The sequence below is a fragment of the Suncus etruscus genome, chromosome 1 (genome assembly GCF_024139225.1).
Source record: "Suncus etruscus isolate mSunEtr1 chromosome 1, mSunEtr1.pri.cur, whole genome shotgun sequence".
In the NCBI taxonomy this organism is placed as follows: domain Eukaryota; kingdom Metazoa; phylum Chordata; class Mammalia; order Eulipotyphla; family Soricidae; genus Suncus; species Suncus etruscus.
The window spans coordinates 60,384,298-60,524,536 of record NC_064848.1 but is presented as its reverse complement, the minus strand read 5'-3'; the positions used below and the strand labels follow the sequence as shown (position 1 = coordinate 60,524,536).

Sequence of the window (140,239 nt, the reverse complement as noted above, 5' to 3'; positions counted from 1 at the left end):
CTGTTACCAATTTAGTGTGTGCATCCTGGGCACAATAACTGTGTCTTACTCATACTTGACCAGTAACAGAGCATTTAGCATATGGATGGAGTCCAGCTATGTTTACAGAGGTCCTAGGTAACAACTGTCTACTGTTCACTTCTCAGTTCTTCAATAGATCTGATGTAGCTAAGGGCTCCCTCCCATCTTTGAACTTTTCTTTGACCTCATTTCCACGTCACCAACCACTATACTCAATCTTTACAACAGGAATATTTTCTTGATATCTTCATCTTCTTACTCTCCACACTGCTCCTGGGAGCTCTTATACTTACTTATTCATAGATGGCGTTATCTCTACCTTCTGGTGAAATGCAAATCTATTTCTATGGCCTAGATTTCCCAGAACTTCATGCTCAGGTGACTCAAACCCAATACCTTAAAAAATTTCACTTCATTGGAATAGAGAGATAATATAGGAGTTCTGGTGCTTGTCTTATACATGGGGTTGAAGCAATTCAAACCCCAGTACAGTCAAGAATTGCCAGGAGGGAGCTGGAGGGATAGCACAGTGAGGAGGGCATTTGCCTTTAATGCAGCTGACTCGGGTTCAATCTCCAGCGTCCCATATGGTCCCCAGGAGTCACTAAGCACAGAGCCAGGAATAACTCTGAGCACCACAGGTGTGGCCCAGGAACCAAAAACAAAATTAAAAAAAAAATTGCCAGGAAGTGGTCCAGGCCTCCTGAGCACCATGTGGGTGCCCTTCCACAATCCACTTCAGCATGTTCTTTTCCCAGCTCTACTTCAATTTCCCCCAGTACTTCCCATTTTATTCCAAAGAATTGCCATTTAGTTACACAAGTTGGATACTAACCTGGGCAAGCATTAAAGCTGCCATTAAAGAAACCATTAAAGCTGCTTACTCTTTCCTTGTCCTTCCATTAGCATCCTGTTTCAATGTCTAACAATACTATCGCTTTAATACAATTCATGAGTATTATCTCCATTTATATCCTCCTTAATTCAGGCATAACAGCTGGCTCCATTTTCTCTCCCTTTAAATAATTATATAACTATCATAATTTTCAGCTATTGAGCACTTTGTAGGTGGACCAGTCATTTACTAAGCAATCTGTACACATGATCTCAATTAATTGTATAACCACTTTATGTATTAGGAACTACTGTTATTCCTATTTTATAGATGAGGACATCGAGTCATATAAAGACCAAACAACTGACCCAAAGATGACACAGATTGGCACCCAAACTCTTTAAAAATTTTGTTTATGGGGCCAGAGTGGTAGTGCAAGTGGTAGGGCGTTTGCTTTGCAAGGGCTAACCTACAACAGACAGACCACACTTTGATCCCCTCACGTCCCATATGGCCCCCCAAGCAAGGAGCGATTTCTTTGTTTTGTTTTGTTTTCTTTCTTTCTTTTTTTTTTTTTGGTTTTTTGGGCCACACCCGTTAGATGCTCAGGGGTTACTCCTGGCTATGCGCTCAGAAATTGCCCCTGGCTTGGGGGGACCATATGGGACACCAGGGAATCGAACTGTGGTCCTTTCCTTGGCTAGCGCTTGTAAGGCAGACACCTTACCTCTAGCGCCACCTCGCCGGCCCCAACAAGGAGCGATTTCTGAGCACATAGCCAGGAGTAACCCCTGAGCATCACTGGGTGTGGCCCCCAAGATAAATAAAATAAGGGGCCAGAGAGAGAGCATGGAGAAAATAAGGAGCCGGAGAGATACATGGAGGTATGGCATTTGTCTTGCATGCAGAAGAACAGTGGTTTGAATCCTGGCATCCCATATGATCCCCCGTGCCTTGCCAGGGGTGATTTCTGAGCGTAGAGCCAGGAGTAACCTCTGAGCACTGCTGGGTGTGACCCCAATAAATAAATAAATTAATTAATTAATTAAATTAAATTAAAATTTTGTTTAAATTTTAGGCACATAATTTACTGTGAGTGGTAGTGTTTCATACACAAAATGTTCCAGCACCACACTCTCCACCCAAATGTCTACTTGCCTCCACCACTGCCCTATTGTTGTCCTCCAATTTCCACACACTCACACCCCCATGGGGTGTTCCCCACTAAAGATTAATTCTCCGTTTCTATGCCTATGAGTATTTGTTCTTAGCATTAAAATAGACACATTGGGGGCTAGAGAGATAGTCAGCAGGTATGGCACCTATCTTGCATACACCAACCTAGGTTCAATCCCTAACATCAAATATTGTTCCTTCAGCATCACCAGGACTAATCACTGAGTCAGAAATCAGGAGTAAGCCCTGGACACTTTCAGGGATGGCCACAAACCAAAACAAAGAATTTTTAAATAGACATTGTACCTATATCCTTTTGAACAGGATAAAGTGAGTTGATACATATCAAGTAGTGTAGTGCTTAGGCTAAGATTGGGCCCAATAAGTGATAATTATTATGCATTTCCATTCACAGATCCTGCTGTGCCTTCAGCCACACAGGGTCTGTGCTGCCCCCTGCCTATCGGAAAAATGTGCTAGAGGGATGACTAGAGACTTCCGTGGGTCCCATCTCCACCAAGGCATTCAGCGTGGAAAGATGCTTGTTCCTGGAAAGATGGGCTATTGGAAATATGCAAACCCACAGACGCAGTATCCTTTTCCCTGGGACCCTAGAGACCTGGTTTACCATTTCAGTTGTCTTGGTCCTTATTTTAAAACTCACTAACAGGTTTCCATTAAGCTAAATTGAAACTAAATACCTCACCAGTTTGCTGTTTCCGTTTCTAAAAGGGTAAAAGCTCTTAGTCCCAAGGGAACAGTAATTCACAAACAAATCTACATGGACTGTATTTCAAATCCTGAGCCTAGTCCGGGTATAAAGCACACAGAAGGCATTTAATAAATGTTTTGACGTGAAAGAGATCTCAGCACTTTAAACGCTAAATGAAAGTAACTGGCATATTATATACTATTGTAAGTAAGAGAGAGGATGCAAACTTTTAGTAGGAAAATTTAGCAACACCCACCTGGTTTAAAATACAAGTACCCTCTCAACTCAGAAACTGAACCCGTCCCTCCCCTTCTCCTCCCCTCCTTCTCCATCCCTTCATTATTAAGAAGATGCAGGTTATAGGAATAGATGACCCATCTGCTTACTTTAAGAATATGAGTGTGTTTATTTGTATATACGCATAGCACTTCTATAAGAGTATATAAAATCTGTTGGCACTGGTTTGTTAGGGATAGCGACTGGGAAATTATGGAGGAGAGGAATGATGCTGTTTATCTTGTTCTATCATTGCTTTAATTTTTATTTGTTTGTTTTGTTTTGAGCCATATCCGATTGTGCTCAGGAGTTACTCCTGGCTCTGCACTCAGAAATCACTCCTGGCAGGCTCAGGGGGCCATTATGGTGTGCCAGAGATCAAATCTGAGTCAGCTACGTGCAAGGCAAATGTCCTACCCTCTATGCTATTGCTCAGGACCCTGCTTTAATATTTTAATATGGGTGTGCATTGATTTTATAATTAAAAATGCCAATCAAGAATTTTTAAAATACCAACCCTATAAGGTTAAAGAGGTTTTTCTTTCCTATTAAGTAATGCAATGTTAGCATAGCTCTAAGAATGCAGGAAAAGGAGATTTGAGATCAGGCTATTGCCTTCCTGGAAATCAAAGAAGGCAGAAGCCACTTCTCTGGGATCCTTTATTAATAAAGCTACAGAAAGAAGTGCAGGATAGGGTTTAAAGGCTGACAGAGAAGCCAGAGCCATAGTTCTGTGGGTAGAGTGTTTCCCTTGCATGCAATGACTCAATTTGATTCCCGACACCCCATACAGTTTCCAGAGTTATCCAGAAGTGATCCTTGAGTGCAGAGCTAGGAGAAAGCCCTGAGTACTGGCTGGTTGTGTCCCCAAAACAAATAAAAGCTGATACAGGAGTCAGAGAGATAAAATATCAGGTCAAGCCTTGCATGCAGCAGACTCCAATTCAATCCTTGTCACCACATGAGTTCCTGAGTACTGCCAGGAGTCATTCCAGAGCAGAGAGCTAGGATCACCTGAACACCAAGGAGCGTGGACCAAATTGTCCATACCAGTGTTAAAATAAAATAAAAGATGGTACAATACAAAAAGTCTGAATGGATTCTCTGACTGCTACAAACTATGAGAGAACTTGAATAAGGTACGGTATTTTATTCCTAATGTTCATTCTCTCACCTCTTAAGAAAAGAAAATTATTAATGCCCTCTTTGGAATTTCTTGCCTTCTGCTTGTTTTTTTTTTTGTTCTGTTTGTTTTTTTTTTTTTTTTTGGGTCACACCCGGTGACGTTCAGGGGTTGCTCCTGGTTATGCGCTCAGAAATCGTTCCTGGCTTGGGGGACTATATGGGATGCCGGGGGATGATTGAACTACGGTCTGTCTTAGGTCAGCTGTGTGCAAGCAAACACCCCATTGATGGCCCCATCCTTGGAATTTCTGTGAGGATAGAATAAAACAACATATGAAGCCACCCAACTCACTATCCGACAGCCCTCAAGTAACTACTTTGCAGTTGCCATTATTTTATTATTCTATCGTGGCCATGCGAGTCCTGAAGGTGTTTGTTAAATAGTCTAAGTGTGGCCCATATCCTAAGAAGCTGTTATCAGAAACCAAGCCTTAAAGTCTCAGGGTGATCCAACAGAGGAATGACAACACCAATCCCTCTCCATTATGTCTTTAGTTTATTGAGCACTTTGGTGTATATCATCATCTCATTAGACTCTTTTAATCATTAGTTGTGGATTGGTATTGGATTTTGCCAAGTATTTCTCTGACTCATTAAGATGTCATCATGTGATTTTTCCTTTATTCTCTCTTGATTTGATTTATTTTTTAATTTTAATTAACAAAAACATTTTTGGTGTTTTGGGCCACAACCAGTGACACTCAAGGGTTACTCCTGGCTATGCACACAGAAATCTCTTCTGGCTTGGGGGACCATATGGGATGCCAGGGGATCGAACCGCAGTCCGGTCCATCCTAGGTCAGCTGCGTAAAAGGCAAAAACCCTATCACTTGCACCACCACTCCAGCCCCTAATTTTTATTTTTTTTAATTGAGGTGATACTGACCTTACAAAACTATACATTTTTATTTTATTAGGAGTAAAATGTTATTTATATGTCCATCATGATCCTTTGCACACTTCTAGTAATATAATTTTTTAATTTTTATTGAGATCTTTGTGAATTACAAGTCTTTCACAGTTGCATTTCAGGCATACAGTGACAGTGAATTTGTGCCATTCCCACTACCAGTGTTGACTTCCCTCCACCACAGTTCCCAACATGCATCTCTTGCCTCCACCCTTAGCCCTCTGGACTACTGGTGTAACAAGTTTATTTTGTGTTTCACTTACTATAGTTTGGGTCTCTTGATTCTTTTTTTGGGGAGTGGGTCATACCCAGCAGCTCTCAGGGGTTACACTGGCTCTACGCTCAGAAATCGTTCCTGGGATGCCAGGATTCGAACCACCGTCCTTCTGCATGCAAGGCAAATGCACTACTTCCATGCTATCTCTCTGGCCCCGGCTCTTTTGACTCTACTGTCGTTGACTTGGTTAAGATATTTAGATCTGACCATTTTTTATTTCCGATCAATACTCCTGAGACCACTTGGCCCCTGGGTCCATCCACTTTATTTTTCTTTTCTCAATTTATATAAAGATATAGAAATATGAGGTAGAACAAAATGATTCAAGTGCTAAGGTTCTATGAAAAAGGTGGGAGCCCCTATTTAGAAGATATAAATAAAATTAAAGGAAAGAAAAATAAAAAAAGAAAAAAATGTTCTTTTTTGCATAGGTTCAGTAAATGTTGGGGAAATTAGAAAGGAAATTTTCTTGGCCTAAGATATACAGGGGGAGGGGCCGGGCGGTGGCACTGGAGGTAAGGTGCCTGCCTTGCCTGCGCTAGCCTAGGACGGACCGCGGTTCGATCCCCCGGCGTCCCATATGGTCCCCATATGTTGCCAGGAGCAACTTCTGAGCGCATAGCCAGGAGTAACCCCTGAGCGTCACAGGGTGTGGCCCAAAAACCAAAAAAAAAAAGATATACAGGGGGGTGTCTCCACCCATGAAGCATACTGTCATAGACCAACTACCAGCCCCAAGGTCTTTCTTTATGGTCCCAGGAGAAGTTCTGTTAAGAGTTGTGGTTGTCAAAGTCAGTCTTCTGTAATTAGAGTAATATAATTTTTTACACCAAATCTATTTAGTTATTTTAATTCTTTGTTTTGGTATGCTCTGGGATTGTTCCCAGAGGTACTCAGGGAACTGACCATGCTACATTGGTTATTAAACCTACATACAAAGAATGTATTCAACCTATTGGGGTATCTTTCTGGCCTGTTTTCAAAGTCTGAGAGGTTTTATGTTTTGTTTGTTGTTTGCTTGTTTTGGTTTTTGGGCAACACTTGTCAGTGCTCAGGGGTTATTCCTGGCTCTGCACTCAGAAATAGCTCCTGGCAGGCTCAGGGGACCACATGTGATGCTGGGAACCGAACCTGGGTTTGTCCCAGGTTGGCTGCTTGTAAGGCAAACACCCTGCTGCTGTGCTTCACTCCGGCCCCATGAGAGTTTGTTTTAATTGGACATTGTCTTTTCCCTTCCTTTGCTTTTTATATAGCACTTATAAAATCATCTGATATTTGTTTTTCTTTCTTCTAAGTTACTTCATTTAGCAAGACTTCTTTTGGTTACATCCATGTTGCAGCAAAAAGCAAATTTAATTTTTTGTAACCTTAAACACCATTCCAGTGTGTATCTTTTTAATTCACTCACCTGTTATTGGGCACTTGAGTTGTTTGCATTAAATGTTTTTTTTAATTTTTGGGAACAACTCCTGCTGCTGCTTGGGGGTCCTTGTGGTACCAGGAATCAAGCCCTGGACTTCATACACAAGGCATATGCTGAACTACTTGGGCCACACCATTAGCCCTCTATTGATTCACACTCCCCCCCCCCAATATTAGGCTAACTCTGTTATTGGGGTAAATATCTCTTGGCATGATACATTTTTCTTTTCTATATTGATGTAACAGAAATGTTACTACTATTGCACTGGATCTTTGCTGCTTTCACATTAGAAAGGAATATTGACCTACATTGTCTTTTTTAATTTGTTTTGTTTTGGGGCCACACCCGGCGGTGCTCAGGGGTTACTTCTGACTCTGTGCTCTGAAATCACAACTAGCCGGCACTGGGGACCATATGAGATGTTGGGAAATCAAACCCAGGTCCATCCTGGGTTGGCCTTGAACTAGGCAAATGCCCTCCTTCTGTGCTGCTATCTTTCTGGCTCTCCAGAGTCTTTACAAAGCTCTAACTTGATATTAGATTAGTTGGCATCATATATTGAGTTGGGATTTATTTTCTTTTTTTCTAAAATAGTTTGTGTAAGATTGGGGCTACTTAATCCTCATATGTTTGATATATTGCATCAAAAAATCATTTGTGTCTAGTCTTTGTGTGAAGGTGTTAAATTATAAATTCATTTTACTTATATAGGTATTGTACCTTCATAGTGTACATTTCTTCTCATGTCATTTTGCTATTGTGTGTGTGTGTGTGTGTTTGTGTGAGATGCCTTATAATACATGGTGCTTCTCCTAGTACAGTACTTGGGAGTTGTTTTCAGTGGTGCTTAAGGGATCATATGGTGCCAGGAATTGAATCCAGGTCTTCTACATCCAAAGCATATGTTCCAGAAATTTGGGCCATCTCTATCTACAGTTCCTTTTCTATTTTCTAACGACAAAAACTTAGACATTTATTTAATTTTTTTTTTTTGCCACACCTGACGGTGCTCAGGGGTTACTGACGGTGCTCAGGGGTTACTCCTGGCTCTGTGCTCAGGGGTCATTTCTGGTAGTGTTAGGGGGACCTTATGGGATCTCAGGGATCAAACCCAGATCAGCCATGTACAAGGCAAACACCTTAACCACTGTACTACTGCTCTGACCCAACTTTTCTTCTTTTCTAAAATAGGTGCTATTTGCTTTGGGACTTGGGAGCCACACCCAGCTGCGCTCACAGCTTACTCCTTGCTCTGTGCTTAGATATCATTCCAGGTCAGCTGTATGCAAGCAATTGCCTTACCTGCTATACTATCTCACCAATCCTAAAGCAATGTTACTACTAACCATAACCTTGCTCACCAGGGATTATACCTTAGGAATTGTGCATTGCTTACACACTTACCCATGGTTCTTCCCAAGGTTTTCACTCCTTTGGTTGTAATACTTGCACAAATGCTTGATTGCTGCAAGTTGCACTCTTAGTTGAAGCATACATTTTATGGTCACTTTGCTTGCGAGGGGTCATGGTGATAATCATGCACATCATACTCACCCAGGTATGGTGCTTGCATAGCTCTTAAGTTGTGATTTCCTAGCAGCCATACCTTTCATTGTGGTGCTACATACACACAGCTGCAGTTCAGAAACTGCAGACAGCCGAGTTTCTCAGGTCATAGTCAGCATATGTGGGGACACCAGGGATCTGAACTCATGATTATACAGATGCAAGGCGGTCACTCTAAGCCATGGTGTTATTCCTCTGGCTCTATCTGCTAAGCATAAATCCAGAGCAGCTCATAATCTGTAATGTTATTTTCATTGCTATTCAATTAAAAATATTTTCTAATCTCCTGTGTGCTTTTTTCTGACCCAAGAGCTATTTAGAAATATGTTCTTTAATTTCTATTTGGGGGTTTTAAAGATATTGCAATTTGCTTTAATTCCATGTTGGCCCAACTATTAATAGTGTACTGGTTCCTTTTGTCATGATGGATGTTAAATGGAATTTAATTGAAACCTGTAAGATTTTAATATTGTGAAATATTAAATGTCCCAGTTTTATGTTCTACATTCTGAACATATGGTGACTATTCTGCCATGCTTGAGTATGATTTTCACTTTACAGTAATTGGGTTTAATATTCTGCAAATATTAACTAGATCAAGTTGGTTAATAAACTGATTTTTTTCTGTTGTGAAGAGAGAAGTATTACAATCTTCCATTATCATTGAGTATTTCTCCCTATTTTGAAGTGCTAGCAATAGTGCCTAAATATTTGTAATTTTATGTCTCTTCTTAAATTGCCCCATTATCATTATGTAATGTCCCTGTTAAGCCTGGAGTAGAAGGGACTTCATTTTGTCTACCTAAAGTTAAGTTTTCGTTTAAGGCTAACAAGGTTAAGTTCCATTTAAGGGTTAAGTTTCTATCCCAACAATTATTACACAGACCCAAGGCCCTAAAAACCACAATATGGGGGCCGGAGAGATAGCATGAAGGTAAGGCATTTACCTTTCATGCAGAAGGTCATCGGTTCGAATCCCGGTGTCCCATATGGTCCCCCGTGCATGCCAGGAGCAATTTCTGAGCACGGAGCCAGGAAAAACCCCTGAGCACTGCCGGGTGTGACCCAAAAACCACAAAAAAACAAAACAAAACAAAACAAAAAAAACCCCACAATATGCCGCCCAACAATAATGATGCAGACCCCAAGGCTCTATAAATCACAATATACCACCCTAGATATCTAGCTATAAAAGGACATGATGAAACACCCTAGAAACACCTTAGACAACAGCCAGTCAACTTAAAGGTCAAGACTTCCTGCTTCTAGTCTTATAACCTGGCTTGTGACCCCTGAGTGGGGTTGCCTTTCTGGGGGGCTGCCTTGATTGATCATTTTATATCTTGTTGGTAGATGGAATAAAACTTTACTTTGCTTTATTTCAATTGTGTGGTCTTATCCTTCAACTTCGGACCATAACAGCCATTAATTTACCACTTTTCTTAGTCTATTAGCTATAATTCTATAGTCACGCAGCTTTCTTAGGTATAATTTTTATACTTTTTAATTTTTGATTTATTTAATTTTGAGGTACAATTTATTTAATTTTGGGGTACACTAGTGGTGGCCTCTTCCTGGTAGTGCTTGGGAGTCACCCAGGTTACATCCTATGGTGCTAAGATAGAGGAAGTGGTTTTGTGATAAAGAACAAATCCAAGGCCTCGTGTGTTCCTTTTGCTTGAAAGGCTGCTATACTTGTTTATTTTTAAACTTACTATGTTTGAGCATTTAAACTGCATCTCTTATAAGCAACATATGATTGGGTCTCACTTTATTATTTTTCCTAACGTGATAAGCTCTTACTTTTATTTTTTTGGTATTTGGGCCATATCAGGTGGTGCTCAGGACTTCCTCCTGACTCTGCACTGAGTGATTACTCCTGGCTGTCCTAAAGGGACCTTATGTGATACAGGGGATTTAACCCAAGTCAGTCACATGTAGTGGGTAGCCACATGCCCTACCCACTGTACTATTTTTCTGGCCTAATTCTGCCTTTTAACTGAATCATCCGTATGTCTTTATTTATTTATTTATTTATTTATTTGAGCACTCAGCGGTGCTCAGTGGTTACTCCTTGTTATGCACTCAGAAATCGCTCCTGGCAGGCTCAGGGGACCATATAGGATGCTGGGATTCAAACCACTGACCTTCTGCATTCTATCTCTCCGGCCCCTAAAGTTTGCATCTCTTGATTACATTGTTGTTGCCTTTGGCTTGAATATTTAGTTCTGTCCTTTTTTTTTTTTAACATTACCAGTGCACCTGAAACCTGGACTCTACCCTTTCATACTTGTGTATCTCCACTTCCATTCAGTTTTTTTCCTTCTCCTCACTATACTCTGAAGCCAAGGGTGTTCAAGACAATGCCCATATAGATCACTGCATTTCATCATGTGGTTATTCTAAATACCACATATAAACAGTATCATTCTGTATTCATCCTTTTTCAAAGCTCATCTTGTATGCTCATCACACACTACAATTCCAATACTTGTCCTTGGAGCAGATTCTATAAGGTACCATTTTTCTTCAATCCCAAGAACTCCTATAGTATTTATAACACTGAATGTCTGCTGATGACAAATTCTCTAGGCTTTATTTTTATCTAAAAATGTTTTTATCATTTTTTTCTCTGGGTTTTGAGTCACATCTGGCTATGCTCTGGATTTACTCCTGGCTCTGTGCTCAGGGAGGTCTATTCACTGTTCTATTCATGTTCTCCTATATTCTATCTCACTTAGTTAGGATCAAGAAACTATCCCCAGGAAGACATTCTGCTTGTGGTTCCACCATCCCAGATGAGACTTACCTTCACATCACTAGGTCTATTCTGAATAGAAAACAGAACCCTTCCCTTCTGGGTGGGTCCCAGCAATTTCCACATCCAACCTGTATCATATTAAGGACCCATATTACAGCTCCTGATGAGCTTGGGAGCTTATGAAGCTGTGAAACAGATCTACTTGACAAATTACATGCTGCATACACTTATTGTTTCTATTTTCTGTGAGGATGGGCAGAGAAGAAAGAGAGTAACTTTCAGCTTAATCTTTACCTTATCATCTTCCAGGGGATCTAACTACCAAGACTCAAACCCAGTACATCAGAACACTAAAAAAACAATGAGGAAAAATACATAGAAGCCCACCAAATTCAATAAGGGAAAACAATGTATTCAAAGACATAAACACCAGTAAATCCTCATACAGTGTCTTTAGTGACACTATGATGAGGGTGTTCAATGATGTAAAAAAAAAATGATGGCACTGGGCTGGAGTGATAGAACAATGGTAGGGAGTTTGCCTTGGTGCATAAGAGTTTTCTCTACTAAAAAAAGGTTAAAAACATACAGCCATTAATCATCACAAATGTACTTTTATTGATTTAGTTTCTGATTATTCTATTTGATATTTCTTTAGTTTTATTGGACCAATAATATGAAATAAAAATTTTATATGCCTGTCAATGGGGCAGGTTGGGAGATGGGAAGGAACCTAGAGGGACATGGTGGAACATTGTAAAAACAGTTCTTTTATGAGCAACTTTGTAAACTATGGTGTCTCAATAAAGTTTCCTGGGGGAAAAAATCCTAGTGGTAACCCTTATTTTATCTAACAGTTACCTATCCAGATTCAAACTGACTAACTAGATAAAATATAACAATTGTCTAAAATCTTATCCACTTTAACTATAAGCACAGCAAATATCAATACCTAAGCCTTACAAAAATTATAACCCTGGGGCGGGAGAGATAGCATGGAGGTAGGGCATTTGCCCTGCATGCAGAAGGACAGTGGTTCGAATCCTGGCATCCCATATGGTTCCTGAGCCTGCCAGGAGCGATTTTCGAGCATAGAGCCAGGAGTAACCCCTGAGTGCTGCTGGGTGTGACCCAAAAACCAAAATAAATAAATAAATAAAAGTTCTAATCCTAACCCTAGCCCTATTCCTGTCCTAACCCCAACAGGACTAATTTTTTATTTATTTATTTATTTATTTTTAATTTTTTTATTTTTAATTATGAGAACAAGGATGCAAAGAAAGAGGACAAGGTAAAGTTACAGTGGAAGGACAATACATAACATAATTCTCAGAAGTCCCCTTGCTGATATCCCAACTTTGAAATTTCATCCAAAGAACATTAAGATTGTAACACACTATAATATTTCTTAACAGCACACAAGGCAATCTAAAGCCATAAAACTTACATAACTCCTTAAACATTACAGGCATAGCATTTTTTTTTACATTTCCATATTCATGCATATTAGCTTAAGTTAACCTCAAATCTTAACTGGGTTCTTTTTAAGGATTAGAGTCAAAGGAGCACAGCAAAAATGGTGTTAGAGTGGCAATTGTTGTTTGCATAGGCCCACCAAAATATGAGGGACATGGAAAGAAATAACCTTGGCCTAAATACAAAAAGACCCGACCCCTGAAGGTTCCTGGCACAAGACCAACTCTAGGCTCCAGGCAAGCTAGATCGTCCAATCCAAGACATTGTCTGTAGTGCCAACACACTTATATTTTTCACACAGTCTCTGTTGTTGGTATCAAGCTTCTGTATTAAAGATCCTGGTATCTGTATATCCAACATTGAAGTCAGGATGTGGAGCGTTCTCTGGTTTCACCTCACAATCAAAGGGCAATGCAGGGAGCCCTGTCCTGTAAGCAGGTCGTTGTTGTTGTTAAGTCTTCTCAGTGTTAATGGAAGTCTCTTTTGAGCAGGACAATGTCTGAGCAGTGTAGAGTCTTCCTTGGTAGAGGATTGCTTCCAGGTGATGCTATAGACCAGCCTGGATGTTTTGTGGATGGCTTCCCTGGTTCAGGGAAATGCCCTTTCTTCTGAGGTCTGTGCCAGGTCGTTATGTCAATGTTCAGGGTGTAAGGTCCCTTTGCACTATAAGATTTGTCTGTACCAATCTCTATTAGATAGGATCTTATTTATATGTATAGTATTTTCCCATTTTAATGTGCCTATGCAAAAAAGGAGCAATGCCACGTGGTGTTCTTGGCGCATATGAGGGTGATAAGAACAATTATGGTTCAATCATAAGCATTAATCTGGGGGACTCTTTCTCTAAGATTCCTTGGTAAACAGCTCAAAAAGAGAAGATGAAAAGTGGTTAGAATCGTCACTATATAAGACAACATTTAGTAAGAATTATAGCTGTCAGAGAAAAAACACAAAATATTCTAAAGAAATACATGTCCATTTTATGTATCTTGAAACAGTTTGGGGTTGTTACACACAATACACGGCTTTGGTCTGTGATAAGGCTTGTACACTACTAATTAAAAAGAGTAATGTAGATTAGAGATGTTTGGGGGGGATAGAGAGTAAAGGAATAAAAAAAAGCTTTGTAGGGATGTGGGAAAGGGCACAATACAAAATAAAGATTCTGGATACATAAAACGTAACATAACAGTAAGGAATACTCTTAATATATGAAGTACGCGCAGGGGCTAGTGCCCCCGCGCGGTTCTGTAGTTTTGGGTATTTATTTATTTTTTACTAATTAGCTAAAATATATTTATAAAAGGGAGAAAGAAAAAATTGTCTGGGGCCAGAGAGATAGCATGGAGGTAAGGCGTTTGCCTTTCATGCAGGAGGTCATCGGTTCGAATCCCGGCGTCCCATATGGTCCCCCATGCCTGCCAGGAGCAATTTCTGAGCGTGGAGCCAGGAATAACCCCTGAGCACTGCCGGGTGTGACCCAAAAACCAAAAAAAAAAAAAAAATTGTCGGGGCCAGAGAGATAGCATGGAGGTAAGGCGTTTGCCTTTCATGCAGGAGGTCATCAGTTCGAATCCTGGCGCCCCATATGGTCCACTGTGCCTGCCAGGAGCAATTTCTGAGCCTGGAGCCAGAAATAACCCCTGAACACTGCCGGGTGTGACCCAAAAACCACAAAAAAAAAAAAAAAGAAAAAATTGTCTTAGGCAGAGAGCAAGGATAAACATGTGATTCATGTGGGGTGGTTTCTTTTCCTCAGAAATCACTGTCAGAAGCAATGCCTAAAACTGGAGGTTTATGTACAGTTCCCAGAATTTTAGTTATTTATAATGTGTATGTGTGTTGAGGGGAGGTTGGAGGGGGAGTCTGTAAACAATTGCTCAGTATCAATTGTTTATAGAAACACTAGGGTATTTTACAGTTCTTTATAAAGTGTGATGCATTTTAAAATTAATTGCAAAAATTAGCTAATAAAAAGTGCAAAGGCTTTTTGTAAAGAGCAGACCTTTTGTAATGTAAATATCAGTCTTGAATAAAAGCCTATGACTAAAAGAAACTTGGAGTTCTTTCCTGCACAACTGCTTTAAAAAATACTTGTCATGGGCCCGGAGAGATAGCACAGCGGCGTTTGCCTGGCAAGCAGCCGATTCAGGACCGAAGGTGGTTGGTTCAAATCAGTCAACTTTCTTAGGGTTACCCACTCATAATTTTAGTGTGTTTCCAACTCATCATGTCCATTTTGGTATCTCTCTCTACTTAATAACATCCCCAATAATGTCTCCATTTCCCCATGGGTTCTCTCTGGAGTCTCAATTCACACTCTTGACCCTAACTCATCTCTGATGGAGGGACAAGGTTATGACTTGTTAAGCAGCAAAAGAAAACTGTGATGGGCCGGAGAGATAGCACAGTGGTGTTTTCCTTGCAAGCAGCTGATCCAGGACCTAAGGTGGTTGGTTCGAATCCCGGTGTCCCATATGGTCCCCCGTGCCTGCCAGGAGCTATTTCTGAGCAGATAGCCAGGAGTAACCCCTGAGCACCGCCGGGTGTGGCCCAAAAACCAAAAAAAAAAAAAAAATACTTGTCAGAAACAACTCAGAAATCACCTCAGAGTAAAATAAGTCATATTACTCTTGCACTAGAGAAGTCACAGAAAATGTTGCCTCTTTCTTTTTTTTAATTTCCTGGTTTTGGGGCCACACCTGGTGATGGTTAGGACTTACTCCTGGTTCTACACTCAGGAATCACTACTGGTGGGGTTCAGGGAACCATATGAAATACTAGGAATCAAACCTAGGTAAACTGTGTGCAAAGCAAGTGCCCTACCTGCTGTACTATCATTCTGGCTCCAATGCTGCCTCTTTCCAGAAAAAAACTGCCCTGATCACAGTTTTCTTTCCTTTTTTTGTTTTTTGTTGCTCAGGGATTACTCCTGGCTCTGTGCTCAGAAATCACTCCTGGAAAACCTGGGGAACATATAGGATGCTGGGATTCCAATTGTCCGTCCAGGATTGTTCGACCTGGATTGGCTGTGTGCAAGGCAAATGCCCTACCACTGTGCTATCTCTTCAACCCACTGCTCACAGTTTTCTATTTCTTTTCTTTTCTTTTTTTGGTTTTTGGGCTACACCCGGCGGTGCTCAGGGGTTACTCCTGGCTATCTGCTCAAAAATAGCTCCTGGCAGGCAGGGGACCATATGGGACACCGGGATTCGAACCAACCACCTTAGGTCCTGGATCAGCTGCTTGCAAGGAAAACACCACTGTGCTATCTCTCCGGCCCATCACAGTTTTCTTTTGCTGCTTAACAAGTCATAACCTTGTCCCTCCATCAGAGATGAGTTAGGGTCAAGAGTGTGAATTGAGACTCCAGAGAGAACCCATGGGGAAATGGAGACATTATTGGGGATGTTATTAAGTAGAGAGAGATACCAAAATGGACATGATGAGTTGGAAACACACTAAAATTATGAGTGGGTAACCCTAAGAAAGTTGACTGATGAAAAAAGGAGACTTGGAAATGAATCAGAGTTGTAGAGAGGCTCTGAGAGATACATCAGTTTCATAACTAACAGTTTCTCAACTGGAGTTTCCAATTGTACGCTACTTACATATTTATAATATCCACCCACAAACTTCTACATATATATTCTCCCTCTTCACTTACCACCTTTTATTTTATTTGCAATTACATGACTGAGCCTCTGTTCTTTGCAACTTTATTAAAGAGTTTAAAATGTCTATGACTTAGAGATTTCCAGACCCATAAAATTCAGAAGGAGAAAGTCATTAACAATGATACAAAGGCTCTACATGTGTAAATAAACATGTATCTATTCTACATATTTTTTTAAACAGATTTGATCTTATAATTGATCCCAAAGAAAGATTTGAGGTTGATTATTTGTTTTGAGGGATAGTTGTTTCTTTTGGGCAGCAACCACACCTAGAAATGCTCAGGGGTTACTCCTGGCTCCATACTCAGAAATCACCCCTAGCAGTGCTTGAGGGACCATATGGGCTTGTGGGAATCAAACCCAGATTGACTAATTGCAAGACAAGTTCCTTATCTGCTGTACTATCTCCTCAGTCCCATTGAGGCTGATTATTTGACACTTGGAAAAAACAAATTAGTAAGAAAATGTATGTGAGATAAAAATAAGAGTAGGAAAATTAGCTTAAACCAGGTGTGGTATCTCTGTGTAATGAATAGGATCATGTTGCTTCATCTAGGGTAAAAGGGCAAGATCTGCTTTTTCTCTTGGCCCACAGAGAAAAGTTAGTTTTTTGTTTGTTTGTTTGTTTGTTTGCCACACCCAGTGACGCTCAGGGGTTACTCCTAGCTATGCACTCAGAAGTTGCTCCTGGCTTGGGGGACCATATGGGTCGCCAGGGGATCAAACCTCGGTTCCGTCCAAGGCTAGCGCAGGCAAGGCAGTCACCTTACCTTTAGCGCCACCACCCGGCCCCGAAAAGTTAGTTTTTGAGAATACTGAAATACATATATTCCTATCACTCATTAATTCACTTATTAAATAAGTCATTCAATATTCAGCCAGTATTTATTCAGCATCTGTTATATTGCAAACCATCAATAGCAAGTGAATAAGATTGAGTTGTTTTGGACATAGAGATAGCATGGAGGTAATGCATTTGCCTTTCATGCAGAAGGACAGTGGTTCGAATCCCGGCATCCCATATGGTCCCCTGAGCCTGCCAGGAGTGATTGCTGAGAGTAGAGCCAGGAATAACCTCTGAGTGCTGTTGGATGTGACCCAACCCCCCTCCAAAAAAAGAAAATGAGTTTATTTCATTCCCAGGGTTTTCAATATAAGAGGTAAGTTTAGTGGAGAATATAAACCCATCTTACAAAGAGGACTCTGTGCACAGGAACAAATGTGAGAGAAATGAACAAGCCATGCCCTTTATTTGCTTCTTTCATAAACCTCTATGTATCAATAAGGAGCTATGGGAAAGACTGAACACTTCATACCAATACCTAACTGGCAGAAAACAATTCCAAATGGTTAGCTTGCAGCTGGAACTGGAAAATCAAAATACTCTTCAGTGTCAGCTTGCAGGCCACAAAGCTAGGGATAAGCACAAGCACCCTCTGCTACTATTATTTGAGTACCTGGCATGTACTGAGTTTTAACAATGTGTTAGGTTCCACAGGAAACAGTAGAAGACCAAGTCTGGCCTCAAATGCTCACAGCTGTTTTGTAATCTGATAATTGTGCATGACAAACCTCAGACCATAACTCTGAAAATAGCATGACTGTAATCATAGCAAAATGAACAGCCATTGGCAAAATTTGTTTTCTAGTTATCACTTACAGAAGGAATTCCATAACGCTACTAGAAGACTCCCTAAACTTCCTGCTATTAAACCTTTAAATAACCATTCTCTTCATCTATTCCTTCTTTCTTTCTCCACTCCAGTTACAAAGAGTTCCTCCTGCTGTTTACAACTGATCCACTTGCAAAGATGGTTCTAGTCACTGTTTTCTGTCTCCTTCATCTTAAGCTTCTATGACTGAATTTCTCCTTTCAGCATTTAACATATCCAAGCTTTCTTTCATCTCTAAAATCGCCCTTACTTACTGCCTTCAGTATTGCACTCTTAGCTCAATTCACTCTGGCCTTTACCTCAAATTGTTCTTTCCAAGGTCCCCAATGACTTTATAATTATTCAATGTAAGGTCTATGTGTAGTTCTTATCTTCATTGACCCTGTTAGCAGCAATGCCACATGGCTGACCACATAACTCTATAAACACTATAAACATTCTTCCTTTGGCTTCTAGAACATTATTCTTTCTTATTGTCTTCTAACTTCTCTGGCTACTCCTTACTTTCTTTTGGATCCTTTTCCTCTGTCTAAATCTTCGATGTTGGTATTCTTCCTAGAAGTCTTCTATGACTATATCAGTGTTCAGATCTTCTTCCTCCTATTTCCATGATACCTATACTATTTTGTCAACTATACATCTCATTTTTTAATAATAATTCATTGGAAAATTTTGGCATGATGCCCACTGTGTTAGAACTTGAACAGATACGAACACCAGCATCCACTGGTCATGCTTTTAAGGAGCTCACTGTTCAATGAGGGAGACATACAAAAATTGTATAAGTACACAAAGAAGTGTAATATTACACACTGTGATACATACTAATAAAAGAATAAGACAATATAATAGAAGGTCCTTAATCCTCTCTTCATTAACAGGGCAGAGGGTAAATGTCCTCTGGTAGGGATTTATGTCTGGGCTGAAATCTTAGGAGCACATGTAATGAGGAAGGGTATGAGGCAAGTTCCAGAAAGAGCAGAGAGTACACAGAGATTAAGCACAGCAATAACAGAAAAAGAGTGGAACAAATTAAGGTTTAGAGATCCAAGTAAACCTCATTCCACAGGATTATCTCAAAAGGATTATCTGAAAATCGGGTTCCTCTCCTAAACTCAATTTTGGGATAGACAGTGATGTAACAAGAGCAAGAACTTGAAAAGGTCACTTGATACAACCTAGAGAAGGGGCATGGGAGGGGCATGAGTGGATGAGGCAGATGTCAATTCTTTTACAACATTCTTTTTTTTTTTTTTTTTTTTTTTTGGTTTTTTGGATCACACCCGGCGGTGCTCAGGGGTTACTCCTGGCTCTCTGCTCAGAAATAGCTCCTGTCAGGCATGGGGGACCATATGGGACACCGGGATTTGAACCAACCACCTTTGGTCCTGGATCGGCTGCTTGCAAGGCAAACGCCACTGTGCTATCTCTCCGGGCCCCTACAACATTCTTGATGAGAAACATTGTAGGTTGGGCTAGGAAGATAGCAAGGAACATAAAGATAGTGGTTTCGGATGAAGAAATAGTACAGGGGTAAGGCATTTGCTTTGCATGTGGCTTACCCAGGTTCACTCTCTGAGCATTGCCAGGCATGATTCCTGAGTAGAAAGTCAGGAGTAAAACATGAACACTGCTAGGTTTGGTCCCAAGAAAGAAGGAAGGAAATAGTTGTTGTTTTGAGAGACAAAGGGGTGAATGATCTAAGGTTTCAGAAAAGATAAGGATAAAATATTAGAATTATAGTGATGTGCCTGGAGCGGTGGTACAGCAGTAGGGCATTTGCCTTTCACGTGGCTGACCCAGGACGGACCGTGGTCTGATCCCCCAGCATCTCAAATGATCCCCCAAGCCAGGAGAGATTTATGAGTGCATAGCCAGGAGTAACCCCTAAGCATCACCAGGTGTAGCCCAAAATAAAAAAAAATTACAGTGAGAAGCATCACAAGAATAAAAATACTCAGATGCTTATTTTGAACATACAGAAACACATCAATTTTCATTACATTTTGCTCATCTCTTCCTATCTGTTATTCTGTGACCTTGTCACTATACTTAAAATTCCTGAATTATCTAAGATTCTTTTGACCTAGCATCCAATCTTGCTTACTCACCCCTACCCTACCATATCCACCTCCCACATAGAAAGATTAGACTTCTAAAAGTATTTGTTTCAGAGAAGGGCTGCATGAAAAATCACAAAGCAATCTAAAAATGTAAGTTTTTTTATTTGGCTCTTACAGGCAAATGATGTAAAATTCCAGACTTCAATTTTTTTTTATGGCAACCAACTGAGTTATAAGGGAGTACTAAAATTTGTTAGTCATAAACTAAAATTAGCTTTTAACTGGAGTTCACAGAAGACTCCAATTCAGTTCTCTCTACTAAGCAGTCTGGCTGCCAGGCAAAGTTTGGCAGCATTGCAAAGCTCCTCCTGCAAAAAAACCAAAAAAAAACCACACATGCAGTCTATTGAATTTCTCACAATTTTCAGGAAGGACACTTTGTTATTGGGGCATCACCAGTGATATTTCAAACTGGTTATGGTTTATGAAATCTGACACTCATGAATTTTAATTACAGAGCTATATCATGATCAATTTACTATACTCTGTATTACCTGGGACATTATTTCCCATCTTACGTTTTGTTCATCTGCTGTCTGTTCTTCTGTGGCCTCACCATACTGAAAATTCCTGAATCATCTAAGACTTTTCCCTACCCTACCTTGATTATTCAGAATAGTAAGCACCCGTCTAAAGAACAGTACATTTGCTGGGCTCTTTATTTGGAATGCTTTGTCCCCAAAGATCACATAATTAACTCCTTTCATTACTTTCTTTATCTCTCTCTCTAAGGTCACCTGTATGAGGTCTTTCCTGACCAACCTATTTAAATCATAATCTTCTGGTCTCTGCACTTCCTAATCTTTTCCCTGCTTTATTTTTCTCTTTGACACCTACCATCATTTCATAAACTGTGTATTTTATTGTTTTTTGCTGATAATTTTCTCCAATTAAAAGATAAGCTTTACTAGAGCAGAGATTTTTGTTTGTTGCTGTGTCACTGATACTTAAAGCACATAGTAGAGGTGCAGTAAGTCACTATTGAAAGAGAATGAGTATTTATGCAAAGAGTTTTTAGCCCTCTTAATCTCCAATAATCAGCCCTTCAGGCAAGAAAACATATGGTTCAAATCTGAAAGCATTCATAGTCCTGCCAAAGTAGATATAAACATAAACCCAGAAAGACATGCTTATACAGTGATATTTTCTTGTTATCACTCCCCACTACTTTCTTCATCCCAAACTCCGCCTTTCCTTCAAATACACTCAGATCAAAATATCCAAATAACAAAGCCAATAAAGTCTTGCATGTATCTTCCCAGAGTTTGATCCCTGGTACCTGCCCGGAATGATCCTTAAATGCAGAACCAGGAGTAAGTCCTGGGAAGAACAGGGCATGGCCCAAACACCAACATTTTTTTCTTTAATTTTAAATAAGTAAAACCCAAAAATTCTGAAAGAACAGTTACAGACATTTGGAAGTCATTTTCAAGTCATTTTCTCAGAATTCCATAATGTATTCCAGGCAATTCTCTTGATACAGGGAATCAGCAATGAAGATATGACCTTCCCACCACAGTATATAGTCTCATAGGGATATCATTTTTATCTTGCCTTGAGAAGGAGACTTTAATTCCTTGTCAGAGAATAAGATGACAAGCTGACATCTAATGACTGATCAGCTGATGAAGGAGGGATATAGAGCATGAAGCCTATGGCAGTAGACAGAAAAGACTTCTGAGCAGGCAGAGGAAACAGAACTTCCAAAGGCATTGAAAGAAAACAATGTGAATGTCACCTCCCAAGAAATGGCATCCTGGGGCCTGGCGGTGGCGCTAAAGGTAAGGTGCCTGCCTTGCCTGCGCTAGCCTTGGATGGACCGCGGTTCGATGCCCCGGTGTCCCATATGGTCCCCCAAGCCAGGAGCAACTTCTGAGCACATAGCCAGGAGTAACCCCTGAGCGTTACTGGGTGTGGCCCAAAAACCAAAAAAAAAAAAAAAGAAATGGCATCCTGGGAAGTTCAGTGGACTGTCTATGGAACTTTCACAACAGTAGTGACATCTGTACTGAGGTGTGTAGCAAAGGTTAGTTCATGCAAGGCCATGCCAATCAGGTTGAACTTTAGGAATTTAATCCTAAAAGCAAAGAGCCACTGTAAAGTCTGATCAATGGAGCAACATAAGCAATAGAGTTGGGTTTTGGTTTTATATTTTGAGGTCAGATCCAGTGGTACTCGGGGGCTATACCTGGGTCTGTGCTGTGTTCAGGAGTCACTGCCATATGTGCTTAGGAAACCATGTATTACTGGGAATTGAAATAGGATCAGTTGCATAAAAGGCAAGTGCCTTAACTCCAACACCCTATTTCTGCATGAGCAATGGAGCGTAAACTCTTATGTCCTCTAACAAACACATCTCTAGACAATCCTCTCCTTCACATCCTTTATGCTGTATGACTCCCTCTCAGCTGAAGGGTCCCACTCTCCTTCCATTTGTATGCTGTGTTCTGTATCCCCCACTTGCCCATGTACAAGAACTTCTCAAAGATTTCTAGACTGTTCCAAGATCAGTGCACTATAGACCCAGACTGTGCTTCCCTGAGACAGGAGGGTGATGAACACAACCTAACCCAACCCAGCCTTTTCTCATGCTTTATACACCAATATCTACACCAAATGAAAACAACCTCTATTGGGGCAGGGGGAAGTCAGTACTGATATGTACAGGGCCAGTTAGTTACCCTGGATTTCTTTACTTTTTCTCTCTCTCTCTCTCTCTCTCCCTCCCTCCCTCCCTCCCTCCCTCCCTCCCTCCCTCCCTCCCTCCCTCCCTTATCTCTCTTCCTCCCTTATCTCTCTCCCTCCCTTTCTCCCTTCCTTTCTTCCTACCTCCCCCCTGCCCTCTATCTCTCTCACCTCTTCTCTCTCCCTCCCTCCCTCCTTCCCTTCCTTCCACCTTCCCTTGCCACAAAACTGGCCTCTGATGTTTCTAAGATGCATCCCCAAGCTATTTGCAAAAGCTAGAAATAAACAAACAAAACCACATGTATCTTGAATTAATAAGCCCAAGCACAGTTCAGAAGCTTCAAAACACAATGTAATCCTGACAAAAAAAATCTACAGCACAGTCATATGGGAAAAGCATCATCTCTATAGTTGTAGGGATCTAAGACATAATGGGAGGCCAGAGGAAAGAAGCAAAGGAACAAAAGTCTATATGGAAGACACCACTAAAGCATGTGAAATCACAAACAGCATGACTCAGACTTACTCTCTAAACCTCAGAATGTATAGACCTGAATGAGGAAAATTTTTTTATTTCTGAAGTGCTGGGGATCCAATCCAGGACAGCATACAAAGAAGTGCTCAGCTGCTGAGCTACATCCCAGCCCTAATTTTTTAAATAAAGTCCTGCCTCATAGAGGCAGATATTACATAGTTGTACAGGGTGGTCATTCTTTTTTTTTTGTTTGTTTTTTGGGGACACACCCGGCGTTGCTCAGGGGTTACTCCTGGCTGTGTGCTCAGAAATAGCTCCTGGCAGGCACGGGGGACCATATGGGACACCGGGATTCGAACCAACCACCTTAGGTCCTGGATCGGCTGCTTGCAAGGCAAACGCCGCTGTGCTATCTCTCCGGGCCCGGGTGGTCATTCTTAAGAGGTTGGGAAAGTGACTCTTTAAGGACTGAGTGGTGTCATCTCAGAAGACTCTGACAGAAGCTGGTCCTTATCTCCCTGCCATGGTGATGCTAAGAACAAAAGCAAATTTTGTGGTGCAGATATAAGGGTGACTCTTAAGTTTCCTGAGAAAAGGAATGACATCTGGCCAGGTTGAAGGAGTTACAAGAGTGGACCAGGGATTCACAGATAAGAGAGATCTGTAATTAATAGATGGGGGTTGGAGAGAGTGAGTTAAGGGGTTAAGGTGCTTGATTTGAATGTAGCAGACTCTGGTTTAACCCCCAGCATTGCATGGAACCCTGACCACCTCAGGGAGTGACCCCTAACCATAGCAATAGGTATAAACCCAAATATCACTGGATGTGACCCCCCATTAAAAATGCACATAAAAAGAAATACTTGGGATCTAATGTTGGGAATGTGCAACATCTGAAGAGGAGATGAGGGACGAAAAAGTGGCCTTTCTCCTCTTCCTGTTTACTAGTTCTCTCTCTTTACAAGGGTCCCAGAGCAGAAACTCTAAACCAAGTAGTATGTAAACTATCCAGTATCTGCTGTACAATGTCCTTGTCCTTTCCAAGGGTAAGGCATGAATCTCCCACCTAACCCAGACCTGAACACACAAGTAAACGGCTGGCAAAAGAATTTCTTTGGGACAAGAATGTGAGAGTTGGAGTGGGCTGAGCAAGTCAGCATGGGTCACTGGAGGTGAGAAAGGAAGTAGGTCAGGGAATGTGAGGGCAGGGACTTTGGTTGGTCTCAGTGGCAAGAAAGCAAGGCAGGGTTGAGAAGAGCCCCAATCCAGACAACATTAGCGCTGTTAAATAAGGAAAAGATGACCAATAGGAAAGACCTGACCACTGAGGAGGGACGTCAAAGGTCACCGAGAAGGCCTGTTGGAGAATGCTTGTTACCTGCTTACGAGGTGGTGCCGGCTTGGGGGCCATATTAGAAGCAAGAAGCACCTCAACACCTGAAGCCGCCTTCCAAACACCCTAAGTGTTTGGATGTTCGTCCCTTCGATCTCTTTCAACGTCCAGGCAGGCACCGAGGTTCTTGGGGAACAGCACTCCTTGGCTTTCTTCTTTCCAGATTCCCACAACCTCTGCAAGGAGAGAACCGGCTCCGCCCTGACGCGGTTGCCTAGCAACAAGCGAGAGGCGGCCAAGGCGCAGGCGCCTCCCGCCAGAGTAGAGTGGTAGGCGGGGCCGGGCGCGTGGGGAGGGGAAAAAAGAACCCTCAGGCTCCATTAAGCCCGCCCCCTGAAGGACAGTCCCTGGGAAGAACTCCCGCGTGTGGGCGGGACTGGACTCCCATAGCGCCGCCCCCTCATGAATAATGCAGATCCAGGCGGTGTCCCGGACCCGGAAGTGGAGTTGCCGAGTCACCGCAGTGGCTGAGCTGCTGACAGGAGGCGGCGGCGGCGGAGGAGGAGGAGAGGGAAGACCCGAGGCTCAATTAGGCCGGCGCCGCGGCTGCAGCGCTCGCTCGCTCGCTCGGCGGATCCGGCGAGCCACGCCGGCCTCGGGCTGCCAGCGCGTTTGAAACCTCTCGGCCCGGATCCTCCCGCTCGGTCTCTTCTCCGCTCCGGGACTCGCCCGCCTGGTCCGGATCGTGCGGGGCGGCCTAGTCGCTAGGCATCAGCAGGCATCAGCAGGCATCACCTCCCGGGGCCGCCGCCCCGCGCGCGCGCGGTCCTCCCCGCATCCCTGGCCGCCGCGCCCGGCCCGTCCGGACCCCCCGCCCGGCCCGCTCGCCCGCCGGCACCATGATGGAGGAGATCGACCGGTTCCAGGTGCCCACCGCGCACTCGGAGGTGCAGCCGCTGGTGAGGGGGCGGGTGGCGGGCAGCCTGGCACCTGAGGCGGTGGTGGAGGGCGCATCTCCGGGGAGCAGGGCCGAGGGATGCGCACCGCGTGGGAGGACAGCCGGGCATGCACGGGGCTTTGGGCACCGGGGGCCGATGGGCGGCGGGAGCGAGTCCGCAGACGCAGGCCCGGAGCGAGCGCCGCCGTCGGGGGGCATCTAACGGGGTGCACAATGGTGCACGGCCGCCGTGGGGTGCAGCTGGCAGGCCCGCTGGCCTGGGCCTGGGCCTGGGCAGGGAGATCGGAGACCTGCGGTGCTCGGGGAGGGGCTCGGGAGACTCGGGAGCACTGGGCCGTGCGGGGCTGCAAACTGGCTTGAGGCAAAGGGGGAGCCTCTGTGGCCCGACTGGGGTGGGAATGCGGGGTCCCGGGGAGCGCTGCGGGCAAGGATCGGGGGTGGGCGCGGGGCTTCTTGCTGCTCTCTGGATGGAGGAGCTCGCTGGCGGGGGCGGAGGGCACCGGGTACCGTTAGCCGGGGTTCGGGGAGCGAGCGCCACGGCGAGAATGGAGCATCGGAGGCGCGGAGGCGGTAGCTAGCGGTAGCCCGAGGGACCCACCCGCTCGCTTTGGCACCGGCACCGGCACCGGCAGACTGGGCCTACGTGCTCCGGGTCCCTGCTGGGCGCCGGTCCGGCCGCCGGTGCGCGCCCCGAGAGTCAGGGAGGAATGATGTCATCGCTGCCGGCTCGGAGCGGACGCTGGAAGGGAGGGCATCTCGGGCGCACGCTCGCCGGGCCTAAGGAGGACCGTGCCCGCTGGGGATGGCAGGGCAGGGCGGGTACCTAGCTCGTAAGGAAAAGGAGGAAGAGAGCCCTGGCTCTAGCCTCTCTTTCTCTTCTTGTCCCCCAGGGAGCTGGACTGATGTAAGGCAGGCTAGGAACCCCCCCCCCCTTTCTCTGAGCTCTGCTGGATCTAACCAGAGCTCTCCAAGTGCTGATGATCTGGGGGTCCCCCTAAGCTTCCTCCCTCTGCTCGGTGGGAAGGTGGGGGACAGGATCTAGCCTGGGCTCCAGGCCCCTGCCTGGCAGATGTAGTTGGCTGCTTCCTGACTGAGCAAGTGACCTGCTGTCATTGCAACCACAAGGGACATTGGCAAGAACCCAAGGTTGAATTCAAACTATACCTTTTAGGCCATAGAATCAGAGAGAATCAATGGAGACCCTTCAGCAGGAGCCAAGTGCACCCCACACCATCTTGTGACTACTTAGTTCTAGAAGCTTTGCAGTAGTGTACAATATTAAACTGGGTGTAGAGTTGCGACAGGAAATCACCCCCCCCCCCCGCAATCTCATGTCATCGCTAGATTATTTCAGGCCCAGGGAACCTTGGAAGAAAGTTTGTCTCATGAACTTCAAGAATTTCGGGCTGGGGCCAGAACAATAGTACAGCAGGCAGGGTATTTGCCTTGCATGCAGCCAACCAGGGTTGGATCCCAAGCATCCCATATGCTCCCCTAAACCTGCCAGAGCCTGGAGCCTGAGTGAGAGAGCCTGGAGTAACCCCTGAGCATGACCAGCTGTGACCCAAAACAAAATAAAAAAAAGAACTTTAGGCTGGATTAAGGGAATTTTCTTTTCTGGAAAAATTTCCCCAGCCATGTCAAACTGAATTCCCCTTCCAGTTATAACCATTTAATCAAAGAACTAAAAGAGAGGGTGGATGAAGGAGGAGGTCTAGATGAGTCAGGAGAAGAAAAGCATAGAGTTGGTTCTTATCTTCCATCTGGGGTTCCCAGGGAGGGAGTAGTAGTTGTTCTTGTTGCCTTTAGTTTTTTGCCTGAAATTTTCCATGGTAGTTGGATAAGTGATGGCCCAAGAGATTCTTTGTTGCTGTTGATCTGTATAACTCTGAAGAAGTATTTATGGCATGGGGGCACCGGTGACCAGAAAAAAAGGCTGAAAGCTCCTTTAAAGAAGATAGTTTGTTTAGGCTGAGCATTATGGAAATAGTAATAAAATTATCCTCAATTGGAGGGATATCAACATTGCCTGTAGGTTCTGTTTTCATGTTGAATTCTAGAGGATCCCCCAGATTCATTAAAATTTCTGTGTGTTTTGTTTGTTTTGTGTTGGGGCCACACCTGGCCATGCTCAGGGGTTACTTCTTAGTTTGCACTTAAGCACTCCTGATGGGCTTGGAGGGGGCGGGTCTACATGGATTCCAGGAATTGAACCTGGGTTGGCCACATGCAAGACAAGCTTGCTGTACTCTTGCTGTACTATCTCTCCAGCCTTCTCTGTATATTTTTGAGAACCTGGCATCACTGTTTTAGAAAATTAATTTACCAATATTTAATAATCATCTGTTCTGTTCTAGATACTTTACCAAGTGTTTGAGGATATAATGATGTGGAATTAATCGGATCCCATTCATGGTTAGCAACACAAGACACAAACATGACCCTGCCCTCCTGGGGTACAGTAGGATTTTATTGTTCTTGCTCACTTCCTTTATGTGAGCTTCTCTCTGGGCAGAGTAGGGACTGTCTCCTTAAGCCCTAAGGGAACTAAGATATTCATTGCCCCCTTCTGGATTTAGATATACTGAAAGAGGCCTGCACAGTCACTGGGTGAATAGAATCCAGAGGGCATTCAGTCCAGATTTGGAAAGTGAGCTCTAAGGCGAGAGCATCTTTGTTTTTATTTTTATTATCAGCATTTATTTGAAAGAGTAACTCAAGTTTGAAGGAGGCCTAGGGGAGTGGCAAGAGCTGGGTAACAAGGCACAGTGAGCAGATCTGGGTGTTTCCAAGGTGCTAATTTAAGCATTAGTTCTCAACGAGTAGGAGGATGAGATAGAGATCCCTGCTCTGTGAGTGCTGTTACCACAGCTGCATGGAGCCTCCTGTCTGGGTAGGAAACTGCTGAAGGGAGTAGCCTCTCTCTTCTCTCTTCTCCCATCACACCATCTAGTTAATTGGCCTGGCGCATTTCAGCAGCTGAACCAGGTCTAGTCTTATTCCTGAGAGTTCCCAGGGGTCTCTTTCTGTATCTTTATGGCAGTAATGAGACATCCTCTTCCAGACCTAGTTCCAGGGCTCCACGTCTTCTGTGTCTGTTTCCCAGACATGTTTCTCCTTTTAAATTCTTTGGTAATGCTCAAAGGCCACATCTGACTCTGTACTCAGGGGTCATACCTTATTATACTCCTGGGGAACCATATATGATGCCAGTATTTGAACCAGTGTTGTAGCCAAGGCCGCATACAAAACAAGTGCCTTAACCTTTGTACTATTTCTCTAGCCCAATTCCAAGTGTTTATAAGTACAGCTTCTCTCACTAAGAAACACCCAGGGACAGGTATTTCTCGAATGTCACTTCTGTATCCAGGTCACACACTCACTGATCTGGGGAAATTGTGAGCTGTCCAAGCCTCTCTTGAGCAACTAGGCTATTGTTTGTGTGAGCAACAGGGATAGTCTCTATTGTCTGTCTGCTGGTGTGGTTGGTGCCTTCTTAAATACAGTCTAGGTCTTTCCTTTTTCAGCAGCAGTGGAAGAAAAAGAGACTTGTTAAAACATAACAAAAATAAATGGAACCTTTAATCACTTAATTGTGTCCAAGTCCTACCTCCTGTGTTTTCAGTGAACAGAGAGAATCCCTCTCCAAAATGGGGTGAGTGAGGGTGATGCATATGACATTAGACAGCATCTCTGTATGCTTAAGAAGAGAAATGCTGTTCTGGCCTATGGCTTCCCAGACACCGAGTTTATCCACTTAGTCATTTACTTAGCTCATGAGCATATGCTCAATTCCAAGTACTTTAAGGATGCAGACAAATGAGAGGTCTTGGGTGGGAAGCTGGAAGGATGGGCTCAGATGGCTATAGGAAGGTTTTAGACATCTATCAGGAAAGAGTGGTTGGACACTATTCCAGAGAAAGAATGGCTCTTCTCAAAGTTGGAGAGGATAAGAAATACGAAAGGCTCTTTGAACATATGAACTCAGATAGGAGTTTCAAGATTATGCCCCATGCCATGCAAGCATGGGGCTGGTCAGGACAATAACTCAGTGAGTGGGCTACACCAGCAGCACCTGAAAATAGCAGAGAAACCAGTATGGAGAGATGATTTACATGTCTTCCATGATGTGAGAGCTTAAATGCGTTTCCTTGTAGTCAAGTGGCTTTTCAACTTACAGAAGGAATCTCATGGTAGGTCCATGAAATTATATCTTAGGTTTTATGAAGAGGCTTCTCTCTCTTCCTATATTGCAGAGTAAGTCCCAGAACATTTTTCCTGAGATTCATCCTTTACTACTCCCCTCCAATAACAAACACTAAAAACCTACTTTGCTGGATGTGCTTAAGATAAATGGAAGTTCTATAGGATAATGAACATACTTAAGGAAGAACTAGATTCTTTACAGACAAAGAAAGTCAGGAAGGGTTCTCATAAAGTGGTCAGTGAAGGGGTCACTGAGATAATTGGTTCTTGGAAGAGGTCTAGAAACTTGATAGATAAGAAGAGAGGGAGACAAGAGTTCCAGGAAGAGAATCCAGAGAAACTAAAGGGTGTGTTTGGGAAGAATGAAGGATTGTAATTAAGGAAAGAACACGATCAAATCTGAGCATATTACTTTGTTGGTGGATGAGAGGTTGAAGAAGGTGATGTTGCAGATTAGAAAACTAGTATGAAGACATGGGTGAAATCATACAGGCAAGAAATAATGCATTTAGTGTAAAACAGAGCGAGACGAAGGGTCATATATACAGATACTAATAGAGTAGAAAACTTTTTTGGAAGTGAGATGGAGAGACAGGAAGTCAAGAATGACTCCTGGGGGGTGGGGAGGAGGGACACTTGGGACATCGGTGATGAGAATGTTGAACTCGTGAAGGGTCTTAAAAAATAAAATAAAATACAAACCTAATGGCAAAAACAAAACAAAACATTGTATCAGGAAGCTACACTTGTAATGGGTGTGGTGCTAGAATTCTGTGCATGAAAGCCAATTTTAACAGTATTACTGTACACTACAGAAAAAAAAAAAAAACCGAACTCCTGGGTTTCTGGGATGGAAATCTGACTCTGGTGTTAAGAGGCACTATCACCATTCTTCTTGGCTTTAGATGCTGCTCTATGGCTGTGGTTTCTGTGGTATTCTGTTGAATTTGCACCCTTGGGGTTGTGAGAGACTCAGGAGTCCTGGAAACCCAAAGAACAAAGAGTGGCACTGATCCCACAGCCTCTGAAGGGTTCCCAAGAAATGTACTTACCTGCCAGTGAATGTTTGCCCCCTGCAGCCTGCTTTGATGAATGCAAGCAAACTGGTGGCAGCTAGGAGCTCTGATGTTCAAGTCCTCTCCTCCTGTTCCTGCAGTGGCACTTTGTTGAAGGAAAAATATACTCCTTTATTGGATGAGAGAATGTTTCATGTTAACATTTCTGGCCTGACCTTTTACCATCATCTGGTCAAACATATAGTTTTCTGACTGATTGGCTGAGCTTTTACTGACATATTTTAGAGTGGATATGTGAATTACTGTTTCCTCTGCAAAAGTCAGGATAGAAAAGGACATAGATCTCCCGTCTCACAACTAATCTGGTAAGTGGTTGTAGGGGCAGGAAGAGCACCAAGGTTTGGTGTGACACAAAAGCAGAATTCAGGGAAGAGATCATGTAGAACAAAGACCCCAAGAGGGTATCACCTCTAAAGGTAGGTACTTCCATAGTAGCTGGGAATCAGACTGAGTCACTTTCGGCCCCTAGTTCCTGCTGCCCTTGACTGATTATACTCCAGAGTAACCTGAAATGTAAACAGAACTTTCATTACTGGAACCTGATTAGCCTCATGGATACTCTTCCTTCCTTGTGGTTCTTGAAAGGGCAGACAGATTCTTTTACCTGAAAAGGAGACAAAGAAGACTTAACTTCTTGGTGTGTCTTCAACTTATCTGCTTCAGGCCTTCATTTAACCCTGGGAGAACTGGTGCAGGCAGTACCAAGGTAGTGGGAAGAGGAGAGCCAGGTTTTTGCTGCTACCCAAAGGTGCTAGTTGAAGGAAGCATGGTCAGCAGGCCATTGCTTCCTAAGCAGGTCATTGTTTCCTAAGGACTCTCTGATGGGAATCTGGCGTGTGGGTGGGAGGAAGGAAGGAAGGGAGGAAGGAAGGGAGGGAGGGAGGGAGGGAGGGAGGGAGGAAGGAAGAAAGGAGGGAAGGAATGGAGGAGGGAAGGAAGGAAGGAAGGAAAGAAGGAAGGAAGGAAGGAGGGAAGGAGGGAAGGAAGGAGGGAAGGAAGGAAGGAAGAAGGGAGGAAGGAAGGAAGAAAGGAAGGAGGGAAGGAAAGGAGGAGGGAGGGAGGGAACAAGGAAGGAGGGAAGGGAAGGAAGGAGGGAAGGAAGGAAGAAGGGAGGGAGGAAGGAAGGAAGAAAGGAAGGAAGGAGGGAAGGAAAGGAGGAAGGAAGGAAGAGAAGGAAGGAAGGAGGGAGGGAGGGAAGGAAGGTGGGAGGGAGGAAGGAAGGAAGGAAGGAAGGAAGGAAGGAAGGAAGGAAGGAAGGAAGGAAGGAAGGAAGGAAGGAAGGAAGGAGGCAGAGTAGGGACCAGCTCTGGATCTGGCTGTGCTCAGGAGTTCAAAAATTGGCATGTAACCTTCATGCAGTAAATGAACTCCTAGGTGTTAGGGAGGGACCTATAGGATTTATCTCTGCTTTAAATTCTTAGGATCTGGGGCTAGAACAATAGCATAACAGATTAGGTAGGCACTTGACTTGTACACAGCTGGCCTGGGTTTAATCTACAGCACCACAAATGATCCCTTGATCCTTGTCAAGATGAATCCTGAACATTGAGCAGGAGTAAGCCATGGGCATTGCTGGGTGTGGCCCCCAAACAAAACAAAACAAAGCCAAGCAAACAGAATTATTGATGCTGTACTATATTTCTGCCCCCTTTCAGTCTTTGTCTAAATTCAGTATTCTTCATGCCTATATGCAATCTTTTATCATGTTTTCCCTATTAACTTTTACAAAACTGCTTTACAAAATGTGTTTCATGGGCCGAGAGATAGCACAGTGATAGGGTGTTTGCCTTGCAAGCAGCTGATTCAAACAGATGGTGATTGAATCCCAGCATCCCATATGGTCCCCGTGTCTGCAGGAGTGACTTCTGAGTGCAGAGCCAGGAGTAAGCCCTGAGAGTAGCCAGGTGTGACCCAACCTCCCCCCCCCCATTTTTTTTAAATGTGTTTCATGGAATGTTTTTTTGGGAAGCTGGCATAGAAAATAGTCTATTCTGATCTAGCCTAGAATGTCTCAGTTCTTTGGAGCCTCTTTTATAACGTACACCATTTAGCCCCCTGCTAGACTTCAATAGAATGTGGCTTGTAGTAGTCCCTATATGTGTAGTTGTCAGTGAAATGTCCCTAGGGCCCTTCGGACACTTGTAGCAACTAAGTGCCTTTTTTTTTTTTCTCAAGTTACTACAAAGGAAGATTATTTCCCTTCATGTCCCTTTACAAATGCTTAAGTGCTTAATGGTTTAATGCTTAACTTGGCAACAGAGGCAATTTTATTGAGATATTTATATGTTATACATTTATTCTATTCAGTATTTTTCTTTTTATCCTAGTGTGATTTTCACATGTTTCAGTTCTGTTTCTCACACAGTGCATAGTATGAGCTGTACTCTGCACTTAGGTGTTCTGCTAAATAGGAAGAAAGATAAGGGTGATTGATTGTCCAAGTCTCTCATTAAGAAGGATCCCATCTTGGGGCCGGAGCAGTGGTGCAGCAGTAGGACCTTTGCCTTGCACATGGCTGACCTAGGACGGACCTCAGTTGGATCCCCCGGCGTCCCATATGGTTCCTCAAGCCAGGAGTGATTTCTTAGTGCATAGCCAGGAATAACCCCTGAGCGTCACCAGGTGTGGCCCAAAAACAAACAAACAAAAAAAGGATCCCAACTTAATTCTATGATTAAGGGAATGCTTCAGTAATTCCTTTGGAGCACCATTGATTATCTGCACTGGGCACAGAAGCGCAAGAAGCATTTAGCACAAATCACCTTACACTGTCGACTTTATGGGCTTCATAAACCATGGCTAGTCGTTCGGTTTCTCACCATATATCAATGCCCAGTGATTAGTAGTGACTAACAGGAGCAAGTGTTAAGGTATTAAAGTGGATTCTGAGGCAAAATGTTGATATAGTGAAAGTGACCTGATTAATTTTCCATGACTTCTCTGAACTTCAGCAGAGGAGGCAGCAATCATCATGCTCTGCTTGCCATCCTGATGTACTGAATCATCATAAGCAAATCCTGGTAAAAACAAAACAAAACAAAAGAACAGAGACTCTTGCAGATGTTAACCTGCACAGCCATCTGTTTTGAGAGGGGACTAGAGTCTTGTGATATGTTTTATTTTTTTAATTAGTGGAGAACCCAAAAACACACTGCAGAATAGACATCTGCACTGTTGTATTCATTGCAGCACTATTCACATTAGTTAAAATCTAGAAACATGGGGCCGGGGAGATGGTGCTAGAGGTAAGGTGTCTGCCTTGCAAGCGCTAGCCAAGGAAGGACCATGGTTCGATCCCCCGGTGTCCCATATGGTCCCCCTAAGCCAGGGGCAATTTCTGAGCGCTTAGCCAGGAGTAACCCCTGAGCATCAAATGGGTGTGGCCCGAAAAACCAAAAAAAAAAAAATCTAGAAACAACCCAAATGGTCAAGAACAGATGAGTGGATAAAAAAGCTATGGTACTTCTACACAATGAATACTATGCAGCTGTTAGGAAAAATGTCATGAAATTTACTTATATGAATAGACATGGAGAGGATCATGCTGAGTGAAATGACTCAGAGGGACAGGCATAGAATGATTGCACTTATTTGTGGTATATTAAAGAAAACATAGTATCAGAATAATATCCAAAGACAATAAAAATGGGAGTGGGAAGTGAAGTTAGAACAGAGAAGGGAACAGACAAGGGACTACCATAGCAATACTAGTTGGAAGTGATCACAAGAATACCTGAAAGGAGGTAAAGTGATGTATGCATGATACTCTTTCAGTAACAGTATTGCAAACCATGGTTCCTAAAAGGGAAACTGGGGAGAGGGGAGGGGAGAGAGAGAGACAGAGACAGAGAGACAGACAGACACAGAGAGAGACAGAGACAGAGAGAGAGAGTGGTTGCCATAGAAGCAGATTGGAGGTGGGCAGGTGGGAGAGAAGCTGGGGAGATTGATGAACTAGTAAATGAATGAATGTTGGAACATTGTATGACTGAAACTCAGTCAACAGCGTTTTAACTCTGTCTCATGGTGATTCGATAAAAAAATTTTTAAAAACAAATGAGTGGAGGGGCCGGAGAGATAGCTTGGAGGTAGGGCGTTTGCCTTTCATGCAGGAGGTCATCAGATCGAATCCTGAATCCCGGCGCCCCCCTGTGCCTGCCAGGAGCAATTTCTGAGCCTGGCGCCAGGAATAACCCCTGAGCACTGCCGGGTGTGACCCAAAAAACAAACAAAAAAAAAAAAAAAAAAGAAATGAGTGGAGAAAAACTGATCTTTCCTACTTGAACATGGGCTTTTAACATATTGATATGAAGTTAACAATCCTTTGGAAATATGAAGATTCGCCATGCTTAGATAAAACTATGTAAGTTCTTGGCCAAAAGAACAAAAAGGCAGAGTAGGAGGCAAGAGGAGACACTTAAGCCAGCAATTAAGTGGAAAGGAAGGTCTTATCATAGTTATATACAGACAGCACTCTTTCTTTCTCCAAGATTAAATAGTTCTTGTTTTTGCCTCCTACCATAGTTTCCAGAGTGATTTCTAAATTTCACCTCTTCCTTGCCTCTCCTAGTAGATACTCCTGAGTTTCTTACCCCTGTAAAGTGACATAAACATGCTTATATGATCTGAGCAGTAGATTTCGGTGGGGCTCCTTCAATTTATATTACTGATATTGTAGTACTTTAATGTCAATTAAAGTTTCATGATCATATTTAATTATTGTACCTAGTGTTATATGGAACTTGGGACACATCTGAAATAGAGTAGGGTAGTCTTTTTGTTTTGTTTTGTTTTGGGGTCACACCGTGTGGCACTCAGAGGTTACTCCTGGCTCTGTGCTCAGAAATCGCCCCTGGCAGGCTCGGGGAACCATATGGGATGCCAGGATTCGAACCACTGTCTGTACTGGGTTGGCTGCCTACAGGGCAAACGCCCTACTGCTGTGCTATCTCTTTGGCCTCAAGTAGGCAGCCTTTTGCTTTTGCTATTAACATCAAGCAAGAACCCACAATCTCATCTTGGGCTTGGCAAGCTGGTTATAAAGATAGAGGTACATTGGCACTAGTGAAGGTTGATACTACCCTTCCTCAGAGCTGTGCCACACGTATTATAGTATGACTTTTGTTTTTATAGAGCTAGTTGACTGAATTTAGCCACCAGAAAAGCTATGTGCTGTTTGGCTGCATTAATAGAAGCATGGAGTTCAGATTTTAGGAGACAGTAGTCAAATCTTCACTGGGTCAGCACTCTCTGAAGTTCTACAGTCTGTGCTTATGTTATCATTTTAGAGAGGGAGTATCTGGAATGATGAAAGTAGTCAAACCAAATTATATGAGAACACTTGGAAGAATTGAGGATGTTTGGCCTGTAAATGGACAGTATCAGGTAAAAAGTATTTGTTAAAATTTGTTTATTTGGGGGCTCCTCCTAAGCAGTGCTCAGGAGACCCAGGACCCCCTTCAAGCAATTTTTGTCCAGTAGGGCCAATACTTGCAAAGGTCCAAGGATGCAGTGTTGCTCAACCCTGTGGTACCAGAGATTACTCTGGCCAAGTGTTAGTGCTCATTTCTTGGAATCTCCAGGGCTACTGGAGGGTCTCTTGTATAGGGTCTCCTGTACTATATATTATACTATATAATGATGGGGAATGTAATTGGGTTGGCTATTTGCAAGGCAAGCACCTTAACCCATGTACGCTGTCTCCAACCCCAGGAAAAGCACTTTAAGTTTTCAAATGCCTACAGATCTGGAATTAGGAAAGGAAAGATATTCTTGTTACCCATGGTTTTACAGAAAGGAACCTGGTGAGTATATCCCCACCACTGGACTCCACTACTTCCTGTTCCCTATAGCAGCAGTTCTTAAAGTAGTTCTTAATTATGTGTTCACTCATAATTCCTATCTTTCAAAGCAGATCATAAAATGCCACCTTCTTTTTGTATCTTTATTTTTCTTCCAATAAGATGTGTGAACTCTCCATTATATCTGTCCTATAGCTGAAGTGAAGTGTATGGATGCAGTGGTCTTACCTTTGATTTAAACTTATTTTTAAGGAATTTGAAAAGTTGTTTCCAAAAATGCCTGAACAATATACTTTGTGAAGTAGAGTAGAAGAAACATTTTGGTTATTTTGCATATGTATAAGTAGAATCCTAAAAAGAAAAAAATGTTGGTCATGACATAGCTGAAGATTGGCATGGCCTCATATAGAGACCATGGATGCTGGGATGCTGACTTCAGGTCCATGATAGTTCCTTTACAATTTGGCACCTAATTAAGTTCTTTTACATAAAAAATTATTTATTGGGGGCTGGAGAGATAGCACCATGGCTTTGCCTTGCAAGCAGCCGATCCAGGGCCTAAGATGGTTGGTTCGAATCCCGGCGTCCCATATGGTCCCCGGTGCCTGCCAGGAACTATTTCTGAGCAGAGAGCCAAGAGTAACCCCTGAGCGCTGCCAGGTGTGGCACAAAAACCAAAAAAAAAAAAAAATTCTTTATTGACTTTTGAGATGGCTACCCTCTCTGACTTGCTGCTTCTGACTCTCTTTGCTTTCTGTCATTCATATCAACTTTCTTACTAGTGGCTCCAACCAAGTCATTCACCTTCTCTTACCAATTAGATTCTTTTTTTTTTTTTTGGTTTTTGGGCCACACCCGGCGGTGCTCAGGGGTTACTCCTGGCTGTCTGCTCAGAAATAGCTCCTGGCAGGCACGGGGGACCATATGGGACACCGGGATTTGAACCAACCACCTTTGGTCCTGGATCGGCTGCTTGCAAGGCAAACACCGCTGTGCTATCTCTCCGGGCCCACCAATTAGATTCTTTTTTTTTTTTTTTTTTTTTTTTGGTTTTTTGGGCCACACCCGGCGGTGCTCAGGGGTTACTTCTGGCTGTCTGCTCAGAAATAGCTCCTGGCAGGCATGGGGGACCATATGGGACACCGGGATTCGAACCAACCACCTTTGGTCCTGGATCGGCTGCTTGCAAGGCAAACGCCGCTATGCTATCTCTCCGGGCCCCACCAATTAGATTCTTAAGAATTCTTTTCTTGGGGCTGGAGAGATAGCATGGAGGTAAGGCGTTTGCCTTTCATGCAGGAGGTCATCTGTTCAAATCCCGGTGTCCCATATGGTCCCCCGTGCCTGCCAGGAGCAATTTCTGAGCCTAGAGCCAGGAATAACCCCTGAGCACTGCTGGGTGTGACCCCAAAAAAAATTCTTTTCTCTTTTTTTCTGCCTGTTCTACCCATACTTTACCCTATGTGTGGGTATTGGTGGGAGGGATATCCTAAGCAGTGCTCTGATGAGTCTCAGCCAACTGGGCTGGCACTTGAATTCAACCATCCAAAAATTCAGTACTGCTAGGGCACTGTAGTGCCACTAATTACCCAGGCCACACACTGACAGTAGTTGGGGCCCTTAGAGCATCAGAAGTGCTCAAAGGGGCCCGGAGAGATAGCACAGCGGTGTTTGCCTTGCAAGCAGCCGATCCAGGACCTAAGGTGGTTGGTTCGAATCCCAGTGTCCCATATGGTCCCCCGTGCCTGCCAGGAGATATTTCTGAGCCGATAGCCAGGAGTAACCCCTGAGTACTGCCGGGTGTGGCCCAAAAACAAAAAACAAAACAACAACAACAAAAAAAAAAGAAGTGCTCAGAGAATCATCTTGTACCAGGAATGGTATCAGGGTTGAGCACATGTACCGTAAGCCCTATGCAATTTCTATTGCCCTAAACTTGTTCATAGTAATCAGAAGTTTCCTTCTCTAGGATGGCCTTCCCTTACTCTTCCTGTGAGACCTCAGTCAATGCCCCAACCTGTAATGTGTTGTAGAGTGTATCTTGTTATCCCAGTTCCCCTTTCAACTACTTGGCTGATAGTTCCCCTTTCAACTACTTGGCTGTAACTTTCCTCCAGAGTTACAATGTGGCAGACAGGACTTGTTCTTATGAAACAAAAATAGAGAATTTAGCTGGTACTTTTTTTAAATATATAAACTTAAAGACCATGTATTACATAGTTGATCATAATACATTTGTTTCTGGGTAAATGGAGTAAAATATTAAAAAGGAAGGAAGAAGGAAGGAAGGTAGGAAGGAAAGAAGGAAGGAAGGAAAAAAGAAAGAAAAATAAAAGAGTACAGCAATGAGAAAATTTGTGAAAATTATTGTATCTTGCAATGAGGTCATTAAGTCATTTGTCAAGAAAGTTTATTAAGCTCTTGTTGCTAGTTGATCATTCTGTTATTTCTTTTGTATCTGAACATTATGTCGCTAAATTGGTGTATTTCTTTTCTTTTCTTTTTTTTTTCTTTTTTCTTTTTTTTTTGGTTTTTGAGTCACACCTGGCAGTGCTCAGGGGTTACTCCTGACTCTAGGCTCAGAAATCGCCCCTGGCAGGCACAGGGGATCATATGGGATGCTGGGATTTGAACCACCGTCCTTCTGCATGAAAGGCAAATGCCTTATCTCTATGCTATCTCTCTGACCCCAAATTGGTGTATTTCTACAGGGATGACAATATTTTAAAAATTGGAGTTGTTTTTCTTGCTGATACTACAACTTTTGTATTGTGTGTGTTTGGCTGTCAGGCCTTCCAGAGTATGAAAAGGCAGGGAAGCTATGTCCATACTCACTCTAAAAATGTCCTGGTGATGTCAGCCCAAACACTAGCATATTTAGAATGTTTGTCAGATTGGTGTTTCTTCAGAGAGTCATAGATGAGTAGTAAAGTAGGGCCATTAGCAAGGCAGTGATAAAGGTGATGAATGCACCTAGAGTGTCTCCAGCAGGATAGGACTTGAACCAACCTGTCCTCCTGATAGCATCTCAGCTGGTATCTTTAAGAATAAGCAAGAGAGGTGCCCAGGGATATGGTTCAGTGGTATAACATTTGCCTTGCCTATGTGTGACACTGGATTCAATTTCAGGTACTGCATGGTCCTTCAGTCACTGCTGATAGTGAACCCTGAACCCCAACCAGCGAGTAGCTCCTGAGCACTTCTGGTTGTATACAAAAACAAATAAATAAAAGAAGGGCTGGAGAGATAGCATGGAGGTAAGGCATTTGCCTTTCATGCAGAAGGTCATCGGTTCGGATCCCGGCGTCCCATGTGGTCCCCTGTGCCTGCCAGGAGCAATTTCTGAGCATGGAGCCAGGAATAACCCCTGAGCACTGCCGGGTGGACCCAAAAACCAAAAAAAAAAAACAAACAAACAAAAAACAAACAAATAAATAAAAGAAGCAAGAGTGGAGAGGAGGTGTCACCCCTTGATAGGTCAACTAGACTGAAACCCAACAAAAATATACTAATTCTGAAAGGAGAAATGGAATAAAGCGGCCTAGTATATATATATATATATATATATATATATATATATATATATATATATATATATATATATGGCACTCCACCCCCAGAAAACTGGATACACATTCTTCTCCAATGTACATGGGTCATTCTCCACGATAGATCACATGTTGGCCCATAAAACATGACTCCATAAAATCTAGAGGATAGAAATTGTACAGACTACCTTCTCAGATCACAATGCACTAAAATTAGAAGTGAACTACAAGGGGCCGGGCGGTGGCGCAGGAGGTAAGGTGCCTGCCTTGCCTGCGCTAGCCTAGGACGGACCGCGGTTCGATCCCCCGGCGTCCCATATGGTCCCCCAAGAAGCCAGGAGCAACTTCTGAGCACATAGCCAGGAGTAACCCCTGAGCGTCACAGGGTGTGGCCCAAAAACCAAAAAAAAAAAAAAAAAAAAAAAAAAAAAGAAGTGAACTACAAAAGGACACAGAAGAAAAACTTTAACACCTGGAAATTAAACAGCTTACTATTGAAAATCCAGTGAAATCAAAGAGAAAATCAAAAGATTCCTAGAAACAAATGCGAATGAAGATACAAATTATCAGAACTTGTGGGAAAGAGCAAAAGTGATACTAATAGGAAAATTTATAGCTTTATAAGTACACATTAGGAAGAAAGAAGGGGCCTATATAAATAGCTTAATGACATAGCCTATACAATTAGAAAATGATCAACAAAAGGAATCAAAAATAGGTAGACAGAGAGATAAAGATTAGAGTAGAAATCAATAAAGTGGAAATCCAAAAACAATCCAAAAGATCAATAAAAGCAAAAGTTGGTTCTTTGAAAAAATCAACAAGATTGATAAACCCACTAGCAAAACTCACAAAGAAAAAGAGAAACTTAATAAACTGGATTAGAAATGAAAAGGGGGAGATTACTACAGATACTACAGAGATTCAAAGGGTAATCAGAGACTACTTTGAGAAACTATGCTACAAAACAAGGTAACCTGTAAAAAGTAGATAAATTGTTAGACTCTTATAATCTTTCATGGTTGAGTCAGGATGATCAGCATATCTAAACATACCCATCACTATTGAGGAAATTAAAATGGTAATTAAAAGTCTTCCAAAAAACAAAAGTCCAGGCCTAAATGGATTCACTAATGAATTCTTTCAAACCTTTCAAGAGGATCTACTACTAATCCTTTCAGTCTCTTTCAGGACATTGAAGTAACAAAAATTCTCCCAAATAGTTTCTATGAAGCTAACATCACCCTGATGCCAAAAGCAGATAGAAATGCTGCAAAATGGCAGGGATGTGGAGAGAAAGGAACTCTTATCCACTGCTGGTGGGAATGCTGTCTAGTTCAACCTTTATGGAAAGCAATATGGAGATTCCTCCAAAACCTGGAAATCGAGCTCCCATATGACCCAGCTATACCACTCCGAGGAATATACCCTAGGAACACAAAAATACAATACAAAAATCCCTCCCTTACACCTATATTCATTTCAGCAGTATTTACCATAGCAAGAGTCTGGAAACAGCCAAGATACCCTTCAACAGATGAATGGTTAAAGAAACTCTGGTACATATACACAATGGGATATTATGCAGCTGTCAGGAGAAATGAAGTCATGAAATTTTCCTATACATGGATGTACATGGAATCTATTAGGCTGAGTGAAATAAGTCAGAGGGAGAGAGAGAAAGTCACAGAATGGTCTCACTCATCTATGGGTTTTAAGAAAAATGAAAGACATTCTTGCAATAATAACTTTCAGATACAAAAGAGAAAAAAGCTGTAAGTTACAGCTCACCTCATGAAGCTCACCACAAACAGGGATGAGTTTAGTTAGAGAAATAACTACGTTTTGAACTATCCTAATAATGAGAATGTACGAGGGAAATAGAAAGCCTGTCTAGAGTACAGGCGGGGGTTGGGTGGGGAGGAGGGAGATTTGGGACATTGGTGATGGGAATGTTGCACTGGTGCTGGGTGGTGTTCTTTACGTGACTGAAACCCAAACACAATCACGTATGTAATAAAGTTGTTTAAATTAAAAAATGTATCAAAAAAAAGAAATGCTGCAAAAAAGGGAAACTATAGACCAATATCCTTGATGAACACAAATGCAAAGATTCTCAAAAAAATCCTAGCAAATAGGATCCAACTCCTCATCAAGAAGGTCACATACCATGGCCAAGTAGGTTTCATTCCAGGAATGCAAGGATGGTTTAACATATGTAAATCAATCAACATAATATACCATATCAACAAAAGAAAATGATTATATCAGTAGATGCAGAGAAAGCATTCAATAAGGTCCAACACCTATTCATGGTAAAATATCTCAACAAGATGGGAATGGAAGGAACTTTTCTCAATATAGTCAAGGCCATTTACCATAAGCCAATGGCAAATATTATTCTCAATGGAAATAAACTAAAAGCCTTTTCTCTCAAATCTGGTACAAGACAAGACTGCCCCCTCTCACCACTCGTATTCAATATAGTACTGGAAGTTCTTGCCATAGCAATTAAGAAAAAAAAAAAGATATCAAGGACACCCAGATAGGAAAGGAAGAAGTTGAGCTCTCACTGTTTGCAGATGACATGCTACTATATTTAGAAAATCCTAATGACTCTACCAAAAAGCTTCTGGAAGCAATAGATTCATATAACAAAGTGGCAGGTAAATTAACATGCAAAAATAAATGGCCATTTTATACACAAATAATGATTGATAGAGAAGATATGGACATTAAATAAAAATCCCGGGCTGGAGTGATAGCACAGCACTAGGGCATTTGCCTTGCATGCTGCCAACTGGGGGCAGACCCAGGTTTGATCCTTGGCATCCCATGTGGTCCCCCAATCCTGCAAGGAGTAATTTTTGAGTGCAGAGCCAGGAGTAACCCATGAGCCACTGCTGGGTGTGACTCAAAAAGAAAAAAGAAAAAAACACCAATCCCAGTCACATTTAGTGCCACAGAAACTCAAAAATCTTAGAATCAACTAAGGAGGTGAAGGACCTATACAAAGAAAACTACAAAACACTGTTTCAAGAAATAAAAGAGGACACAAGGAAATTGAGATACATACCCTGTTTATGGACTGGGAGGATTAACATTATTAAAATGGCAATACTCCCCAAAGCATTGTTCAGATTTAATGCAATTCCTCTAAGGATACTCATGACATTCTTCAAAAAAGTGGATCAAACACTTCTGAAATTCATTTGAAACAATAAATACCCATGTCCTGTAAGTGGCTTCTGTCTTACAGCGCCAGTGCGATTTCGGTGAATCCACTTCAGAGAGAGTGGGTTGCCCGAACTGTGTACGGAGAAATTTGAAATATGAAATAAATGAAACCACACAGAGTATGTGGGGTCAACACATCTTCTGGCAGAGTGTGACAAGTTTAATTTTTTGAGCAGGGGAATTTATAGGAGTAAAATTAGCCAGAGGTAAAGAATAATTATAATCACAAAGCATAGTACAACAGTTACAATACCTAAGCTCTGGGTGTGACTGTAAAAATTCTAAGTTACAAGAGAGAAGGTTACACTCAAGGCGTCTCTTTGCAAACTTACTTCAAATATAAAATCAGGATTAGGAGGAAGTAGGAAATATCTAGAAACTTGATCTTTCTAGGCTGGACTCTATTGTTTTAGAGATTAAGTGAAGGGAGGAGCCAAATCCCCAAAAATGAGTTTCCCTTTTTCTAAAGGAGGGTCAATAGTCAAGATCTGCGTTCTGGTTACACCCTTGATTACCAGAAACTGCAGTTGCAAAGACATATTTGAAAAAGAGAGAAAAATTGTCTTTGCTTATAGGGCTGGCTATATCCAGAAAAAGGAGTTCTCAAATAAACTTTCGTGCTGGAATTTCTGAGCCAAATTATTTGATTAATTTGCCTGATATATACAAAGAAGAGATAGTCAAATACTGGCTGAAAATGTAATGCCAGGCATCTATTTAGAAATTCCTCAACCATCCGTATAGGAGAAAAAGGCGTCCACAGCGGGCCTTTTGAGGAACCCCATGGGGGTTAAATTAGTTCTACCCACCAGGAAAATCTGAGGATACATCTGGTGGGCTGAAACCCCCTAAAAGCTTAGGTATGCCCTGGCATTACAGTCTTATTTTTTTTTTTTAAAGTCACACCAGGTAGTGCTCAAGGGTTACTCCTGGCTCTGTGTTCAGAAGTTCCTCCTGGCAGGTTCAGGGTACCATATGGGATGCTGTGTTTGAACTACTGACCTTCTTTATGCAAGGCAACGCTTTACCTCCATGCCATCTCTCAGGCTTGTCTTATTGTAATAGTAAATAGTTTCTTTGCTGTGAAAATAGAAGGTGGAGAAATAACAGCACCAAAAAAAATAATAATTAGCAATCTGATCCCAGCAATATGGGATACAGAAGTTGTAATTAATATAAAACTTACATTAGCTAAATTGGTTAAAATAGTAAGAAGACTAGAGTATCAGTTATTATCTAACTTACGAGGACTTAAATATAGACTAATATAACTGAAAATCTTTTCTGACACCGAGGAGTTAGAACAATTAAGTAAAGCACTTTATGTGAGAAAATTATAAGAAGTAAAAAAAAGGGGCCGGGCGGTGGCGCTGAAGGTAAGGTGCCTGCCTTGCCTGTGCTAGCCTTGGACGGACCGCGGTTCGATCCCCCGGTGTCCCATATGATCCCCCAAGCCAGGAGCAACTTCTGAGCACATAGCCAGGAGTAACCCCTGAGCGTTACCGGGTGTGGCCCAAAAACCCAAAAAAAAAAAAAAAAAAAAAAAAGAAGTAAAAAAAAATATTGGGGTAATACTAATATTTTCTGTTCCTGCCATAAACATAGAAAATTTAAAGTTCAGAGTGGAAGAATTAAACAATAGAAAACAATAGAATATAGAAACAGATTTTGATAGGAATATTGTTAGAAGGGGAACTGCTGGTCTGCTGAATCTCCCCATATACATATATACATAATATTTTTTCCTAAATTCCAATGAATTTAGATAAGACAGTAAAACTATGTTAGTAGCTGCTGTTAAACAAAATAGGCTTAACAAGAAACATATATACACACACACGAGGTAAAAGGTGATATTTTTTGTATAAGAGTCTATAAGTTCAGTGTTGATTTATGAGTGTGTCAGTTCAGCTTTTTAATTTGTATCTGCGGGCTGACGTCATCTGTTCCCAGGCAGTTTCCAGGATGTTGGTCTCTGTAGATGTCACAGGACAGGGGATTGAAATCAGCAGCTGAAATTTGCAGGGGGTTGAGTAGCTGAATCTGCAAGCGGATCCTTTCTCTGTCCAGGCAGAGACTCAGTCAAGGCAAAGACTCTGTCCAGGGAGCCAGACAATTCCTGTGTTCTTTCTGAAAAACTGGAAACTTAAGCTAGATGTTAGTGCAGACATTGTTGTTAAACAATATTGTTGCTTACTATTGATTGGGTCCCAGAGAAAATGTCTCTAGACCTGTATTAAATTCTGATAGCTTTAATTATTTGCAGGGGAAGTAATAGGCTTTCTTTCTAGATTTATATTCTAGAAGTTCTATCATCTAAGAAATATAATAAAGGGAGTGCGGGCTGAGAAACTCCATCCTCTGTCTTTAGGATGGCAAAGGGCTGTAGTCTTTACCTATAAGAAAAGATGGAATTTTTGTTACCTTGACTCCAAGTGATGCAATTGACTGGTTTGATTCTGGAGTTTTAATTTTTGGAAAAGATCACATTAGATAGTAGAATTTACCTGAGCAGATCAGGTTTTGGAGCTGCAAGTTGTCCTCTCCTTTTGGGAGGACTGAATTTTCTTTGAAATGATAACACAAAAATTAAGTTAAAGAATGATAGCATTATTTACTTTACACTGGTTAATGAAGCAAGGTAAATTTCTTATAGTCGTAATATTTAAACATATTTTAAATACAAGTAAATAGCTGAATAACTGTACTTTATGGTTTTTAGCATAAATTTAGTAAGATTGGAGAAATCACCTTGGGACAACCCTTAGATGCTGTAGAGTCCCTAGTTGGCTTAAATTTGTCTGCAAAAGAGTTAATTCGGCTGCAGAGAGCTTCCTGTCTGTATATATGCAAACTAAGATAGTTATTAACCTATTGGAGATGGTAAAAGGCAATGATTGTCAAATTTACTGAACATACAGAGCAACCATTATATTTTAAATTGCAATATCATAATTTAGGTTATAAGTTAATATAGCTCCGATTTTACGAGCACTGTAACATGAGCATGTAAGTTCTTAATTCCCAGAATTTTTCTTTTTTTTTTTTTTTGGTTTTTGGGCCACACCCGTTTGACACTCAGAGGTTACTCCTGGCTATGTGCTCAGAAATCGCCCCTGGCTTGGGGGGACCATATGGGACGCCGGGGGATCGAACCGCGGTCCGTTCCTTGGCTAGCGCTTGTAAGGCAGACACCTTACCTCTAGCGCCACCTTCCCGGCCCCAGAATTTTTCTAATATAAAATGTTGTATTACTTTCAATTAGGAAAAATAATTCAATTTTATCATGCAAATATCATAAATCCAATATTTTTTAAACAGTTACACTTCTATTTCTACCTTTCATTACCATTTTGATGTTGATAACCAAGATTACTATATATGATAACAATTTATCTTCACTCCACTGATTTTACACAAGGCCTATGAGAGTGGAGGTAGGTTTTAAATTAAGTAGTAGTTATGTTTTAAAATCATTTTGCACTAATTGACTAATAATCAATGGCCTGATTAATTAGCTTTAATGTCATTAGCTACAATTAAAGTCTTTAGAGTTTGGGGACAAGGTCCCCTTTTACCAAATAAAGTACTTAAATCTGGTAAAATTTGAGGGCATCCTTTGAAGGTGAATTACACCTCAACTAAATTAAGACCAGTGCTGACAGGCGGTATATGACAGCTTATTAAATTAGTATTCAAAACTTAAATTAAGGCTCAAAGATGGAAATTATGGAAACCGCCCTTATTTATAAAAAAATAATATTAATATAGATAATTAATGCTATATATTTATTAAAGACACTTAGTTTCCTAGATCTACTATTTTTAGGATGACAATAAAGTGTCATTATAATTAGATAGCATTCTAATATTATTCTGACCAATGGTAATAGCACGCTTTAATAAAGTTATTATATGGCCAGAATTAAATTTAAAACTGTCAATGAAATTAAGTTCTTAACAATATCATGCACTCACAAAATTAGAAATATTATTCAAACAATTCTTATTTCGTAAAACCTTTAATAGAAAGTTAGAGAAATATGGAAACTTTAAAAAACCCAGACCTTATTTCCTTAAACAATGGGCTCCCTGGGGAGATCCTTTCCCCCTCAGGGAAATGAGCAAGATCTAAGACCTTGAAGCCCTTGGATTTAAAAGTCAAGTGTATTTTTTTTTCTTTGCTTTTCTCTGAGGCCAGGTTTGACCTAGGAGAAGCGGCTGGTTAAAGTTTACATATCTATGATATACTTAGTCATAGTAAAAAGTACTCACTGTTTCAACACACGATTCCAAACATACAATCTCAATACACACTCAAACAAACTTTCAGATTCACACATCACATAAATTGACAAATATAGAGATGAGTAAAGATGAGTTACAGATAAGAGATGAAAAAAATATGTGGGAAATTTTTGGAAAAGAAGGCCTTTTTAAAAGAGTAAGAAGAGCTGGCTCCAGTGAAAAGGTAGTTTTAGAAGAGGAATAGAAGAAATTAACTGCATTTATTTCTTTAAATTCTTAGTTGGTAAATTTCTATTTTCATTGCATCAGATGACATGTAATTTTCTATAGATACACAACATATTTATTATCTTTACATAACATTGAGCAGAGACTTATAGTAAAATTTTATTCATTAGATGTTAGTTATCATGATGTTTAGATACATTTTTTAGTATATCTCTTCCTTATAAGGTATATGATAAGTGAGGTAGAATATAGGGCTGGAAAGTTCCTTTGCTCACACCATCATCCCAAGTTAAAACAATTGCACTTTTAGCCACATTTGCTAGTCCTAGGCCCATCAAAGGAGATGAAATATGTTCAGTAGCCCAGGAATAGGGCCAGTCCTTCTGAGCAATGAAAGAAATAGATGTACCTGTATCCAAGAGACCTAGTATATTTTTTCCTGAATATTCATAGATATTAAAAGCTCTTTACTTTCTAGTTCTATATTTCTGTAAGGCAAAGGTTGCTCTGAGGCATCCTTATATTACTCAAACATTTGTTGTTTAAAATAATAAAGAAGACCCTTAAGATGGAGCTGGATGGAGATGGAGGCCTTTGTCCTTAGGCCTCAGCCAAGTGGCTCCATCCCCCATTAACCGGCAACTTCAGGTGGTCGCGGTGGGTAGAAAACTCATCCAGAGACAGGCATCAGGAAATATCAGTTTCATTTGCCCTGACCATTACATGTGTAGCCTATATCATAAACCTATTTAAGCATTTGCCATTCTTAGCTTGCCCTGCATCTTAACTCCTTTCAGCCATCTTTCCTCTCACCTCCAACCAGGCAAATCTGAGGATACATCTGGTGGGCTGAGCCCCCCTAAAAGCTTAGGTATGCCCTGGCACCTATGAATAGCTAAAGCAACCCTTAGGAAAAAGAAGATGGGAGGCATCACTTTCCCCAACTTTAAATTGTACTACAAAGTAATAGTCATTAAAACAGTATAGTATTGGGGCCGGGAAGGTGGTGCTAGAGGTAAGGTGTCTGCCTTGCAAGCGCTAGCGTAGGATGGACTGCGGTTCGATCCCCCGGTGTCCCATATGGTCCCCCCCCCAAGCCAGGGGCAATTTCTGAGCACATAGCCAGGAGTAACCCTTGAGCGTTGAATGGGTGTGGCCCAAAAACCAAAGAGAAAAAAAAAAAACAAAAAAAAACCCAGCATGGTATTGGAATAATGACAGACCCTCAGATCAATGGAATAGACTTGAGTATTCAAAAAATGTTCCCCAGATATACAACCAATTAATCTTTGATAAAGGGGCAAGAAACACAAAATAAAGCAAGGAAAGCTACTTCAACAAGTGATATTGGGACAATAACATGTCAGCCACATGCAAAAAAGCAAACTTGAACCTCCATTTAACCCCATGCATAAAGGTCAAATTCAAATGGATTAAAAATCTTGATATCAGACCCAGAACCATATATATGGTATATAGACGAATAAAACACTCTATGATATTGAGGCTAAAGGCATCTTCAAGGAAGAAACATCACTGTCCAAACAAGTAGAAGCAGAGATAAACAAAGAAGCTGAGAAGCTTCTGAACTTTAAAGGAAATGGTGACTAGGATACAAAGGTGCCACTCACAGAATGGGAGAAACTATTCATGCAATACCCATCAGATAAGGGGCTAATATCTATGATATACAAGGTACTGAGAGTTTAAGATTCAAAAAATGTAACCCCCCCAAAAAATGTAACCCCATCAGAAATGGGGAGAACTGAATAGACACCTCCTCAAAGAAGAAATACAAATGGCCAAAAGACACATGAAAAAAATGCTCCACAGCACTAATCATCAGGAAGGTGCAAGACAAAATAACACTGAGGTACCATCTCATGCCACAGAGACTGACAAACATCACAAAAAATAAGAGCAATCAATGCTAGCAGAGATGTGGGGGGAAAGGAACTCTCATTCACTTCTGGGAATGCCATCTAGTTCATCCTTTATGGAAAACAAATATGAACATTCCTCAAAAAAACTGGAAATTGAGCTCCCTTATGATCCAACTATATCACTCCTAGGAATATACCCTAAGAACACAAGAACACAATCCAAAAAGGCCTTCCGCATACCTATATTCATTGCAGTGCTATTTACAATAGCCAGAATCTGGACAGCCCAGATGCTCAACAAAAAAATGAGTAGCTCAAGAAACTATGGAACATATACACAATGGAATATTATGTAGCCATCAGGAAAAATGAAGTCATGAAAATTTCCTATACTTGCATGGATATAGAAGCTCTTATGCTGAGTGAAAGAAGTCAGAGGGAGAGAGGTAGATACAGAATAGTCTCTTTCATCTATGGGATTTAAGAAAAATAAAAGACATTATTATAATAATACCTGTAGACAATAGAGATGAGGGTTGGAAGGACTGGTCCATGATACGAAGCTTACAACAGAGTGGTGAATGCAGTTAGAGAAATAACTACACTAACAACTATTAAGACAATGGTAATGTGTGAGAGAGATAGAATGCCTGTCTCGAATACAGGTAGAGGATGGGTGAGGAGGGAAATGGAGGGCATTGGTGGTGGGAATGCACTGGTGAAGGGTGAGGGGAGAGTGGAGAGGAGGTAGGGAGGTGATTCTAAGATAGGGACAGATTGGGAAACAAGAAGGATAAGTAAATGAGAATTGATGGGTGGACTAGAAGATACATGTGGGGAATTGTGGGAGATTTACACAGGTACATGGATTGAAGCACTCATACAGTATTCAACAGTAATACATTTTGAGGGCCGGTGCAGTGGTGCAAGGGGTAAGGCGTCTGCCTTGCCTGCGCTAGCCTAGGACGGACCTCGGTTCTTTCCCCAGCGTCCCATATGGTCCCTCAAGCCAGGAGCAATTTCTGAGTGCATAGCCAGGAGTAACCCCTGAGCATCACAGGGTGTGACCCAAAAACAAAACAAAAATACATTTTGAGTATCTGCCATATGGAAGATTCAATGCTAGACACAAGGATGTCTTTATGAGCTGACAGTACAGTGAGACAGATACTAAATAAATAAAGTGCACAAACAAAATTGCAAAGCAAATTGGGGCAAGATAGAAGAGATAAGGCCACAGCAATATGGGAGAGACTATTAAAGCCTCCCACATTAGCTTGGGAATGTGTCAGCGGAGGTGCCTTTGATATTTGAGGTCAGATCACAGAATGAGAAGGACCACAGTTCTCTGACAAGAAGTGATTTCTTGCAGGGAGATAAGAGAGATAGTGTATGGGTTAAGGTGCTGACCTTGCATTTCGCTTATCCTTGTCCAAATCCTCAGCATATGATTCCCTAAGCATGCCCACGGTTCAATCCTGAGTACCAAGCCAGCACTAACCCAAAATACAGAAAGAAAAAGTGACATACAGACTAGAGAGATAGATCAACAGATAAAGTGTGTGCATGCATACAGGAGCCCAGTTTAATCCTCTTCAAGCATGGAAACGCAAGTATCTCTGAGGCAGTGCTCAGTGTAGTCCACAAACAAAATAAAACAAAACAATACAAACCGGTAACTTGGTTTTGTGCTCCAAGCTGAGCTGGCCATGTGATTCTCTTAAAAACTGGTCTTACTGGGGCCAGAGAGATAGCATGAAGGTAAAGGGTTTGCCTTGCATGTAGAAGGACGGTGGTTCGAAACCCGGCATCCCATATGGTCCCCCAAGCCTGCCAGGAGCGATTTCTGAGCATAGAACGAGCAGTAACCCCTGAGCGCTTCCGGATGTGACCTAAAAATCAAAAATCAAAACAAACAAAAAAACCTGGTCTTTCTTGGGGCTGGAGAGATAGCACAGCGGTAAGGCGTTTGCCATGCACGTGGCCAATCAAGGATGGACCCCGGTTTGAATCCTGGAATCCCATATGGTCCCCCATGCCTGCCCGGAGCGATTTCTGAGCACTTAGCCAGGAATAACCCCTGAGCATCACCGAGTGTGGCACCCCCCAAACCCCTCAAAAAGAGCCTGGTCTTTCTTTATGTGAGCCAGAGGACTCTATGGTAGGAAGCTTGCTACGAAGAGCAGAGGAGTGCAGTTAGGGCAGAGAAGAGAATACTGTGACAGTTGGAAATGATCACTCTGGACATGAAATGGATGCTAAAGGAGGTAAAGTGATATATATAATACTCCTTCAGTAACAATATTGCAATGTACAATGTCTAAAGAGGAAAAAAAGGAAGACAGAGAGAGGAAAAAAATGTCTGTCATAGAGGCAGGCAGAGGAGAGTGTAGAGAGGGACTGGGTGAGGGAAACTGGGGCATTGGTGGCAGAAAATGTGCATTGGTGATGGGATGGTTGTTGGACATTTTATGACTGAAATTAAATCATGAACAACTTTATAACTATCTCACAGTGATTCAATTTTAAAATGTATTTAAAAAATAAATAAAATGGGGGCCAGAGCGGTGGCTCATGCCATAAGGCATCTGCCTTGTTTGTGCTAGCCTAGGATGAAACCCCTGGTTTCCCATATGGTTCCCCAAGCCAAGAGCGATTTCTGAGCACATAGCCAGGAGTAACCCCTGAGTGTCACAGGGTGTGGCTGAAAAACAAACAAACAAACTGGTCTTTCTCCATCCTCTCCCTTTGTATCTAAGTTTTCAGGAATGAGTGACATGCTAGAACATGATAGGACCAAGTCAGTCCCTCTCTTATTGGTAGCATGGTTATAACTCTGTGGCATCTTTGTTGTAAAGCTAGGGAAGCTATTAATAAAGTGGCTACCTTTGTAATGAGCATAAAACTTTACTGTGCTGGTGGAACCCCTGCCAAGCTCTTCTTATACCTTATGACTTACATGCTTCTTTCTGGAGGTAGAAAATTCACCTTAAGCTCTTGTGGGGATAAAAGAGTTCCTGTCTGGATGTCCCTTTCTTTGAGCATCAGGTATAGAGTTCATCTTTTTCTTACCACAAAAAACAAATACAACAAGCTCTTGTGTCCAGGGAAGACCTGCTTCTGGTGAGGAAACCAATGGCCACATGATGTGATAATTTCTCTGAAAATCCTGAAAGAATTCCACAAAACAAATCAACAAAAGAAAGTTTTCTCTGCTTTCACCTGGTCTGCTACTTCTAGCCCTGACTCAGAGGAAATCCTAATAGGCTCAGAAAAAGGTCAAGTGGGGGTAAGGATTTGGAGGGGTGGTAGTGGTCAGTGATTAGGGGAAGAGGAGGGAGAATTACATGGAGTGAAGGAAAGGGGTCAAGTTGGAGCAAACATTGGCACCAAAGGGAGCGAATAAAGACCCAGAGCTTGGCCATCTGTCAACTTCATGCTGAAGTCTCATTTTTCAGATCTTTCATTCACCAGGGCCTGCAACAAAGAATCTCCAGAAACTCTCATATGGTTTGGAAATCAGGACTCACTTAAAAGATCAATGAGCCCCCATATCAGGGGCTCCACACAGCTGGAGTAGAGTGGACTGGGTACATTCTAGCTCGAAGACTTTTGTTGTGATCTTTGGCCAGGCTTCTGATCACTTTCAAGTTATGATAGAATAAATAAGGTCACATATGAAGTAATTATTTGCAAATTGCTATCTTATTTTTGATCTAAGTGTTAGCAGTGATTAAAGAGTTGGTCATTTCTTTTTGTTGTTGTTCTCTCACCAAGAGAGCTTTTGCAGGAGAGGGAGAGATGGATGATAAGTCTCATCAGCAAGGGAGACGAGTCCTTGGCCTTCTCATTAGGGCCATGGTGAAGCCAGATTGGGGGTGGAATGCTCTGAGCTCCCACGGATTCCCAGAGGGAATGCCATTGGCGGATACTAAAGGTACAACTGGCTGGGGAGTAGAGGGTGAACTTCCTGTGGAGCTCCTACTATTGCTGCTGGAGGGTGTCCTACTGTTGCTTCAACACCCGAAGGCCAGTTCTTTGGTCCATGTTGCTACTGTTTTCCCCACAGGTCAGTGATCTAGAAAAGGAGGCTGCTTCCCATCTGCTGACCTTCAAGTTTTTATAATATTTTTGTCATGAAAATTCTCAAATGTACACAAGGTAAAGGTAAAACGAAGATAAAAATAAAGGTAAAAATGAAATTCTCAATATTCATCACCCAACTTCAACAATTATCAACTGAATAATTGTTCAACTGATTATTATTGAATCAACTGAATAATTAATCAACTGAATAGATTGATTTCATTTATACCTCCACCTGCTGGATTATTTTGAATGATTGCTTTATTTATAATCTTCTGTCTTCTATGTTGCTGAAAACTAATAATTAGATCTCAAGGTTGATCAGATTCACACTTAGAAATGTTTTTTTAAATAGACCTTGTAAATGGATTTCCAATTTGTAGGTAGGGTGGTCACTTCTAGCAATGTTCAGCCCACTGGTTCAGGCATGATGGTTTGATGTTTGATGGTGCCCAGGAGTTTCTAGGGCTATCCTGAATTAATACTATACCCAGCAATACTATAGGTTAAAGTGGTGCTGGGAATAGAGTCTATACATGTAAGGCATGTACTCCATCCTTTTGAGCTGTCCCTGGCCCCATATTTTCTGTGAAGAACACTTCTAAGCTATGAAATGTACTTCTTTTTTTTTTTTTTTTTTTGGTTTTTGGGCCACACCCGGCACTGCTCAGGGCTTACTCCTGGCTGTCTGCTTAGAAATAGCTCTTGGGGGGCCGGAGAGATAGCATGGAGGTAAAGCGTTTGCCTTTCATGCAGGAGGTCATCGGTTCGAATCCCGGCGTCCCATATGGTCCCCCGTGCCTGCCAGGAGCAATTTCTGAGCCTGGAGCCAGGAATAACCCCTGAGCACTGCCTGGTGTAACCCAAAAACCAAAAAAAAAAAAAAATAGCTCTTGGGGGGCCGGGCGGTGGCGCTGGAGGTAAGGTGCCTGCCTTGCCTGCGCTAGCCTAGGACGGACCGCGGTTCGATCCCCCGGAGTCCCATATGGTCCCCCAAGAAGCCAGGAGCAACTTCTGAGCGCATAGCCAGGAGTAACCCCTGAGCGTCACAGGGTGTGGCCCAAAAAACCAAAAAAAAAAAAAAAAAAAAAAGAAATAGCTCTTGGCAGGCACGGGGGACCATATGGGACACCAGGATTTGAAACAACCACCTTTGGTCCTGGATCGGCTGCTTGCAAGGCAAACGCCGCTGTGCTATTTCTCCGGGCCCTGAAATGTACTTCTTACTTTGGAGGCTCTTAACAGGCATTCATCCTATTTATGTGATGCTTGGGTTGATTAGCTGATGGTGTGATCTCACCATCACAAAACTTCCCCTTCACCTTGTTTTTCAGTAGCCATTGATGGGTTGTTGCCATCAATTGATGGTTGTTGCCACAATCCATTGTTTCATCAGGAGTTTCCTTTGCTTTGAACAACAGATTGCAATTCTGCCCTCATTCCTCTACTCCCACCCCTGCAAGATATCGCAGATATCCCTAGCCCCTTTGCAATCAATGTTGGGGGTTGGACCCAGGTCCTCATGTATGCAAGTCCTCCTGTATGTTCTGCCACCAAATTAAATCTCCAGTACTCTCAATCTACTTTTTCTACCACTGGTTTTTATTCTCAACCATCTTTTCCTTCCTTACCAATTTAAAATGACCTTAAAGGGGCCTAGAGATGATTCTGTGGCTTAAGGAAGGAACTCAGTTTGTAAGAGTGAAGGTTGTGACTTCAAACTTAGAATTTTCATATGTACTGAGGTTATCGGGAAAGTCCCACTATTCATGACCCTCGTCAGAGGGGCTGAAAGATAGTTTAGTGGATTAAAATATTTGCTCTGCAGATACAAAGCCACAGGTACAAACCTTGATGCTACCACCATGTGTTGTGATTATCTGATAATCCCACTTTATGGGATGCCCAGTGAGGAAGGTCAAGAAGATAGTCAGTGACTTGGAAAGCTGTATGCACACCCTGTCTATCCTGATGGCCCCAGGTCTGGGGCTGCTTTACCACAGCACAGTGTTTCTCTGGAGGGCTTTTCTCCTGAAAAAGCATTATCCCCTCTCTCTCTTGAAGCTTGTAGGGCTACTCTCTGGACACCTGCCAAAGCTATTGCTTGACTTTGCTGGTGAGTTGAGGCTGCACGGATCTTTTCTGCCTCCAGAATGCAGCAAAGCTGGGCTTTGTTTGCCTTCCCAGGGATTTCTGAACAGCTTCCCTGTGCTGAGAAGGTCTTTCCCACTCTTCCTGAACTTCCTGCCCCAGGCTGGACCCTGGCAGGAATCCAAGCTTGGTTTCCTGTTTAGCTGGGCTGTGGGGCTGGGAGAGGTTGGGCGGCTCTAATAATCTTAGGCACTTTTTTTCTGTCCAGCCAAGTGCAGAATCATAGGAGGGCTAAGACACAGCTATTCCTGGTACTTGAGCATTCCTATGCCGCCCAGAGTCTCCACTTCCACACTTCCACACCTGACCTCACTGAGGACTCTGAAGAGAGTAACACATCTGTGAATGTGTGCTCCAGATACGCACAGTGCAAGTACCCTGAGTTCTGTGTTTCTTCTTCTTTTTTCTTTTTTATCCTTTTTTGGACAATGCATTGGTGGTGTTCAGGACTTATTCTTTCAGGAGTTAGGGATGAAGCTAGGGTTGGTCATGTGCAAGGCAAGTACTGTAATCCCTATACTAACCTCCAGCCCACCGTGGGTACTGTGAACAGCTAAATAAAAAGGCACAGAGGTGGAGCACTGGTTTTGACAAACTTGAACCCACCCAGGCCCTGCTACTGCCAACAGAAGTGCCATGCCTCCACCACCCACTCTAATGGCTGTTCGTTCACATATACCTCACCCTTTACTTTGTCTAACACAACAGAGTCTGATGTGACAGGAAGTCAGAAAAGTGGAGGTAGCAGCCAGAAAACATTCAAGCTTCTTTCGTAACTGCCCAACACCCAACACAGGATTTCAGATGAGAGGCTCCTATCCCAGTATATCCTTCTCACACCCTGCTTTTGTCTGGGCAGAGGGGATCCAGAGGACCTCATTCTATTTATTTTGAAAAAAAAAATTGCAAGACTACTTTTTTGCTTCTCTCTCTTGGTTGACCACAAAGGATTTGTATTTATTCTTACCCTTTTTATCTCCATGAGGGATTAGAACAAAGTGTTGCCAGCTAGCAGGGATGCCCAGGGTAGCCCCTTGCATTTCAGCAGCCTCTCCTGCTAACTAACAATTCCATTCCTTCTCCATTTCACTTCCCTTCATTTTTTTGTTTTGTTTTATTTTTGTTTTTGGGCCACAACCGGCAGTGCTCAGGTGTTACTCTTGGCTTATCTGCTCAGAAATAGCTCCTGGCAGGCACGGGGGACCATATGGGATGTCGGGATTTGAATGAACCACCTTAGGTCTTGGGTCGGCTGCAATAGGGTCTCTCCTCCAACTCTCTCTCTCTCTCTCTCTCTCTCTCTCTCTCTCTCTCTCTTTCCCTCCTCCTCCCCCTTCTCTCTTCCCCCCCCCTCACTCACAAACACTCACACACACCTCTGACATTTATTTATGGTGCTTGCTGGGTGTCACACATCAGATCAAGGTATTTCTATGCTTGCCACAGTACTCAATGAGGGTTGTATTTCCTTAGTTGTGGCTCTTGCTTGCAAGGATTACATTCTGTAGTTGCATGCATAAATATACACATGACTATGGTGAGCTGGAAATTGCTTGCTACACTGGGGATCATAGACAGCAGAGCCGCCAGGATCATATTTGGCACATGTGGGACCACCATAGATTGAACTTGCACCTGCAGGGCAGTGACTCTTAAGCCACAGAACTACCCCCAGAATCCTAAAGGCTGAAATTTAAAGTGGTTTGGAAGATCTGATTCCTGTCTTCTCCAATTCAGCTCATATCACCTGAACCCCCATCATTGGAATCGGTTTCACTGCCTTGTCCTCAGCTCCTGATATCCCAGCTTCCCTTCTGCTTTAGGACCTTTACATGTGCTGCTGCTTCTCTCTAGGCCCCTTCTGTAGACTTTCTGTTCTTTCATGTAACTTTTTTTTTGAGATGGTGGGGTGTTGTTGCTTCTTAGGGTTACTACTGGCTCTACACTCAGAAATCACTCCTTGCAGTGCTGGGGGGGGGCCATATGGGATGCCAGGGATCAAACCTAGGTTGGCTACATGCAAGTCATGTCTCTTACCTGCTGTGCTATTTCCCTGGCCCCTACTTTTGGTTGACTCTTATTCATCTTTCAGACCTTACTTCCATTCTAATTTCTTCCTGGAGAATTTCCCTGAAACTGAAGACTTACTTGGCCAGTGATATCCTTGTTGCACTGTTTTAATTAATAATTTCATATGTTGGGCTGGAGAGATAGCACAGCAGTAGGGCATTTGCCTTGCATGCAGTGGACCCAGGACGGACAGTGGTTTGAATCCCGGCATCCCATATGGTCCCCCATGCCTGCCAGGGGCGATTTCTGAACGCAGAGCCAGGAGTAACCCCTGAGTGCTGCTGGGTGTGACCCAAAAACCAAAATAATAATAATAATAATAATTTCACAATTTGAGGTTGGAGTGCAAGCGGTAGGGCGTTTGTTTGCCTAGCATGTGCTAACCTAGAACAGACTGTGGTTCGATCCCCTGGTGTCCCATATGGCTCCCCAAGCCAGGAGCGACTTCTGAGTGGATAGCCAGGAGTAACCCCTGCCCATCACCTGATGTGGCTAAATAAATAAATAAATAAATAAATAAATGAATGAATGAATAAATAAATAAATTTCACATGTTTATATGATTTATATATATATAATTTTTATTGAGAACAATTCATATGCATTACAAGTCTTTCACAGTTGTATTTAAGGTACATAGTGACAGTGAATTAGAGCCATCCCCATTACCAGTGTTACCTTCTTCTGCCTTAGTTCCCAGCATGCATCCCGTACCTTCAACTTTAGCCCCCTGGACTACTAATGTAACAGGGTTTTTTTGAAAATAGCTTGTTATAGTTCGGGTCTCTGATTCTAATGTCATTGACTTTGGTTTGGTCTGACCATTTTTTTAATTTCCACTCAATGCTCCTGAGACCCCTTAGCTCCTGGATACAATCTTTTTTTTTTTTTCCTCCAATTTGTAGGAAGACATAGAAATATGAGGCTAGGGCTGGAGAGATAGCACAGCAGTAAGGCATTTGCCTTGCTTGCAGCTGACACAGGAGAGCTGGTAGTTCAGTTTCAGGCATCCCATATGGTCTCCTGAACCTGCCAGGGGCAATTTCTGAGCGCAGTGCCAGGAGTTTCCCTTGAGCATTACCGAATGTGACCCCAAAACCAAAAACTGAAAAAAAAAAAAACAAAAGAGGCAGAATATGTTCTATGATGATGTTTTATGATTCATGATGATTCATGTTCTATTGTCTGTTAAAAAAAAATTGGGCAGGAGTCCCTGTCTAGCAGTATAAATATAAATAAAATTTAAAAAAAAAGAAAAAAATTGGGGGGACAGATGTGGCAAGGTTTTTGTTTGTTTTGTTTTTTTGCATAGTCACAGTAAATATTGGGGAAATTAGAAAGGAACTTCCCTTGACCTAAAAGATACAGGACGTTTCAACTCTTGAAGCATACCCTCATGAGACCAACTACAGGCTCCAGATTTGTTAGTTTTCAAACCCCAAGTTCTTTTATTTTGGTGCCAGGTATATGATTATTTTATTCACATAGAACATTTTTTGTTTGTTTGCTATCTTGAGGCCACACCCAGAGGTACTCAATACTTTTGTTCTGCTCTCAGGGATCTTTCCTGGAAGCTCAGGGACCACAGAGGTTGAAGAGGATTGCTACTACGTGCAAGGCAAATACCCTGCATGCTATACTGTCACTGGCCCCACATGGGTTCCTCTGAAGGTTTTTTCATAAAGGCAGGGAACCTATCTTTATTTTCCATGATGTCTCCAGTGCCTTGCAAGGTGCCCCACACATAGTAGACAATCACAATCTGTCAAATGAGTGACTGGGTTTAAATGTCTTTTCTCCTTTATTTAGTAATACCAAGCCATATCTTACTATTGTGTCCAACCCTATAGATGGGTGCTCATGGGAACTTATTGCGTATCTATCACATGGACACATTTCTTTTAATTATTTCAAGACAGATGTATTCCATCCCTTTAATCTACTGAGAAGGCCCTCTAGACCCAAGGTCACAGAGCACACAGGTTCTTAACCATGATGCTACACTGCCCCCTTTTGGCAGCATGGAGAGTTGTCAGTGTGCCCAGACCTCTCTGGAATGAGGTTCATTCCAACTTTAGATCAATTATTTTTGGAATTTAACACCTCAAGAAACCATAGCATGGTTTCCGCCCTCTTGCTTTGGGGCCAACCTGTGGAAGAACACAGGAAAGGAAATTCAACCTGTTCGTGTCAAAGTCCCAGGCACACATGTCTCAGGAGTCATTTCCCTTGTTTGTTTTCATGGGTTCTTTGTAGGTAGCCTTTATTAGGGCTTAATGCAGTTTCCTGTTTTAAAGAGCATACAGATCAACAGCTGAAATGGCCTGATCAGCAGTGTCGTGGGTAGTAAGCTTGGCCTGATTAACAGACTAGGATAAACCACTGAAACAGGGAGAGCTTGTCTGTCTTTTTTTGTGATTTAGTCACTTAAGATAAAGAACAGAAATTGGCCTTCCTGGAAAATCCAGATTCAGTAAGAGGGCACTATTACTTGCTGTTGATTAGAAAAGCTCAAGTTAATTGGTGTCTCAAGCTCTTCTTAGTAACCAGGGAAATTTGCACTGATGAATATTTTAGAAGAAAACAAAGGGAGTTACAAGTAAGCAACATAAAATAAAACTCAGTTTCGTTTGTTTTCTGTGCATATCATGCTGTAAAGCATTTTACATGTGTTATTTTGTTTAAATTTTTTTTTGGGGGTTTTTGGGCCACACCTGGCGGTGCTCAGGGGTTACTCCTGGCTGTCTGCTCAGAAATAGCTCCTGGCAGGCACAGGGGACCATATGGGACACCGGGATTCGAACCAACCACCTTAGGTCCTGGATCGGCTGCTTGCAAGGCAAACGTCACTGTGCTATCTCTCCGGGCCCTGTTTAAAATTTTTAAATATTTTATTTTATTTTTTGGATTTTGGGTCACACCCAGCTGTCCTTAGGGGTTACTCCTTGCTCTACACTCTACACTGCAGCTAGCAGGCTCAGGTGACCTTATGGGATGCAGGAATTTGAACCACCATCCTTCTACATTCAAGGCAAACACCCTATCTCCATGCAATCTCTACGGCCCCTATTTTGTTTAATTTTAATACTGCTCCTCAAAAAGGGGCCAGAGTGATAGCACAGAGGTAGGGCATTTGCCTTGCATACTGCCGACCTAGGACGGACGTGAGTTCGATTTCTGGCACTCCATATTGTTCCCTGAGCTTGCCAGGAGTGATTTCTAAGTACAGAGCCAGGAATAACTCCTGAGTGCTGCCAGGTATGGCCCAAAAACCAAAGCAAAGAGATAATACAGGGCTTAAAGCACTTTCCTTGTATGTGGCTAATTTCATTTTAATCCCTGGCATCACATAGACCCTGAGCACTATAGGGTGTAACCCTGGATACCCCCAAGCATCGCAGAGCATGGCCTGGAAGTTCCTGAGCATCCCTGTGATGATCCTGGTAATCCCAACATTGAAGGGCCTAAGCAGCATTGCATCTAGGGGCCCATGTAGTGGACCCTGGTAAAGGGATTGGAATTGAAACATTGTATGCCTGAAGCCCAGTCATGAAGAACTTGGTAATTTCACGTTGACTAAATTAAAAAAACATTTTTAAGAAAGGGACATGAAGAAATGTAATTTGCCAAAGTTCATTCAACCATCTAGTTTTAGAACTGATCTAATACTTTCACCCTTTTCATGTGGTGGTTGGTGAAGTATTAGGCCACACTGAGCAGTCCTCAACTGTCTCTCTGAACTCTGTCCTCAAACTTCTAACTTCAAAACCTGAGACCTTCCTTTACTCCATTGGTAAAGTGTCTATCTTATCACAGCTTCCCTGGAAATACTGCTGACAACATGTACATCCATCAATCTCCTCAGCAAATCCACTGGGAATTTATTCAACTAAAGAAGTAACTAAGGGCCAAAAAATGGGCCGTAGTGATAGTACAGTGATAGGGCATGCCTTGCATGTGGCTGACCTGGAACAGACCAGGGTTAGATCCTTGGCATCCCATATGGTCCGCCGACCTGCCAGGAGTGACTTCTGAGTGCAGAGCCAGGAATAACCCTGAGCACTGCCGGATGCCGATGTGGCCAAAAGAAACAAGCAAACAAACAAACAAACAAGTAGGGCCAAAGAGATAGCTCATTGTTCTGTTGGACTGGAGTGCATGGGCTCCAGATTCCACCCCCTGCATTATCAGGAACAAACCCCAAGCACAGAGCCAAAAGCAGCTTCTGAGTACCACTGGGTGCATCACACAGAAGGAAGGAAGAAAGGAAGGAAACAAGGAAGGAAGGGACAAAAATATAAAGACTTTTTAAAACAAAATTATCTTAATCATTGCACTTAACCATTATAAATGTATACTATATAACATTATGATAGGTTAGCAACTTTACAATAGATGGAGAATAAAGAAAATACAAATGCCCGTTGATGTATACTGATTAAAAATCATGGTGTAATCATTTCATAGCAGAAATATAATCAGTCATCTTTTTATTTGGGAGAAGAATTTGGCCATACCTGATGTTGCTCAGGGGCTAGCCTGCTCAGTGCTCAAGTCATTTCTGGTCAGGGGACCATGTATATAAGCTATGAAAATACTGCCAGATGTCTTTATGCCACTTCCTGAGTCATTTTTTGATGTTATTCTTTTGGGGCCATATCCAGAGATGCTCAGGGATTACTCCTAGCTCTGCACTCAGGAATTGCTCCTGGTAGTGCTTAGGATAACCAAATGGGGGTAGCAATGGGTTGAACCCAGGTCAGCCACATGCAAGACAAACACCTTAACTGCTGTAGCTCTTCTCAGACCATTTTGGGATAGGGAGCTCTCTCACTCAGAAGTGCTCAGGGGATAATAAGTGATGCCATGATTCAAACTATTATTGTGAATACAGTTACATGTAAGGCAAATTCTTTAATCTCTGTACTTTCTCTCCAGCACTCTCTGGACATTCTTGTTCTTTCCAGGAACAAGTTTTTGATTAGTCATTCATAACTAAGTTCTTTACTTTATTAAGTTTTACAGAGCCTGTAGCTTGAGGGAGACAGGGCATTTCTTTAGGACACCCACATGAATCAGATAGGCTCTCTTAACTTTTGTTGTTAACCTTTACCATAAAAGAAAAGTAAGGACGGGCCGAAGAGATAGCATGGAGGTAAGGTGTTTGCCTCGCATGCAGAAGGACGGTGGTTCGAATCCCAGCATCCTGTATGGTCTTCTGAGCCTGCCGGGGGCAATTTCTGAGCATAGAGCCAGGAGTAACCTCTGAACGCTGCTGGGTGTGACCCAAAAACCAAAAAAAAATAGTAAGGAAACAAAATAATTTTCCCATTTCCCCAATATACAACCACAATCACTGATGTGTCAACATTCTAAGTGACTATAAGTAATCCCTTAACTTCTAGATTCTCCTCCTTAGTGTTATGTTACTTGCTATTCTCACTGTGGACTTTTTAGGTGGGGAAGCAGGAAAAGGGTCAGGAATCAAGGCCTAACTAGAGAACTTCCTGGAAACTGCTCAGGTTATAATTTTTTTTCTCTGTATAATGAGACAAATAATAGATGGTGGGTTTCTAAAGCACTGAAAATACTTTTTATAATACAGTAATGGTGGCAACTTGGTAGAGACATTGTCATTTTACATTCATCTAAGCCCACATAAAGTCCAGAACCAAGAGTGAAGCATAAGATATTATCCAAATTCTTAGTGTTATGATGTGCAGGTTCGCCTGTGTACAGCTGTACCACCTAGAGAAGGATGCTGCTAAGGGGAGAGGCTGGCTGTAAAGATATGGAGCAGGGGATGTATTAGAAGTGACTGTACATTCTCAGACTTGCTGTGAACCTAAAATAGCTCTTAAAAGGGGCAGGGGTGGAGAGAGTATAGGGAAAAGTTGCTGGCTTTGAACAAGCCCAACATGGGTTTGATATTTGCACTATAGATGATCCCCCAAACCTGTCAGGAGTTAGTCTTGAGCATAACTGGGTGGGGCCCCCTCATACACACCCTCCAAAAATGTCAAGGCTAGGCCAGAGAAGTGGTTCAAAGAGATGGAACACATATTTTGAATACAGGAGACCTGGGTTCAGTCCCCAGCACTACATAGTCCCCTGAGTATCTACTACTCAGTCCCTTGAGAAGCTCCAGAACAGCACCAGACATGTCCCAACACCTCCCCTTAAAACAAATTAAAAAAATAAAGTAAATGTCAAGATCATGAAAGTCAAGAAAGAATGAGAAGCTAAGAAGACATGTCAATTAAATGAAATATGGATCCTGGAACAGAAAAGGGAGATTAATGGAAAAGTTGGAGAAACTTGTTCAAAGTCTGTTGTTTAGTTAATAATATTGATTTACTCAAATATCATATTGTATAAGATGCAAACTTTAGGGGAGACTGGGTGAAGTGTATGCCAGGACTCTGCACTCTTTTTAACACTTCTGTGAATATAACATTATAAAATAATTCCAAAATAAAACTACTTTAAATGGCCCATTCTTTTCTTTTTTAAATTTATTTAATGGTGAAAACAGTTGTGCTGTTAACAAAATTTGGATAGTGAAAAATGAAAAATTAGGGGAGAGGAGGGCCATGACATTCATGAAAGCACTAGGCAGTAGGAAATATGAGTTTGGAGCTCTAGGGAGATTAGAGGTGGAACTCTGAGAGGAAACTGAAAGCTATTACTTGAAAGAATATGTTATGTTACTATATTTCTACATACCAGAAAAGTGTAGAAAGAGCCACTGATCACACAAGGAGGGAAACTATGTCTAAATCATAAGAGAAGGAATCATAAAGAAAGGGTTTAAGATGGATAGAATGATTTCATAGAAGACAAGATAAAGTAAAAATTCTAGAAATATCTGACCAACAAGAAAGGTGATATAAATTCATCTGAGAACTCAAGACCATTAGTTTTGTTATTTGGCATTTGTTTAGGTTTTGGTGTGTGTGTGTGTGTGTGTGTGTGTGTGTGTGTGTGTGTGTGTGTGTGTTGGTTGGTTGGTTGGGGTGTTGGTTTTGGAGCCACACCTAGCACTATTCTCAGGGTCCACTCTTGGTGGAGCTCAGGGGACCAAATAGGATGCCAGGGATAGAATCCAGGTAGGCTGGGCCCGGAGAGATAGCACAGCGGCGTTTGCCTTGCAAGCAGCCGATCCAGGACCAAAGGTGGTTGGTTCAAATCCCGGTGTCCCATATGGTCCCCCGTGCCTGCCAGGAGCTATTTCTGAGCAGACAGCCAGGAGTAACCCCTGAGCAACGCCGGGTGTGGCCCAAAAACCAAAAAAAAAAAAAAAAAAAAAAAAAGAATCCAGGTAGGCTATATGCAAGGTAAGATACCCTCTGTACTATCACTTTGGCCCAAGACCATGAGGTTTAACTTGCCCAATGAACTCAAAAAGAAGAGCATTCCCAGACTATAATAATTTAAAATATTTAATGGATTTGTATGGTGCCAAGGGAAGGGGACTGAGATGTTCTTGGGCAGACAGTCAGAAAATATTGCCCACTGGTCCAGTGGACCAAAGGACTGGAACCCAATTCTCAAAAATGGGAGATACACTTGACCATAAGAAGCCCCTGTTGTCTCCTGTTTGCAGAACTCAAGCTGAAAGCTAGAAGCCCCCAACTGCCTCTCCCTTCCTGATCTAGGAAACCATTTTTGTTTCCAAAGTCCCAGAATATGCCCATGGTGGCCTGGAACATTAGACTAGGTGGGAAATAAAGTAAGTGGAACTTATTCATTCTCTCTTCAGCTTTTTTTCCTAAGAGAATCAGCTGCTGATTTACAGTAGGCATTAAATAGCATTACATAATGTTTTCCATGAAGGGAAAATATATGTATAATTAAGGTGGTCTCTTATTGCCTGCCTGTCTACCATGTGTAGTTGGCATAGTAAGAACTTTCTATACATGGACACACTCAGTACTCCTACAAACCGTATAATATGGGTACTATTATTTTTCTCATGTTAAAAGATAAAATGATGAGCCTAGAGAGATAGTAAAGTATGTAGGGTGCTTGTCTTGCACATGGCTGACCTAGGTTCAGTCCCCAGCATCCCATTTGGCCCTTGAGCACAACCAGGAGTGTGGAGTCAGGCATAAGCACTGAGCATCATCAGATATGGCTACAAAACCAAAAACAAATTACTAAAATGAAAATATGTGACCTAGAGAGTTTAAAGGTTTTTATCAGGATCACCCTGACAAGTTAATGGCAAGCTTACTTCAAAACTCATTTTTTAACCTCTGAACTATACTGCATACATGCATACATACTTAGCACTTGTGATCATCACTAGAGATCAATTCCTACTTTCAAAGAGGTCTTTTTTTTTTTTTTTTTTTTTTACCACAGAACCATCTAAATACTAGGCTCCTCTTCTCTTCCTTTGTGTTTAACTATTTTGGTTTTGTTTTGTTTCAGTGACTATTTTATTTCCTATAAATTCAGAAATAAAATCAGTTCGGAGGCCAGAACCTCCAGAAGTTTGAAATGTCGGTGCGTTTGCCATTCTTCTGTCAAGTCCACAATGGGAATGAAGCAGGTGCATTCTGCTTGAGTACAAAGGAGGCCCTGCCTTTTCTGCAGCTCTGCCATGATGAAGAGGCTGATAGAGTACAGGGTGTGTGTGTGTGTGTGTGTGTGTGTATGTGTGTACTCAAGCATATGCAGGGTGTGTGTGTGTGTGTGTGTGTGTACTCAAGCACATGCAGTGACCACTGAGGGAAGAGGGTGCCACACAGTCTGGTATGTGCCACATGGAGATTTCACTCCCTCTCCTCTTGACACCTTGTTCCTGAGCCAGACCCACTTAATTCTGGGCTTCCACAGGACTGGGAGATTTTTGCATAGGTTTTTCCAGAGTTCTCAGTCCTTATTGAAAATCTGATCAGAGCCAGTCTGCTGGCGTGAAGCCCAGGCAATATCATAGAGAGTGGAGTCAGGTTAAAGGACTTTAAGGCCTGAGGGTCATGGGTTTAAACAGACAGTTGGCATCAGGAATGGAAAGAGAAGGGCCAGCAGCCTTTAAGGTTGTCCTTCAAGCAGGTCCCCCTGTCATGGAACCTCCCGGGCCTTCATGGTGGAGGCTTTTCAGAACCCTGGATAGCTCCAAGCTATCCTGGATAGCTTCTCTGCAGCATCTGAAAAACCTGCTGGATCCTTAAGGTTGTTTATTTCACTTGCAGGGAGCCTTCCCACACTCCCATAGGGGTCTCCAGCTGTGGAAACGCTTCTCTTCCAGGATAATCTGTGGATACAAAAACGTTTTACCCACTCAGGTCCCTGCCTTCCTCCCCACTTCCACATCCACTTCCACATCTGAGTTCTTTGGTGAGGTCACCCTCTTGAAGGTGAAATGAGCTTCCATGTCATCTCTGTCTCAGCCTCTGTCCAGGGCCTAAAGGACTCTAAGCAGAAGAGAGGGGATAGAAGAGTCCAATGGAACAGGGAATGTTAGAGGAGCCTTTGTCTGTAATACCACAGAGTTCATCCTCTGAGACTTGTGAGGAGAGGAAACTCAGGAAGCCAAGGGGAGGCATGCATCTGAAGCTGGAACCTTTTGTGAGCTGCTATGGTACCTACAAACAGGCAGCAGATGCACATTTGATTCCAATGCAAATGGCCCCTAGGGTGAGGAGAGTTCAGTTAGTGCTGTGGGTGGGGGCAATTCTTCAAAAAAAAATATCTGGAGGGAAAGATGTATGTGAGGAATCTGGAAGGTCAGAGAAGTCATCTGCAAGGAATTAAAATGTTTAGCTAAAAGATCCTTCTCTAGAACTGGTCCATGGTAGAAAACTTGCCACAGAGAGCGGTGAAATACAATTAGGGCAGATGAGGGATCCCTATGACAATGAGAGATAGAAATGATCACTCTGGACAAGAAATAGGTTTTGAAAGGAGGTAAAGTGGTATGCATTTACCCATTCATTAACAATATCACAAATCACAGTATCTAAAAGGAAAAAATAGAAGAAAAAATAAAATAAAATGTCTGCCATAGAGGCAGGTGGGGAGAAACTGAGGGCACTGGTGGTGGGAAATGTGTACTGATGGAGGGGTTGAACACTGGTTGGGCATTGTATGACTGAAACTCAATCATGAGCATCTCTGTAACTCTGTATTTTACTGGGATTCAATTTTTCAAAAATAATTTTAAGTCCTCTACTTCCTGGTCTCCTTCAGAGCCAACAAGCAGGTTACTGTACTTTCACTGTAAGATCTCTGTGGATGGGGATGGAGAATTAGGAAACAAACAACAACAACAACAACAACAAGAAAGATTGCATGGAGAGCCAGGCTTGTGGCTCAATGGCAGAGCACTTGCTTTGTATGTATGAGGCTCTAGGCTCAATTCCCACTCACCCACCCACACCCACACCACACACACACACACACACACCTACACACACACACACACACACACACACACACACACACACGATTTCCTGGGCCAGGGATATGGCTCAGTGGCTTAGTACATGGCATGAGAACATGGCATGCCTTGATTGTTTAAGGCACAGGTACAAAGCCCTGCACCAGAGTAAACAGAGCAATAACACGACCTACCCAGTAATCATGGAGAGATGAATGTCTACCTGGATTAACACAGTATGAAAACACTCGCGATCCCATTTCCACCAGTCACTTCTTCTCTAGGCTTTGTTTAGAGCCCTTCTGCTTCCCAGACACCATTTTCTTCATCTCTTATAGACTCTTGGAACCCTTATTGAAAGCATCCTCTGAATCCAGTGTCCCATTACATGCCTTATACTGGAAGAAACTCCTGGGGGAAGAAGTGGATGCTAAAGCAAAGAGAAATTCCCAGACCTGGGAATGGCAGAAAGGATAAGAGAATTTGGCTATTTAAGGAGCAAGAGTTGACCTGGAAGAGCCAGGGTCAAAGGACATAGAGTGGTGTCTGTACCAGCTAGAGAGGTGTTGCTGGACATCACTCCTGTAGATGGGAATGTTAGTAATGTAACACGAACATGTGGATGAAAATATACTCAGAGAGCCTGAAACCAGACATTCTTCTAAGCCTGGCCCCTCTCTTGCCCGTCGAAAGTGTTTTTCAGCTTCTAGGAGAGGCTCTTACTGTGAGGTGAAGTGTAGGTTTTCAACACACAGGAAGTCTAGAGAAGAAATGAGGGCAGATAAGGATCCTGTCAGACCCCAGAAGAGTTATTTGTGTTGGTTTTTGTTCAAGTAGAACAGACCTAAACTCAGCCAGAACTTTGCTTTTGACCTGCTCTCAGGAGGCATAGATGCCCATGTGTTTGCCATCCTTACAGCAGATGCTCTGTAGTCAGTATTGTATTTAGGGGCCATGGTTATGTGGCCATAAACTTAGTAAACTGACTACTACCCTGAGCTTTCCAAAGAAGAAACAGTTCAAGACTCAGGGGAGGGAGCAGCTGGCTGGGGAGACTAATCCTGAGGCTGCCATTTGGCATTGACCTGGGACAACTCATTTATTCACTGCCCTAGAGGGTCATTCTGGAGACTCTCAGAATCCAAACAAACCTGAGCAGCCTTTCAGATCAGAGCCAATCACAGGCCCCACAAAGGCCCCACCTGGAGTTAGGCTGCTTATGGACAGGTCTCATGTTTTCCACTGTCACCTTCTCACCCTGACCTGACTTCTCAAGACTCATCTGCCTTGGGCTGTTTACTGTTGGTCCACTTGGTTGTAAGCCCAATGTTTCCCCCTCCCCCCAAACACTTTTTGAACTGACAGAGTATTGAGTAGCTCCTCCCTCCCAGGACGTTCTGATGGTTTTGATTCTGTGCTGTGTTAGTTTCAATAACAAGGTTTCTTTCAATACTTTCAATACCCCTTATTAGCAGTTAGTCTTTGGGGCCAGAGAGGTAGTATAATTGTTTTGTTGTTTTTTTTTTAAAGGTTCTTACTGCACATGTGGCCAACCCTAACTCAATCCCAGGCACCCTCTCTAGTTACCTGACCCCCACCAGGAGTGATCCCTGTATACAGTCAGAAGTAGTAGCTCTCAAGTACCTCCGAATATAGTCTTTAACCCCCGCCCCCCCCCAAAAAAAAAAAAGTTGAGCTTTGGGTATGTAAATCTTCAAAGTTTGAGCTGGCCCGTGGGTAACAGAGGAGGCCTGGTCTACTTAGCATCTGCTTATAACCTACAAGAACTTGACCTAGTTGAGCCACTGCTTTCACTTGTACTTTAAGTACAAATTTGGGGAGGTGAGGCACACCCAGTGATGCTCATGGGTTAATCCTGATTCTACACTCAAGAATTTGGGGGGCAGGCAGAATGATAGCACAACTTATTGCATGCAGCCAACCCAAATTTGATTCCTATCATCCCATGTGGTCCACTGAGCACCATGAATAACCCCTGGGCAGAGTCAGGAGTAGTCCCTGAGAACTGACAGGTATGCCCCCCTCCAAAATAAAGAATAATGCATGGCAAGGGCAGAGATGGAACCACTGTGACAATGACAGCTAGAAATTATCACTCTCTAGACAATAACTGGGTGCTGAATAGAGATAAAGTGATTACATGATACCCCTTCAGTAACAATATTGCAAACCACAATATCTAAAAGGAAAAAAGGGAAGAGATAGAGAGGAAAAATGTCTGCCACGGAGGTAGGCAGGGGAGAGAGCAGGGGAGTGGGCAGAGGGAAACTGGGGACATTGATAGAGGGAAAAGTATACTGGTGAAGGAATGGGTGTTGGATATTGTATGACTGACATTCAATCATGAACAACTTTCTTTTTTTTTGGGGGGGGTGGTCACACCCGGCAATGCTCAGGGGTTAATCCTGGCTCTACACTCAGAAATCACCCCTGGCAGGCTCGGGGGACCATATGGGATGCCGGGATTTGAACCAGTGACCTTCCACATGCAAGGCAAATGCCTTACCGCTGTGCTATCTCTCCGACCCCATGAACAACTTTCTAATTGTGTATCTCATGGTGATTAACTTAAAGAATTTATTTTAAAAAATAAAATTACTCATGGCAGTGCTCAGGGGACATATGGTTGCCAGGGATTGAACCGGGGTCAACCACAAGCAAGATAAATGCCCTATCCACTGTACTCTCTCTCCAGATCCCTTAAATGAAGTTTTAGCAAGGCTGAGTCTTTAGGTGAGATATAGGCATGTTTCAGGGGATTTCTTCTAGTATATTCTGCATAATACCTTCTTGCAAAGAGTTTCTCAGTACTAAACTAGATGAAAACATACCTGCAATATCTCTTAGACAGCTGCACACAGACAAGTTCCAGCCAAAGTTATACAAGTTTCAGCCATTTGCCACTTCTGTTAAAGTTCTTTGCTGTGGCTTCAAATAATGCAGAAGACAGTCTGCTTTTCTCTCACTATTCTCTATACAAGACACTAGGATGACACAGCAGAGACCAGCAGGGCCCCTGCCTTCACCAACACTTGATAAATAAGTTATACAAATAATCATGTAAAGTTTGCTGAGGGCATGAAAGAACGGCATCAGGGCAGGTGCTACAAGAGTAGACTTAAAAATCTGGTACTCACAGGAGGCTTCTTTTGGGAGATAGAACTGCTAAGGCACAGAAGATTAAACTACCCAGAAATGGAGACTGAGCTGAGAACACCTTGGTGTCCCATGGGGAACAAGAACCAGGAACAAAAGGTATGGAAAGTTGGGGAAGGAGAATTTATATTATAGTAGTCATGGCACTTGCCTTGCACATGTTGACCCAGGTTCCATCCCTAGTACCCGTTATGGTCTCCTGAGCACTGCCAAGAGTAGTCCCTGAGAGCCATTGGATGTGTCACCAAAGCAAAAACAAAAAGCTGAGGAGGGAGTGTGATGTATTTAGGGAAATGTAAAGGAAGGCAAGGTGTGTCATCCTATGTTATCCCTCCTGGCCAGGTCTGAATAACTTATACCCACAAATGGGTCATTAAGATCCATCCAAAGGAGCTGGATAGATAGTACAGTGGGTAGGACGTTTGCATTGCACCAGACCAGCCCAGGTTCAATCCCCAACATCCCATGTAGGTCCCAACCACTGCTAGCAGTAATTCCTGGGCACAGAGCCAAGAGTAAACATTGCTGGGTGTGGCCCAGCAAAAAAGATCCACCCAGAACACTATAGTATGACCCTACAAAGGCACTTGTTCCATCTTCCTTGCCCTGAATGGTCTCATAGCAGTCACTTCTACCCCACTTGAGGGGGGTCACACAAATGGAATGCATCTCATCTGACCGCACAGCCCAGAGAAAGATTGGGGGAGGGAGAAGCAAAAAAGACAAGGCACTTAACTCTCCCTACAAATCCTCTCAGTATGTTTTTCCATGACTTTGAACTGTTTATTAATACATGACAGAAGCCATTTCCCTATTCAGATGGTTCCTCTGGGAATTCCACACCATCGCCCCCCTCCGGACGTAGATAAAAAAACATCAGCTTTCAAGATTTTATACTTGGATTTCAGAAACTAAATTACATTACTAACGTCCGGTGAGACGGCGCCATAGCCGGTTCCTATCTCTGTGCTCCAGGCACTGTGAGGCTGATAACATCAGCATGTCGAAGCAGCTCGATCCAGACAATTTGCAGCTGGCTGGAGCTGGGCCAGAGGGGGGTGGGTGGCAAAATTCTCTCAGAATCCAGAGCAGCACAGGATAGGTGTAGTCTGGGATCCAGGATTTACTTTCTATATGACTATCAGTTCACATACAAAGAACTCAGCTGACTCCCACCCAGCTGTAACAAGGAGTTAATGATGACAACAACTTCTCTAAACATTGGGATAGGCTCAAAGTCACTGAGGCACTTTCCCCTGGAGTGAAAAGGAGTAGGGGGAAGAGAGGAAGTTATAATAGGAATAAGGCAATTCTTACTGCCTGTGAAATTAGGTGTCCCTATAAAAGCCAGGGTAGTCCTGGAAATGGTTATTGTGGGCCTCACAAACCCAGATGTGAGACCTTGTAAGCAACAAGCCTCTGAAGTGAACAAAGAGAAAACCACTGTTCTCGGGCCAGGAAACACAGGAACTTCTGGAGTTTTTCTCATTGTAACCAAGATTTAATTATTTTAACAGAAAAAACAAAACCAAAAAAAATTCTTCTTGTTGCATTATTTCAAATGTACCGAACATTGTAAAACAGGTATTTGGTCCTGGCAGCAGTCACAAGAGTCTTGTTGAAAAGAACCAAACTTGGTCTCTTCCATGATGAGATATTTTCAAAATGCAGTAGGTCCCCAAGGTCAAAGTTTGGGAAGAAATCAGCCCAACCTTGTTGAGATTGATTGTTGTCTGCCTGAGAGCAAGCCTGGCATCACTGTACCTCGACACCCTGCCTAATCGGGTGTGCCCAGCACCTCAACAGAGATGCTTGTTGGGGTACTGGAGATGGAAGAACTAACTGCGTTTCTCAATGTCTCTTTCTGTGAAAACATGCAATTAACTGAAGTGTCCATTAAAAATTAAGTCAAGTGGTTATAGATTTTTTTCATTTGTTTGTCTTTACATAAAAGTGTTATTGGTGTCTTGAAGAGTGAAAATACACAATTACCCCTTAATCAGGATCACTATCACTAGGAAACCAGCCCATGAGGTTGAGCCTCTGCTGGATATTCATGGCTGTTGGGGCATGTGTCCTGGGTTCCAGAACCCCCTTCCATGCAGGTAATTCCTCTGGGGCTACACAGATTACCTGGCATATGGAAGAACTCAAAGTCCTGGTCCTTGCTGCTGTTTTCCAGAGCCCGACCTCACACGTAACACAGCCAGAACTGGGAACATCTGCCCATCTCTGAGCTGACTGTTAACTTTAAAGTTGGCCAGACCCTGGTCAGCTGCCCTTATATTTAGCTCACCCTTGCCCACACCTTCTCAGTAATAGCACACCTGCCATCTCTCTGTACTATGGCTGCCCTTCTGTAGAGGAGGACTGCTCTCTGCCAGAAGTCACAAGCCTTACAGAGGGCAGGTCTAGGGGGCCGGGCGGTGGCGCAAGAGGTAAGGTGCCTGCCTTGCCTGCGCTAGCCTTGGACGGACCGCGGTTCGATCCCCCGGCGTCCCATATGGTCCCCCAAGCCAGGAGCAACTTCTGAGCGCATAGCCAGGAGTAACCCCTGAGCATCAACGGGTGTGGCCCAAAAACCAAAAAAAAACAAAAACAAAAAAACAAAAAAAAACAGAGGGCAGGTCTATAATTAACTTTTGGCTATAATACTTAATCCAGGAAACAAATTAAGGGCCTTGAGTTTTCTTTCTTGATTTTTTATCTTCTTTTTTTTTTTGATTTTTTTAAACAGTTGACCCTCATCATTCACTCTCTCTACCCCAAGTCTCAAGCATCCTCTGCTGCCATGTGAAAGGCCCAGTAGAACTCAGATTCTGGATCTGCTCCTCCTTACATTATCCTCCTCAAAACCTGGTCCTTTCCTAGATACCCAGGACACTTGGTCTTCTTCCTATCCTACTCCTGTTAGTCTTCTGCTTCCTCCCTCATTGGTGTCCCTAGATATCTCCTCCATCCCTTCATACTGGTAAACATACATAGGCTGGAGATACAGTGCTATATGCAGGCAAGGTGCTTGCCTTGCACACAGTCAACCTGGGTTAAATCCCCACCACATATGACCCCTGAACCCTCCAGAGTGATCCCTGAGCACAGTCAGAAATAAGCCCTGGGCACAGCTGAATATACCCAAAATAAATAATATATATACATATATATGTATATATATTACCCCTGCACAAAATACAGCCTCTGGAACTTAAGTCTATTTCTCTGTCTTTTTTAATGACCCATTTGAGACAGGAGGAACCTGGGAGTCCTCTTTGTCTAGGTTTTTCTCATAGACCCAGATTCATCAGCCATTGAGCCCTGGCAGTTTGACCTCAATACATTTTTCTTCTTCGTTCCCTTTTTTTCCAACCTGAGCAATTTTGCCCTTTTCAAAATTTTCAGTTTTGTTTATTTTGCTTTTTGTTTTGTTTATTTTATTTACTTATTTTTGCTTTGGGGGGGCAACACTTGGCAATGCCCAGGGGTTACTCCTAGCTCTGCACTCAGAACTTATTCCTGCCAGTGCTTGGGGAATCATATGAGGTGCCGAGGATTGAATCCAGGTTGGCTGAAGGCAAGGCAAGTGCCCACTGTATATCTCTCCAGTCACAGTGCTGCCAGCATCTCAAATTTAAGATAGGAAGAAGGGGCTGAGGGATGGGCTTCAATGGCATTATTTCTACTTTGCATGTGAGTTCCAAATTTAATTCCCGACACCACACCACACCACCGAGTCTATACACAATCAAGTGTGATCCATATCCTTGTGTTTGGGACCTCCTGCTCCCCCACCCCAACCACCACCACCCCACACAGCGAAGCAACCACAGTAGCCAGAAGAGGGAAAACAAAAGAGAAAAAAAAACTCCTTTTAGGAAGATTAAATGAAATATATAAAGCAGAGGGCCATGGCCATTGTACAGCAAGGGAGCTTGTCTTTTATTCATCAGCCCCCAAGTTTGATCCCTGCACCCTATAAGGTCCCCTGAGCCCTACCAGGAGTGATCCTTGAGTGCAAAGCCAGGAGTAAGTCCTGAGCACCTCAAAAGATGGGAGATGGAGACCCTGACCACAGCTTCTCTTTGCAGTGTTGCATGCCTGAGACTTGCTTTGCCCTTAGCTCTCCTTATCCTTGCTGTTGTTTTCTCAAAGCAGTTTCCTTTCCCTCTGCTGTTGGAAAAGAGACTCTTGGCCTCAGATCATCTCTGAAAGTGGTTTTGTTCTTTTATTTAAAAATAAATAAATAAATAGGGGCCGGAGAGATAGCATGGAGGTAAGGCATTTGCCTTTCATGCAGGAGGTCATCAGTTCGAATCCCGGTGCCCCATATGGTCCCCCATGCCTGCCAGGAGCAATTTCTGAGCCTGGAGCCAGGAATAACCCCTGAGCACTGATGGGTGTGACCCAAAAACCACAAAAATAAATAAATAAAAAGATGGAAGATGGAAAAATAAAAGATGGGAGGTGGGAGGGAGGGAAGAAGGAAGGAAGGAAGGAGGGAGGGAGGGAGGGAGGGAGGGAGGGGAGGGAGGGGAGGGAGGGAGGGAGGGAGGGAGGGAAGGATGAGAGGAAGGAAGGAAGGAGGAAGGAAGGAAGCCACACAGCTGGGCTGTTGGGTTCATCAAGATCTCCTCATGGAGCTGCCTCCCCATTTGTCCTCGAGGCACACAGATTGTCACCTGGTTCTGGCAGGGCACTGTTTTTAGAGGGCATGTCTGGGGGTACTGTGTGTTTAGTGGGTTTGGCCTGGAGTCTTGCTACTCAGAGTGGCCCTTGCATTGAGAGCATTGGGGTCCCATATGGGAGCTTATATGATATACAGCCACTCCAGACCTATGACTGGACTCCGAATCAGAATCTGCATTTCAGTGCTAGCCCCAGGTGAATTGTAAGCTCATTCATGTGTGAGCAGCATTTTCCTAGAACAGCACAGACAGCTAGGCAGGCTGTCTGCCCAGGAGATCTGGAGGCTGGACCAAATCAGTGTTAGTGGCAGCTGCTGAAAAGAGGGGCCAAAGACTTGAGTTGAGAGGAGCTGGGATGATTAGGGAAAGAAAAGGGGGGCTTCTCAGAGGCAGGGCCTAAACAATGAGATTTTATGAAATATTGGGGAGGGGGCAGATGCTATCTCCACCTCTGGAATGAGGCTATTACCTGCAGTTAGTCCATCCACATGCCTGCACATGCCAGGGAGTGACAGATGGGCCATGGAACTCTGGAGCACCTTGAGCATAGAGAAACCAGCCAGCAGAGACCAGGACCATCCATCTTAGAAAATGAGTATTATTTCCCCCGAGAGAGAAAACCAGCCACTGGCTGGCCTAACCGTGGAAAACTTGCCTTGAGCTTGAGCTAGGCTTCATGATTAACTGGCATAAGAATCTCCATCTTTCTCTCTCCCTCTCCTCCCCCTTCTCTTTTCTCTTCCCTCCCGCTCTCTCCCTATTTACCTTGATTTCTGTTCTTCTCTTCCTCTCCCTTTATCTCCCCTTCTCTTTACCTCTCTCACCTCACCCTCTCTGTCTCTTCCCCTTTATCTCTTCTCTTCTTTCTTTCTCTTTCCCTCTTCTCTCATTCACACATGGTCTGGGTATAGTGGTAGTGGGAAGGACAACTGAAAAACTGGCCACTGAAAACTTGGAGGGGGGGGGGGTCTGAGCCCTTATAGGGTAACCACTCCATTCCCCTCTCTGACATCCTTTACTCCTGCTCGGTAGGCCTAGACTAAAGGGTTGAGTGTAGGCCCTAGGCACATGCTTCCTTGAGAGGCCTTATTTCTCTTACATGCACTCAGGATGCTGTACCCTCTCCTTCATCTTCCCAGTGCAGATACTTTGAAGCCACCTACTGAGAGCCTCTTGGCTAGTATGCAGTTTCTGGCTTTCAGACCAGAGACCAGCACTTGGTGTAGCTAGTGATGTTCTAGTTACTCATCCCCTGTCTTCCAACTTTTGTTCTTCATGAATGGCCTCCAGGCATTTTATCTGTCAGATGATGTCTTGAGGAAATTCTGTGCTTTGAAAGGAGATTGCTTTGAGGAACCTAGCTAAATATGACAGAAACAAAGAGCTCTTGAAGATAAGATGATGGAGAGATGTAGTAACCTGAAATCTCCTGGAACACTGAAAAATAAAGCATCAAACCCAATTGTATAGCTCTTGGTTAAGACTGTTAAGATTATTAATTGGAACAATCCTTCAGGGAAACAGTTTTACAGGATACATCAATAACCTTAAAAGTGATTACACTTTTTGACTTAAGCTATTCTTTATTCAGGGCATTTCAGTGTGGCCATTTTAATATATATTATTTCATTTGTTTCAGACACAGTGGATTATAATACTGTTAGTGGGAGGGTTTCATGGATCAAATATTCCCGCACCACACCCTCCATCAGAGTCTGCTTCCCTCTACTATTGTCCCACTGCCTTCCCACTCCTACCCCCCATCCCTATGATGAAGACCAGTTCTCAATTTTTGTTGCCTTTGGGCATTTGTTATTTTCTTACTCTGTGAGAGATCATTCTGTTTCTATCCTGGTATAATTTTTTTGGTGGAGGCCACACCTGGTGATGCTCAGGGGTTAGTTCTGGCTCTGTGCTTAGAAATTGCTCCTGGTTTGAGGGACTGAACTCTATGCGACTCTGGGGATCTAACAGAGGTCCGGCCCAACTAATTTTTTATAAATAAAATTTTCCAGTAATTGAAAATCCAAAATAAGTAAATAGCTAATAAGTTAGATGTGGGGATATAGTACAAGGGTTAAGTCACTTGCCTACCTTGGATGTAGTTAAGCTGTTTGGCCCCTGAACATTGCCAGTAGCAACCCCCCAGAACTTCTGAGTGTGGCTCAAACCCCACAGTGCCCCTGAAAAGAAAATATATACATCTGCTCTGGATAAGACTTATGTTCTTTTTTCTTTTCTTTTCTTTTCTTTTTTTTTTTTTTTTTTTTTTTGGTTTTTGGTTTTTGGTTTTTGGGTCACACCTAACAGCACTCAGGGGTTACTCCTGGCTCCATGCTCAAAAATCGCCCCTGGCAGGCTCTGGGGACCATATAGACTTACGTTCTAATGATAATTTTTCTAATGTTCTGTGTATACCCTATATTTTTCTTGGTATTTCTTTATGTTGGAGGTCTTACCTATAGTTCTCAGGAACTGTTCTCAGTGACTGGGCCATAGGGTTTGATGCTAGAACCTGGTGGTGCCCGGGTCCACCAGGGTAACCTTGGAAGTGCTGGGTGATGGCACCTCCCAAAACATTACCAGGTAATTCTCAGGGACATGCCAGAGATCAAATCGGCATTACAGCATGCAAATCAAGAAGCCTCATTCATGTAAAGTTTCCACTCAGCTCCATTTGGTAGTATATTAAATCAGAAATTTAGGGCCAGAGAAATAACACAGTGGGTAAGGACTTGCCTTGTATGCAACTGATCCAGGTTCCTTTCCTGGTACCTTATATGGTCCTGAAGCCCTACCAAGAGATCCATAAGCTTAAGAATTAGTACTGAGAACCTCTGGGTCTTCCCCCAAAACAAAACAAATATATATAATCTATTCCAGAAATTAGCTTTCAGCATTTCATGACTCAGAACTGTCTCCATCAAACTACCTCCTAAACTAGAAGAAGATTCATGTATGTTTGGGAAAGAAAAGTTAGATTATTGATGTAGATACTTTACCTTTTTACTTTATTCCAAATAATTTCAGTTTCTATCTTCTTGAGAATTGATACTTAGAAATAAGGTCAGAGGCTACCTTGTTTGTAGGAAATAAAATGGAATAAAATATTTTTACCTGGGGCCAGAGAGATGACACAACAGTGAGCCATTTGCCTTACACGTGGCCGACCTGGGAAGGACTTGTTTGATTCCCGTCATCCCACATGGTACCCCAGCCTGACAGGGGAGATTCCTGAGTGCAGAGCCAGGAGTGATCCCTGGGCACTGCTGGATGTAGCCCAAAACCAATAAACAAACAAACAAATAAATAAAATTTTAAAACAACAAACATTTTTTACCTGATATCGTGTTCAGCACCACGGAGAGCTCCTGCCATCCCACCAACCAGTCAGGTTTCTTCTAGCTCTACAGTCTGATCTTCCATTCCAGGCCAACCACCAAGTTGGCCCTGAAACCTTGACTATTCACCCACTTCCTCTCTACTTACTTTTCTGCTTCAGTGTTATCTGCTACCCCACCCATCTTCACATTTCATTAAGTGACCATCTTCCTCTAATTCACAATTCTTGTTTATCTTTTCTTGAGTCCTGAAAGACTAATACTCATCAAATGTCTCCTTTTCAGGGGCAAGAGAGACAGCCCATTGGGCCGAGTCTCATAACTTGCTTGTAGGAGGCCTGGGTTCAATTCCTGCTACCACATGGCCCCTTAGCACTGCTAGAGTAGCCCCTGAACACTGCCAGTTGTGGTCCAAAACCAAAAAAAAAAAAAAAAAAAAAAGCATGTTAGGTGTTCTTTCACTCCAAAGAAGTCCTTCAGCTTCAAAATTTCTCTCATCTATCTTTATTTTTTTCTGTTTTGGCTCTTTGAAAGACTGACCTATTTTCTCTTTGAAATAATAACCACATAGCCTATGGTTTATATATCTCCTGATATCTTATGTCTTCCTAAATATCCTATAATATGGTCTTATTCTTACCATTTAACTAAAACTATTTTTGCTGAGATCACCTATGACTTTCTTGTATCTAAATGTCTTTTATCATTTGTTTGACATTGTTGATTACATCCTTCTTGAAATTAGGAGCCAAAAGATAGCACAGGGGTTAAGGCTAGTTGTGATAGAAGACACTGAAGAGAATAAGCCTCTCCGAGAAAGTAAACAGAGGGAATTAGATAAGGGTCAAGGATGGAACCATGGGGAATGTTTAATCTTAGGGTATAAGTGAAAGGAGACTGGGTAAAAAAAAAGACAAAGATGATATATTGAATAAGATCTATGAAGCCATCTTTGTCTTCAGTGTCTTCTATCACAACTAGTCTTTTTCCCCTGAGATCTCCAATATACTGACTAATACCATCTCGGTCCCCAACAGACACTTTAAGGCTCATGTCCCAAGCTGAACAATCTGAATTTTCCTGACATTTTCACTGTTCCTTCTTCTGCATTGTCTTAATGATGAGTAACCCCTGTTAATCCAGATAAAAATACTAGGAATACATGGGGGTAGGAGAAATGGCACAGAGGTTAAGGCTCATGCCTTACATGCAGTCAACCCTGGCGTGAGCCCCAACACCATGTGGTCTCCAAACACTGTCAAGTCAGGCCTTGGAGGCCTCTGGGCACTGGTAGGGTGGTCCTGGTTGCTTTCAACACTGCAGTACTTGAACTATACCACATCCTCTAGCACTTGCATTGAACCACTATGCCAGTTGACTGAGAATGACCAGAGATGGCCCCTGGGTCTCCTAAATATGGTGTCAGAGTCAAACAAAAAAAGCAAAATTGGGCCGGAGAGATAGCATGGAGGTGGAGTGTTTGCCTTGCATGCAGAAGGACAGTGGTTTGAATCATGGCATCCCATATGGTCCCCCGAGCCTGCCAGGAGCGATTTCTGAGCATAGAGCCAGGAGTAACCCCTGAGTACTGCCAGGTGTGACCCAAAACACAAACAAAAAAAGGGGGAGCAAAATCATTTTTCACCATGGTCTGAGTCTTCCTCACCCCATAATTTCATTATACCTCTAAGTTTCAACTATGACAAAATACCAAAATTTTCTTGAATGTACTATATGATAACATACTTTTAAGCTACACACATGTCCTTTGAATTTCCTTCCTCTTAATTAGTAGATGAACAATTTTTTTTGTAATTTTATCTTTGAGATTTTTTTTCTGACTGTCTCATTCCTAGCCCCTCATGATCCCTTTACATCTACTTTTTCATGGCTTTTATTATGTTTATAGATTCTCTTTGATAAGTGAGAAATATGCAGCTGGTATAGGGAGGGAGAAAGGAGGCAAAATGCTTCCTGATCAGCCCTCCCTTATCCTCTGGAGGGGCTCCACTCCCAAAGGAATTTTTCACATTGGCCAGGCCCTTCGGCCTATATGATACCAGAACCACAGCTCTGAGTCAATGAGTTATTCTCAGGGCACACATGACTTGGTGGGCCTCACCACACCTGCACCACTAACCATTGCATGGATAGTACAGACATGACATTCACTATACTATAACAATACTGAATGCTGAGTAAATCTACTATGTAAGGCTTATGCATATTATACTGAGTGCTGAGTATATGTTTATACAGTGCTCAATATATAACTACATAATGCTTAAATATATTATGCTAAGTACATATACTACATAGTGCTGTGTATATTACACTGAGTGTTGAATATATATTGTATAGTGCTCAGTGTACTCCATAGGTCCTTATAAACATAAACTCGCTTTCTCCTCTGGACAACCTTTGGCATAGATACAGAGAGACAAAGCCCAGACCACACAACTAGTAAATCAAGAGGCAGGATTTGTAAAAGATGGGTTGATAAATTGATGTTCATTAAAGTTGGGGATAGAGAGCTAGGATTCTGTTTTCTCTTTTTTTTTCAAGTTTAATAATGTTCATATTAAACTTTTTGGTTTTGCATTGGGGCTATTAGGTGGTGTTCAGGGCCCATTCCTGGATCAATAGTTGGGGGTTGCTTCTGGAGGCACTTGGGGAAACTACATGATGCCAGTGATTGAACCCAAGACCTAGCTTGTAAAACATGTGGCCAGTCCTGTAAGCTATCTCTCTGGTCCTGTAAGATATTTTTACAGGTCATATTTATTAAATAATTGGATTTAAACCTTTTGGTAGTTTGTTTTTTAAGTAGCCATTTTTCTCTGCCCAAAATTTCATGGAAAGGATCATATATAAATGAGTGAACATGGATCTGTTCTGGAAAGAGAGCCCTATTTTCCTCTACCCCCTATTGCTTTTGTCTCAAACTCAGCCTCACCCAGACACAGGGCTAAGCAATACAGCTTAATGAAAAACCACTGAACCAGATCCCTTTTTGTACTTTTGCCTTTCCTAGTTATATTGGTTTTATACTAGCCATTAGCTTATATATCCTGTCCCAGAAACAGTGAGACTGGGCTATTAATCATCATTGCAGTCTGGAGATTTGTTTGAAGGATTGCAGAAACACAGGTTGCTGTTAGAGATGCATTTCAATGTTTGTCTCTGCTGAGTGTTTATTAATAATCTTGCTAATCCCCACTCTGGTTCCCGGATCTAGCTAACTCCTGTCAGATGTCCTTGGGGGCATTTTAAATTCTCCCTAATTTCTTGGAGCCAGACACTTCCTTCTGCCTGGATTCCTCCCTAATACTTATATTCATGACTATTTCACATTTAATCTCCTTGATTACATTTCCATGTGCTGGTCTTGGTGCATTCACCATGTTTCTTAGGGAAGATATACAGGAAGGCCACAGCAAGGGCTTGTGATTGCAGACACAGTGCCAGAAATCTTTGTTCTTCCCTCTAAGACAGAATTTAAATGACAGGGGAGATGCTGAATGAGGGGGCTATGCCTGGGACTTCTCAGCCTAGGGCTTTGCACTAACTCAGGCAAGAATAGCAGCTTTAGGCCTGTCCCTTGGCTTCAAAGGGAGCCACATATGGATCCATATGAATATGACCAAAGTTGTTCAACACCATGTGCCACATACCACAAGTTCCATCCTTCCTGCTGCCGGAGAGAAACTCTCAAGAGAGAAAAGTTCACCCCAAGGCCTGGGGCTCCTGCCTATAAAGTCTAATGTGGGGCAAGGACAGTGAGCCCTAACCTCCTAGATGGATGGGGCGTAGGGTGACAGAGCAAGAGCATGCTCTCAAGGCCAGAGATTAACACCCATGTCACCACTCTAAGGATGCTAATTCAAACTCTAGGAGATATCAAGGGTTCCCCCACAGAAACAAATGAGAGCTGAGGGCAAGACAGAAATGATGGTCAAAGAGGCAAAATAAGCCAAGGAGCATAATGTCCTAAGAATTGGAAGGGAACCATTTCCAGATGAGTTGGAATGTGGGATATGTGAAAATGCTGTCAAAAGTAATGTGCTAGTGAGACTTTGAGTGATAGGGTCCAACCAGCATGTTTATGGGATTGAGCCTGTGAGACACCGCCCTGGGTTATTCTAGGAATGAATTCTCCCCGTGACCTAAGGGAAAATCAAGGCCCCTCTTCAGGTGGCCCCTAGAAGCCTCTTTTGAGTGGCCTCAGTTTCTCTAATGCCACACAGGACAGGCAGTGTCATAATGATTATCTCCAGGTGGAGTTGGGCCAGCAGGCAGAGGATAAAGGTCCTGAGTGATCTTTTTTATTTTTGGTTTTTGGTTTTTGGGTCATGCCCAGTGGCACTCTGGGATTACTCCTGGCTCTTCATTCAGAAATTCTCCTGGGGCCGGGTAGGTGGCGCTGGAGGTAAGGTGTCTGCCTTGCAAGCGCTAGCCAAGGAAGGACCGCGGTTCGATCCCCCGGCGTCCCATATGGTCCCCCCAAGCCAGGGGCGATTTCTGAGCACATAGCCAGGAGTAACCCCTGAGTGTCAAACGGGTGTGGCCCCCCCAAAAAAAAACCAAAAAAAAAAAAAAAGAAATTCTCCTGGCAGGCTCAGGGGACCATATGGGATGCCGGGGATCAAACTATGGTGAGCTGCATGTAAGAATGCCCTACCTGTTGTGTTATCACTCCAGCCCTCATCTTTATAGCCTGATTGCTGCAGCCTTGAAAACTGGCTTGGCGTGGCTAGTCAGTTCTCTGGACCCTATTTAAGGACCTGACCAGGACTAGAGCCAATAAGGGGAAAAGAAGGCCTGTTTCAGAGAGCACCTATGCTGATCTTAATCCAGAGACAGAGTCACAGGAACCTAGAAAGACCTTTATAAAATATCTGACAAGGAGGGCCCCAACAAGCAGAGTAGACTAGTTTGGGAAGGAAGGTAGTATAAGGGATCATGGTGGAATAAACTGGAGGCTAAATCATAGAGGACCTAGATGATAGAAAGTCAGGGAAAAATCCTTTGTCTCTTCAGCCATGAATGAAGAAGTCTATTCGTCTTCCCAGAGATACTTGGCCTGTTACATCCCCCTCCTTGTACCCTGCCCTTCCACACACACACACACACACACACACACACACACACACACACACACACACACACACACACAGAAGCCCAACAGATAGACAGGTCAGCTTCTGAACTGAGAGCAGCATCCTGTACTTGCTTCTTAACAGTTTGGGTTCTTTCTGCTTTATCCCTCCAGGACCCAGCTGCTGCCTCCATCTCGGACGGGGACTGTGACGCCCGGGAGGGTGAGTCAGTAGCCATGAATTACAAACCATCCCCGCTCCAAATGAAGCTGGGTGAGTGTGTCTGGTGGGGGGGTGAGGGAGATGTGGGGTTATAGACAAAGTACTCTGGGCTAGCTCTGGCAATGAGAGCCACAAATAAGCTACTTTAGACTAGATGACTCTGAGACTGAAGACATCACTGCCAATGCCATGACTACATCTCTTGCAAACCAGTAGGAAGTTACAGTTCTCTGTAGCACCCAACAGTGTAGGAGGTATGTCTGAGACCAGGTCTTTCAGGAGCTAGCTTCAGCAGTAAAAGCATGCATGGAGAAGTCAGAACGATAGCACAACAATAGCTTGCCTTTCATGCAGCCAATCCAAGTTCAATTCCTGGCATCCCATATGGTCCCCCAACCACTTCCTGTAATCATTACAGAACCAGGAGTAACCCAGTATGGCTCCAAAACAAAAACAAACAGAAAAGCATGCAAGAACCTGCTGTGAAGGTGGGACTTCCTGTCAAACATTGGACCAAAGTGAGAGGAAACTGATTTACATATGAAGTTTTGACTGCTCTCACTGAGTAGTGAAAAGGAAGGTGGTTCCCAAAGCTAAGTCCATCTCCCCACCCCTTTCTCAGCCCATCTAAATATCTTAATACCTGTTTGGGATCTGTTTGAGGGAGCTTCCCTTTAGTTTCTTGGGAAAACCATATATCTCTCTAGGATGACCTTTCTTTTGGGGTTTTAATCTCTTAGCCACTCCAAAGCAAGCTTAGATTGCAGCCTGCTCCTTTAAAGTCCCTTGGCTTACATCTATTTCCCCTTAGTTCCTACTGTGTTCTTCTCACTCTGCCTTATACCAAGTCCTACCCTTTTCCCTTCAGGGATCAGTGTCATTCACCTAAGGCTTTTCTATAGAGCAGACTTTCCAAAGTTTTGGTTCCTTGGAGATTACAATGCAAAGTTGTTGCTCTCCTTTTCTACTTCTCCACTGTCCCTGCTGCCCTACTGTCTTTCTCCTTATTCGGGCTCTCAATCCACCAAAAAATGAGATCTCTTCAGTTCTAAGTGCTCTTTGACCACTGACACAATCTGGACTCCTTTCCAGGGCCCTTTTCTTCTATTCCACTTCTCTCTCTCTCTCTCTCTCTCTCTCTCTCTCTCTCTCTCTCTCTCTCTCTCTCTCTCTCTCTCTCTCTCTCTCTCTCTCTCTCTCCCTCCCTCTCTCTCTCTCTCTCTCTCCCTCCCTCTCTCTCTCCCTCTCTCTCTCCCTCTCTCTCTCTCTCTCTCTCTCCCTCTCTCTCTCTCTCCCTCTCTCTTCTTTTTGTTTTTTGTTTTGCTCAGAAATAACCCCTGGCAGGCACAGGGGACCATATGGGACGCTGGGATTTGAATCAACCACCTTAGGTCCTGGGTCAGCTGCTTGCAAGGCAAATGCCGCTGTGCTATCTCTCTGGCTTCGACCTCTCTCTCTCTCTCTCTCTCTCTCTCTCTCTCTCTCTCTCTCTTTTTTTTTTTTTTTTTGTGGTTTTTGGGTCACACCCGGCAGTGCTCAGGGGTTTTTCCTGGCTCCATGCTCAGAAATTGCTCCTGGCAGGCACAGGGGACCATATGGGGCGCCGGGATTCGAACCGATGACCTCCTGCATGAAAGGCAAACGCCTTACCTCCATGCTATCTCTCCGGCCCCTCTCTCTCTCTCTTTTAACCTTGCTTTTTCTTCTTCCAGACACAGACAGGGAGCCCCTTCAGGGTGTTTTTCTAAAGAAGAGGGCAGTTCACTCTGTAGACAATTTTTTTCTTCCTAGGACATCAGATTTCAATTGCATCCAGTTTTATTTGCTTATTATAGTTTAATTTTTGTGCATGGAGCCAGGGATGGAACCCATCATTATTGTTTAATTTAAAAATAGAAGTATCTTAACAAGTATGAGTTCTTTACTCTCCCTTATCACATTCTCCTCCCTAGAGATAATCATTCCAATCTGTTTCTATTTTCCTAGTTTTATTTTGTATGTTCACCTACATGCTATCATTCTGATCACATTTTTCTGAAACTTGTTCTTATTTTCCACTTGCTTAGAGTATTAATTGCCTTCATTCTTTTTTGGGGGGAGGGTTTGGGGCCACACTCACGGTACTCAGGAGTTACTCCTGGCCCTGCACTCAGAAATCGTTCCTGGCAGGCTCGGGGGACCATGTAGGATGCTGGGAATCAAACCTGGGTCCGTCCCAGGTCGGCTGCATGCAAAGCAAATGCCTTACCCCTGTGCTATCACTCCAGTCCTCCTTCATTCTTTTTCTATTTGTTTATTTGGGGCTTTGTTTTGCCTACACTTGGTGGTACTCTGGCACTATTCCTGACTCTGTACATGGGGTTCACTCTGCACACAGTGGTGCTCAAGGGACGATGAGGTAGGTCCAAGAGATCCAGCCTGGGCCTCCTACTTGCAGAGTAGGTACCGAGCTTTTTGGCCTTCAATCTTTATTTATGTATTTTAATTTATCTGAGAGGAGGGAAGTTAAGGCATGACCTAGGGTTAGGTAGGTCACAGCTAGTTGTGCTCAGGGGTCACTCCTGAAAACATTTACAGTATCATATGCAGTGCTAGAGAATTGGAATTGGCTGTGTGCAAGGCAAATGCCCCAAACCCTGAACTATCTCTGCTTTAACTTCATTGTTTTAATGGCTGCATAGTAATCCATATTTTGGTTTTGCTGCTTTACTGTTTGCATTTTTCACTATATTATATGGTTTAATAAGCCATTTTAAATAACATTTTAGGACCGGGGCAATATTATAGTAGAGAAGGCTCTTGCCTTGCACAGCTGACACAGATTCCATCCCTGGCATCCCATATGGTTTCTCAAGTCCACCCAGGAGTGATCCTTGAGCACAGAGCTAGGAAGGCAGCTATGCTCACCACTATACCACCAACGCTGCTGTGAGCACAGAGCTAGGAATAAGTCTTGATCACAGCTGGGTGTGACCCCCAAACCAAAAAATAAAATGAAATAACATTCTACACCCCCGTTACACTGCCACCAAAGATCCTCTGGAAAATTGACCATCTCGTCTCAGTTGCAGTAAGGAAAATCACCTCCAGACTCTTTCAGGCAAATTGCACCCCCTAGAGGCTTAGAGTTATAATAGCAGCTGCCACCAGACTAGAAAGAGAATGGAAAGTTTTTTGTTTTATTTTTTTTCAGCTGTCAGATGAACAGAGAAAGTAAGTCAAAGACAGGGAAGCAGAAGGTTAGGGAAATCCCACTATCACAGTAGCAAGAAATACTTCCCCGTCTCCCTCTATGGAGCTCATGGTTACGCTCATGGTTATCTTATAAGCTCTCTCCCCTAACATCCAACAATCCACCTAACAATCTTTTCCACCCAACAATCCTATTTATCTGCACCTGGTCTTCACAAGAGAAAGATAGGAAAGGACATGCAGCTTCTTCCAGGGCCCAGACAGCTGCTTCTGGTAATAGCTGGTAACACACACTGGGCAGAGTATCATCCAAAAGCCAGATCTTTAGACCCATGAACCTGGCGCTCTGAAGACACAGAGAACTCAGAGCTTTGGCCAGAAAGATAGTACAGCGGAAACAGTTTATCTTTCACAGAGCCAACTCATGTGATCGATCATCTGTCCTCTGAGCACTACTAGGAGTGATTCCTGAGTGCAGAGCCAGGAGTAATCCCAAAAAAACAAAAGCTAAAAGAACTGAAACTAGCAGAGGGTTCCCCAGATTCCCTCCCTCTAGCCCTCTAAGCCTCATTCTGTCCCTTCCCTTACACAACCTTCACTGGTTCTCCCCTCATGCTATATAAGTCCCCAATTCCTCTGCCTGGAGTTTGAGACTTCCAGGCTCCGATTTACCATCCAAGAAACTCCCTGGTCCCTTCAGGCAGGGCGTGTGGCATCACTGGTGACACAGAGGTTTGCTGAAGAAAGTAAATGTCACCTCTTATTCCAACCTGATCTTCCCTCCATCCCACACAGACTCATCCCACTTATGCTCACATCTGAGTGCACTGTCCCTCCTCCTAGAAAAACCTCTCTTTCTGTATCAGGAGAGCACCTGAAGGAAGTCTTCACTCACTATTCTGTCCCTCCCACTCCAGTCTTCTCTGACATATAACACACACACACACACACACACACACACACACTCAGTCAGTGCCCTCCTATCATGGAAGAACAGGTCCCAAAAGGTGTCAGACTGCTCCTTCTCCCCTCAATGCCCAAGCATCTCAAGCTGGGCACAGCCAACTGCTGCCTCCACCAAGCAGAAGAGAGCTGGGATCCCTTCCTCGTTTCTAGAGAGGCAGAAGATGTCCCAGCTAGGTGGTCAGGCTGTGTGGAGCAGAGGTGGGGTGCTGCTAGGGTGGGACACAGCTTCCTTCCCCTATACCCCTGCAGAGAAGCAGCGGGAACTAGCCCGGAAGGGCTCCCTGAAGAATGGCAGCATGGGAAGCCCTGTCAACCAGCAACCCAAGAAGAACAACGTCATGGCCCGGACAAGGTATAGGACCCTTCAATCCCACCTGGACCCCACCTTCTTCATCCCCAGCTTATCGCTGAAATTGAAACCCAGAATGGGGAGGGGGGGAATGTGGTACAGGAGACAAGGGGTGGAGTGAGGCAGATAGAACACAACTTAGTTCTGGCCAGGGTTATATATGGTCTGTTTGCCAATCCAGTCTCCCATATTCTCCATCCAGGCTGGTCGTCCCCAATAAAGGCTACTCCTCACTGGATCAGAGCCCGGATGAGAAGCCACTGGTTGCCCTGGATACAGACAGGTGTGTATGATGACTTGGGGATAGCCATGTGGGCCTCCAGGAACCCACACAACGACACAATACAAATGGACTGGACAGACCTCACTTGCTAGATTGTCAGAGTTGAGGTATTCCTCAGACAATCAGCAGCTCACCAAGGGCAAATCCTCAAAGACTGTTTCACCTGGATATGGGGTGGTGGGGGAGAGAATGGAGAGAAGGGACAAGGCAGCAAGTACTGCCTGCTGTTATCTGACCAGTCAGTGCCTGTCCCCTAAAATGTCTGAGCTGTCTTTCAGCATGGGTGATGCCCTGTGCCCAGTGTCCACCCACCCCACTCCCACCCCTTGGGGAAGCCACCTGCTTGGAACATACCTGGCTAGATTTGGACTTTGGGAGAATTCAATAAAAAAAAAATCACGAGCATTTGAACCAAGAGAAAAAAAGATGGAAGAGAAGGGAGTAACAGCTCTATTTAGAAGGAAGTTGAAAAGTTGAGGGGCTAGAGAAATAGTTCGGTGGATAAAGTACTTGCCTTACACATGACTAACCAGGGTTTAATTCTCCAATATTAGTCAGGTATGGCTCAAAATTAAAAATAAAAAAGGAAGGGGCCGAGAAAGTGGCGCTAGAGGTAAGGTGTCTGCCTTGCAAGCGCTAGCCTAGGACGGACCGCAGTTCGATCCCCGGCGTCCCATATGGTCCCCCCAAGCCAGGAGCGACTTCTGAGCGCATAGCCAGGAGTAACCCCTGAGCATCAAACGGGTGTGGCCCAAAAACCAAAAATAAATAAATAAATAAATAAATAAATAAAAAATAAAAAAGGAAGAGAGAGGGATTTTACCCCCTCAATGGAATTTGCTCTCTGGCATATTCCTAAAACCCAAAGGGGAGGTGATTAATTTAGCATTAATAATTTGATAGGAAACTTAGCAAAACTGCATTTGCACAGCGAGAGGTTTTTATTACTTCTTTTTTTTTTGGTTTTTGGGCCATACCTGGCAGTGCTCAGGAGTTACTCCTGGCTGTCTGCTCAGAAACAGCTCCTGGCACGCCTGGGGGACCATATGGGACACCGAGATTTGAACCAACCACCTTAGGTCCTGGATCGGCTGCTTGCAAGGCAAACACCACTGTGCTATCTCTCCGGGTCCTACTTTTTTTTTTGTAGTGTGTTTTTGAGCCACACTACCAATGCTCAGAGCTTACTCCTGGCTCTGCACTCAGGGATCACTCCTGGTGGGGTGCCAGGGGCCATATTTGATACTGGGAATCCAACCACGGTCAGTCATTTGTAGAGCAAAAATCCTACTCACTGTACTACCTTTTCTGTCCCCTTGCACAGCAAACATTTTTATTTGAAATGTGAATTAATCGGCACTGTGGGCAAGAGGAAGGATTGACTGGTTTGGGAGAAAGAGGGTATTGGCAGTTTTTCTAATTGTTTCCTGGAATCACTTCCTCTTCCTGTCTTCTCTTCCATGACCAGCGATGACGACTTTGACATGTCCAGATACTCCTCCTCTGGCTACTCCTCCGCGGAGGTGAGGACCCTACCTCTTACCGCCCTACAAATGCCTGGGAGGGACCACATCCTAGGAGGAGAATGGAGTTTAGCTGGGTATCCCTCACCTGCCAGTCACAGTAGTGGGCAGGGAAATGGGCAGGGCCTGGGTGGAGTGGAAGTGGAAGGGACAGACCTCTTGCTGGGAACACTTCAGGGTGGAATGGATGCTTAGTGAGAAGTTGTTTTTGACCCAAAGGGGTCTCTTTAGGAGTGGCTTGATGAACCCCAAAATAAGGCAGGACCCTACGTAGGGTGGAAGTCCAGGGTTTGGGGGAGTCTTCAGCCAAAATGGAGGTGTCTCGGGGCTGTTAGTGGATAAAGTGCTTGCCTTACACATGGCCAACCAGGATTTGATCCCCAGCATCCCATATGGTCCCGAGTGCCACTGGGTGTGACCCCAAAACAAACCAAAAATATGGAGTGTCTCCCTGATCTCTCTGAGACCTTCCTTCCCTTTGTCTACAGCAGATCAACCAAGATTTGAACATCCAGCTGCTGAAGGATGGCTACCGGTTAGATGAGATCCCCGACGACGAGGACCTGGACCTCATCCCCCCCAAGTCCGTGAACCCCACTTGCATGTGCTGCCAGGCCACGTCCTCCACCGCCTGCCACATTCAGTAGCAGGAGTGGGCCCTGCGGCCGAGCGGGGCAGGGCCCGTGGGCTGGGTTGGAGAGGGCAAGGGGCAGAGCCCTCCGCGACGCTCATCCGCCTGCCCCCTGGCCCCCATATCCCCAACAGCCGCCAACCTCGTTCCAGTCATTGCTTCCTCCTATGGTAGGACATGTACCTCTGTGTGTCCATGGAGCCGGAGAAACCCAAACCGGGTCTCTCTCCACCGGGGGCTGTTGGTTCAGTTCACTTGTGGGGAGGGGAGACCTTGTCCAGGGCTTCTCCTCCCCAAAGCTGTGGTCCACTGGCTGGGGGGCGGGGGCGGGGAGCATGTATAAAAAGCGGGGGTGGGGGGAATCACAAAGCCAGGGGTTTGGCTCCACCCCAGCAAAGCCATGAACTCTCACAGTCAAAACCTGATAAGAAAAATAGGGCTAGGAGGGATATAGACGAGGCACAGTGGGTTCAGGGCCAGCACCCGGTTGAGAACCAACAAGGTACCCCTGCAGGACTGTTTTCCCTTCTACTCCAGATGGGAAGACCAGCCAAGCTACCCAGCTGGAGATTGCACCCTCTCCCCTCCCATCACAGCCTTCTTCCTCCTCTTTGCCCTATATGCCCCCTTCCATGCTCAGGGCTGGATTGGCAGGGCAGGTGGGCTTTAGTGACTGCCAGGGGTTTGAGGTCATGACATCTGCAAATGTATCTATCACTCGGTCACTAGCCCCTCCCCGTCTAGCTTCTGTTCAGGGTCCCAGGCTGGAAGCAGGAAGTAGGCTGGCCTTGCCTGTGCCATTGCCTATCTGCCCTCTGGTCCAGTATTCGAGAGACTGCTCCCCCGTCAGCATCTTCCCTAGGCAGGGCTAGGAGCAGGCAGCAGCCACATGGAGAGGACAGAGAGCAGGTGGAGTGGACATGACCCTTCCAGTAGGGCCTAATCTGTGTCTGCGTAGGGCCTGTCTCCGGATGTCTGTCTGGATTGTAGGTTGGTGGCCATGGCAGAGACATGATAAGGTATCTGTGGACAGTGTGAGAGGCAGCTCCACTGTGGGGTGGACCTAGAGCCCAACACTTGGGGGGGGGGGTGAGCCTGGCTGAGTACTATGCCTGCCTCTGTGCCTCTCCAGGTGATCTCAGGCAAGTCACTGGCCTTCTATGCTTTGGTATCCATAACCAAGAAATGAACTGCAGCTGAAATGAAAGCCCTTTCCCACCGAAAGAATGTCCTAAGAATTTCTGTGTGTCTGAGAATGCCTGGGCAGCTTCCCCAGAGTGTATGTGTATAGCAGGCGAGGGAATCTGCACTGAGTCTGTCTAACCATGTGCCAGTCGGATATGAGAATGTGTTGGGGTGCTTCCTGTTGGGTGGTTATCTGGGATGACTGCATCAGGAAGTAGATGCTACTGCTGTTGCTGCTGCTGCCACCACCTAGAGCAAAGGTGTCTGCCAAAACCAAGGATGAGGGCCTGGAAAGAAGCTGTAGCCAGGGCCCTCCCTTGGCACTGCCCCCAAAGAAAAGTAAAACGGAAGCACAGCCTCAGACTGCTCAGGCCTATTCCCCACAAACCCTCATTCTCCCAGAGCCAGGGGTCTGATCCTCCATGTTGACCACCCCCACTGAGAAATGAGGTGCTGAAAGGGGAGGAAAGTGAGATAAGGAGTCAGGCTGCTGGCATCAGAGAGCACCTGTCCCCAGTCACACAGTGGGGTTGGCGACTGCCGGCTCCCAAGGATTGAGGTGCAGCTCTCTACTCTCAGCACCTCTCATCCACTCAAACTCCTCCTGTGCAGGCTTGGATGGTGCCAAAGTACCCATGAGAAGACGAAGCCCGTTCTGAAGCCCTCTCCTCTCCAAGCCCCTGTGCCCCCAAAGAAAAGCCCTCTTTATTACCAACCTTAGATTCCAGCCTTTCAGAGCATGGGTGGGTCCTAACTCTGCTGGACAGGGCCCCATCTGGGCGCAGTAAGACTCCTGATGTGCTGCTGGTTTGTTGTGAGAATCTGGCCTACTTCTCCATCTCTCTGGACCTGAGGAGCCAGGGGAAATCCCCCCAAAACACACCCCCCTACAGTAGAATACAACTACTGCTAAGGATTTCTAGCAAGGCAGAATACAAGTGGTGGAGAGAGGGATGAAGCTGCTAGCTGGAACTTCTGGGTCTAGGAGAGTTTGGCCCCTTCTGCCTAGCCTAGGAGCTCAGAGGGAAGGAACTGAGGCCTTAGCTTGCTCCCTCACCATCCTTCCCCCTTGTAGATACTGCCTTAACACTCCCCCTGCCGCCAGCTCTGGCTCCCACCCAACCAGGTTTCTCCGAGCTCACTAATTTATTTCCAGAAAGGTGTGTGGAAGACATGAGCCGTGTATAATATTTTTTTTAACATTTCCATTGCAGTATTGGTCATCATCCTTGGTTGTGTATTGTGTAACACAAATAATGATATTAAAAGCATCAAACAAGCCAGCCTCTGATCCCTACCTGGGTGTGGGCAAAGGCCAGGTGGGTTGAAAACTGATGACTTGCGGTGTCCTGAAGCCCCCCCAGGGGGGACCCGGCCAGCAGGAATTAGCTGGAAAGGCTTCTCAGACAACCGCACTCCTATTTTGCTGAGTAGAAGAGCAACCACACCTGTAAAAAATCTGAAAGAGGTTAATAATAAAGACCCAAGGCAGCGTCTCACTGTTCAAGGGTACCTTTATTGGGCTACAGCTCCTTCTTATATAATGAAGGAGAAGGGGGCAGTACAAAGGTGATGTCAGTCATACTTTTGGCGCGAAGGCCCATACAAGGCAAGAATATATTTCAGGTTTCAAGGAACAAAGAAATTTAGGCATTCTCTAAATAAGGAAGTGGGCAGTGGGTCTAGGGGGGCTGGATGACCTTCAAGTTATGATGAACGTGCTGTTTCCATGGAAATTTCTAGTGACCTTCCAGCTGCATTCCTAATTGCTTAACTATCAGGAGCTGGTGCAAGATGTGCTTGCCTCAGTGATCTTGAACAGACAATGTAGCATACATTTATTGATAATAGCCTAGTTCACTCCGAAATGTGGTCTTAAGGAGTGAGGCCTAGTTCCTGATAACGGTACCGGACAGTGTTGCTCTCCTCCGGGCTAGAGTTAATTATATCTACAGTTGCACATTCCTTTCTCTATAGCTCAAAAACTTACAGCAAGACTGCAAAATAGCTTTTAGGTGAAAAGCTGGAATATGGCAGAAAGAACAGCAAAATGGCCTCAAACAAGTCAGTCCCCAACAATGACTGAGTTGCCATTTCCCATGCATCCCTGGGCAGAATCCCAGGTCAGGCCCTCACTGACCTGATCTCCCTGGAGCAAGCTACTGGACTTCCTAAGCACCTTCATCAAAGTGAGGATCTTAGCCTTGGAGACATCCATGAGGTCCTAGGTCTCAGAAATTGAGCTCTTTGGGGGAGGCTTAAGGCAGGAATAGGCTAGTAAGGATATAAGAAAATTGTCTCTCCTCACTCAACCAGGTGATATCATAATGGACAGTGCTCAGCCTGTGAGGACAAGCAGGGTGTGGTAGAACTAGGAAGACTTGTGGGGCAGGGAAGTTAAGAGATCCTCCAGAGAAAGGGGTTACTTACAACAACAAGAGTCCTGCGAGGCTGGAGTTGCAGCCCTCTAGGAGAGACTCACAAATATTTCCCAGGGGCCTTTGATTGGCAGAGCCCATTACAGCCTTCCTAGGCCCCAAGATGTTTCTCTTCTCACATAAGACCAAGACTCCCATCAGCACCTACACTGACTCCTATAGAGTTCCTACCTCCATCAAGGAGGTCTACAAGGACCCATCTCTCCGTGTCTGGGAAGTCAACAAGTTTGTGACCCGGGTAAGTGCATATGGAAGGGTAGACCAGAGTGTATAACCTTATGTGTATAGATTATGGGTAACTAGATATTTTGACATTACTTTTGTAGCTTTGTGTGTGTGTATTATTCTCTGACCCAGATGTAGAATTTATAGAGGAATTTGTTAAAACCATATAACAATACAAGATAGTGCTCTCCTTTCTCCTTCCTACTTCATTCATTGTACAAGAAGGATAGAAAGGGAGAACTAGAAAATAATTATGAAATAAGGTAGAGATTTTCCAAATTCTCCAAATGCCATGAAGGACATGTCAGAGCAGGGTAATGAGGCCTGGAGCAATAGTACAGCAGGTAGGGCTCTTGCCTTGCACTCAGTTGACCCAAGTTCAATCCCTAGTACCCCGATATCTGCCAAGATGATCCTTAAGTGCATAGCCAGTAGTAAAGCACTAAGCACCATAGGGTCTGACCCAAAAACCAACACCCCCAAAATAAAGAACACAGTAATGAGGATGAAAAATAATCAGTACACTTAGTATTTCAAGGAAGATGTGTGTGTGTGTGTGTGTGTGTGTGTGTGTGTGTGTGTGTGTGTGTGTGTGAGAGAGAGAGAGAGAGAGAGAGAGAGAGAAAGTGATGTTGATCCAAGATTGGAAAGATGAGAAAGAATATTGGATATTGGCTAATTTTGGTCTAAATATAAAAAGAAGAGAGAGGGACCAGATCGATAATATAGTGGGTAGGACTCTTGCCTTGCACAGAGCCAACAGAGGCTTGATTTCTGGTATTCTATATAGTTCCCCAGTCCCACCAGATAATTCCTTTTTTTTGTTTGTTTAGTTTTGGGGCCACACCCGGTGGTGCTCAGGGGTTACTCCTGGCTGTCTGCTCAGAAATAGCTCCTGGCAGGCACGGGGGACCATATGGGACACCGGTATTCAAACCAACCACCTTTGGTCCTGGATCGGCTACAGATGATTCCTAAATGCAGAGCCAGGTGTGGTATTGCTAGAGTGGCCTAAATTAAAAAAAAAGGGGGGGGGGGGAATAGGGGCTAGAGCAGTAGCACAAGCAGTAGGGCATTTTCTTTGCATGCACTAACCTAGGATGGACCACAGTTCAATCCTTTGGGTCTCATATGGTCCCCCAAGCCAGGAGCGATTTCTGAGTACAGAGCCAGTTGTAACCCCTGAGCATCATCGGGTGAGGCAAAAAAAAAAAAAAAAAAAAAAAAAAGGAGGTTATGACTAGGGCTTTGGAGCTCTGACAGCAGGAGGAATGGTAGTACTACCAATCAAGACTTGGTGTGTTATATTAGAGATAGATCTCAAATTCATTTGAGGAAAAAGTATATGAGAATTTTCAAGAGGGAATGTCTGGTGGGTAGAGTTGGACATAGTTAATAATAATTGGATATAGTTATCTGAAGCGAATTAGGCTACAGAAATTTTGAAATCAGTATTATTGGCAGTAGCTGAAATCATAAAAATAAATGAGATTGCCAAGACTGTTTTGGGACACACCAGGCAATGCTCAGGGATTACTGCTGTCTCTGCACTCAGGAATTACCTACGGAAGTGCTCATGGGACCATATGGGGCGCCATGGATAGAACCTAGGCCAGCTGCATGCAAGGATGCATCCTATCCACTGTACCATCACTTCAGTCCCCCAAACTATTTCAAAAAAGGCCAAGGACAGAACATTGGAGAATATCAGTATTAATAGGTAGGTAAAGGATAAGAGCCATAAAAGGATCCCAAGAGGATCCCAAGGAGGAAAATCCAAGAGAAACCAATATAGACAGCACTATTGGACAAGAGTCTATGTCCAGCATTATGACACAGCGAGAGCTGAGGGGCGGAGGTTGTAGCAACCCTCAGATAGCATCAGACAGCACCAAATACTACCAATGAGTGGGGAGGAGAGAACAGTCAGATAGTAGTGAGTTTGAGAATGAGAAAAAGGAGCCCCAGAGAGACAGCTCAATATGTTGATCACATGCTTTACATGAAGGAGACCTAGTTCAATCCCTGGTCCCCTAGCACTACTAGGAGCAATCGCTGAATAATCCCTGGGCATTTAGGGGTGGGTGCAAACCAAAAATAGAAAACAAGAAATAAACCTTCCACTCTGGCTACATTTGGATTGAGGAAACTACCGAATTTCAAACGAGAACCTGCACAAAATTTTATTTTGATTTTATTCTGAATTCTTCAGGAGGTAAGTATACTTGCAAGACAAGATTAGAGGCCAGGGAGATAGTACCACAGGTAGGGTGCTTGCATTATATATGACCTGATATGATCCTTAATACCACACATGATCACCTAAAAAACTATCAGGAGTGATTTCTGAATAAGGGGGTGAAGTCCCAAAGCAAACAAAAGATAGGATTAGCATAAGGATAAATGCCAACTATCAGCACTACAAAAGGGTGCTACACCATAAGCTAAAACCTTAATAAGCTACCATATATACTCGAGTATAAGCCAACCCCCCCTAATTTTACCCTAAAAACTGGGAAAACTTAGTGATTCAAGTATAAGCCAAGGTGGAAATTATAACAACCACTGGTAAGTTTCAAAAATAAAAATATATACCCAAAACAAATAATTGAGGAATCAGTCGGTTAAATGTTTTTCAATATTTATTGCTAAAGAACAACTGTAAACTAACAACAATAACTTTAAAACTTTAAATAAGAGCCGGAGAGATAGCATGAAGGTAAGGCATTTGCCTTTCATGCAGAAGGACGGTGGTTCGAATCCAGGCATCCCATATGGTCCCCTGTGATTTCTGAGCATAGAACCAGGAGTAACCCCTGAGCGCTGCCGATGCGACCCAAAAGCCAAAAAAAAAAAAAAAAAAAAAAACTTTAAATAAAGTGCAGAAAACCATATCTTTTTTTTTTTTTTTTTTTTGGTTTTTGGGCCACACCCAGCGATGCTCAGGGATTATTTCTGGCTGTCTACTCAGAAATGGCTCCTGGCAGGCACGGGGGACCATATGGGACACCGGGATTCGAACCAACCACCTTTGGTCCTGGATTGGCTGCTTACAAGGCAAACGCCGCTGTGCTATCTCTCCGGGCCCAGAAAACCATATCTTAACAGGTAATATGGCTAAATCACAAAGGTTAAAATCCTTCAAAACTGGTTTTCTCATCATCTATATGTCCAAACAGAGCTTCAGCTGTATGTGATTATGAGGGTATCAGCATAACATTGTGATCATCACTGAGTTCACAGATATCATCATAACTGCTGTAGGTCTCATACAAAGCACAGAATATTGTGGGTTAAAGAGTTCGTGGCATTCAGTTTAGTTCAGCTGCCTACCAAGAGTCTTCAGCTCAGCTGCGACTGGTGGACTGAGCTGAAGCACAGCCCCCTCCAGCAACAGCAGAAGACTACTGGAGACTACATGCATTTAATCCAGAGTGCACAGAATCAAATAACCTGTATGACTCATGTATAAGCAGAGTTCAAGCACACATTTTGTGCTGGAAAAACTCGACTTATACTCGAGTAGTTAAAAGATTAATTATAGGGCCGGAGAGATAGCCTGGAGGTAAGGCGTTTGCCTTTCATGCAGAAGGTCATTGGTTCCAATCGGCATATCCCATATGGTCCCCAAGCCTGCCAGGAGGGATTTCTGAGCATAGAGCCAGGAGTAACCCCTGAGCACTGCCAGGTGTGACCCAAAAAACAAACAAAAAACAAGATTAATTATATCTATTAATTAAAAAGGTATAATTATCAAGTGAATCAAAAATGTCAGCAATCCTTAACTCATCTCCCAATGTGCATGCATGCATGATGAATATATATCATCTGTGATAGAAAATACCTTCAGCTTAGGTTTCCAGATATCTTTCAGAGTAAGTCAGGCAAGGGCTCAATGTTTAGAGCACTTGCCCTGCAATGCGAAGCCCAGATTTAATCTCTGGCACCCATAGTCTTTTGAGTACCTCTGGATGTGAGCTTGGTTTAGTTCATAAAACAAAAAAGATTTTAAAAGAACTCAGTCAAATCTGAGTTCACAATAAAATTTATAAGGAACCAAATCACATGACAGAGTATGCAGAAACAAGAATTTTAGATATTAGAGTAAACGGTTAAATATATATATATATATATATATATATATATATATAAACTTTTAGGGCCAAAGTGATAGCACAGCGGTAAGGCATTTGCCTTGTATGTGGCTGACCCAAGATAGACCTGGGTTCAATCCCCAGCTTCCTACATGGTCTCCCAAGCCAGGAGTGATTTTTTTTTTTTTTTTTTTTTGGTTTTTGGGCCACACCCTGTGACGCTCAGGGGTTACTCCTGGCTATGCGCTCAGAAGTTGTTCCTGGCTTCTTGGGGGACCATATGGGACGCCGGGGGATCGAACCGTGGTCCGTCCTAGGCTAGCGCAGGCAAGGCAGGCACCTTACCTCCAGCGCCACCGCCCGGCCCCTCCAGGAGTGATTTCTGAGTGCATAGCCAGGAGTAACCCCTGAGCATCACCGGATGTGGCCCCAAAGCCAAACCCCCCCCAAAAAAAAAACCAACAACAAAAAAACCTTTTCGTTGTTGGTTTTTATTTGTTTATTTATTTATTTAGGTTTTGGGGCCACACCAAGCCGTGCTCAGGGGTTACTCCTGGCTCTGTGCTCAGAAATTGCTCCTGGCAGGCTCGGGGAACCATCTGGGATGCCGAAAATCAAACCCAGGTGCATCCTGGGTCGACTATGTACAAGGCAAATGCCCTACCGCTGTGCTATAGCTCCGCCCCCCCAAATATAAACAACTCATGGTCAGGATGTTTCCCTTACATGTGGCAATCTGGATTCTATCCTTGGCACCCCATGAGCACCTCTAAGAGAGGCATTTGAGTATAGAGCCAGGTGTAAGCCCTGAGCATTGCCAAATGTGGCCCCAAAACCAATAAAATAAAATAAGAATAGTAAATTTATTATAAATTTTTAAATAAAATGTGAAATTATCAAAACAGGCAAGTAAGAAGTCCTGGGTTTGATCCCCAACACCAAATGGTTCTCTCAATCATACCAGGTAACCCCAAGTGACCCCCCCTGAGCACATAGGAATAACCTTGGTGAACTCTAGGTGTTGCCCCCCAAAAGACAAACATTCAGGGAATAAGCTTACACATAGTTTAAGTTTTAATTAAATGGAAGATAAAGTGAAAGAAATTTCTCAGAATACAGAACAGAGAGAAAAAGTAAAAATATGAAAAAATTAAGCAATGATATTATACATCCTCATATCATTAGATTCCCAGAGGAAAGACACAAAGAGGTGTTGGCATTGTTCAAAGAGAAAAATGTTCCAAAGTTTCCAGAACTAATGACAGCAAGAAGAAATTCCACATGAATACCACTGAGTGAAACTGCATAATACCCATAGCTTAAGATATGACCTTGAGGGGCCGGTGAGGTGGCGCCAGAGGTAAGGTGTCTGCCTTGCAAGCACTAGCCAAGGAAGGACCACAGTTCGATCCCCCGGCATCTCATATGGTCCCCCCAAGCCAGGGGCAATTTCTGAGCGCTTAGCCAGAAGTAACCCCTGAGCATCAAATGGGTGTAGCCCGAAAAAAAAAAAGTAGGAAGAACCTGAAAGCCAAAAAAAAAAAAAAAAAATATATATATATATATATATATATATATATATATATATATATGACCTTGAAAACAGGCAGAGATAAATTCAGATAAGCAAACTAAAACTAAAATAGTTACTGCTGTCAGGCTTATAATAAAAGACTTCCAAAGGCTTTCCTTTCAGAGACAGAAGATAGATGATCACAGAAGAACGAACAATCTAAGATGCAGAAAATTATAGTGAGCTCAGAAATTAGCAAATGTGAGATAAATATCAGTAAACACCTTCCTTTGGCAATAATTACTATCATAGTTTTGTTTGTAAAATTTTAAAGAAGGACCCGGAGACATAGCACAGCAGCGTTTGCCTTGCAAGCAGCCGATCCAGGACCAAAGGTGGTTGGTTCGAATCCCAGTGTCCCATATGGTCCCCTGTGCCTGCCAGGAGCTATTTCTGAGCAGACAGCCAGGGGTAACCCCTGAGCACCGCCGGGTGTGGCCCAAAAACAAAACAAAACAAAAAACATTTAAAGAAAAAGGGGTCAGAGCAATAGCAGAGTGGATAGCGGGCTTGCTATCCACCCCATATCATTGCCTAAGCCTGCCAGGAGGAATTTCTGAACTCAGAGCCAGGAAAAAACCCTGCCAGGCGTGGTTCAAAAAAAAATTTTTTTTAATAAATTTTAAATAGAGGGGTAGAGTGACAGCATGAAGGTAAGGCATTTGCCTTGCATACAGAAGGATGATGGTTCAAATTCCAGCATCCCATGTGGTCCCCCGAGCCTGCCAGGAGCGATTTCTGAGTGTAGAGCCAGGAGTAACCCCTGAGCGCTGCTGGGTTTGGCCCAAAAACCAAAAATAAATAAATAAATAAATAAAAATTTAATTAAATCACCATGAGAAACACAGTTACAGAGCTAAAGTTGTTGATGATTGAGTTTCAGTCATAACATGTTCAACACCCATTACTTCACTACTACACATTTCCCACTACCAATATCCCCAATTTCCCTCCCACCTTTATCTCCCCACCCCATCTACATGCTTAGCATTGTAAAACGATTTTCTTACATTTTTTTTACATTTTTTGTTATTTAAACACCATGATTACAAAGTTGTACAAAATTGAGTTTCAGTCTTACAACTTCACTCATGAATGTTTCCCACCACTTATGTCCCAGGCTCCCCTCCTATCCTGCTCCCTGCCTGCCTCTGGGGTAGACATATTGTTTCTCTCTGTCTCTCTGTCTCTGTCTCTGTCTCTCTCTCTTTCTCCTCTCTTTCTTCCTTTATTTTCCTTTTTAAACATTGTGCTTTGCACTATTGTCAATGAAGGGATAACATGCATATCACTTTACCTCCATCCAGTACCTAGTTATTGAGTTATTGTCCCAAGTGATCAGTTCCAATTATCATTGTCATAGTGGTCCATTCTTTGCTCTAACTGCACTGCTCCACTATTTCCTACCATGGACTGGTCCTCCTGGCCCTCTTCTCTAGTGTTTCTGGATATTACCACATAAAAGAACAATTTTCTTGGGGGCAGGAATGATAGCACAGTGGGTAAGGCATTTGCCTTGCATGCAGACAATCAGGTTCTATCCCTAGCATCCCCTATGGTGCCTGGAGCCAGCCAGGAGTGATTTCTGAGCACAGCACCAGGAGTAACCTCTGAGCACCACTGGGTGTGGCCAAAACAAAAAAACAAAAAAAATTTTTTTCTAAGGAAGAACAAAATAGAGGCCAGAGCGATAGTAACCCCTGAGCACCACCAGGTGTGACCCCCCCCCCCAAAAAAAGAACAAAATATTGAAGAATATTGTAAAATATCATGGGTTGGAAGAGAACAGAGTTTACTGACCTAATATCCTCAAATTCATGGTTATTGTGCCATCAACTAGCTGAAATTGCTCTTAGAAAAACCTTCCCGAGGTGAACACAAGAGAAATTTGCATGTGATCTGCAGGCAAGTGTTTAATTTGCTGAAGGCTGAAGCAGGTCCAGGATGTGGTAGCTTGAGCACACTGTTGTTTATATCACCTGATCAGGACAGGGCAGTGTGTGGTCACAGATCACAGCAACCTAAGCACCAGATGGAAGCAGTTTCTCAGTTTCTCAGGGGTCTGGGACAGGGGCACATAAAACTCCATAAAGAGAACATCATCTCTTAGAAGACATCCCAAAATTAGGAGCTATGAAGAGCTTGGGAGATAGCTCAAAGGACTAGAGCATGTAACTGGCCTGCAAAACGCCATGAGTTTAATCTTGGTCACTTCCTAATACCCTAAGTACCTTCAGGAATAGCCTCTCAAGTCTTCTGGGGGTGGTCCTGGTGGTTCCAGCATCCCTGGATCTGAGCAGTGTACCCACTCATTAAATCATCTGGCCAAGCATCCCTGCTCTGAGGCATAGGCAGATGTAGTAAAACAGTCCTTAGGATGGGCTTGGATGGTGGAGATGGAGGCCTTTGTCCTTAGGCCCCGGCCACATGGTTCCATCCCCCATTAACCAGCAGGTCATCATCTTCAGGTGGTCGCAGCCAGTATAGAATTCACTCACAGGCAGGTTTCCAGAGAGATAACATCTTTATTGGCTCTGGCCATCACGTGTGTGGCCTATATCATAAACCTATTTAAGCATCTGCCATTCTTAGCTAGCCCTGCATCTTAACTTCTTTCATCCATGTCACCTCCAACCATTCCTGGGAGGGGTCTTGGGAAGGTTAGATAAGGCCTTTGACCCAAGGGATTAGGTGACATCCTAAGGGCTTAATGCAACATCCTGGCTCGGGCTGTAAGTCTACATCTGATGCTTGAACTGTGATTTGAATCCATTTCTACCATCCAAGCCCATCCTAAGGGCTGAATGCAACAGGCAGATTCTGGTTTATTCTTATTCTTCCCCCACTTTACACCCAACTGACTCCTTCCTCACTTCCATACAGGCTGACCTCTTTCAGACTTAATAAGAGAGCAAGGGGCCTGAGAGATAGCATGGACCTCATGCAGAAGGTCATTGGTTCGAATCCTGGCATCCCATATGGTCCCCCAAGCCTGCCAGGAGCGATTTCTGAGCGTGGAGCCAGGAGTAACCCCTGAGCGCTGCCGGATGTGACCCAAAAACCAAAAAAAAAAAAAAAAAATAGAGGCAAAATCAACAGCCTTGCAAAAATCTTTTTTTGGGGGGTCATACCCAGCAGCATTCAGGGGTTACTCCTAGCTCTACAATCACAAATCGCTCCTGGCAGGCTCAGGGGACTATATGGGATGTCAGGATTAGAAACACTGTCCATCCTACCTCCATGCTCTCTCTTCAGCCTCTGCCTTGCAGAATTTTTTACTACTTCTCACAGTTATAAAATGTTTCATCCCCAAAGCAAATATTCTAAGCTATGTCATCTATAATAATGTTTTTACTGCTCAAATTGAAAGCTGACTGGCTCAGATACAATAAAAAAAAATGGGGCTGGAGAGAGCGCAACAGGTAAGGCATTTGCCTTCTACATGGCCTAATTAAGTTTGATTTCCAGCATCACATATGATCCTCAACCCTTGCCAGGCATGATCCCTGGGCATAGAGCCAGAAGAAAACCCTGAGCACTGCCCAAAACAAAAAAAACGGTAATAAATTCATAAATTAATAAAAGGAAATTTGCTGCTCACTTTAGCAGCACATATACTAAAATTAGTATGATATAGGAAGATTAGCCTGACCCCTGCACAAGGATGACACACAAATTTGTGAAGCATTCATATTTTGTTAAATGGAAAGGGGGGCCGGAGCAATAGCACAGCAGTAGGGCATTTGCCTTGCACACAGCCAATCCAGGACAAACTTTGGGTCGATCCCCAGCATCCCATATGGTCCCCCACCCAGGAGCAATTTCTGAGCACATAGCCAGGAGTAACTCCTGAGCATCATAGGGTGTGTCCCAAAAAGCAAAATAAATAATAAATTTTAAAAAGGAAATTTTAAGATTAAATACATTTTTAGGTGGATCATTATATAAATCAAAAAGTTTCAATTCAAACAGGTAAATACAATTTCTGTTTGTTTAAGGAAGGAGGGGTGGGCTACAACTGACAATGCTCAAGTGCTTTACTTGGCTCCATGTTCAGGACTGATATCTGGCAGCTCTCAGGAGGCCTTATGTGGTGCTCGGATTGCATCCAGGCTTTAACCCTAGATACTAACTCTCTGGCCCTACAATTTTTTTTTGGGGGGGGGCACACCTGGCGATGCTCAGGGGTTACTCGTAGCTTTCCACTCAGAAATTGCTTTTGGTAGGCTCAGGGTATTCCAGGGATCGAATCAGGTCCGTCCTAGGTAGGCCATGTGCAAGGCAAATGCTCTGCTACTGTGTTATCATTCTCACCCCTGCCCCACTATTTTAAACGTGTATTGGGCCAGAAAAATAGCTCAATGAACTAAGCTTATGTCCAGCATACAGAAGACTTGCATTTGATATCTTGACCCACATGATCCCCTGAAAACCATGACAGGACAGGAGATGGCTAGGAAATAGTACAATGATTAGGGTACATGCCTATACCACATCTGACCAGGTTTAATTCCCAGGTTTAATACCATATGATCCCTTAAGCCACATTGGGTGTGGTCTTGATGGCCTCCAGCATCTTGCAGCTGCAAGGCCAAGACAGCATCACGTCTTTAGCCCTTGTACTGAACCACTGGTGGGTAAGCTGAGAATCTCCAGTGGTACCCATAGACCTTCTGAGCACCCTTGAGAGCTACACACACACACACACACACACACACACACACACACACACACACACACACACAGAAAACACCACTTATGCCCCAAATAAAAAAATTAAAATTGTATTCACCTAATACAAATGCTAAAAGAAGAAATTCACAAAATTCACCTTATATTTTAGCATACCTCAATTACTGATGTTAAGTTCAGGAGAATGATGCGCCATTCAAAGACACCAAGACCACAGTCTCATGCAAAAGCAGGGGGTTTATTTTCTTTTACAAGCATATGCAGGGGCTGTCTAGAATCCAGCATAAGCCAGAAACTGCCAGCCCTGAGCCATGAGCTTACAAGCTGTATATAGTATTTCAAACAATAGAAAGGTACAGTAGATTGATTTGCTTTAGGAAGTACATGACATTTGGCATTTGCTCAATCACATTTTTGCAAGGTGCAGGTGCAAGCTTACAGGGTTAACATGACCAGGTTAAAACCATGTAGGAACAGAAAGAAAGTTAAACTATAACTGGGTCTACAAGTTCCCACAATTGTGAAGGGGGGTGAGTGATCAGGGCAGTCAGGAAACTCAGGGGAAACTTAAGTTCCCAGAATTGTGAAGGGGGGTAGGTGATCATGGCAGTTAGCAAACCCAGGGGAAACTTTTCCTTTACACTGATAGGTGTAAAACAGTGATACACAAAAAGAAAATTTCTAAAAATAATTGAAAACAAAAATTGAAAATTTTATTGAACATTAATTAACCGCTAACTGCTAGAAATTTAAACATTAGAACGCTATAAAAATTAACCAAGTAGGGGCTGGAGCGGTAGTACAGGGTGTAAGGCATCTGCCTTGCGTGTGGTAGGCTAGGACAAACTGTAGTTCAATCCCCCAGCGTCCCCTATGGTCCCCCAAGCCAGGAGTGATTTCTGATTGCACAGCCAGGAGTAACCCGAGTGTCACTGGGTGTGGCCAAAAAAAATTTGACCAAATAGGGCCCAAAGTGATAACAAGCGGTAGGGCATTTTCCTTGCATGCATCCAGGTTCGAGTCCCAGCATCCCATATGGTCCCTGAGCCTATCAGGAGAGATTTCTGAGTGCAGAGCCAGGAGTAACCCCTGACTGCTGCCAGGTGTGACCCATATTCAAAACAAACAAACAAAAAAAGACCAGATAATCCTGGAACACAAGTTATGGTTCTATTGTCTGTGCTACATGGTTCCTCAATGTCTCATTGCCCCTGAATGCCACAAGGTATGCTTATGGCTCTGAAGATCATTTATGATCTTCCAACAAGTAGATCATAAAATAACCTTAACAGACTTCAAATGGGTATCTCCATACAAATCCTTGCCTCTAACCTCAAGGTAAATTACAGATCAAAGAACAGTAAGATATACAAAATTCCCTTCAGTTGAATATTAATTTACAGCTCTAAATAATAGGTCAAATTTTTAAAAATGGAAAAACACTCAAGCAAAAAGGCTGCATATTATAACTTGTGGAGTGCAGCAGAGGTTCAGAATAGACTATGGATCTACGTGCTTGTCAAAGGGAAAGATGCAGTGAGAGGAGTACCATATAATATCAATGAGCTGAACAACTTAACTTAGGAGATAAAGAGCAGAATAAATGAAAAGAATTGAGAAGAATAGAGATAAAGAAAAATAAGAAAATATCAACAAATTGGAAAGTAACGATTGAATAAGATCAGTCAAAAGTTGATTTTTTTTGGAGTTCTAAGACTATGCATACAGCTGACCCCAGTGCTACATATCATCCCCAGAGAACTGCCAGGAGTTATCCTTGAACACAGAGCCATACTGGGTGTGTCCACAACCACACCCCAAACCTTGAATCTTAGGGGCCCAAGGGATTTCAATGGTTAAAGCACCTGCTTGAAGCCATGAGTCTTATCTCAGGGCCACCCATAAGTGGCAAGGAACATTCTAGCATCTCTGCTATCTGGGACACCTAGTAACATACCAGTGTATGAGCATCAAAATTAAAATGCAGCACCCTGGAGGCTGAAACAATAGTACAGTGAGGAAGGCCTTGCATGCAGCTGACCGGGTTCAATCCTAAGCATCCCATATGGTCCACTGAACCAGGAATGTCCCCCCAAAGAAAGGCACCTAAATTTAATAAAATGCACCACAAACCCAACACCAGGAGAAAGTGTTCAAGCACCACAAGCAAGCTTGTATAATCCCTGTTCACTGAAATAACAAAGGGAAGGGGGGAAAAAACAAATTGTTTCTTTGGTAAGATTCACAAAATGCAAATACCTGAACTACTCTCAGAGAAAGAGTAGTAACAGGTAAATGACAAAAAAGTGATAACTATGAATCTAGCAGAAAGTGAAATGAAAGACCAAAGAGAAAATACAGCAAGTAAGGCGATTGACTTACGCAGATGACCTAAGTTTGATCCCCAGCCACAATATGGTACCCTGAGCTTTGCCAGAAGTGATCCCTGAGTTAGTTAGGTTTAAGCCCTAAGCATAGTCACGTGTGGCCCAAAAACAAACCAGAAGACACACACAGATACACAAAAAGTAAAATAATACCAAGAAAATATTTTGTATGATATTTTGAATACTATTATATTAATATGTAGATAATTGTTCAAATAATATTGTAATGATATTAATATTGTTGTGTTAATATTATATAAGATATAATATATTGCAATCTACAATTTATAAATATATATTATTAATATTATTGTATAAATGTATTAATATTTAGAATATTATTAGGATATTACTGTGGGGATAGTGTATTTGAATAGCTCAGGGGTTGCTCCTGGCTGGGTACTCAGGAACTGCTTCAGGCAGTGCTCAGGAGGTCATTCCTGAGCCATGCTTAGATGACAATATGCAGTGTCAGAGATCAACCTGGAATGAGCCACAAGCAAGGCATGTGCCTTATCCAGGGACCATCTCTCTAAATCCTCATTACCACTATTTATTTTTTATTCTTTCTTTTTACTTGTTTTTGTTTTTGGGTCACACCCAGAGGCACTCAGGAGTTACTCCTGGCTCTGTGCTCAGAAATCGCTCCTGGCTGGCTCAGAGGACCATATGGGATGCTGGAACTCAAACCACCATCCATCCTGGGTGCAAGGCAAACACCCTACAGATGTGCTATCTTTCCAGCCCCCTTAAAAAGGATTTTTTTAATGACCTAAATTGGACACCATTTTGGGGGGGGGGGTGTTTTTTGTTTGTTTATTGGGTTACATCTGGTGGTGCACAAAGGGTTACTCCTGGCTCTGTGCTCAGAAGTTGCTCCTGACAGGCTCGGGGTATCTACCTTATGGGATGCTAGGGATCAAACCCAGGTCCATCCCGGATCGTCTGCGTGCAAGGCAAATGCTCTACTGTTGTGTTATTGCTCCAGCCCCACTACCCACTATTTTTATTTAACATTGTTCTGGAAAAGGATGGAAAGGAAATTCTTCAAACTGTTCCTATTTACAAAAGATCTTGTCTTCTGTAAATACTGGTAAGACAGTATGCCCATATGGTCTCCTAAGAACCGTCAGGAATGATTCCTAAGTGCAGATACAGAAATAACCCTTGAGCACTGCCAGGCGTGGTCCAAAACAAATCCCCAGATTTGATCCCCAGAAACCACCCCCCCCAAAGTGACACTTTTTACATGAGCAAATGTTTAGACAGCATAAATTTATTTTTTTTTATTTTTTATTTTTTATTTTTTTTGGTTTTTGGTTTTTGGGCCACACCCGGTAACGCTCAGGGGTTACTCCTGGCTATGTGCTCAGAAGTTGCTCCTGGCTTGGGGGACCATATGGGACACCGGGGGATCGAACCACGGTCCGTCCAAGGCTAGCGCAGGCAAGGCAGGCACCTTACCTTTAGCGCCACCTCCCGGCCCCCGACAGCATAAATTTAAATATATGTTCTAGGGATTGGAGTGATGGTATAGTGGTTAAGGCACTTGTCTTAACATCCCACATCCCATGTGTTTCCCCAAGCACTACCGGGTATGATTCCTGAGTACAGGACCAGGAGTAACCTCTGAGCATTGCTGGATATGGTTCAAAAAGCAAAATAATGATAATAAAATAAAATATGGATGTTCTAACAATAAAAAGTAAGTTGGGGCCGGGAAGGTGGTGCTAGAGGTAAGGTGTCTGCCTTGCAAGCGCTAGCGTAGGACAGACCACCGCGGTTCGATCCCCCTGGCATCCCATATGGTCCCCCCAAGCCAGGGGCGATTTCTGAGTGCATAGCCAGGAGTAACCCCTGAGCGTCAAACGAGTGTGGCCCAAAAACAAAACAAAAAAAAGTAAGTTAAGTGGAAATAAATCTACATATTAAAAGCTATGGGTTCCAAAAAAAAAAAAAGGAGGGACTAGAGCAATAGTGCAGTTGTATGGCATTTGCCTTGCACCAGGATGGACCTCAGTTTGATCCCTGGGGTCCCATATGGACCCTCCCAGCCAGGAGTGATTTCTGAGGGTGCTATAGCCAGGAGTAACATCATTGGGTGTGGCCTAAAAACAAAACAACAACCAAAAAAAGCTATGGGTAGTAATATGAAACTTTGAATACAATTTTGTTTTTTAGGCCACACCCAGTGATGCTCAGGAGTTATTCCTGGCTCTACACTCAGGAATAACTCTTGGCAACTATGTGGGATGCCAGGGGACCATATGGGATGCCAGGGATCCAACCTGGGTCAGTCATGTTCTAGGCAAGTGCCTGCCAATTGTGCTATTGAAATTGTGCCTTGAAACTTTGGGCCCCTGAATACTTTTGTGGGATTGGGATAACACTTAATAGTGTTCAGAGCTTTCTCCTGTTTTCAAGGATCATTCCTGGCAGTTCTCAAGGAACCATATGTGGCACTGGGGATCAAACCAGGTTCAGCCTACTTAAGGAAAGTGCTTTAAACCCTATATCATTTCTCCAATCCCTGAGTGCATTTTTTAAATATTAAAATGTATAGAGGATAGAAGTCAAATGTATACACAATTGAAGAAAGGGATTTGTCTGGTTATATATTAATATTGCTCTAATACTATTGAAATTCTAAAAGTATAGCTTCAATACAGTGATAAAATAATAAACAAGGCATTTATTCTACACATATATGGGAAATTTATACAACATAGTTGATTGACAGAAAAGATATAGGAAGCAATAAATCAGATTTGGATTGGCATTACAAATCTGTAGGTCAAGATAAACCCACTATGGGACAATTGGTCATCTACATGGATAAAACAACATTGATTCCTAATTCACAAACCTACAAAACAATTTGTAACAGATTAAAAGTTCTAATGTGGGGCTGGGCGGTGGTGCTAGAGGTAAGGTGCCTGCCTTGCCTGCGCTAGCCTTGGATGGACCGCGGTTCGATCCCCCGGTTTCCCATATGGTCCCCCAAGCCAGGAGCGACTTCTGAGCACATAGCCAGGAGTAACTTCTGAGCATTACCGGGTGTGGCCCAAAACCCCCCCAAAAAAATAAATAAAAAATAAATAAAAGTTTAAATGTGAAAAGTTCAAATACATAGAGTTCAATAAAAACTATAGAATTTTATTTCCATTTTCTTGGAATATGAATGAAATTCCTAAGCAAGTCACAAAAGCACTACAAAATGAATAATTATTAAACTCATCAAAAATAAATATAAATCATGAGCTAGAGAGATAGTACGGTGCTCAGATAATCCCTGAATACAGAGCTAGGAATAATCCCTGAGATTTATCACTAAGCAAAGAGCCAGGAGTAGCCCCTGAGCACAGAGCCAAGAGTAAGCCTGAGCTGGGTGCAGGCCCCCACAAAAAATATTAGAAAGGGATCTCTTCTGAAGAATATGTTTAGCTTTTAAAAAACATCTACAGGGGGCTAGAGCAATAATAATGCACTTGCCTTATATGCAGTTGACCTGATATTGATCTCTGCCATTCAGTATGGCCCTCTGAGTCGCACACCCAGGAGTGATTCCTGAGTGCAGAGCCAGGAGTAACCCCTGAGCATAGCCAGGTTGGAAAAATATAAGACAACCCTACTGCTTATAGTTGATAAACTCCTTGCCCGAGCTCAAGATTTCCAATATAATGTTTGTCTCTTCCTCATTAACACAAAAAGCTGGTAAAAAAAAAAAAGTTTACAGACATCTGAGAAAAGCTTCCAACAGATGGTGTGTGCCTCTTCTGACTGTTTATGTACATGTGGTGTGTGTATGCATACATGTACAGCTGTCTGGGAATCTGCTGGTATATCTGGATGTGTGTGCATATGTGTGTTTGTGAGTGTGTGAAACTCAACAAAAAATAAGTCATGGGTCCCTCCACCCACAGGAATCACCCCAGAATAAGATCTTAACCAGGTATACCATGAATCCAAGAAGCTTTCTCACATGAGAAAAAGTGTTTCTAAGGAAAACCTTGTTTCCAAGGTGGCTGGAGGGCCAGAAGATGCGAGTCCTCAGTTCAACCCAGTGAAACATCTACTCTTTAGATCATAAAGAGAAACTGTGTGACAGTGTCATAATATCCCAAGCCCCCAGTGGTGGCTATGAGCATATCCTTCCTGTTGTCTTTACTGGGTACTCCACCTACTTTTGCATTCCAGTCGCTGCAAGGTGCAATGGTCTGAAAACTAATTTTTCAATCTCCCTTAGCCGAAGACAAGGGGTCCCAAAGAGAAGCCTGGAATGAAATTTCACAGTTTTCCCACCTGAGTTTGATTTCTGATACCCCAGATAGTCCCCCTAAGCCTGCCAGGAGTAATTCCTGATTACAGAGCCAGGACTATCCTCTGAGCACCACCAGTGTGATCCCAAAACAAAACAAAAATTAAAACACCTATATAAGATAACCAGCTACCCTGGCAGAATTTGCTGAAGTCCCAGATTATTTCAAGGGTGCAGAGTTCTTTAGGTGAAGACCATGCACCTTTTGGTGGGCCTTCTTTCTAAGCGCTTTCTGGAAGGGAGAGAACAAAACACCCTTCGTAAAGAGCTCCCAGCCTAGATTAAAGTGGGTAGGTGATTTCCTTGCACACTGCCAATTTGGGTTTGGTCCCTGACACCATATATGGTCCCCTGAGCCCTACCAGAAGTGAACACAGAGCCAGGAATAAATCAAAGGACTGCTGGATGTACCCACTCAAAAAAAAAAAATCAAGAAACAGATAACAGGCCAGAGCACTGGCACAAGCAGTAAGGTATCTGCCTTGCACACACTAGCCTAGGACGGACTTAGGCTAGGCTCGATCCCCCGGCGTCCTATATGGTCCCCCAAGCCAGGAGCAATTTTTGAGCACATACCCAGGAATAACTACTGAGTGTCACCGGGTGTGGCTGGGAAAAAAAAAAGAAAGAAAACAGATAACAAAAATAAACAAGGGGCCGGAGAGATAGCTTGGAGGTAAGGTGTTTGCCTTTCATGCAGAAGGTCTGTGGTTCAAATCCCGGCATCTCATAATGGTCCCCTGAGCCTACCAGAAGCGATTTCTGAGCATAGAGCCAGGAGTAACCCCTGAGCGCTGCCGGGTGTGACCCAAAAACCAAAATAAATAAATAAACAAAATAAAGGCTCCCAGTCAAGAAAAGGACAGATATGAGACATGAGGGAAAAAAATCATTGACTGAGGGCAAATATCTGCCTCTAAGCCTTAGATGTAAAGATGTAAAGTGACTCAAAGGAAAGTATTATGGGGAGTGGGAAAGGCTGGAATGGGCCTCCTGCCAGCAGAGGGAAGTGGGGCTAGAAGATTCACCTGGATTGACCTCCTCTCTAGGACCACCTGGATCCATATGTAGCAGGACCCCGTGGCTGGATCTTCACTGCTTTGAACCATTTCCTCTCCTTTTCCCTTGTCCAGGGCCTTACTCAGAGAATGCAACATCCAGAGAATCTTGATGATCTGCAAAGGATGGTCAATTGTACTATGCAGGACTATACTTACAAAGACACCTTCACAGGTCACCCCTACTTTCCTGAGAAATACTGGATCTCTCCATTGGAAGGTAGGGCTCATCTCCTCAGACTTCCAGCACCAAACCCCTCCAGAATGATCCTCAATTTGATTTCTTTTATTTTAAAAAGGCACACTACTTCTTTGCACCTCTTAGTGAAGTTAGAATCTACTTCAGAAAAAATATTAAGTAGCAAACAAATTTCCTTGGAAGTCACAGTCCCACATATAGTGCATCCTAGAAAAGAGGTCGCCTCACTAAGGAGGGCAGAGAAGGACCCTGAGCACCATTTGGTGCAACCTTCCCCCCACCAAAAAATAGATTCAACATCTCTACAAGGAAAATGTACCTATCCCCCCTACTTTTTTTTTGGTTTTTGGGTCACACCTGGTGACACTCAGGGGTTACTCCTGGCTATATGCTCAGAAATCACTCCTGGCTTTGGATAACCATGACTTACATTATCTCCTAAGAAGCCAGAGAGATAGAATAGCAGATAAGGCACTTGTTTTGCACTCGGCCAACTCGGGTTCAATTCCAGCATCCCATATAGTTTCCCCAAACACCTCTAGGAGTTACCCCTGAGCACTGCTGGGTGAAACCTTCCAAAAAATTATCTCCTGGTTAAGACACTGTAGAACTATACAACTATAGTGATCAGATCAGGGCAAAGTCATAGTGATGCTGGGATAAGAAGTGAGGTCCTAGAAGGAACCTGAGCTCCCCTCAGAAACCAAGGCAGAAAAAGTCTGCACTCCTTGGGGCCAAAAGGATAGCACAGGGCTAGGGCATTTGCTTTGCACGCAGCTGACTGGGAACCGACCCTAGTTTGATTCCTGGTGTCCCATATTATCCCCTTAGCCTGTAAGGAGCGATTTCTGAGATCAGAATCAGGAGTACTGTATTTTCCGGCATATAAGACGACTTTTGAAACAAAAAAAGTCAACAGAGAATCGGGGTCGTCTTATATGCCGAGTATATCCCGAAAAAATGTTTTAATATGCCGCTAAATGAAAATTGTCTGACTATTGCCACAAAATGAATTTTCCAACTTGACCCTGCACCAATCACTGCAAGGCTGCTTGGACTGCCTCTCTAACTCAGCAATCCAGGCAAGCTTTTTATGCATGCAAATTAGACAATGTTCTGGACCCGAATCTACACTGTAAAAAGCCTGCTCAGATTGGCCAGAGTCAGAGAGGAAGTCTATGACAGTGTATAACCTTTGAACCTTTGCTTGTTGTGATTGGCTCACTGTGGTACATACAGTTGCAGCACAGGAACGGTCTGTCTGATACAGCAAATATAGGCCTAAACCTATGTTTTAACTGCAAAATTAGGGGGTCGTTTTATATGCCCAGTCGTTTTATACTCTGGAAAATACGGTAACCCATGAGCACTGCTGGGTGTGGCCAAAAATAAATAAAAGAAAGAAAGAAAAGAAAAGGGCTATACACCAGTTTCTAAGGCAAGTGTTGGGGGAAAAAAGTGTGCTTGACTGGCCAGAGAAAGATAAACAAGCATCCAGTTCTGTGCTAGAATCAGAGGAAATATGGGGGCGGGGTCACAGATAGTAGGGTGAAGAAAAGCAGAACACTATATGACTTCTGCACTCCTATGATCAATCAAGTTAACAGATGCCCCCCAAACTACCAATGGGGAGACCAGTACAACTCCTGGAGGATGGAGCCTTACTACTACGTCAGCTGGAACAACAGATACCCCACATTCCTTCCCCCGCTGCCTAAGGTAATACAGTATCCAGCAAAGAACTCTAAGCTCTGGGACACACACCCTTTGTTTTCCAAACAGCAGGGATGGAGATTTTGCATTATTGACCCCTCACCCCCCTTTCTCACCCACCCTGTTCTTTCCACTGGTAAAATTAGATAGAGTTCATGCTTTCTAGGAGAATAGGAGCCCAGGAGCAGGGTTTTGTGGGGAGCCCTCTACATCTTATCTCAGGGACTGAGATTCCTAGGCGCTTGGGTCCTTTAATAGAGCCCTGTGGGAGGACAGACCCTGCTTGCACACCTTGACTTGTTCCCCCTTTACAGTCCAACCAGGTGCTAGAGGTCTCCTGCTGGGCTCTCCTTGTTTATTTATTGGCAATACCTGGCTGTTCTCCAGGTACCATTTGGGGTGCCAGGGATCAAATCACAATCTATGTGCAAGTCATCCACTGCACTATTGCTCTGGCTCTCCTTGTAATGTGAGAAGGACTGGAGGCCAAACAGGAATTTCGCAGAGATAGAAGCCTTCAGAGGAGAAAGAAGCAGTAGTTCACTTCCTAGCCTTACAAGATGAAAGAGAGAAAATGAGGCCAAGGCTGAGGTTTTTTGTTTTGTTTTTGGGCCATACCTGTTGACGCTCAGGTGTTACTCCTGGCTACTCGCTCAGAAATCGCTCCTGGCTTGGGGGGGACCATCTGGGACGCCGGGAGATCAAACCGCGTCTGTCCTGGGTCAGTCCCGTGCAAAGCAAACGCCCTACCGCTGTGCTACCGCTCTAGCCCCATGAACTCAAGTTCTATCCTCAGAACCCCATATGGTCTTCAGAGCCCACCAGGAGTAATTCCTGAGTGCAAAACCTGGAGTAACCCCTGAGTGCCCTTGGTTGTGACCCTCCCCCCAAAAAAAAGAAAGTAAGAAATTTTGTAAGTATCCATGTGAGTCAGTGGTTAGGCAATATTAAAAAATTATTTTTGAGAAACCACAAGATAGTCAAATAGATCAAGAGGGGCCAAAGCAAAGGCAAACGCTTGGGCAGGGTGGTCAAATGAATGTTTCAGAGGCTTTCCGCTGGAGTTAGCGCTTGGCTCCTCCCAAACCCACTACCCACCCCGCTGTAGGCGTTGCAAATGTGCTGCCCAGCAACCGGCCCAAACACTGAGAGCCCTGGGGGATGCGGCCGAGGGCGCAGGCCAGGCCGGGTATGGAGGACCTGCAAGAGCCCCTCAGAAGGAGCAAGTCTTCGTGGCCAGAGATAGAGTTAGCATGTTGTGCCCCTTCCAGGCGCCGGGGATGGAGACAGTGGGTAGAGCCAAGCCAGTGGAGTGTCTCCCTACACCCTTGAGACTCAGTGCTTACGGTAATGGATGCAGGGCAGTGGAGGGGAACTGGGGGAGAAGGCAACTGGGGGCCCTGGGACCTGGAAGTGGGCGGGAAACGGGGTGGACCTTGAGGGCCCCGGAGAGTGTAACCTTGCTTTTGTTTTTGTCTGTCTCTGTCCCTGCCTCCTGTGCTCTGGGTCTGGGCCTTCCATGCTCGGGGCCTGTGGCCGCAGACCAAGAGGTGAGAATGAACCCGCTGACCTCGCTGTCCCGGTACCAGCCGCTGCCGCAGATCACGCCCCGTTGCGGGTGCATGAGCCCACTCCCGGGTCGTCTGCCTTTGCAGGGCTACGAAAGCCCTTGTTCCGGCCGCCACTACTGTCTGCGTGGGATGGATTACATCATTACCGGGGCACCCTGCGGCGAAAGCACTCTACAGCTCCCGCGGGTTCAGCAGCCGACTGTAAGGTCCGGGGACCCCGCACTGTCCCCCAAGTCCCACCTCGGGACTCCGACCCTTGAGCCACACACACCCCTGATACGCCCCTGGACACGCCCCAGCATCCAATCCAATCCCAGACCTGCCCGCTCCTGAATCACTGAGTGAGACCAAGTCTTTTTTTGTTTTGTTTTGTTTTGTTTTGTTTTGTTTTGTTTGGGTCATACCCGGCAGCGCTCAGGGCTTACTCCTCCTGGCTCTATGCTCAGAAATCGCTCCTGGCAGGCTCGGGGGACCATATGGGATGCCGGGATTCGAACCAATGATCTTCTGTGTGAAAGGCAAATGCCTTACCTCCATGCTATCTCTCCGGCCCCTAGACCAAGACTTAAGACTCACGTGGATGTAGGCCCCGAGAAAAATATTTGATCCTTAGGGAGATCCCTAGTTCTGGAGTAATGATCTTCCCACGCAAGGATTGGGTGGGAGGTGAGCTCCCAAGAACACCGCCCTGCTTAAAGTTTGGTCTTCTCTGGGTCCCCACTGATTTAGGGGGTTGAGCCACTCCGGAAATTTCCAACAGCAGAGATATGGAAGGAAGAGAAGCACAGGAATGACGACCGAAGTACACTCAGAGTTTGGGTCTAAACTGGGTATGGGGTATAGAACACCAAAAGACTCCAACTGTACCTGACCCACTGTTTCCTCTTCTAGGAGTACATTACCCTACGATCACCGGCCCGGAATGCAATGTTCTGTAATAACTCCCCCGCCGTCATTCTTCCCTTACCCCAGTCTCCAGTAAGTCTGGTGCATGCAAGCCGAAATGCGCGCGCGCATGCTTGCGGGAGGCGTCCTGTGGTGTGTTTTTTGGGGGGGAAACGACCAAGTCCCTGGTGTTTTGAACTGTCCACTGCGATACACTGGCGGAAGGGAACACCAGGGGGCGCTAGTATTATGGGGGAAGTAAACGCTGGCAAAGACATGGGGGGCCCCCCATCAGAAAGTTTGAAGGGTCAGCACTGAGAGGCTCCAGGCTGGCAGTGGGGGTCAGGATATTCGAGTTAGAGTCAAGATATTAGATATTAGGCAATTAGTTTCAGGTCGGAAGGGTAAGAAGTCAATGTTAGGGAGCTGGCATTTAGAAGGAGAATTTAACCTGAGGTAAGATCATCATTGTTAGGACAAAATGTTGGGCTTGGGCTAAGGTTAGCAGTGAGTGCTGGGATCAGATGTGTGATGATCCAGAAGGGTTTTCCCCATCTCTCCCCCACAGATGGAAAACAAGTCATTTCAAGAAGACAGGTGGTGCACAGAAAGACAACTATGTGGTTCATCCAGAGTTTGCCTCAGAGATCTATGCTGAGAGCTGTTAGGACCCCAGGCCGGTGGGAATAAGGGGGTGAAGAAATAAATACTCTTCACTTCAAAGGGTCCTTACCAGTAGTGTAAGGACTTCTATTGTGTCCTAACCCAGTAGGATCCCACAGTGAATCTTTGCTTAAGCCTCTCTCTGCCCAGCCCTCTCAACTGAGATACACTGTGTTCGTCATCTCTTCTAAGCCTCCCAGCCCCTCACCTTACTGGGATGTTCTGAAGGGCCTCCTAATTGGGCCTGTCCCCAATGGATGTCCTCTTCCCTTCCACTTCACAGCCCAAACCAATGGATTCATTTTTCCTTGTAGGGAGGATTCTCTACACCCATTTCCAATGCCCAGAAGGGCCTTCTGGCTGACATTTCAATAGTCCCATGTGAGATGCCCCTCAGCCTTTTATTTCAGTAAACTCCAAATCCTCCATTCTACAATCAAAATACAAATGCTCAAGTTCTCCATCTGTTTCCAGAGTCTCCATCACAGTCCCCTAAAATACAAAAAAAAAAAAAAATATAATCTATTTTCAGATATCCTTGCACTCTCTCTCCCTAACCCTAGTTTGAGGCAAACACCATTTTGGAGGGTTTAGTGACCAAGAAATTCAAATGACAAAACAAAACCCTGTTTCTCTGAAGGAGGAGCCAAGGATGGGCTATTTTGTCAGATGCCACTGACATCTTCAATAGTATTACATTCCCCTCCTGGGGGAAGGGGATAAATAAATGGCAGGACACAACCACATTCTCTAATGTGGGTTCTCAAATGCCCAGGCATTCTCAAATGCACGGGCTTTTGCCAGGACTGCCTCTACAGGATGGGGGTAGGGCCATCTCCAGAGGCTAAGCAAGTTTCCCCAGTCCCCTAACTTCGGCCATTGCTGGCCTGATCCATTGGGAAACTAGGAAACGTCATCTTTCACCTGCAGGAAATCCCTTTTCTTGGGTGTCCTTGTTTAAATCCACACTGCCTGAGCTGCTGAGAGCCCCCACAGAAGTGTTGCAACCCTTTCTTCTATATAAGAAAACTTAATGCGAGCACTATAGATCAAGCCAACTAACACGACTACCTAAATAAGGCAGGCGCCGGCCCTATCCTCCTTCCCTGAGGCGCCTCAGTCCCTATCATCGTCACCTCAGAGTTTAGCCTGCCAAGTGCAAGAACCCCAACATTGTACAGCGGCACCTTTCTGGGACAGAGCTCAGCTCGGGGTGAGCCGGGACCGGGCCTGAGATGCAGCTGGAAGGTGGGGACTGGGTGTGGGTTGGCCTCCAACCCGCGTGACAATGTGGAAGGCGCAGTCGGTGCAGGGGCGGGGTGACTCGGAGGCAGGCCCGAACCTTGGGGCGGGGTTGACCGGGCAGGGGCGGGTTAGGGGCGGGTTGGGGCGGGCCTCGCTGTCCCTGGCCTGTGCAGCGCCTCGCACCGCCGTGGCAATTCAGTTCTGGCTAGCTGAATTGGAGGGGATCTGCGGGGAGCAACATTCACCCCCACTTCAGTGGTCACTAGCCGTGAGTGAGCCCAGCGGGAAGAACCTTTGGAGAGGGTGCGGGGAAGGAGCTGGCAGGCGGGAGCCTACTTGGTGAACTTTCGCTCAGATCGCAGGATCCTGGGAGAAGTCTGGACCGAACCCAGGTTCTTCTTGGAGCCTCAGTTCCCAGCGGGGGACCGACCTCTTTTGACCTAGGCAAGCCCCTTCGAACGTTATGGGTGTAGGGTGAGGTGCTGGGGGGCAGCAGGCGGTCCCCCACATCCTACCCACCCCTCCATTCCGCAGAGCTGAGAGATGACCAGGATCAAGTTACCTTTCCCAGCCTGGAATTTGTGCTGGGCAAACCTTAGCGTGGCATGGCCTGCTCTCATTTGGGCCAGGCCTTTGCCCTTAGAGGATGGGGCTGCCAGCCAAGGCTGAGGCTGAGTGTCAAGTGGGGAGCGGCTTGGCTGGGGCCATCCCACTTGCCGCCATTAATTTGTGGTTGGCCAGAAGGCGGAGGCAGCGGCTTACTGGGGTCTCAGTACAGCGTTAATTCCACCACCTCAGTTTCACCTACACAACCCACCTCCAGGCACCCTTAAAATTAGGCCTGGAGAGAGTAAACAAACTGATGGGGGTAAAGGTACTTTTGCTGATCCTTTAAAGCACCACCAGGAGTGACCTCTGAGTACAGAGCCAGGAGTAGCCTCACACTGCATTGCAGGATGTGGCTCCATTATCTCCCCAGCTGGCCCCATAAAATAAAGTTGTCCTTTTCTTATCCCCAAGAAGTTTTCCTGGAGTAAGCAGGAACACCCATCCCCTGGCAAAACATGCCTCACTCTGCCCATGCCTGATTGATAGAATCTTGCTTTGCAGTGTGGGCCACTCTTTCCAAGGCTGCAGCATAACTCTGCTTATCAGACTATGATCTCTTATCTCCTGAAACTTCTGCTGGGAATGGTTAAATGAGGGGCATGGGGTTCAAGCAACCTTGAAACTATGGTGACTTCAACTAAGTCCTTTTTAAATGGGCTACTATTTCCACATCTATAAAAAGGGAATAGGATTTTGTCTCCTATTTGTCTGGCATTATTATTGGTGGTGGCTGCGGTGGTAGCATTTGAGAGATCACCAGAGGGACTTTGTGGGATGCAGAGGTTCTGGTTCAGCAGGATATGGTGTGTGTCCAGGTTCTGTGAGGTCTAGTTCATAAAAGAACCTCAGAATCCTAATAAATGAAGGTTCTCAAAATGTTAGAAAAATCTATGGGGGACCAGAGAGATGGTTCAGTGGGGTAAGGAGTCTCTAGTCTAGGGGGTGTTCTGAAAGCTAAATTGTGTTGGATTAAGAGAAAGGCTGTAAATGTTTGGTGTAGATCTTCTGATGCTGATCAGCTGGAGGAATTCAGGGTTCAGAATACAGAAAATAGGCCTCCAAATAGAATTTCTATAAGGTGTGTGTATTAACATCTGGGATCAAAGTCCAAAACTGCAGCAGTCAGGGAGGGAGAAGGGGGGTTCCTAGTTGAGTACAAGACTCACAGCATGAGGCCCGGCCTTCAACCCTGGTGGTGTGTAATGTGCACCTCATAGCTCTGAGTTCAGGGATCAGTCCTGGTGTAGTTTTGGGGGGGACCGTATGGATTGCCGAGGATAAGGCAATTTAGACAAATGCCCTACATACTCTACTATCACTCCAGCCCCTGTACTCAACATTCTTAATAGCATCATCATAAAAGAGGTGGGGAAATGGGGACCTCAGCAGCTCTGTCATCTTGAAAGTCCCTGGATACTACCAACTCTGGCACCTGGGAGGAGACTAATTACTGTTTGTTGGCTCCCTCTCTCCCTCACTTGAAGCAGGTGAGTTGGCTGACTGGCTGGCTGGGAATGTGTATATCTGTGTGCACATGCCTGTGGCAGGGAGGGGGGGCTGCTTCTTCATTGGACTTTGTTCTGAAAGTTGAGTCAGGAAGGACCAGTGACCTGAAGCAGCAGATTGGGACACATGTTCCCCCATTAACAGTCCCAGAGGTTATGACTTCCCACAGTCATGTCTGTATGTCATGCACATTGTGTAAGAATGAATATGTGTCAGGTGGAAAATAGTTGATTCTGGAGAAAGGATAGATGTAGGAGAGACAATGGACTAGAGTACCTGGTGGGTGAAACCCCCAAGAAGTAAAGTGACCTTGAAGAATTTTGATTAAGACAAGACCGAGGGGCCCGGAGAGATAGCACAGCAGCGTTTGCCTTGCAAGCAGCCAATCCAGGACCAAAGGTGGTTGGTTTGAATCCCGGTGTCCCATATGGTCCCCCGTGCCTGCCAGGAGCTATTTCTGAGCAGACAGCCAGGAGTAACCCCTGAGCTTCGCCGGGTGTGGCCCAAAAACAAAAAACAAACAAACAAACAAACAAAAAGACAAGAGTGAGTTTGGCATTTCTTGTCTGGAAATAGAATTAGAAAAGCAAGTGAGATCATATCATACTTGGAACTGCAGGTACAAAACTGCTACTTCTGAAACTCATCATTGGGGTCCTACATGGCTTTCTGAGTGAGGGAGAGATTTAGTCTGGTACTGCAGAATGTTATGGTTGCTCTGAGAAGTCAACACTGCAGAGAAAGAGAAGACTGACTAGGGAAGCATTATAATAACACAGGGGAGAAAAACACGGCACAAACTGGGACAGCTGGCCAGTGGGTAAGTGATAGGGACAAAGCCAGGGGGTGGCTGGGCCTGAAGATGTGGCACTAGGAGAAAAGAAGGAAGGTAGGCAGGGTATTGGACATACTGGTCAATGGCTGAGGGCAGGGAGAAATCTGAGGTTAAGGGAGAAAGACCTGAGAAGCCACCAGAGCTCCTATGCCAGGCTGCAAAACCTACCCTGGGGGCCAGAGTGATAGTACAGCAGGTAAGACATTTGCCTTATATTTGGCCAATCCAGGTTTGATGCATAACATCTCATATGGTCCCCAAACAATTAATTCTTGAGTAAAGAGCCAGGAGTAACCCCTGAGCATTGCTGGGTGTTGCCCTAAAACCAAAAAGACAAATAACAGCAACAAAACCCAAAATAAAACCTACTCTGACTCCCTCCAGTTTAGTCTTTAGCGGCCGAAGAGACAGTACAACCCCCAGCCTAAAATAGCCCCCAAGCAGTCCTGGGTGTGGTCCAAAAAAAAAACAAAACAAAAATTTGGTCCCTAGAACTAATTCTGGTTTTAAGTACTTAATCTCCAGATTTAATCTGGTTTCTGATTCAAGATTAAATTCCATGCCTGGACTGTTTAGCCTTCTCTCCTTCCCCCTTCTTGGGCCGGGGAGCCAGTCTCCAACCCTATTGAAGGTCTCAAGGAGCTTGGCTGACTGTCATTCTCCACCACCCCCTGCCAGCATCATGGCCATCTCTTCAGAAACCAGGTGCTCCCAAAAAAACTTCCCCTTCTCTCTGAATCTTCAAGTGTGTGATCCAGGGGTGGGGTGGGGGTGGGGCAGGGAGAACCAGAGAAATAGGACCAAGGGGGCCTGAGAGATAGCACAGAGGCAAAGCGGTAGGGCATTTACCTTGCATGCAGACCCAGGACAAGGGTTCTATTCCCAGAATCCCATATGGTCCCCCGAGCCTACCAGGAGTAATTTCTGAGCACAGAGCCAGGAGTGACCCTTGAGCACCTCCAGGTGTAGGTCCACGAGAATAGGATATGGGATGTGTCTTTAGTGATGTAAATGCCTTGCATGCTTGAGACCTGAGTTCAATCCCCAAACTGCAGAAGGTGTGGTAGCAGAGTGGGGGCTAGAAAGCTTTCATTTGGGGCCAGAGAGAGGCAGTGCAGTAGATAAAGATGCTTTGTCTTGCATGCAGCTAATCTATTTGGTCCACCAGCTTGGCCCAAATCCCTTCCTATCTCCCACTCTTCACCCTCCACACTGAGTGCTGATAAGAGTCAATACCTAAGTTCCCAGCTGGAGTAGATAGGGAATTTGTCTTACACAAACCTAGGTTTGATCTCTTGGCATTTCATATAGTTCCCTGAACCCACCAGGAGTAATTCCTGAGTACAGAGTCAGGAGTAACCCATGAGCACCGTTGGATGTGGCCCAAAAACCAAACCAAAAGCAAAAGACCTATGTTGCCTTCCTTTCCTTCCAAACCTCTCTCCTTGCTGGAATGAGTTCAGATATACTTCTCTTTCCCCCTTCAGATTCCGGAAAGCCAGGCTCAGATGGGTTTGAAGAAACCTGAAGAGGTGACACCTCTGTCCCTTCCTACCTTAATGGGGAATTGATGTCTCAGAACCTTTCGGAAAAGAGCCAGGCCTACCCCCGCCGCCGTCTTGAGAGGCAGAAGGTCGCCACCTCGGGAACCATGTATACCTTTCTGCCGGATAACCTCTCACCCACCAAGCCCAAGGCATCCAAAGAGCTGAGGCCCTTGCTGCTCTCCGGCGCCCTGGGGCTGCTATTGGTGTTGATGGCGGTGGTGGCCTGGTGCTACTACAGCGTCTCTCTACGCAAGGCAGAGCGTCTGCGCGCTGAGCTGCTGGACCTCAAGGCCGGAGGCTTCACCATCCTCAACCAGAAAGGGGAGCAGGTCTTCCGCCTGGCCTTCCGCTCGGGCGCGCTGGACCTCGACTCTTGCAACCGAGACGGCGCACTGCTTGGCTGCTCGCGCACGACCGACAGCCGCCCCCTGCTCTTCTTCATCCAGACTGTGCGCCCCAAGGACACGGTCATGTGCTACCGTGTGCGCTGGGAGGAGACAACCCCTGGGCACGCCGTGGAGCATGCCATGTTCCTGGGCGACGCCACCGCTCACTGGTACGGCGGCGCGGAGATGAGGACGCAGCACTGGCCCATCCTTTTGGAGGGCCACCAGGAACCTCAGCCATTCGTCACGAGCGACGTCTACTCTTCCGATTCTGCCTTCGGAGGCATCCTGGAACGCTACTGGCTCTCGTCGCGGGCCGCAGCGATCAAGGTGAACGACTCGGTGCCCTTCCACCTGGGCTGGAACAGCACGGAGCGCTCGTTGCTCCTGCAAGCTCGTTACCACGACACGCCCTACAAGCCCCCCGCGGGCCGCCCCGCAGCGCCCGAGCTCAGCTACCGCGTGTGCGTGGGCTCCGACGTCACCTCCATCCATAAGTACATGGTCCGGCGCTATTTCAACAAGCCGTCCAGGGTGCCAGCTCCGGAAACTTTCCGGGACCCCATCTGGTCCACGTGGGTGCTGTACGGGCGCGAGGTGGACCAGGACAAGGTGCTGCACTTCGCCCAGCAGATCCGGCAGCACCACTTCAACAGCAGCCACCTGGAGATCGACGACATGTACACCCCGGCCTACGGCGACTTCGACTTCGACGAGGCCAAGTTCCCCAACGCCAGCGACATGTTCGCCCGGCTGCGCGACCTGGGCTTCAGCGTCACGCTCTGGGTGCACCCCTTCGTCAACTACAACTCGTCCAACTTCGGGGAGGGCGTGGAGCGCGAGCTGTTCGTGCGGGAGCCCACCGGCCGCCTGCCCGCCCTGGTGCGCTGGTGGAACGGCATCGGCGCCGTGCTGGACTTCACGCGCCAGGAGACGCGCGACTGGTTCGCCGGGCACCTGCGGCAGCTGCGCGCCCGCTACCACGTGGCCTCGTTCAAGTTCGACGGCGGCGAGGTGAGCTACCTGCCGCGGGACTTCAGCACCCACCAGCGGCTGCCGGACCCCAGCGTGTGGAGCCGGCGCTACACCGAGATGGCGCTGCCCTTCTTCTCCAAGGCCGAGATGCGCGTGGGGTACCAGTCCCAGAACATCTCCTGCTTCTTCCGCCTCATCGACCGCGACTCGGTGTGGGGCCACGACCTGGGCCTGCGCTCGCTCATCCCCGCCGTGCTCACGGTCAGCATGCTGGGCTACCCGTTCATCCTGCCCGACATGGTCGGGGGCAACGCGGTGCCCCAGCACACGGCCGGCGGCGGCCCGGGGCCCGAGCGCGAGCTCTACGTGCGCTGGCTCGAGGTGGCCGCCTTCATGCCCGCCATGCAGTTCTCCACCCCGCCCTGGCAGTATGACGCCGAAGTGGTGGCCATCGCGCACAAATTCGCCGAGCTCCGGGCCTCCCTCGTGGCCCCGCTCTTGCTGGAGCTGGCCGGGGAGGTGACCCACACGGGCGACCCCATCGTGCGCCCACTCTGGTGGATCGCGCCTGGGGACGAGAACGCGCACCGCATCGACTCCCAGTTCCTCATCGGGGACACGCTGCTCGTGGCGCCCGTGCTGGAGCCCGGCAAGCAGGAGCGCGACGTTTACCTGCCCGCTGGCAAGTGGCGCAGCTACAAAGGGGAGCTCTTTGACCAGACGCCCGTGCTGCTCACCGACTACCCGGTCGACTTGGATGAGATCGCTTACTTCATCTGGGTCTCCTGATCCTGCCCCCTCTCCCCAAGACCCAGGAGCCCCATAGCGCTAGTACCCATCTTCAGGCAGGCCGTTCATCCTCCATCACAACCATCTCGCGTAGCCCCAGGAAGTCCCGAGCCTCCAAGCAACCTGCACAAAGTTGTGTTACCAGAAATTTGCAGGAGTCACTTGCTTAGAGCCAGGGAGGGACCTAGCCACCCACTCCTGAAGGCCATCCGAAGTTCACTATTCTGTTCATACTCACTGCAGTTGCAGAAACTTCTTCCCAGGGGCGGAAGAGGGGGGCTCTTAGCAGTACAGAGAAAGGCCCCCTCTCTCCCAGTGACACATGGCTGGGTTTTATAAGCAGAGAGAAATCTCACCTTCCATTCTGCAGGAAGTGGTTATTTTTGTCCTCTTGAAATGAGGAATTAATCTTTTGTTAAGACTTCTAAATAACCCTCTGCCACACTCAGAAGTAACACAGTTTTTAATCTTTGGGAGAAGCCATACCCTAACCTTCCCAGCACCTATGTAAACACACTGACCTGGCTGGCCAAAAGAGACGATGTGATGTTTCGCCGGCCTAAGAGGAGTCTTCTCGGAGAAGCAAGGAGGATTGGGCTCTGCATGGAGCCTTCATCGTTGGTATTCATTTATGAAGAGATTCCTAAAGCTGCGCTGACCCATCTGTCATGGACTCAGCTCAGGGATGGGTCTTAGTCCCTAAGCGAGAACTTGCAAGTTCATGAAGGTGCCTTAGCTTATTTTAAGATTTTGTGTGTGTGTATGTGTGACAGAGAGAGAGAGGGGGGGAGGGAGAGAGAGAGAGAGAGAGAAAGAGAGAGAGAGAGAGAGAGAGAGAGAGAGAGAGAGAGGGAGAGAGAGAGAGAGAGAGTTGAACCTCTAAACCTCTAAAGGGGCTTTTGGATTTTGTTGTTGCTGAGGTTTTGGTGGTTGAACTGGCCCCCTCCCAGGTGACCTCCCTCAAATTCCCATTCTCCAATAAGAAATAAATAGCCCTTTCAAGATTCCACCCTGCCCACAGCCCTGAGCCTATGGCAGAGGTGTGGTCTAAAAGGGAGCAGTGTTCTCACACTGGCTGTTGAACGGGCCTATGTACACACACACACACACACACACACACACATACACACACACATGCACTTGGACATCTGTGGTACACACACAAGGTCTTCCTGGCAGCCAAAACTTTTCTCAGAACAGCCTTGACCAGAGAGAATTTTTCCTAACTCTGCAGCTGAGTCTGGGGAAGGAGTGAGTGTATCACCAGAGTTGGAGAATGTTGGAAACAGGGCAGAACTCTCCTTTGACCCTAGAAACAGCCCTTTAACTAGAAAGAATGCATGCTTTTCCCATTCTCCACCACCTCTATTTTCTCAGTGTGAAGAATGGCTGATGAATGTTTAGGCGGCATGTAGTGCTCATCTTGCGTGTTGATTCTAATACTCATGCACAAGCTGTGTGATCTTGAGCAAGTTGCTGGCCTTGCTGAGCCTCCATTTCCTCCTGTAAAATTATGATAATGCCTACCTCCTAGATTGTGGTGGAAATTATAAGCACAGATGTGAAGTGCCTGGCACATTTAAGTGCTAATAAAAGGTAGCTATTATAAAGTTGATTCTTGTTTTCTTAGTAAGAAGCATGAACCAGAGAGAGAGCTCAAAAGTTAAGCACATACCTTGGAACCAGAGTGATTGCACAGTGGCAGGGTGTTTCCCTTTCATGTGGCCAACCCAAGTCAGACCCAGGTTTTATTCCCTTGATTCCCATTTGGTCCTCTGAGCCTGCCAGGAGCGATTTCTTTTTTTTTTCTTTTTTTTTTTTTTTTTTGGTTTTTGGGCCACACCTGGTGTTGCTCAGGGGTTACTCCTGGCTGTCTGCTCAGAAATAGCTCCTGGCAGGCACGGGGGACCATATGGGACACCGGAATTCGAACCAACCACCTTTGGTCCTGGATCGGCTGCTTGCAAGGCAAACACCACTGTGCTATCTCTCCGGGCCCCAGGAGCGATTTCTGAGCACAGAGCTAGGAGTAACCCCTGCATGCCACTGGGTGTGGCCCCAAAACAACAATAACAAAAAGTTAAGCATGTACCTGATTTTTTTTTTTTTTTTTTTTTTGGTTTTTGGTTCACACTCGGCAGTGCTCAGGGCTTACTCCTGGCTCTATGCTCAGAAATCGCACCTGGCAGGCTCAGGGGGCCATATAAAATGCCGTGATTCAAACCACCGTCCTTCTGCATGCAAGGCAAATGCCTTACCTCCATGCTATCTCTTTGACCCACATACCTAATATTTAGGAGACTCAGATTTTTTTAAGGAGACCTTGTCATGGTCTCCTGATCACCACCAGAAGCAACTTCCAAGCACTGAACTAGGAGTAGCTCCTCAACTCTGCTTGGGTGTTTCTCCCTAAAAACTAAAAATAAATAAAAACAATAAAGATTCCAAGGCCAGAAAAATAGTACTGGGTTAAAGTGTTTGTCTTACTTGTAACTAATTCCAGTTTGATCTCTGGCACTGCGTGGGGCCCCTGAGCCTACCAGGAGTGATTCCTTAGCGTAGAGCCAGGAATAGACCTTGAACCCTATCATTGTGACTCAAATACACACACACACACACACACACTGCGAGGGTGATATTACAGCTGGTAAGGTGCTTCCCTTTCACCAGCTGCTCCAGGTTCAATCCCCCTGCACACTATATGGTCTGCTGAGAACTGCTAGGCATGATCCCTGAGCAGAGACAGGAGTAAGCCCTGATACCACCAGGTGTGGCTCCAAAACAAACAAAAATTGATAATTAGGGCCAGGGAAATAGTATAAGAGCTTAGGTTAAATAAATAAATATATGTATATATATATATATATATGCATACACACACACACACATGCCTAACTAGCATGTACCAACCCAATTTTGATTCCTGGTACCACATGGTGCCCTTAGTAATGCCAAGTGTATCTCTCAAGGCCCTAAGCATTGCTGCGGTGCTGGTGAATCTGGTATTGCAGCACTTCATAAACTGTCCTCACATCGAACCTGCAGCTGGATTAGCCAAGGATTGCTAGGACAGGCTTTCTGAGCACCTCTTGGAAAGCCCTCCCTCTAAGACCCATAAAATGTAAAATTAATTGCTGCAGGTGTCCTAGCCCTATTTCAAGCATTTCAATGTAAATGATGATGAGGTGGCTGACATACCATGCTGCATATATTATGGAACAATTTACACAGTTGCAGAGGTCTGATGGCAGTATCCACCCAAGCTGTGTATATGCTGCAGGCCTAGTAGGGAAAAACTCATCCCTAAATCCTAAACTGCCTGGCCAGGAGGCAGCAGTCCCTTCAGGAGGGCCCCAAGGAGAGCATTAGGGCCTTCTAGCCTGGGGGGTGGGCACACACCTGCTGCTGACAATCAGGGCTTCTAGAAGGGAAGATGACCTTTGGCCAAATTCCAGAAAACTGGCTCTTTCTTGGCTAGTGAACCTGCTCCTAGCCTGGCTCTATGATTGACCTCATTAATCACAAAAGTGCAAAGGCGCAAACTGAAGGGGAAAGGAGGGCCATGGTCTGGGGTCACAGAAAATTAGTAACCAGGATAAGAGAAATTCATGCGCTAAGTATCGAGGCTTCAAATTATTCACTAAGCATTTACCTTTTCATCATGCTATCTCCAGCCTATCTACTTCCTATAAGGAAGGGAAGGCAACAAAAATGCCTGTCTCTGAAGCCGACACCCAGGTAACTTGGATTCTCAGTCCTCACTGATGCCAACAGAGATGTGTGAGAAGTTGGAAGTGGGTAAAGAGCTGGAAAAGCTGGAACCAAGAGAAAGAGCTGGGTCTTGGGGAAAGAGAGAACTGGGCTAGAAGCAATTTTTTACCACTATCCTTAAGATATTGGGCACCAGTCTCCAGCTTGGCCATCCCATCTACACCAGCTCTTGCTGACATTCCAAGTTTCTCTCTACACAACTGGACTGGGGCAGGTGCAGAGCACTAACTGCCCCTCTTCCGTGAAGCTTCCATCAGCCTTGTCTGATCTCCCTGGTCTCCCTGTACTACTCCGGTGACACAAGGAGCCTATACACTGGAATGGGGAACTCCCTTCTCCAGGAGTTTTGTGCTCTGAGTGCCCACTGTGGAAAATCTGGGACGGGACGAATGCCCCCATTCTATAAACCTGTGGCCCTGGGAGTCTGCCTCAGTTTCCTTGCTGGTAGGAGACGTGACTCCCACCAACAGGAGTAGAGTTCCCTGGGGGGTTTGTGTGAAGTGCGGAAAAGAGAAACAGCAGTTCATAGAACGGCATCTATAGTTTCCTTCTACCAAATTTGGTCATCTGGGAAATGTCTGGAGAAATCAAGGACTGATGAGAATCTGCTGTGAGCACCTGCACAGTACAGTTTCACCAGTTTCAGGAAGCAGCAGCAAATCTCACCTGAATCCCACTGGTTCTGCCTGGATTGGCTTGGGAAATGATCCCTGCCACAAGATTTCTTAGGGACCCAGGGAACCCAGATAGGGGAGATAGATTAATTGCTCCTTGCAAGACAGGAAAGTTTGTCCTAAATCTTATTCAGGCTTTTCAGGTCTGTTGCCTTTCACAGAAAAGTATTTCAGGAGTTAAATAGTAAAGTAAAAGAAGTTTATTTGGGAAATAATGGGAGGACAAGGGAGAGAGAGAGAGAGAGAGAGAGAGAGAGAGAGAGAGAGAGAGAGAGAGAGAGAGAGAGAGAGAAAGAGAGAGAGACAGAGAGAGACAGAGACAGAGAGAGACAGAGACAGAGAGAGAGATAGAGAGACAGACAGAGAGAGAGAGACAAAAACACATGCACAGCGACAGAGACAGAGAGAGAACATGGGTTTCCCCAGAGTGGAAAAAGCAAAGTACATAATAACTCAAACAGGGATGTAGGCCATTTCCACAGAATGAGGAAACGTGTGCTAAAGTAAGAAAGTACATGGCTCAGGGAAATCAAATGAAATCAAATGAGCAGCTTTTCCTCTGCCAAATTAGTTTATGTACAGTTTTCCCAAACCATCTCCCCCAACTCAAGTCTATTGCTAGGGTGGTTGTCAAGGGGGTGAACTTGGAACCATTGATGGTCTTTTAATAGTCTTAGTGTGGCCTTTGTTCCACAACAAAGTGTAGCACTCAAGAGTGCCTCTCATCGCAGGGAGTTCAGCTTCGCTCTGAGCCTGGAATTCTGCATCTCACTGTTTTTCCAGGCTCCTCTAGCTGTCTTAGATTCCAGGCAGGATTTATCCCTATATACTTGACCAAGGCCCTCTTATTTCTCTGTCTGCAGCAGTTTCTTTTTCAACATCTTATTCAGCAGCATGTGGATCATCTAAACCCTTCCTTCTAAACTCTAAAATACGAGTTTCCTGGGAGTGTGTTTGCCAGTATTCATTAAACTGGGTTAAAGTGCTTCCGACTCTGGCTCCAGATCAAGTCTTATGTTGGTTTCACTGAGCTACTGCAGCTCTATGCTTAAAAGTGATCCCTGGAGGTGCTTAGGGAACCATAAGCAATCCCAGGAATTGACCAGGCTCAGTCTGAACCAAATGCATTAACCCCTGTACTAATTCTCCAGCTCCCTCCACTGAGCTTTCTTTCTGGTCCTTTCTCCTTTTCTCAAGTCCAAGAAAAATGCTGACCTCCTCATCCCCTGGCCATGCTCTCAACCAGACTATTCGTTCTAGCCTGGATTCCTTCAGGGTCTGCAAAGCAATGCCAATCTTGAATCCCTCTCTGCCGCAGCACAGCCAGGAACTCGAGGCAACAGTCACATTAGTCATTAATTCAAACTTTGAAGTTCAAAGTTTCTAAGATTTAACTTCTACTTGCACTCTTGTTTCTGTTTTGCTCCCACACACATCCTTATCCTTAATGCCAGGTTTTGTTTTGCTTAGGGCCACACCTAGTGTACTTGGCGGCTACTTCTGGCTTTGGGCTGGGGATATGCTCCAAGGCAGTGCTTGGAGTATCATGCGTCCCCAGTGGGATTCATCAAAGCTTGGGTTCAGTCATTTGAATGCACATGCGCGCTCTCTCTCTGGCATAGGAATCTTTTGAAAGGAAGTTGAGAAATATTACCTTCTGTTTCCTGAAACTTATAGCCCACGCGGGTGAGGGGAGGCCTGCTGGATCCTGCCCTGAAGAAACCTATAGGGCTAATTGAATTATCTCCTTTCCTAACATTGTCCTACTCAGCAGGAGTTCTGCAGACACCTCCCCACTCCATACACACCCCATTTCCTAAGGAACAGCCTGGCTCTTATCTTAAGGCTAACCATTTACTTATTTGTGCCCATGAATCTTTCTGGCAGCTTTAGGTGAGGGAGAATTTTAAGCCTTGTGGCAAACACTGAATTAGGCTGGTCTTGGGTTTGTGGGGAAGAAATAGGAGGAAGCCCTGGGTCTGGGAGTTCTACCTGTGGAAAAGGAAGAAATTAGGCCTCTGGACTCTGCTGGCTGGTACTGTTTTTCTGTCCCTCCTGCTTTTCCCTCCTCAAGAAATCCAGATAAAAACATTAGCTAGCCCTATCTAGGAACATGAAGAATGTGAGGTGTTAAGGGAAGGCAGAGAGCAAGTCCCACTGAGCATCCATAAGAGAGACACAGGACTGGAACAGGCCTCCAGGCTTTGAACTGGACCATTGGTAGGGGTCAGCTCCAACATGGAGCACCTGTACACTTGTTACATTTTTTTGTTTTGTGGATCATATCTAGCAGTGCTTAGGGGTTACTCCTGGTGATTCTTGGGGAACCATGTAGTAACAGGAGTTAAAACATGTCTTTGGTCCCTATTTCTTTTATTTTTTTTAACATCCCCCCTCACATTGAGTCCCTCTCCGCTTTCCCCTCAGGTAAATTTAGGTATAGAAATGAAAGTGGATGGTCCTGTAGGTAAAATATTTACTCTAGATCTTAGAGCTGTATTCCAGTCCTTGCTTTGTCCCCCCAACTTTTTTTTTTCATTTAAATTTGTTTTTATTTGATTTTGGTTTTGAGGTTACACCCAGCACTCTCAGAGCTTGCTCCTGGCTCTGCATTCAGAGATCACCTCTGGTGATGCATAGGGGATGATATGGGATGCTGGAGATCAAACCCAGGTTAGTTGTGTGCAAGTCAAGAGCCCTCCCTACCCATTGTATTATAGCCCTGTAGGTCTTCACCTTCTTTGTAGATTTATTCCTAGGTTTCATTCTTTGGGGACCCAATTGTCAATGGAATTTTGTTTCTAATTTATCTTCTTTAATTATCTTCTTTAATTGTTTGATTTTGGGGCTATAGTGGTATTCCAGGCATACTCCTGGCATATTCTGAACTCAGGAATCACTACTGTCGGGACTTGGAAGACCATATATGATCCCTGGTTGGGTGCCTACTAGAGAAGCTTGCTACCCTCTGTACTATATCCCTGGTCCTGTTTTCCTAATTTCTCCTTTTTATCACATTTTACACAATAGAGTTCAACCGATTTTTTATTTTTATATATTTTTTTAATTTTGGACCACACCTGGTGCCCCTCAGGAATTACTCCTGGCTCTGCAATTCGAAACCGCTCCTGAACACTTCATGACATTGAAACTAAAGACATCTTCAAATAGGAAACAACACATTCTAAACAAGTGGAAGCAGAGATAAAACAGATGAGACTATATTAAGCTGAGAAGCTTCTGCACCTCAAAGGAAATAGTGCCTAGGATACAAAAGCCACCCACAGAATGGGAGAAACTATTCATTCAACACCCATCAGTAAGGGCTAATATCCAAAATATGCAAGGTACTGACAGAACTTAACAAGAAAAAAACATCTAAACCCATCAAAAAATGGGGAGAAGAAATGAACAGACAGTTCCTCAGAGAGAAATACAAATGGCCAAAAGACACATGAAAAAGTGCTCTACATCACTAATCATCAGGGAGATGCAAATCAAAACAACAATGAGATACCATCTCACACCACAAAAACTGGCAAACATCACAAAGAACAAGAACAATCAGTGTTGGAGGGAATGTGGAGAGAAAGAAACTCTTAGTCACTGCTGGTGGGAATGCACCAGCCTTTGTGGAAAACAAGCCTTTATGGAGCCTTTATGCCTTTATGGAGAGAGATAGACATAGAATAGTCTCACTCATCTATGGATTTTAAAACAAATTAAGGACATTATTGTAATAATGCCAGAGACAATAGAGATGAGAGCCTGAAGGATCGGCTCACAATCTGAAGCTCACCACAAAGAGCAGTGAGTGCAGTTAGGGAAATAACTACACTAACAACTATCATGACTATCTTAATAAGAGAAGTAAAATGCCTGTCTCGAATACAGGCAGGGGTTGGGAAGGAGCGCGGGGGTGGGGGGGGTGGGAGAGGGCATTGGTGGTGGGAATGTTGCATTGGTGAAGGGGGGTGTTCTGTTTATTACTGAAACCCAATTACAATCATGTGTTGTAATCATGGTGCTTAAATAAAGATTTTTATATAGAAAGAAGAAAGAAAAGAAAGAAAAAGAAAGAGAGAAAGAAAGAAAGAAAGAAAAGAAAGAAAGAAAAGAAAGAAAGTAAAGAAAGAAAGAAAGAAAGAAAGAAAGAAAGAAAGAAAGAAAGAAAGGAAAGAAAGAAAGAAAGAAGGAAGGAAGGGAAGAAAGGAAGGAAGGAAGGAAGGAAGAAATAAAAGAAAGAAAAGAAGAAAGAAAGAAAGAAGAGAAAGAAAGAAAGAAAGAAAGAAGAAAGAAAGAAAGAAAGAAAGAAGAGAAAGAAGAAGAGAAAGAAAGGAAGAAAGGAAGGAAGGAAGAAAGAAAGAAAGAAAGAAAGAAAGAAAGAAAGAAAGAAAGAAAGAAAGAAAGAAAGAAAGAAAGAAAGAAAGAAGAAAGAAAGAAAGAAAGAAAGAAAGAAAGAAAGAAAGAAAGAAAGAAAGAAAGAAAGAAAGAAAGAAAGAAAGAAAGAAAGAAAGAAAGAAAGAAAGAAAGAAAGAAAGAAAGAAAGAAAGAAAGAAAGAAAGAAAGAAAGAAAGAAAGAAAGAAAGAAGAAAGAAAGAAAGAAGGGCCGGGAAGGTGGCGCTAGAGGTAAGGTGTCTGCCTTACAAGCGCTAGCGTAGGACGGACCGCGGTTCGATCCCCCGGTGTCCCATACGGTCTCCCCAAGCCAGGGGCGATTTCTGAGCTCATAGCCAGGAGTAACCCCTGAGCGTCAAACGGGTGTGGCCCAAAAACCAAAAAAAAAAAGAAAGAAAGAAGAAAGAAAGAAAGAAAGAAAGAAAGAAAGAAAGAAAGAAAGAAAGAAAGAAAAGAAAGAAAGAAAGAAAGAAAGAAAGAAAGAAAGAAAGAAAGAAAGAAAAGAAAGAAAGAAAGAAAGAAAGAAAGAAAGAAAGAAAGAAAGAAAGAAAGAAAGAAAGAAGAGAAAGAAAGAAAGAAAGGAAAGAAAGAAAGAAAGAAAGAAAGAAAGAAAGAAAGAAAGAAAGAAAGAAAGAAAGAAAGAAAGAAGAAAAGGAAAAAGAAAGAAAGGGAAGGAAGGAAGGAAGGAAGGAAGGAAGGAAGGAAGGAAGGAAGGAAGGAAAGAAGGAAGGAAGGAAGGAAGGAAGGAAAGAAAGAAAGAAAAGGAAAGAAGGAAGAAGGAAGGAGAAATCAATCACTCCTGGCAGGCTAGGGGGGACATATGGGATGCCAGAGATCGAACCCAGAACCATCCTGGGTCAGCTGTGTGCAAAGCAAACACACTACCTCATATGCTATCACTTCTGGCAGTTCTCAAGAGACCATATAAAATACTGGGGTCAAACCCAGTTTGGCCATGTACAAGGCAAGAACCTTTCCTACTGTATTCTCTCTGGCCCTGCAACAAATTTTTTTTTTTTTTTTCTTGGCAATGCTTGGAAACCATATACAATGCCAGGGATAAAATTCGAGTTGACTACTTGCAAGGCAAAGGCCCTATCACTCTGTCCTCTGAAAAAAACCTTTTTTTTTTTTTTTTTTTAATTTTTCATCAATGTGGAAGTCATGATCACTAATGGGAATAGGCCCTAAATTTTTTTTTTAATTTTTTTAAATTAAAAAAATTAAAGTAAAGGGGGCTGGAGCAGTGGTGCAAGTGGTAAGGTGTCTGCCTTGCCCACACTAGCCTAGGACAGACCTGGGTTCGATCCCCTGGCATCCCATATGGTCCCCAAGCCAGGAATGATTTCTGAGTGCATAGCCAGGAGTAACCCCCTGAGTGTTACCAGGTGTGGCCCCAAACCCAAAAATAAATAAATAAAGTAAAGCTTTGGAAGGAGCTGAGGAATAACTCAGTGGCAAAGCATCAGCTTTGCAAATGTGAGGCCAGTGAGGCCACAAGTTTGATTCCTAATACTACCCTATATACCTACTTGAATGTGATTCTACCCTGTTGCTTATGATCTTGGCCACTATGTGAGCACTGTACCAAGTATGTGTGGTCCTTGCCATCACAGAAATATCAACAAAGGGAGGAAAGAGGGGGAAATTTTAAGTTTTGGTAAACTTCTTTGGTAAAGTCACCTGGGCCAGAGCAATAGTACAATAGTTAGGACATGGCCAATCTGGGTTTAATCTCTGGCATCCCAGAACACTGCAAGTAATTCTGTTTTTGTTTGTTTGTTTTTGGGCCACACCTGGTGGAACTCATGGGTTACCCCTGCTCTGCATTCAGAAATCACTCCTGTTAAGTTCGGGAAACCATATTGGATGCTAGAGATCAAACCTGGACCCATCCCAGGGTCGGCTCTGTGCAAAGCAAATGCCCTACCAACTGTGCTATCTATCACTCTGGCCTCAAGAAATAATTCTTGAGTGCAGAGTCAAGAGTAAACCCTGAACACTGCTGAGTGTGACACCAAACAAAACAAAACAAAAAACAAAAACTAGGACTTCTGATATGTTCACTTGTTAGCTTTTGTTTATAGGCCATTTGTTTATAGGTGGTGCTAGTGGCAGGTCCTATTCCTGGCTTTGTATTAACAAGATACTTCGGGCCCGGAGAGATAGCACAGTGGCGTTTGCCTTGCAAGCAGCCGATCCAGGACCAAATGGTGGTTGGTTCAAATCCCAGTGTCCCATATGGTCCCCCGTGCCTGCCAGGAGCTATTTCTGAGCAGACAGCCAGGAGTAACCCCTGAGCACCGCTGGGTGTGACCCAAAAACCAAAAAACAAAAACAAACAAACAAAAAAAAGATACTTCTCCCAGTACTTCGTGGATCAGGCTGTACTGGCCATCAAACCTGGGCCTCCAGTATTCAAAATATTCTTTTCAAAAACAAAACAAAACAAAACAAAAAACTTCTCTTCCTTTCTCTCCACTTCAACCCTGGAATTCTATTTGAGGGAATTCTTTTGAAGTACTTTTTTTTTTTTTTTTGGGTTTTGGTTTTGGGCTACACCCGTTATCACTCAGGAGGTTACTCCTGGCTATGTGCTCAGAAAACACTCCTGGCTCAGGGATATATGGGGTGCCCGGGATCAAACCAGGTCCATCCTGTATCTGCCGTGTGCAAGGCAAACACCCTACTGCTGCACTATGGTGCCAGCCCTTAAAGTACTATTTTAATTTCCATACATTGCCAGTTAATTCAGGTTTTTTATTTCTTCTTACTTTAATCATGGCATTATTCAGGGGTTGATAATACAGTAGGTAGGGCTTTTTTTTTTTTTTTTTTTTTTGGTTTTTGGATTTTGGGTCACACCCGGCAGCGCTCAGGAGTTACTCATGGCTCTACGCTCAGAAATCGTTCCTGGAAGGCATAGGGGGACCATATGGGATGCCGGAATTCCGAACCACTGTCCTCTGCATGCAAGGCAAGAGCCTTACCTCCATGCTATCTCTCCGGCCCCTGTAGGGCATTTTCTTTGCATCGGACATCCCAGGTTCAATCTCCAATATCCCACATGGTCCTCTGAGCTTGACAGGAATAACTGAAATATAGCCAGGTGTGGTCCAAAAACAGAAACAAACAAAAAACACAACCCAAAAACATAAAATGTATTCATTTCTTCTAGGTTGTCAAAATTATTGGCTTACAGTTGCTTATTAGTAGCTTATAATCCTTGTGTTTCTATAGCATTTGTGTTTTAATATATATGTTTGGTTTTGGGCTCAAAACCCACTCTCAGGGGGTTACTCCTGGCTTTTGTGCTAAGAAATCACTCCTAGCAGGCTCGGGTGACCATATGAGATTGCCAGGGATCAAATCCATAGCCTGTCCTGGGTCAGCTGCGTGCAAGCAAACATCCTACCACTGTACTATCACTCTGGCCCTATAGTATCTGTCTTAATTGTTCCCTTTTACTTTTCTTTTCTTTTTGCTTTTTGACCATGCCGGTGGTACTTTGGGGTTACTCCTGGCTTTGCATTCAGAAATCACTACTGATGATCTTAGGTGACCATATGGAATGCCAGGGATTGAACTCAAATTGGCTAAGTGCAGGGTAAGTGCCCTATCTGCTATACTATCTCTTTAGTTTATTAATTTTTTTATTTTGTTAATTGGGTTTTCCTCTGCTCTTTTCTTACAAAGCTAGCTAGAAGCTTATGGATTTTATTTATCATTTTATTTCTTAAAGCAGTTTTTCATTGGGGAGACAGCCCAAAGGATTTGAGGGGCCTTTTGCAAGCTTGAGCCCTGGGACTGTATAGTCCCCCAGCATGGCACCAAGAATAATTGCCTCAAGCACTGTCAATTCCCCCAAAGAGACTCTTATTTCTTGATCTTTTGGTTTCATTTGTTGTATTTCATTATTTCTGCTCTGATTTTTTATTAGTTCTTTTCTTCCATGAACTTCATTTTATTTGTTCTTTTCCAGTTGCTTAGCTGTGAGAGTAAGCTGTGATTTTCTTGTTTTTTTTTTTTTTTTTTTTTTTTTATGAAGGTCTGTATCACTAATAACTTTCTCTGAGTATTGCTTCTGCTGCGTCCCATTGCTTCTGTCACTTGTGTTTCCACTTTCATTTGTCCCCAGATATTTTTAAATTTCTGCTTGAAATTCTAGACTGTTCTAGTCTTTTGTTTAGTTTCCACATTTGAAGTGTTTGAGTTTTTATTTTCAAAAATTTTTCCCTGGGCCAGAGTGAGATAGTACAGTTAGGAGGGCCTTTGCCTTGTACATGACTGACCCGAGTTTGATCCTTGGCATCTCATATGGTCACCTGAGATGCAGGAATAACCCCTGAGCACAGTTGGTGTAACCTAAAACCAAATACAAGCCCCCCCAATTTTTCCCAATTATTATTTTTTAAAGGCTGATTTATGATTTTATGATATTGTGATCAGAAAAGACCTGGCATGCTTTTAATATTCATAATTTGGGGGGGGCTCATACATAGCAATACTCAGAGGTTACTCCTGGCTTTGCACTTAGGAATCACCTGATGTGGTGCTCTAGGGACTATATGGGGTTCT

General features: G+C 44.1%; 3 protein-coding genes and 1 non-coding gene across 11 annotated transcripts; all 4 read left to right on the top strand.

The window, feature by feature from the left end:
- Window positions 1-25,470: 25,470 nt before the first annotated feature.
- Window positions 25,471-92,383, top strand: FAM219A (family with sequence similarity 219 member A). 7 transcript variants are annotated; one of them, XM_049774086.1, is made up of 6 exons: window positions 25,471-25,543; window positions 84,933-85,032; window positions 89,389-89,491; window positions 89,691-89,771; window positions 91,240-91,294; window positions 91,783-92,383. In XM_049774086.1, the coding sequence occupies exons 1-6, from the start codon at window positions 25,484-25,486 to the stop codon at window positions 91,939-91,941; spliced, it is 558 nt and encodes a 185-aa protein (XP_049630043.1). In that variant the 5' UTR covers window positions 25,471-25,483; the 3' UTR covers window positions 91,942-92,383. The 7 variants fall into 7 exon arrangements, with proteins under 7 accessions (XP_049630043.1, XP_049630067.1, XP_049630093.1 ...); XM_049774110.1 differs by having other exon boundaries at window positions 25,474-25,510; XM_049774136.1 differs by having other exon boundaries at window positions 25,474-25,531; window positions 84,933-84,981.
- Window positions 92,384-95,651: 3,268 nt separating this feature from the next.
- C1H9orf24 (chromosome 1 C9orf24 homolog) lies at window positions 95,652-119,344 on the top strand. The gene is made up of 7 exons (XM_049771074.1): window positions 95,652-95,786; window positions 113,971-114,115; window positions 115,695-115,813; window positions 116,938-117,154; window positions 117,350-117,584; window positions 118,270-118,356; window positions 118,832-119,344. Exons 1-7 carry the CDS (start codon window positions 95,652-95,654, stop codon window positions 118,929-118,931), a joined length of 1,038 nt encoding a protein of 345 aa, XP_049627031.1. The 3' UTR covers window positions 118,932-119,344.
- On the top strand, window positions 105,034-105,139 carry LOC126028938 (U6 spliceosomal RNA). Its single transcript, XR_007502613.1, has one exon. It is a non-coding gene; the product is annotated as a U6 spliceosomal RNA (small nuclear RNA).
- Window positions 119,345-120,347: 1,003 nt separating the features above from the next.
- On the top strand, window positions 120,348-127,885 carry MYORG (myogenesis regulating glycosidase (putative)). Of its 2 annotated transcripts, none has more exons than XM_049773289.1 (2): window positions 120,348-120,439; window positions 124,609-127,885. In XM_049773289.1, the coding sequence occupies exon 2, from the start codon at window positions 124,692-124,694 to the stop codon at window positions 126,816-126,818; it is 2,127 nt and encodes a 708-aa protein (XP_049629246.1). In that variant the 5' UTR covers window positions 120,348-120,439; window positions 124,609-124,691; the 3' UTR covers window positions 126,819-127,885. The 2 variants fall into 2 exon arrangements, with proteins under 2 accessions (XP_049629246.1, XP_049629254.1); XM_049773297.1 differs by lacking the exon at window positions 120,348-120,439 and adding an exon at window positions 122,133-122,267.
- The last annotated feature ends 12,354 nt before the right edge of the window (window positions 127,886-140,239 follow it).

Excerpts from the sequence above, each read along its gene's own strand:
- FAM219A (XM_049774086.1), top strand. The coding sequence starts at position 25,484 with ATGATGGAGGAGATCGACCGGTTCCAGGTGCCCACCGCGCACTCGGAG. Across the intron at positions 25,544-84,932 it reads ACTCGGAGGTGCAGCCGCTG|GACCCAGCTGCTGCCTCCAT; the intron begins GTGAGGGGGCGG and ends TTATCCCTCCAG. Across the intron at positions 89,492-89,690 it reads AACGTCATGGCCCGGACAAG|GCTGGTCGTCCCCAATAAAG; the intron begins GTATAGGACCCT and ends TTCTCCATCCAG.
- C1H9orf24 (XM_049771074.1), top strand. The coding sequence starts at position 95,652 with ATGTTTCTCTTCTCACATAAGACCAAGACTCCCATCAGCACCTACACT. Across the intron at positions 117,585-118,269 it reads GTTCAGCAGCCGACTGTAAG|GAGTACATTACCCTACGATC; the intron begins GTCCGGGGACCC and ends TTCCTCTTCTAG. Across the intron at positions 118,357-118,831 it reads TTCCCTTACCCCAGTCTCCA|ATGGAAAACAAGTCATTTCA; the intron begins GTAAGTCTGGTG and ends TCTCCCCCACAG.
- MYORG (XM_049773289.1), top strand. The coding sequence starts at position 124,692 with ATGTCTCAGAACCTTTCGGAAAAGAGCCAGGCCTACCCCCGCCGCCGT.